The sequence below is a fragment of the Staurois parvus genome, unplaced genomic scaffold (genome assembly GCF_062004578.1).
Source record: "Staurois parvus isolate SC_StPar_1 unplaced genomic scaffold, SC_StPar_1.0 ptg001432l, whole genome shotgun sequence".
Taxonomy (NCBI): domain Eukaryota; kingdom Metazoa; phylum Chordata; class Amphibia; order Anura; family Ranidae; genus Staurois; species Staurois parvus.
In genome coordinates this window covers 2,488,267-2,632,445 of record NW_028319228.1, presented here as the reverse complement: position 1 = coordinate 2,632,445, position 144,179 = coordinate 2,488,267, and the positions used below count along the sequence as shown (strand labels likewise).

General features: G+C 44.1%; 1 protein-coding gene across 2 annotated transcripts; it reads left to right on the top strand.

Annotated features, from left to right (window-relative positions):
* Positions 1-23,381: 23,381 nt before the first annotated feature.
* Positions 23,382-94,510, top strand: TUT7 (terminal uridylyl transferase 7). Of its 2 annotated transcripts, none has more exons than XM_089662122.1 (29): positions 23,382-23,532; positions 34,500-34,740; positions 37,694-37,866; positions 41,940-42,056; positions 43,114-43,291; positions 43,375-43,463; positions 46,284-46,335; positions 47,324-47,393; positions 47,894-48,020; positions 50,553-50,672; positions 52,586-52,720; positions 54,208-54,385; positions 54,466-55,517; positions 56,518-56,668; positions 58,634-58,720; positions 60,452-60,552; positions 62,275-62,332; positions 63,484-63,587; positions 63,717-63,806; positions 63,891-64,004; positions 65,218-65,295; positions 72,113-72,290; positions 74,349-74,396; positions 75,028-75,119; positions 75,962-76,077; positions 88,202-88,515; positions 89,452-89,528; positions 90,451-90,505; positions 91,481-94,510. In XM_089662122.1, the coding sequence occupies exons 2-29, from the start codon at positions 34,518-34,520 to the stop codon at positions 91,546-91,548; spliced, it is 4,245 nt and encodes a 1,414-aa protein (XP_089518248.1). In that variant the 5' UTR covers positions 23,382-23,532; positions 34,500-34,517; the 3' UTR covers positions 91,549-94,510. The 2 variants fall into 2 exon arrangements, with proteins under 2 accessions (XP_089518248.1, XP_089518247.1); XM_089662121.1 differs by having other exon boundaries at positions 34,500-34,977.
* The last annotated feature ends 49,669 nt before the right edge of the window (positions 94,511-144,179 follow it).

Genomic DNA, 144,179 nt, shown 5'->3' with positions numbered 1-144,179 from the left:
CCCTGACCAGCCATTGTTAACAGCATTTGTTCCAGGACGTGCAACAGAGGAATGACGTCGTTCATCCCATAGTCCTGCCGACTCACAAATAGCGTGGCCTCCTCAAAGGGCCTGAGCAAGCGGCAGGTGTCACGCATGAGCTGCCAATGGCTGACATCGAAGTTACACAGGGGAGTACCTTTATCCGCTTGTAACATCAGGAAATCGGTGATGGCCTTTCGCTGTTCGTAAAGGCGGTCTACCATGTGTAGGGTTGAATTCCACCTTGTTGCAACGTCGCAGATCAGGCGATGCTGTGGAATTCCGTTCTGCCGCTGCAGCTCAAGGAGGGTGTGCTTTGCGGTGTAGGAATGGCTGAAATGCATGCAAAGTTTACGTGACATTTTAAGGATGACTTGCAGTGGGATGGTGGATTTTAGGAACCGCTTGACAACCAGATTGAACACGTGAGCCATGCATGGCGCATGGCACAACCTTACTTGACGCAGAGCAGACACCATGTTCTTTCCGTTGTCGGTCAACATGGTTCCGATTTTCAGTTTGCGCGGAGACAGCCATCTGTCGATTTCTCTGTTCATTACACTGAGAAGTTCCTCCCCTGTGTGACTACGTTCGCCTGGACCTGGCAGCAGCATGAGGAGGCGGTATAGGGGCCCATGGCAGATTAGGGGCCTGGCAGCAGCAATGGGAGGCCGTACAATGGGAGGACGTACAGGGACCCATGAGAGACTCTGGACTTGGCAGCAGCATGAGGAGGGGGCCCATGGCAGATTAGGGGCCTGGCAGCAGCTATGGGAGGCCCGTAATCTGCCGGCACCCTATGACAAAAAATGGAACACACCAGCAGTGTGAGGAGACCTGAAAGTGGCACATGGCAGAGTGTGGCGATGGAGACAGCAGCAATGGGAGGCCGTACAGGGACCCATGAGAGACTCTGGACTTGGCAGCAGCATGAGGAGGCGGTATAGGGGCCCATGGCAGATTAGGGGCCTGGCAGCAGCTATGGGAGGCCCGTAATCTGCCAGCACCCTATGTCAAAAAATTGAACACACCAGCAGTGTGTGAGGAGACCTGAAAGTGGCACATGGCAGAGTGTGGCGATGGAGACAGCAGCAATGGGAGGCCGTACAGGGACCCATGAGAGACTCTGGACTTGGCAGCAGCATGAGGAGGCGGTATAGGGGCCTATGGCAGATTAGGGGCCTGGCAGCAGCTATGGGAGGCCCGTAATCTGCCAGCACCCTATGACAAAAAATGGAACACACCAGCAGTGTGTGAGGAGACCTGAAAGTGGCACATGGCAGAGTGTGGCGATGGAGACAACCCACCGACTGTTTTGCTCGCTGCCAAGCTGCCACCCTCTTCTCCTGATGATGCGGAAGCAATAGCCTGATGACGACGAGGCTGCCAAGTGCAATCAGCCTCATCATCATCAATTAGGGTCTCCGCCTCACTACTAGCCCCCTCGGCTGCGTGTGGGTCAGGAGACAGACCTGTCTCTAGACCGGCTACCGAGCCACTCTCCTCACCACTACTTCTTCGCCTGGCTGCTGAAGAGGCGGATGTCTCCCCCCGTTCCTGACCGCCCTCTGTTAGCTCTTCCTCACTGTACTGGATGACACCGGGAGCACTAGCCTCTGGCTGCGAATAGTGCTGCCTCGACCCCTTCCTCTGCTGCCACGTCTGCTCGCTCCTAAAACATTGCCTCCTCTGCCACTCCTCTGCATGTTGTCTGACATACTCTTTAATTAAACGATTCTGTGTCCCTGAGTAACAATTCTGTGTCCCTGAGTAACGTTTCTGTGGCCCTAAGTAACAGTTCTGTGGCCCTCAGTAACAATTCTGTGTCCCTCAGTAACAATTCTGTGTCCCTCAGTAACAATTCTGTGTCCCTCAGTAACAATTCTGTGTCTGTCCCTGAGTAACAATTCTGTGTCTGTCCCTGAGTAACAATTCTGTGTCCCTGAGTAACGTTTCTGTGGCCCTAAGTAACAGTTCTGTGGCCCTCAGTAACAATTCTGTCTGTCCCTGAGTAACAATTCTGTGTCTGTCCCTGAGTAACAATTCTGTGTTCCTCAGTAACAATTCTGTGTCCCTCAGTAACAATTCTGTGTCCCTCAGTAACAATTCTGTGTCTGTCCCTGAGTAACAATTCTGTGTCCCTGAGTAACAATTCTGTGTCCCTCAGTAACAATTCTGTGTCCCTCAGTAACAATTCTGTGTCCCTGAGTAACAATTCTGTGTCTGTCCCTGAGTAAGAATTCTGTGTCTGTCCCTGAGTAACAATTCTGTGGCCCTAAGTAACGGTTCTGTGGCCCTCAGTAACAATTCTGTGTCCCTGAGTAACGTTTCTGTGGCCCTAAGTAACGGTTCTGTGGCCCTCAGTAACAATTCTGTGTCCCTGAGTAACAATTCTGTGTCTGTCCCTGAGTAACAATTCTGTGGCCCTAAGTAACGGTTCTGTGGCCCTCAGTAACAATTCTGTGTCCCTGAGTAACGTTTCTGTGGCCCTAAGTAACGGTTCTGTGGCCCTCAGTAACAATTCTGTGTCCCTGAGTAACAATTCTGTGTCTGTCCCTGAGTAACAATTCTGTGGCCCTAAGTAACGGTTCTGTGGCCCTCAGTAACAATTCTGTGTCCCTGAGTAACGTTTCTGTGGCCCTAAGTAACGGTTCTGTGGCCCTCAGTAACAATTCTGTGTCCCTGAGTAACAATTCTGTGTCTGTCCCTGAGTAACAATTCTGTGGCCCTAAGTAACGGTTCTGTGGCCCTCAGTAACAATTCTGTGTCCCTGAGTAACAATTCTGTGGCCCTAAGTAACGGTTCTGTGGCCCTCAGTAACAATTCTGTGTCCCTGAGTAACGTTTCTGTGGCCCTAAGTAACGGTTCTGTGGCCCTCAGTAACAATTCTGTGTCCCTGAGTAACAATTCTGTGTCTGTCCCTGAGTAACAATTCTGTAGCATAGAGTAACGGTTCTGTGGCCCTCAGTAACAATTCTGTGACCCTCAGTAACAATTCTGTGTCTGTCCCTGAGTAACAATTCTGTGGCCCTAAGTAACGGTTCTGTGGCCCTCAGTAACAATTCTGTGTCCCTGAGTAACGTTTCTGTGGCCCTAAGTAACAATTCTGTGGCCCTCAGTAACAATTCTGTGTCTGTCCCTGAGTAACAATTCTGTGGCCCTAAGTAACGGTTCTGTGGCCCTCAGTAACAATTCTGTGTCCCTGAGTAACGTTTCTGTGGCCCTAAGTAACAATTCTGTGTCCCTGAGTAACAATTCTGTGTCTGTCCCTGAGTAACAATTCTGTGGCCCTAAGTAACAGTTCTGTGGCCCTCAGTAACAATTCTGTGTCCCTCAGTAACAATTCTGTGGCCCTAACGGTTCTGTGGCCCTCAGTAACAATTCTGTGTCCCTGAGTAACAATTCTGTGTCTGTCCCTGAGTAACAATTCTGTGGCCCTAAGTAACGGTTCTGTGGCCCTCAGTAACAATTCTGTGTCCCTGAGTAACAATTCTGTGGCCCTAAGTAACAGTTCTGTGGCCCTCAGTAACAATTCTGTGTCCCTCAGTAACAATTCTGTGTCTGTCCCTGAGTAACAATTCTGTGGCCCTAACTAACGTTTCTGTGGCCCTAAGTAACAGTTCTGTGGCCCTCAGTAACAATTCTGTGTCCCTGAGTAACGTTTCTGTGGCCCTAAGTAACAATTCTGTGGCCCTCAGTAACAATTCTGTGTCTGTCCCTGAGTAACAATTCTGTGGCCCTAAGTAACGGTTCTGTGGCCCTCAGTAACAATTCTGTGTCCCTGAGTAACAATTCTGTGTCTGTCCTTGAGTAACAATTCTGTGGCCCTAAGTAACGGTTCTGTGGCCCTCAGTAACAATTCTGTGTCCCTGAGTAACAATTCTGTGGCCCTAAGTAACAGTTCTGTGGCCCTCAGTAACAATTCTGTGTCCCTGAGTAACAATTCTGTGTCTGTCCCTGAGTAACAATTCTGTGGCCCTAAGTAACGGTTCTGTGGCCCTCAGTAACAATTCTGTGTCCCTGAGTAACAATTCTGTGGCCCTAAGTAACAGTTCTGTGGCCCTCAGTAACAATTCTGTGTCCCTCAGTAACAATTCTATGTCTGTCCCTGAGTAACAATTCTGTGGCCCTAACTAACGTTTCTGTGGCCCTAAGTAACAGTTCTGTGGCCCTCAGTAACAATTCTGTGTCCCTGAGTAACGTTTCTGTGGCCCTAAGTAACAATTCTGTGGCCCTCAGTAACAATTCTGTGTCTGTCCCTGAGTAACAATTCTGTGGCCCTAACTAACGTTTCTGTGGCCCTAAGTAACGATTCTGTGGCCCTCACTAACAATTCTGTGTCCCTGAGTAATGTTTCTCTGTCCCTAAGTAACGTTTCTCTGTCCCTAAGTAACGTTTCTCTGTCCCCAAGTAACGTTTCTGTGGCCCTAACTCTGTCCCTAATACAGAGCGGTCTGCCTCTCTTGAATGACTGGAGGCAAATGAAGAATTCTAAAATGGCCGCCATTTATAGCTCGACCATTACACAGTGCTGGCTGGCTGGCTGCTGATTGGCTAATGCGATCACATGTCATTCAGGAATGCATTATGGGTCAGCGCGCCTTGTCTGCGCGCCTTCCCAGACATCCCCGCTCCGTCTCCGCACATGTCCGCCGCCATTTTAGGAAAAATTTCGATTCGCGCGTCCGAAGTAGGTTTTTTTTCGGATTCGGCGCGAATCGAAAATTTTACAATATTCGAAACGAATTCCACTTCGCCTACTTCGATTCGCTCATCTCTAGTCAAAATATTGGCGGCTGAGTGTAAACAGGGTGTTAGGCAAAGCTGTCATGAAGAACACGTCATTTATGCTTTTTTCATTGGCTTTACTACTGGGATTCTCTTTATTCTAGAAGCATGTAACCACTTGCCCTTTCTGCTGTCATGTGCTGCATAGTAAGGTTCTTAAGGACGTGCAGTACATGATGGACAGTATGAAGGATGGTTTTATGTTCCAGATTCACACTCATTAAGTCCTCCACCGCCATGGCACAGACGGCCAGGGCTCTCAGACATGCCGGCATTCCCTGTACCAAACTTGGCACTACTTTTGAAAAATAGGCTGCTGGCCTCATGTGTCCTCCATGATCATGAGTGACCACAGCCGCCATGGTTTTACAATTATCATGAGCATACACATTAAAATCAACATTGTAATTCGCTAAACCCAGAACAGGAGAGGAAACTAGTGAAGACCTCAAGGTTTGGTAGGCATTGGTGGATTCTTGGTCCCACGTAATGAGGTCTAAAGCCTCAGTTTTAGTGTGCTGCCTGAATATGTTGTCATAATGGGAGCAGTCAGGTATCCATTGGCAACAATAGTTGACCATACCAAGGAAAGAGAGCATTTCCTTTTTAGTTTTCGGGCAGGGCAGACCTGTAATGGCTTGGATCCTGGACTGTCTCACCATTCTGGTGCCTTGTGACAGAGTGAAACCCAAGTAATCCACCGAAGTTTGACAACATTGTACCTTATGACTTGCCACCTTGTGTCCCTTTGTACCCAGAAAATTTAACAGAGATTTACTGTCCTGCCTACAAGTCTCCCTGTTGGGTGAACAAAGTAATGTCATCCACATACTGGAGCAACGTGGAACCATGGTGCCCAACCCTTCAAGGATTCTCAGAGGGTCATGGAATATACAGCCAGAGAATGCACGTAGCCTTAGAGCAATCTGGCCCAGGTTAACTGTTTGTTGGCCAGAGTAAAACATAACAGTAGTTGTGTTTATTCATCAACTTGGGCGGAATAAAAAAGCTTTTAAATCAATCACAGTATAATACTGTGTATCATGTAGAATGGAGGTAATCAATGAGGGCACATCTGGGACAATGGGTGCTATTCTCCTCTTCCCCTATTTTTGTTGCTACCTCTTTCTCTAGGATTATAACTATGTTGTAACCCCTGAAAATGTGCTTTGTTGGTAGATTTGGGGATCTCCAATATCCAGTGGCGTTTTTCTCCATCACTTGTTTTTCAAACGTACCAGCGTCCATCTCTATCTAGTTTAAAATAAGCTGTCTTATTAACAGCAAAATTTCAAATCTATATCCTGCCATCAGGGTTTGGATATATATTTAGTGCCCATTTCTGCACTAGCCATGTCCATCACAGCTTCTTCCTTCCAAAAGTTTCTAAATCTTTTCACATACTTTGTCACTGTCTCTTTTGTTCCTTGCTTACAAGCAACAGCAGTTGCTAACTATTTCCTACTCTTCCTTATATGCTCCATCTCAGCTGTCACCTCCTCCCACACCTTTTTCTGAGTGTCTTCTTTCAGCCATACATCAGTGGCTGCCGGGGTTCCGGGATCAACTAAATCATATATGGTAGGCACCTTTGTTCAGTCAAACCCTGAGTCCATGTCATATCCCAAAATTCTGTCAATTATTAATTTCATGTCTTGCTGTGAGCACCGTCTGTTTTGTGTGGCTCTCTTCTTCTGCTCCTTCTCCCTCTGCCCCTCCCTCCTCCTCTCATTCTGTGCTATCAGGACTCTGTATATCTTCTGCCTGTACAACGGGAGGTTGTGGTGATCTGTCTGCCCTTGGAGGTTTGAGGATATCATCATCCTCTTTTTTAGGCAAAGCTGAATATACTTGTGTATAACTTGGCGGAGCAGATGGTGGGGCTTAAGAGTAGAGATTTAGATGACTGGGTTCTGGAGTGTAACCAGACGCATATTGGAGCCAGTAAAGACCTGCTGCTTTCATATACTTCATATCCAATTCAGGGTCCCCTGAAAACCACGGAAAAGCTTCCTTATCTCCCAAACACAGTCCCCTTATCATGTCCATCTGAAACTTTTCATTAGACCCATCTCTAGGAAAGGAACTACTCCTTTTCATACCCAGGGACCACTCGGCAATATTTTCTATGAAAGGGACCACATAATAATCATCCTATGGCGATACTTTGATCACATATTCCTTACAAATTAACCTAGACAATTCATAATTTTCTTGTCTTTCTTTCTTTTTTTCCTTAGCAATATCACCTAACACTTTACGCGGAGGCTTAGGAATGTTGGGCACAGGTCCCTTACCGTGGACTATACCCATCTTGAAGAAAAACAGCTGTTAGGCAAAGCACTAAATATTGCAGTGTCAGCACTTATTCTCTGAAGTGGAGAGGCTGTACTGCCAACAAAACCTTCTCAACAGTTCAGGAGTTTAACACTTAAAAGACCGACACTTGTAATATCCCTATTCTGTAACGTAAATATGCTACATAGCAGTTTCTTAACCACTTCCCGTCCGGCCGCTGTTTATAAACGGCAGGACGGGACACCTACAGGAGCGGGTTGCCGTCTCTAAACGGCACCTTGTATCTGAGGCTCGTGCGCGGCTCCTAGAGCGCGCACCCGCGAGCCCGATGATCGCCGAGTTCGACGGACACGGTGGATTACGTGACATGGTATGGGACCAATGAAATCGGTCCCATACCATGTGATCAGCTGTGTCCAATAAGGACACAGCTTAAGTGTAAACAAAAGCCGCATGGTGCGGCTTCCGCCTCCTTCTCCTCTCACGGAGTTGTCTGTGAGAGGAGAAACAGCGAAGAAGAGGGTTGTAGCTAACTGCCCTCCACCTCAGTGACACCTGATCGCCCCTAAAGTGTCCCTGATCGCCCCTAAAGTGGCCCTGATCGCCCCTAAAGTGGCCCTGATCACCCCAATAAGTGGCCCTGATTGCCCCAACAAGTGGCCCTGATCGCCCCCACAAGTGTCCCTGATCGCCCCCACAAGTGTCCCTGATCACCCCAAGTGTCCCTGATTGCCCCAAGTGGCCTTGATTGCCCCAAGTGGCCCTGATTGCCCCAAGTGGTCCTGATCGCCCACAAGTGGCCCTGATCGCCCACAAGTGGCCCTGATCGCCCAACAAGTGGCCCAGCAGTGTCCCTGATTGTCAGTGTCCCTGATCACCACATAGTGGCCCAGCAGTGTTCCTGATCGCCACAGTGTCCCTGATCGTCACAGTATCCCTGATCGGCGCAGTGGCCAAGCAGTGTCCCTGATCGTCACACAAGTGGCCCAGCAGTATCGCCGCAGTGGCCAAGCAGTGTCCCTGATTGCCACACAAGTGGCCCAGAAGTGTCCCTGATTGCCGCAGTGGCCCAGCAGTGTCCCTGATCACCGCAGTGTCCCTGATTGCCGCACAAGTGGTCCAGCAGTGTCCCTGATCGCCGCAGTGGCCCTGATCACCGCAGTGTCCCTGATTGTCGCACAAGTGGTCTAGCAGTGTTCCTGATCGCCACAGTGTCCCTGATTGCCGCACAAGTGGTCCAGCAGTGTCCCTGATTGCCGCAGTGTCCCTGATTGCCGCAGTGGCCCAGCAGTGTCCCTGATCGCCGCACAAGTAACCCAGCATTGTCCCCGATTGCCGCACAAGTGGTCCAGCAGTGTCCCTGATCACCACAGTGGCCCAGCAGTGTCCCTGATCACCGCAGTGTCCCTGATTGCCGCACAAGTGGTCCAGCAGTGTCCCTGATCGCCGCAGTGGTCCTGATTGCCGCAGTGGCCCAGCAGTGTCCCTGACCACCACACAAGTGGCCCAGCAGTGTCCCTGATCACCGCATTGGCCCAGCAGTGTTCCTGATCACCACACAAGTGGCCCAGCAGTGTCCCTGATCACCGCATTGGCCCAGCAGTGTTCCTGATCACCACACAATTGGCCCAGCAGTGTCCCTGATCCCCACATTGGCCCAGCAGTGTTCCTGATCACCACACAAGTGGCCCAGCAGTGTCCCTGATCGCCGGATAAGTGGTCCAGCAGTGCCCCTGATCACCGAAGTGTCCCTGATCACCGCAGTAGTCCAGCAGTGTTTCTGATTGCCACACAAGTGGCCCAGCAGTGTCCTGATCATCGCAGTGGCCCAGCAGTGTCCCTGATTGCCGCAGAAGTGGTCCAGCAGTGTCCCTGATCGCCGCAGTGTCCCAGCAGTGTCCCTGATCACCGCAGTGTCCCCGATTGCTGCACAAGTGGTCCAGCAGTGTCCCTGATCACCGCAGTGTCCCTGATTGCCGCAGTGGCCCAGATCACCACACAAGTGGCCCAGCAGTGTCCCTGATCACCACACAAGTGGCCAGCAGTGTCCCTGATCGCCGGACAAGTGGTCCAGCAGTGCCCCTGATCACCGCAGTGTCCCTGATCACCGCAGTTGCCCAGCAGTGTTTCTGATCGCCACACAAGTGGCCCAGCAGTGTCCTGATCATCGCAGTGGCCCAGCAGTGTCCATGGTCGCCGCACAAGTGGTCCAGCAGTGTCCCTGATCACCACAGTGTCCCTGATTGCCACAGTGTCCCTGATCGCCACACAAGTGGCCCAGCAGTGTCCCTGATCACTGCAGTGGCCCAGCAGTTGCCCTGATCACCATACAGTGGTCCAATCAGTGTCCCTGATCACCTTACAGTGTGCCTGTTCATAAAGTGTCCCTGATCTCTGCCACACCAGTGGATCCTGTTCACTGCCATCGTCTGTGAGGAGAGAGATCCAGTACAGCTAACTGTGAGTAATTTTCAGCCTTTGCACAGAGTTTACACACACTCACAAAACATTGCCAGCCACCTCACTGTATCTCTGATTTTTGCCCAACAGTGCCTAGTGTGAACCAACTGCAGCCAGATATCTGTCCCTCACTGCAACACCATCCTGATCACTGCCATACCAGTGGGTCCTGATCAGTGTCAAAAATATGGCCAAAAGATCATATACAAGCGAGGAGGCATTTCAAATTCTGAGTATGACAGATGAGAGTGACGGAGAACTTCAAACATACCTTGGGGTGTTTGCTTTCCAAAATGGGGTCTTTTTATGGATAATTCCATTGTCCTGATGCTCCAGGACCTCCAAAACAGCAATAGGTAGTTAAGAAATTAGATGTGCGATCTTTGCCCTTAGAACGCTAACAGGTGCTTATTGGATGTGGAACCGCTCTATGTGGCCAGACTGTGAAAAAGTCTCACACATTTGGTATCACCATATTCAGGAAGAGTTAGAGAATGTGTTTTGGGGTGTAATTTTAAGTATGCCTATGCAGTGTATTAGAAATATCTCATAGATTGACAACTTTGTGTAGAAAAAAATACATTTTCATTTTCTTTTCACATTTTCCAAAAACATGTGGCAAAAAATGAAGTCTTCAGAGGACTCCCCATGCCTCTTAAAACATACCTTGAGGTGTTTTCTTTAGAAAATGGGGTCATTTTGTGGGTAATTCAATTGTCCTGGTGCTCCAGGACCTCCAAAACTGTGATAGACAGTCAAGAAATTAGATGTGTAATTTTTGCCCCTAGAACGCCTAAGGGTGCTTATTGGATGTGGGGCCCTTCTATGTGGTTAGGCTGTGAAAAAGTTTTACACATGTGGTATCGCCATACTCAGGATGAGTAGCAGAATGTGTTTTGGGGTGTAATTGCAAGTATGCCTATGCCGTGTGAGAGAAAGAACTTGTTAAATGACAACTTTGTGGGAAAAAAAAAAGAATTTATTTTACTTTCATCATTTCCTTTGGCAAAAAATGACAACTTCAAAAAACTCCCCATGCCTCTCATTAAATACCTCAGACTGTCTACTTTCCAAAAAGGGGTCGTTTGGGGGGTATTTGTACTGTCCTGGCATTTTAGGGCCCCAAGAAATTATATAGGTAGTCCGTGCATCAGGATTGATACATTTTCAAATATATCAAATATATATACCGTGGTCTGTGGACTCTATAACTTTCACAAAGACTATATAATACACACTGATTTGGGTTATGTCTACCAACAAAATGTAGCACAATGGATTTTGGCCTAAATTTATGAAGAAAGTATATTTATTTGCAAAATTTAGTATCAAATACTAAGAAAAACATGTTTTTTTTCACAATTTTCAGTCTTTTTTCATTTTTCTAGCAAAAAATAAAAACCCCAGTGATGATTAAATACCACTAAATTAAAGCTCTATTTGTTTGAAAAAACAGATAATAATTTCATTTAGATACAGTGTTGTATGCCTGAGTAATTGTCATTCACAATGTGAGAGCGCCGAAAGCTGAAAATTGGCCTGGACAGGAAGGGGGTAAAAGTGTCCGGACAGGAAGTGGTTAACATGCAGCAAATAAGCACCTATACTTCTAAAATGGCAAAAATAAACAAGGACTCCTGAGAAATCACAATATTATTCCTGCCTAGGCAATTTTTCCCCAGAGGTTTCAAACCTCTGAATTCCCTTTGAGATTCCAAACCTCAAACACTCCCCGCGAGACCCAGCGATCTCAAACGGTGACTTTGGCTACTATCCCTGGGACTCAAAGGGGGATGATCAAGGTAAAGGCTAAGACCTATAGCTCAGCTTACCTGACTGGCCACACCTTTATTCCAAAACTTCTGACACCAAATTGGTAGGATCAATTCCTGTCTGTAGCCCAACTGTCCTCAATTATTTTTCACACCAGGCCCGGGAGAAATAAAACTCCAGACACCGAAGTGTAAAAGCTAAATATGTGAAAGTTTAATTCAAGACAAGAACTGTTACACAGATATCAATAGGCGATGCTTAATTTTAGGATGACCAGTGAAACATTCCATTCTTATCAGTATAGTTAAGTGAAGAACAGAAACTGCAAATGGTTGATGAGTACCATATAAGGTTATTCCGTTTACTGAGAATAGAAACTAGACTCAGGAAACGAGAGAAAAGTTACAAACGAAACTCAAAATCGAAACTAACTGTTCACACATCTAGAAATGGAGGCATTATACAAAATGGATGCCAGTTAAAAAAACATATTTCCTTAAACTGCTCCCTTAAGCAAGAGAAAGGCGAAAAGGATGCATTATATCTTTAAGAAGGAGGAGGAAAAGGGCACATTAGCAGACCTCTAAAAGAAAGTAGTTGCTATGTGCTCTTGAGAAGGAAGAGTGTGTGCCTTTTACTGCTGACTTGCCTCATTAAGGTGCTGCTCCCACCAAGCTCTTTGGTGCATAGTTATGCTTTTTCTCATGCATGTGGTACGGTAATGGCTGGTACTTTTACCAAGGCTGATACATTGCAGCCAGAAGCTGCAAAGTAAAAAGTTGCTGTCAGCAGCAGATATGTTAAAAAAGGCCAACACCACAGAACACTTTGTATTTTTGCTGCCTATTTAAATGCCTGTGTACTGTCCTAACACTATCCAAATTCTAATTACAAACCTGAAAATGTTTAGAATTTTTTGACAATAAATGGAAATGTGGAGATTTGAGGGAAATGACAAGTTTGTATGAAATTGGGGCTTTACTCTTTATATTTGTTATGCCTGATACTTCCACTGGTTAATTCAGGGCTATTACTGCTGGTCAGGTTGAAATTAACATGGTTGGAGTGCTGCTTCTGTATGTAAGCTAAACAATAATGTAAAAGTAGATAAAAAAAAAATCTATTACACATTCAAATATGTTATTCCAGAATACAGTGTTGCTAACACTGTCCATTTGAATGGTATTGTTCCACAACACCACATACAGCTTAACGGCAACCCCCAAGCGTATAATTTAAAAAATTCATTTTTAAGATTTGCTTTCCTCACAGACTTGAATGTGGTTTGGATTTAAGTTTGGAATTTACAAAGAATTTGATGAACACCCTTCAAATTAAAAGATAAGTATGCGATGGCTTTTTTTTTTAAATCATACTTATCTAGGTGGTCACTGCCAGCTCTAAGTGTGAGAACTCAGCGATCACTCACCGGAGCTGTGAGCAGAGAGTGGTGACTGTCGGTCACTGCTGTCAGACTCTGCCCCCCCCCCCCCTCGTGCTCACTAGAGCGCTAGGCTGGGACGGGGAGGGAGCGGCTGGCTCAGACTCAAAAGATTGCTTAGAGGCTGAGCCAGGTGCAGCTCCAAACCCTGGGGTCAAGCCCGACTTTAAAGTAGGGATCTTTCCCTAGCCTGGAACGGCTGAGTGATGCCAGCCAACAGCAGGCTTCAGCCCGCTGTCAACTGAAAACAGGTCAAAGGAGTGCAGAACAAACAGCACTCTTGTGATCCACAGGAGAAGTACAGCCAAAAGAGCTTTGTCTGTACTTCTCCTTTAAACAGAAATACATGCCATTGCACAGATCAGGTAAATATAACATGTTTATTATTTTAATCATTTTAATTTAAAAATTAAGTTTAGGAGGACTTTATAGTCACCTAATTTTAGTGCTGTACAGGACGACCAGAAGCGCTGAGGGTATTACATCTACACTACTGAAACAGCTAAACAAATTCTCCTTACTGCATAAACTGAATAGTAACAAAGTTTTCGCCTGATTTTCTAATGCTAGCTCATTTTGATTGTCACATGGAGTACGGGGTCAATGTGAAGAGCAACCTCTGCAATCCTTAATGATACATGTACATATGTACATACATGTACTTTAATGTCTTGGAGAGGATCTGCAAAGAGGAGTGGGCCAAAATCCCTCCTGAGATGTGTGCAAACCTGGTGGCCAACTACAGGAAACGTCTGACCTCTGTGATTGCTAACAAGGGATTTGCCACCAAGTACTAAGTCATGTTTTGTGAAGGGGATCAAATACTTATTTCTCTCATGAACATGAAATCAGTGCATAATCTATTAGACATGCATTTCTTTTGAATTTTTTGTTGCTATTCTGTCTCTCAGTGTTACAATATACCCGCCATTCGATTTTTAGACTGATCATTTCTTTGTGAGTGGGCAAACATTCAAAATCAGCAGGGAATCAAATACTTCTTTCACTGTATGTAGTGGATTTTTATTATCTTCATATGCCCACAGATTTTCTATGTTTACATTTCCTCAGAGACACCCTAATGGGGCCTCCGACCAGGGGCTATGGCAGCCACATGGGGGGCCTTAGCTATTGTTACTCCAATGTTATGGTGTTAGCGACACTCTCTGTAGTATTGTACTGTCAGCTCAGACAGATATGGTGACACACCCCAAAGGGGTTTGTCCTTGATTGTCTGGGCTTACAAGGAGTTGGATGATGCTGACTGTTATTCAACCCAGAAGAGGATCAGTGGTGGAAAAGAATTTCTACAGGGGACAACATTAAAGACGAGGAGTATATTTAAGTTAGAGCTGCATTATTTCAAAATTATGGGGAAATCCTTTAAAAACAATGTAAACTGGAGTTCTGCCTTACGTTAACTAAAATAAATATATTTAATATAAAGCTATAAAACTACATTGTGCAAATTAAAAAAGAAACCAGAGACTTGTGTCCCTGGGCAGCATCACATTTGCCTGACCTGCTAAAATTGGGGTAAACAATTGGTAAGGGAGGGGAAAAAAACTGTCCTGATTGTTTTGTATGCCCTCTGATAAGCCCTTGCACAAGTGTACAAGCAAAACAAGAAAAGCTACAGTATAGTTGTCTAAAAGTGCTGCTGGACAAAGTAACATCTTTCATTAGCCCCCCACCCAATTTCACCCTACCACACAATGCACAAGTTTACTTTTAAACAATTAAAATGAAAATGTCACAATGAAAAAATGCTGCAAGGCTGCTGGCTCCATCTGCTGTTCAAAATAACAAACATCTCTATAATACATGCACAAGTTATCCTCAGTTGATTTGTAGCAATATTATTCAATGTGCTGGCAGCAATGGTCCAGACCTGAATTGAGGTCTGAAACACAACAAGCCACAAACTGAGCACTGGTTGTTTTCATGTGGCCAACCTGATCAGCACCAAGGGTCCAGATAGAGCCTGTGGAACTTGGCAAATGTTGCATGCTTTCAGCTGTATTTCTCTTGTTTTCAACATTACCGTATTTTCCGGCGTATAAGATGACTTTTTTTACTTAAAAACATACCCCAACAATTGGGGGTCGTCTTATACGCCGGGTATAGAACACTGGATGTGCGGTAATACTGGATGGTAGCTTCAGCTACATACAGTGTACCGTGCTCAGCCAATCACGGCGAGCGATGTATTCTATTACTGAATACAGAGCCTGCTCGGATTGGCTGAAGTTGTGACATCATCAGCCCGTCTCTCTGACGCAGCCAATCCGAGCAGGCTCTGTATTCATTAATAGAATACATCACTTACCGTGAATGGCTCATATGACGTCCTCCCATTCTCCGCGCATGCGCGGCGATGCGCTGTGTCCCTCGGACACAGCTATCACCGATCACGGAAAGAGCCGAAGATGTCGGCTCGGTCATGTGATCAGCTGTGTCCAATCAGTGCCACATCAATGCCACATATCAGTGCCTACCAGTGCACATCAATGCTACATATCAGTGCCCATCTGAGCTGTCTTTCAGTGTCACCCATCAGTGCCAGTCAGTGCCACCTATCAGTGCTGCCAATCAGTGCCACCTATTAGTGCCAGTCAGTGCCGCCTATCAGTGCCATGTATCAGTGCTGCCTTTCAGTGCCCATCAGTGATGCCTGTCAATGTCCATCAGTGCCACCTATCAGTGCCAGTCAGTGCCACTTATCAGTGCGCATCAATGCCGCCTATCAGTGCCAGTCAGTGCCACCTAACAGTGCCGTCTATCAGTGCCATGTATCAGTGCTGGCTTTCAGTGCCCATCAGTGATGCCTGTCAATGCCCATCAGTGCCACCTACCAGTGCCTCATCAGTGCCACCTATTTCATATGGGTACAGTGTTTCATGACCGCGCAATTGTCATTCAAAGTGTGACAGCGCTGAAAGCTGAAAATTGGCCTGGGGGGGGAAGTGGGTATAGGTGCCCTGTAGGCTAGGGGTTAAATGGTGTTGTCTCAGAAGGGGGGTAGTCTTATACGACGAGTATAGCCCAAAACCTATGTTTTAACTGGAAAATTAGGGGGTCGTCTTATACACCCAGTCGCCTTATACGCCGGAAAATACAGTAGTTCAAGATGTGTATTTCACCTATTAACATCATTCTACCCTGCAGGCGACTTCCTACTAAGCTGCATCACACTACTTTGGCATTCCTGTTTACTTAAGTAGTGTTAAAAGCAGTTCTGATGCAAACATGTGTACATTAGGTCCATAGTTTATAGAATAAGTTCACCTTTTAACAAAAAATAATAAATGCACATTTTTTTTGCAGGTAAAAAAATATGCTTTTCCTATTTTTTTGTTTTGGGAGTCTGTAAAGCATTTCACCAGCGATCAGCACATTGTGGGTGCGATGCAGGACTACTTCAGACCTGTCAGTGTATCTGTGTGCCCGTACTTCATACAGGCAAGCAGATACGCACTGACTGAAGGAATCAATTAACTACCACAGTGCGCTCGGCCACGTCTTTTAAAAATTGTGACAGCTATTGGGGGGGAATCCCCCATAAAAATGGGGGATTGGGGGAATCGGGGGTCGGTCCTTTCATAACATGTTACACCCTGAATATGGGTGTAACATGTATCATGTCACAAAAGGTGAACTTAATCTTTAAGACCCCCCCGGATGCCTCTTCTGCCACCAGCCTATACAGACCAGGAACTTAAAATGCCCAATCAGTATCTAAACTAACTGGTGCCACTGGTTCACTTTCACTGGTTCACTGGTTCAAAATAGAACTAAGGTCTGCAGTACTGCTCATAGGGTGCAACATATGACAACTCCCATTCATACATATATCTCCTAGCAAGACATATTGTGTGGAGTCACTCTGTACATGCTCAGTTTGGTGTGTATTGTTAGAGAGGGTTTTTTATTTTCTTACGAGATTGCATGTGATCAGCATAGGGCCAATCAGCACTGTTCAGACAGAGGTCAGGGGTTCTACATCCTCCTAGAGCAGAATGAAAACATCTACTACAAGCTTTAACTAGTGCTCGGCTGAACACTGTTAGAAGTCACAAGACTGCTCCAACTGTTGATGACAAAAGGTATTTAGCAGCTTATATTTACAAAAATAATTGCATTTCCATGTTCTCTGAGAGACCAGATATAGTGAATGCAGGGTCCTGGGTTTAGTAACACTTTAAAGGCTTGTTCACACATGCAGTGACTTGCGTTTTTCAGCACAAGACCAATGCAGGTCACTGCTAAAGCTCATAGAAAACAGTTTTTTGATGTGCCTTATTCACAGCACAATGTGACAGTGAAGTATCCAAAAATGCAAACATGCCTTTTTCGCCATATCACTCACCACACCACATAACACTGTATCGCAGCTATGGCGCATAAACTTTCATGAAGTGTCATTTTGTGACACTTCAATAAAGTAAAAAAAAAATTAAGGAAAGCATAAACAGTGTCATGTGCTTAACCCCTTCCTGCCTGTCCCAATTTCTCATTAAAAGGTTCTTTACGCACAGGGGCAGAAGGATTGGCGATCCTGAGACCAAAATGATTGGCTGTCACAGTGGTCACATGATCGGGTGCCATCCCTGTTGGTTACCAATTGTTAGTGGGGACAGAGAGCTATCGTTGACAGCTTGGTCGCTGTGCTGCGAGTATGCTCTCAGCACAGAAACATTCATTGTCCAGTGATGTATATGTGCATTGTGGGGGCATTTAATGCCAACCCTTTTGCCGCCGCACATATGTGTTATGTTGGCAGCAACAGGTTAAATAGCACATCGCACCACCCATCACTGCTGGGAAACGATAGATGCAAGCTAGCACAGAAAATGCCGCAGGCTGGTTTGAACGAAGCCTAAGGCTACATTCACACCAGCAATTAGGGCAGGTGCAAATTGTATCGGCGGACATCAGAGATTTCTTCTACGACTCTCATTGGGTAGGTACAGTGCATTCACACAGTATTCAGACCCCTTTACTTTTTTCAATTTTGTTATGTTACACCCAATACTAAAGTTGGTTAAATTCATTTTTTCTCATTAACCTACACTCAGTACCCCATAATGACAAAGTGAAAACAGAATTTTAGAAATGTTTCAAAAGTGTAAAAAAGGAAAAACTGAAATATCATATTGACATAAGTATTCAGACCCTTTTCAAGAACACTTTAAATTCAGCTCATGTGCCTCCCATTTCTCTTGGTCGTTGTTGAGGTGTTCCTACACCTTGACTGGAGTCCACCTGTGGTAAATTAAATTGATTGAACATGATTTGGAAATGCACACACCTCTCTATTATTATTATACAGGACTTTTATAGTGCCAACAGTTTGCACAGCACTTTACAATATAAAGGGATACAATACAGCTACACTACAATCAAAACAAAAGGATTAAGTGAGCCCTACTCATAAGAGCTTACAATCTAATAGGGTGGGGCAAGTGGTACAAAAGGTTATAACTGTGGGTGATGAGCTGATGGAAGTGATAAATGTCTATTCAGAGGCAGCATAGTGGCTAAATGGTTAGCACTTCCGCCTGGCAGTACAAGGGTTGTTGGCTCAAATCCCAACCACAGCACCACCTGCCTGGAGTTTGCATGTTCTCCCTGTGCCTGTGTGGTTTTCCCGGAGGGTACACCGGTTTCCTCCTACCCTCCAAAAACATGCTGGTAGGTTAATTGGTTCCTGCCAAATTGACCCTAGTATGGATATGTATGAATATGAGTTAGGGACCTTAGATTGTACACCCCTTGAGGGTTAGGGACTGATGTGAATGTACAATACTGTATATATACACACACATGTAAAGTGCTGTGTAAATTGACGGTGCTATTTAAATACCTGCAATACAAAAAAAAAAATATTCAGAGGCGTGATAGGCTTCCCTAAAGAGATGAGTTTTTAGGGAGGGGATAGCTGGACAGACTGAGGTAGAGATTGAGAGCTGGAGGTCATGAGAGGACAGTTTGGGTGATATTTGGAGACAATGGCAATCAGAAGCCAGTGGAAGGATTGGCAGAGAGGGGTGGCAGACACTGAGGTGGCAAAGTGGATGAGTCTGGCAGCAGCATTCATGATAAACTGAAGAGGGGAGGGGATTATCAGCTTGGTTTTAGAGAGAAGCTGCATACCATTAGGGCTCATTCACACTTGACTGTTTTACCAACTCTTGCCAAACGCCCCTATAGCGTTTGGCAAGCGTTGGTCCGGCGTTTGCCGAGCGTTTATTAACGCTCGGCAAACGCTCCGTGAATGCCGCATGCGCGGTTCAGCGGCAATTGCTAAGCGTTTGCCGAGCATTAAAAATGCCTCACAACGCCTATAATAAAGTTTGAATGGTGTTACCGCTCTGCAAACGCCCCGAAACCGCACCACAAACGCCGGCCGGGCGTTTGTGGAGGGGCACCATAGGCTAGAATAGGAGGCTTCAACGCCTTCTGACTCGACCAGAGGCGTCCGTTTTGCCACACTGCAACGCTACCACTCCCGTTAGAACAGCACCATGTGCTGCAATGGGCAAAAATTTCCAAGGCGTTTGGGAAGCAGTAAAAACGCTTCCCAAATGCCTTTCTGCAGCTTGAAAACAAGGCTAGTGTGAACATAGCCTTATGCAGGCCATAGATGGGTCGAAAATCGGCCGATTTTTCAGCCGAAAATAAAATCGGTCGATTTTCGGATCGTTAGTGGGCTAATTGTTCGGCCATTTTTTTCGGTATTTTGGCAGATTTTTTTTATCGGTAAAGTTGGAAAAAATCGGTCGATTTTGCCGATCTTTTTACCGATAAAAAAATCTGCGCATGAGCAGTGACCTGCAAGAGGAAGACAAAAAGAAGAAGAGGATGAAGAAGAGGATGAAGAAGAAGAAGAGGAAGAAGAAGAAAAGGATGAAGAAGAAGAAAAGGATGAAGAAGAAGAGGAAGAGGAAGAGGAAGAAGAGGAAGAAGAAGAAGGGGAAGAAGAGAAGAAGAGGATGAAGAAGAGGATGAAGAAGTGGAAGAAGAAAAAGAAGAGGAAGAAGAAGAAGAGGAAGAAGAAGAAGAAGAGGAAGAAGAAGAGGAAGAAGAAGAAAAGGATGAAGATGAAGAGGATGAAGAAGAAGAAAAGGATGAAGAAGAAGAGGAAGAGAAAGAGGAAGAAGAAGAGGAAGAAGAAGAGGAAGAGGAAGAAGAAGAAGAGGAAGAAGAAAAGGATGAAGAAGAGGAAGAAGAAGAGGATGAAGAAGAAGAAAAGGATGAAGAAGAGGAAGAAGAAGAGGAAGAAGAAGAGGATGAGGAAGAAGAAGAGGATGAAGAAGAGGATGAAGAAGAGGATGAAGAAGAGGAAGAAGAGGATGAAGAAGAGGATGAAGAAGAAGAAGAGGATGAAGAAGAAGAGGATGAAGAGGAAGAAGAAGAGGATGAAGAAGAAGAGGAATTCCAGTCCGGCAAAAAGTGTCCCTGCAGAGAGCTCCGCTATTTCTTTGACAGTTCCTTGACATTTATAGCGGTTGCAACAATGTATCTATTTGTTTCCGAATAAAAACATCTGTATCCTAAATGGATACAAATAGATACATTGTTGCATCCGCTATAAATGTCAAAGAACTGTCAAAGAAATAGCGGAGCTCTCTGCAGGGACACTTTTTGCCGGCTGTAGACGGGATGAAAATCGGCCGATTTTTTTTACCGTTGCTGGTAACGTCAGCTTGAACGACCAATTTTTCATTTTTTTAAAGACAAATCGGTCGGTTTTCTCTCCATCTATGGCCTGCATTAGGGTAGCACGGTACTAGTATATTTACCTATTTACTGTGGTTTTAAACTTTTGGGATGAATTAAAATTTACCTTTTATATGTTGATTTAAATAATGTATGAATAAAATTGAATTTTAACAAAATAGATTGCGACTGATGCCTAAAAAGTCCATTTTATTTTCCTCTATTGCGTATTTTGGTAAATATTGGATAAGGCTTGGTTTAATCTATTATTGATGCCCATAGTACTACCTTGTGGGGACATCAGACAGATTGACTGTTTAGAGAGATTTAGTTTAAGGAAGTGGTGCGACATCCATGCTGATATATCAGTCAGTACGTTAGTAATGCGAAAGGAGACTGAAGAAGTGAGGTGAGAAGTAGAGAGATAGATTTGGGTGTCCTCAGCATACAGGTGGTATTTGAAGCCATGGGAGGTTATCAGGTGACCAAGAGAGGAAGTGTACATATAGAAGAGAAGGGGTCCAAGAACAGAGCCTTGGAGGACCCCTACAGAAAGAGGAAGTGGAGAGGAAGAGACAAAGTTATAGGTAAAATTGAAGGAGCGTGTGACAGGTAGGAGGAGTACTAGGATAGAGCTGAATCTCGGAGACAAGGCAGTGGAGTTTATTGAGAAGGAGCGAGTGGTCAACAGTTTCAAAGGCCACAGAGAGGTCTAACAGTAAAAGTATGGAATAGTGGCCATTGGTTTTAGCAGTTAGCAAATAATCAGTGAATTTTAGTAGGGCAGTTTCTGTGGAGTGCTGCTTGCAAAAGCCAGATTGTAAGGGGTCAAGAAGGTTGTTTTCAGTGAGGTAGGAGCTAAGGCGATTGTAGGCTAAGCGCTCTAAAAGTTTAGAGGTGATGGGAGCAAGGAGATAGGTCTTAAATTGTTCACCATTCGACACCCTAATCAATTCCTGGACATATGTTTTCTGGATTAATTTTAAATCACCTGGTATAACTACCAAAGGACCTCTTGTCCAGGGGGTGGGGAAGGGCCTGCCCATAAAAATTTCAAAAGGGAAAAGTTTGGTGACTTTATTAGGTGTCATCTTCATCTCAGCCTGAACAGCTGGCAGGTACAACTCCCATCCCTTAAATGCACCCTTTTGAATATCCCCATGGAGACACGAATGGCTGTCCACTGACGGTACCCATCCAACCTGACTGAGCTTGGAAGGAGAAGAATGGCAGAAATTTCCCCAATCCAGGTGTGCAAAGCTTGTAGCATCATTTCCAAAAAGACTCCAGGCTGTAATTGCTGCCAAAGGGGCTTCAACAATGTACAGGGAGAAACCATCTATACTGGGAGAAACCATGGCGCCCAGTGGGGGGCATGCAAGCGCAGCATTGTTATCTTTTATGTAGGCCTGCCAAGTTAAGTAATTTACCTCTTTAACCACTTCCGTGTGTGTGTGGTGTGATTTTCCAGTTTCGGGCAGGGGGCGTGCCGCCATTCGGGGCCTCGGCTGTCAAACACTGGGTCCCGGCCGGTGATTCCCCGCTGGCACCTGGCGTAAACAATACAGATCTCTACCCTGTCAGCTCCTGCACACTGCTTTGCATGGCTCTGCATAGCCATACAAAGCAGCGTACTCACAGTGTAAAATGCACACACAGCCCACGTAGTAAAACAGCACACCTTTGGATCGCCCCTCATGTTAACCCCTTCATGCCCAGTGTCATTAGTACAATGTCAGTGCTTTTTATTAGCACTGATCACTGTATTTGTGTCACTGGGAATGTCAGTGACACCAAGTCAGTTCCCCTGTGTCAGAACGCAGTCCTGCTATGTCACTGATCGCCATTACTAGTAAAAAAAAAAAAAAAAAATCCAGTGTATATATACTGCCATACGTAGATGCTATAGCTTTCACGTAAACCAATTAATTTACATGTATTGGATTTTTTGTAGCAGACATGTAGTAGAATACATTTTGGCCTAAATTTATGACGAATTTAATTTTTTTAATTTTTTCATTGGATATGTTTAATAGCAAAAAGTCAAACATATTTTGGTCTTTTTTTTCAAAATTGTCGATCTTTTTTTGTTTACAGTGCAATAAATAAAAACCGCAGAGATCAAATACCACCAAAAGAAAACTATTTGTGGGGAAAAAAAATCTTAAATTTCATTTGGGTGCAGCATTGCATGACCGTGCAATTGTCAGTTAAAGTAACGCAGTGCCGTATCACAAACAATGGCCTGAACAGGAAGGGGGTAAATCCTCTGGAGCACAAGTGGTTAATTGATGGGTGCAGCTACTTGGATACTGTTAAGAGAAGCAACAAGAATGCTTTAGGGCTGATTCACGCTATAGAAACACAGTCCAGATGCGTTTTTGCATCCACATTTTTTACGCATTCCAGTTCATTTTCCCCTTCAATTGAAGTAGGAACATGCGCATTTTGATGCATTTTACCGGTTCCAGTGCAGTTCAGTGCAGGAAAAATGCAGCCTGTTTTTTTTTTCTGCATTGAATGCACTGGAACTGCAAGCACTGATGTGAACTATGACATTCCCAACCATATAACCTACTTTCTGTGCGTTTTGGATGCAGAATAAACGAACTGAAATGCATGTAGTGTGACATACAACACAAACATCCCTGAGAAAACAGTACATTCCCTTACATGTGGCTTTATACCAGTCCTAAAACAGTGAATGCTCTCATTTCTTCATCTCCACAATAGTAGTGGTTATGTTGTTGTCACCCACATTACACTCGTTTCATTGTACCCCTAATTCTACACACAGCAGCACCAGTCCTGGTGAACAACCACCGTACACCCAGCCATGAGCAGAACGCTCAACCCCCAGCGCATGCCCAGTGCGGCACAGAAGAACAGGAAGTGACGGTTCGGACACAACCCAATCTCTTCCCGTGTCACCGGCTGCCTTCTTCCGGGTGGACTGAGCCGAAGTGCACTATGGAGAGGGGCTGATAAAAGCCGAGAAGAAGGTACAGGACTCCATGGCTGCTACACAGGTAAGCGGAGGGCTGGATCGCTTGGGTTGTTTGGTTTCCTTTCTTAGCACGTCCTGCTGTCTAGGTGTCATGTCTAGCACACTTTATGTTCCTGTCACCTTGCTGCCTGTCTACCTTTGCTCCCAACACTCATTACATGGCTTTATTTCCCTAGTCATAGCACACAGCTCCCTGAGGATTCTTTCCATCAGCCCTGAAGGATTTCCTCCTGTGCTGGAGGCCTCTGAGTGGATGATACCTGAGACAAACCTGTCCAATCACCTACATCGAACAGTGGAATACATCTATTCCTGGCCTGAGATTTATGAACACCTATTACACAGCACAGTCCTTTCTAGACCTGATTTTTCTCTACTTTAGTTGGGTTAATGTGGAACTAAAGCCTCCCAACCTTTTCAGCCAGGAGGGCTGCCATCTTGGCTTCTGTTAGATCTACAACTGCCATAAGTTATGACACTAGCCATTTGATGGTTTGATAGTTGGCATTCCCAGCATATGTCAGGAATGTAACTTTTTTTTTGTCTATTAACTATTCAATCAATGGGCTTAGGTCGGCTTTAAAAGACTTTTTTTTTTTTTCTTGAAATTATACTTGCCTAGTTGGGTGCAGCATAGTCCTCTACTGCATCTGTTGGCTCTAAAACTGAGAACTGAGTGATCAAAGATCACTAATCGCTCCTGTTCTCAGTAGTCCTTGAGCAGAGGGCTGGTGACTGTCAGTCACCGCTGTCTTGGCTAGTTGGGTGAAGCATCAGTCCTCTACTGCATCTGTTGCTCTAAAACTGAGAACTGAGTGATCAAAGACCACTGATCGCTCTGTTCTCAGCACTCCTTGAGCAGAGCGCTGGTGACTGGCAGTCACTGCTGTTTGCTCTACCCCCTCACCGAAGTGCTGGCCTGTGGAGGGGGCGGGAACAGCTGGCTGCAACTCTCAGCAGATCGCTAAAAATGGGTCACAGGAGTGCAGAACAAACTGCACTCCTGTGATCCACAGGAGAAGTGCAACCAAAGGAGCTTTGGCTGTACTTCTTTTAATACCTGGCACTTATACCCCCCCTCCTGCCCAGGCGAATTTTCAGCTTTCAGTGCTGTCACACTTTGAATGACGAATGCGCGGTCATGCAACACTACCTGTAAAAAAAAAAAAAAAAAAAGTTGTGTTTTTTTTTTTTTTTGTTTTGTTTTTTTTATAAGTGTTGCCTTTCAGTGCCCATCAATGCAGCCTCATTAGTGCCCATCAATGCAGCCTCATTAGCGCACATTAGTGAAGGAGAAAAATCACTTATTTACAAAATGTTATGACAAACTAAGAAAAAAAAATTTTTTTTTCCAAAATTTTCAGTTTTTGGTTTGCTTAGCAAAAAATAAAAAACCCAGAGGTGATTACATACCCCCAAATGAAAGCTCTATCTGTCTCAAAAAAATATTACATTTCATATGGGTACAGTGTTGCATAACCGCGCAATTGTCATTCAAAGTGTGACAGCGCTGAAAGCTGAAAACTGGCATTAAAGTGTGTAAATGCACATGCAGAAACACATCCGACACTCTGAAATTGAGCCTGGAGCTCTGCTGGCAGCAAACCTCTAATGAATGCCTGTACACCAGGTCAGTCGTTCTCTTCAGTAATAGAGATGGGCTTGGCAGAGTTTGAATCCTCATGTGAGCCCACAAGGAAGCAGCAACCTGTACTGTCAGTCCTAAGTAGCGAGGTAATACTTGCTCTACAGCTGCACCTAGGCACACCCTTGTATTTGTATGATGGCAGGGAATGCAGTGGCTGCTTATGATAGGTATAGTACAGGTGACTGTTTTCTGACGTACTCTCTCACGTATGTTCAGACTAGGATCCAAACACACCCCAGCTCATCTCTGTTCAGTATCACCAGTGTTTTCAGTCCCCCAAATTCCTGAATTGAGAGTATGATCCCTTCCAGTCTTCATTAATGGCCCATCACTGTTGTAATCGGTCTCAGTAGTCTTGCACTGGAGCTTGAAGGGGCAGGGTTAGACATTTTGGAAGGAAGATGTCTGTATGTACACACCAGAGAAGCCCATGTTCTGGTGAGTTTTTGTCATTTCAGGTTTGTTTTAACTGCTGTAGCAATAACCTAACATCTTAAGCTGACCTCTCATACCAGATAGATGAGATTTGTCCCACTCTTGTGCTGCCTAAATTCTCCATGCTATGCCTGGTGCCTGAGCAAGCTGTCAGTAGACTCTCAGTTCTATGGTTATGCAAATACCAACCAGGAGCCTCTGTTTGCATAGCCACCTCATTAGGATTCTACAGGGAAAAAATAACTAGTGACATGGTGTTTGCGGACTACATATGACACCATTGGTTTGTCAGTGGGTTTCAGTAACATTGGGGGTTCTCTTTAAAGCAGAACTCTGGGCAGAACAATTTTTATGTGTCTCAGTGTCATAAAGTGTTACTAAACCCACAATAGTAAAATTAGTCTGTATATGCAGTACAGCATACTTGTTATATTCACTGTGGAACCTAAGGGGTTAATCTTGTGCATTGTGTAAAAAGGCTGTTTGATCCTTTCTTCTTGTGCTGTGAGTGTGCTCAATAGCACACCCCAGGACCAAGAATGAGTGGTCACTGACTTCTCCTGGTCTCCATATCAATATCTAGTCTGAGAAGCCTGTCCCCTGTATCTCTAAGGCACCGTTCACACTAATGCGTTTTTTTAGTGCTTTTTGAAGAACTGCACTACAGTCCATTTAACATGATTTCCTATGAAACATGTTCACATCTGTGATTTTTTGAGCTGCTGCATTTTTGGAAAGGGTCAGGGACTTTTTTTAAAAGCAAGCAGCAGCATTTTTGCTACAATGGAGAATCTGCTGCACTACATGGTAGTGCGTTTTTGCCACATTTTGCATTTTTATTCTGCCCAGCATAAAAAAAAAAATCCACTTTAGAAAAAAAGAGCCAAACAAAATACGGCAAAAACGCGCATAGAAAAATGCAAAACAAGCTGCAAAAAGCACTGCAAAATGGAAAAAAAGCAAACTGCATAGGTGTGAACAGTGCCTTATACCTCTGAAGAGAGATACACTGGGAGGGAAATTGACAAAAAAAACTGAGCAGACAGACTCTGGAGCATCTGCTCATAGTAACCACTCGGCTTGTTCAGTTAAAGGCATTGTACATTTTTAAAAAATGTTTTGGTTTTTTTTTGTTTGTTTTAACTAGGTATTTAGTGTGGTTATACTTCTCAAAAGGAGATTCTAGGAGTCAGGCAGTTACTCTAGGAGAGCTGGACAGGGCTGTGAAAGGTCCTTAACCCATCAGCAGGACCGATATCTGCTCCTTTGTGCAAGGAGGAACAGGATGAGCACTGCCAGAGCCCTACAAAATGACATCCAGCAGGTCACTGGTGTGAATGTCTCTGACCAAACAATCAGAAGCAGACTTCATGAGGGTGGCTCGAGGGCCCTACGTCCTCTAGTGGGCCCTGTGATCACTGCCCGGCACCATAGCGCTCGATTGGCATTTGCCATTGAACACCAGAATTGGCAGGTCTGCCGCTGACGTCCTGTACTTTTCACAGATGAGAGCAGGTTTATAGTGTCATGGTTGATCAGTTCCCCTATGTCCATGTATTGCTGCCCTAGCCTATCCCTAGGGACAGGCATCTTCTTGTTCTACTGCAAAAACAAGGGAAGAAAGGGCGCACCAGCCTTGTGCTTTACCCGAGAATACATTTTTTTTTACGAAAAAGATATATACTCACAAACAACTGTGTGTCAAAAGCATAACAATTTCCAAAGCAACCAAGTCACCAGGTCAACTCCCAAACTGCGAAAAGACCCTCAGATGGCTGGTGGGTTTCAAGGGGCGATCCCCTCTTCCTCAGATTTTGCCATATCATCCTATCAGACTTGAGCACAGGGGACATTTTTCCGATTTATCATCTTGTTCTAGGTCACAGCGTCCAGTGCATGCCTTGCCATTTTCTCTGTGTTGCTTCACAAATATTGGAGTGCTGATGTGATGAAACCTCTTCCTGCTACATGGTGGCCTCTATTAACTGCTCTGTTTGTCAGTCAGATCTATATACAGTTTAGCTCTTACCTGATTGTAGGATATGCAGTTTTCACAGGAATTGTCAGTTCTCAGACTTCAGAAGACTTTATTATTATTATACAGTATTTATAAAGCGCCAATAGTTCGCTCAGCGCTGTACATTACAAAGGGGGACAGAACATGTGACAGAACAATACCAATACAATGCAAAACATGAGGGGATTGAGGGCCCTGCTCCTTGGAGCTTACAATCTAGGAGGAGATAGCTGTGGGGGATGGAGTGGTAGGAAGAGTGGAGGAGGTCGGCAGGTTAGCAGGGAGTGGGGTAGGCTTCCCTGAAGAGATGGGTTTTCAGGGTGCGCCTAAAGGAGAGGAGAGTAGGTGATAATCTGATGGGTTGGGGCAGGGAGTTCCAGAGGATGGGTGACACCCTGGAGAAGTCCTGGAGGCGGGCATGGGAGGAGGAGACGAGGGAACTAGAGAGAAGGAGGTCTTGTGAGGAGCGGAGTGTGCGTGCTGGGCGGTACTTGGATATTAGGTCAGTGATGTAGTACGGGGCAGTATGGTGGACAGCTTTGTACGTCAGTGTTAGGATTTTGAATTTGATCCGTTGCGCAATCGGAAGCCAGTGGAGGGATTGGCAGAGGGGGGTGGCGGAGATGGAGCGGTTGGAAAGGTGAATGAGTCTGTCAGCCGTATTCAGGATCGACTAAAGCGGGGATAGCCAGCGGCAAGGCAGGCCAGTGAGGAGGGAGTTGCAGTAGTCGAGTCGTGATATGAGGGAGTGGATGAGCTGTTTAGTGTTTTCTGGGGTTAGGAACGTGCGGATTTTGGTGATGTTGCAGAGGTGGAGTCTGCACGAGTTTGTTAAAGATTGGACTTGGGGCTGGAAGGATAGGTTGGAGTCCAGAATGACACCCAGTACTCTGGCCTGCGGGGCGGGTTTGATGGTGGCGTTGTTGGATGTGAGGGGGGGTGGTGTCTGGGCTGGGGGGAAGACAAGAAGCTCGGTTTTGGAGAGGTTCAGTTTAAGGAAGTGGAGCAACATCCAGTCTGATATGTCGTTCAGTAGGTGTGTGATTTGGGCAGAGACCAAGGGGGTGAGGTGGGGGGTTGAGAGATAGATTTGTGTGTCGTCGGCATAGAGGTGGTAGTTGAAGCCGTGAGAGTGTATGAGTTGGCCAAATGAAGAGGTGTAGATGGAGAAGAGAAGGGGCCCGAGGACAGAGCCTTGAGGGACCCCAACAGAGAGGGAGAGTGAGGGGGAGGTGGTAGCATTATAGGTAACGCTGAAAGAGCGTTGACAGGTAGGATGAGAGCCAAGAGAGCGCAGAATCTCTGAGGCTGAGGGAGTGTAGTTTTTTGAGGAGGAGGGGGTGGTCGACTGTGTCGAAGGCCGCAGAGAGGTCAAGGAGTAGGAGCACTGAATAGTGGCCATTAGCTTTGGTGGTTAGCCGGTTGTTGGAGAGTTTGAGTAAGGCAGTTTCGGTGGAGTGTAGGGGACGGAAGCCGGACTGTAGGGGATCGAGGAGGTTGTTGAGGTGAGAGCTTAGGCGGGTGTAGACTAGGCGCTTGAGGAGTTTAGATGTAAATGGGAGCAGGGAGATGGGTCTGAGGTTGTTCGGGTCATTGGGGTCCAGGGAGGGCTTTTTAAGTATGGGGGTGATGTGTGCATGTTTCAGAGGGGAGGGGAAAGTGCCGGAGGAGAGGGAGAGATTAAAGATGTGGGTGAGGGAGCGTAGGATGGAGGGGAAGGGAGGTCGTAGGAGTTGAGGGGGCAGGTGGTGAGGCGGGCATCAGAGAGGATCTTGGAGACTTCCTCGATGGTAGTAAGGTCAAAGGTGCGGAGTGTTGGGGGGGCTTCAGTATGAGGAATGTAGGGTGGGGTGGAAGTGGAGGTCAGAGCAGTGGTGGGGCCGTGGGAGAGGGGTGATGAGGGGGTAGTTGAGTGAGGGGGAACGGGGTTGGAGGGAGTTTCAGCAGCGATGAAGTCCCTGCGGGTTATGTCGAGGGAGAGGGGGTAGCTGTGTGAGAGGGGACGGGTTGAGAGGGCGTGTGAGTTGCGGCGATGTCCTTTTCGAATTGTGTCAATCTTGTTTTTGAAGTGATTGGCAATCTCAAGGGCAGTGAGTGAGGTGCTGGGTGGAGGTGGGGGTGGAGAGAGTAGAGAGTTGAAGGTGGAGAAGAGTCGGCGAGGATTGGAGGAGAGGGCCTTGATGAGGGTCAGGAAGTAGGCTTGTTTGGCTGCGTGGATGGAGGAGGTGTAGGTGTGGAAGGCAGATTTGTAGCGGGTGAAGTCTTGTTGGGATTTTGTTTTGCGCCATAGTCGCTCCAGGGCACGACTGTGTCGTTTTGAGGGTTTTGGTGTGATCAGTCTGCCAGGGCTGGAGCGGTCGGGGTCTGATGTTGCGTGTGGTTAAAGGCGCTAGTGAGTCAAGGGCTGTTGACAGCGCGTTGTTTTAGGCAGTCATAGCCAAGTCGGGGCAGGGCAGGGGGAGGATGCTGTCGTGGAGTTGATCAGCTGCAGAGTGGAGGGGGGCAGGGTTAAGGTTGCGGAGGTTACGGCTGGTAGTAGTGTGACATTTGGAGGGGTAGGCATTGGAGGACGAGGAGATAGAGAAGGTAATCAGGTTATGGTCAGAGAGAAGGAAGGGGGTGTTAGTGAGGTTGTGGGGAGCGCAGCAGTTGGAGAAGATGAGATCAAGGATATTCCCGTTGGAGTGGGTGGTGGATTGTATGCACTGTGCAAGTGCAAAGGAAGAGGTTAAGTAGAGGAGATGGGATGTGTCTGGGTTGTCAAGGTTGACAGGGATGTTGAAATCCCCAAGGATGATGGTGGCTAGCTCAGAGGAGTGGAAGAAGGGTAGCCAGGAGGAGAAGTCATCCAGGAAGCCGGTATATCACAGCAATCTTCAGGGGGGTTGGGGAGAATAGTCGGCCGCAATGGGCCTCGAAGGAGGAGGATAGGGGGGGGGGGGTTTGGGAGGACTCGGAAGGTGCTCTGCGGTGACAGGAGCAGACCAACCCCACCACCTTTACGACCGTTAGGCCTGGGTGAATGGGTCCAGGTGAGACCTCCGTAGGAGAGTGCAGCAGGGGAGGTAGAGTCAGTGGGCTGGATCCAGGTGTCTGTGATCGCTAGGAGGTTGAGGGAGCGGGAAACAGAGGTCGTGGGTGGCGGTAAGCTTGTTGCACACCGATCGGGCGTTCAGGAGTGCACATGAAAACGGGGGGGAGATTTTAGGGAGCAGGGGGACAGATACTAAGTTACGGGGGTTGCGGCAGGACATGGAGGCGGGAGGGTGTTGTGCGGGTGAGGGAGGTGGTGGAGTGCCAGGATTCGGGGAGATGTCCCCCGTGGTTAGGAGGAGAAGAAGGGTAAGGAAGGTGGCATGGGAGCGGGATGTGCAGGAGCGTGAGAAACTACTAGTGGAGGTGTTCGGGTCAGTGGGAGAGTGGAGTAATAGGAGGTGGTGGGTGCCGTAGAGGGGTGAAGGAAGCAGTGAGGACACAATATACAAATGTTTGGGAGGAGCAGAGGGATATAGTGAATGGATTTTGGGAACTGAGGAGAGGAAAATGAGGAGTGGAAGAGGCATTTTGGGGAGGTGATGAGAGCAATAGTAGGGAGATGATAGCAATGAGGGGGAGATGTACAAGTTTTGGGGTGGAGCAGAGGGGTAAAGAAATGAGATTTGGGAACCGAGGATAGTAATAAGATAAGGAGAAGAGGGGGCGTATTATATAAAGGTACACAGAGTGGGACTCGGGTATGTAAGAGAGGTTTCCCAGGGTGATTGCTTGCAGTCTGTCCAGCATGCAGTAGAGTTTCTTGCTGTTGTTGTGTCTTCCTGCTGCTTAGGTTCTCCTGCTTTAGTTCAACTGCTGTGTTTAACTGCATCGCACTCCTTCAAAGCAGCACTCAATCAGAAGCAGCACCCCCATCAGAGACTGTGCCCCCCATCAGTGATCTCTCCCCATGAGCTGATCTAAATTTATAGGGAGATGCTCAAATGAGCATTCAACTCCACCCCAAATAGAAGCTGATAAGGATCACATGAGTAGTGGTGGGATGTTTCACAGGGAACAGGCTACAGTCATAAACTGGGTGCAGCTAGAGGTGAGGACTGGTCAACATACACACAAATATAAATACACCATTTGTTCTGAATTTAACAGGAGTCAATGCGTTTTTCTAGTTAAGAGCGGAGATAGGAGATAGATGCATTTACCTGTGAAAGTAGAGAAGGCATAATTAGACTGCTGTGTTTAACTGCATCGCACTCCTTCAAAGCAGCACTCAATCAGAAGCAGCACCCACATCAGAGACTGTGCCCCCCCATCAGTGATCTCCCCCCATGAGCTGATCTAAATTTGCATTACCCTGTGCTGTGCAGTGTAGTGCTGTGCAGCACACCTCGTATATCTCTGCATTGGAGCAGGTGGTCCCCTCTCTTTGAACAGGAAAGCCATTCCTTCTGGTACATGAGACTGTGATCACAAAATATGGCTGGGAGGGAAAGTGCTTGCTGGAGCTTCTGATCGCTGCCTGAAATTTCGGGAGATCTGGTTGATGGCCACAGCAGCTGGAGGCCTCCTGTGCTCTCCAGTGGGTGGAATGCAAGGTACTGGCTGTCTTTTTTTTTTTTTTTTTTTTTAAATACTAGTAATGGTGGTGATCAGCGACTTTTAGCAGGATTGCGGCGGGCATTCTTACACTGGGTGGGAACTAACTACCACTGACTTTCCCAGTGACACTAATACAGTGATCAGTGCTAAGAAAAAGCACTGACACTGTACTAATGACACTGGACAGGAAGGGGTTAACATCTGGGGCGATCAAAGGGTTAACTGTGTGCTAATTTATTTGGAAAACATGCTGCTTTGTATCTCTCAACATGCTGTTCAGAGAGATACAAGCAGCATGTCCATGCTGACAGGAAAGAGACCTGTGTTTACACAGCTCTCTGCCCTGTCATGTTTGCTGACAGAGTTCCAGCTGGGAATCGCCTGCCGGGACCTGGTGATTGACATCCCCAGCCACCAATAGCAGTGCAGGTAGGGTGGTGCTACCCGGAAATGCAAATCACGTGTATATATACATGATTTTGCACAGCCGTGCTGTTCTGTATCATTACTTCTGCTATAGGGTGGATGGCAAGTGGTTAAAGTCATTTTTTAATAACAGAAAAAATGTGAAATAACCTGCGCCAAAGAAAACACACAATCAAAGAATGCTGCTCAAAAGATGAAAAAAACATAAAAACAAACAAAAAATGAAAACCGCGCAAACCAATTTTAAAGAAAAGACAAAAGAAAAAGTCCAAATAAGTCCCAAATAGAGACTCGCGTTTCAAAAAAACTTGCTACAAAATATATAATTCCCAACGTGTTCAAATCACCTGTAGTGATTCAAATATTCACCCACACTCGCCCAATCAGGTGATTTCTAAGTCGGTAATGGCTTTAGGAATCAGACACAGACTTTGGAGGCGAGATGAGATCTCCACAACTGTATAACACTGAACGAATCTCCAAAATCTTCAATATTTTTGGAACAATTCCTCACAAGTGGACGAAAGAGGGGAAAAAAGAAAAAACAAATCGTGTGATACTGCATAAACTAAAAAATAGAGCTAATGTTCACCATTACACTCACATTTAAAAATTCAATTGCACACTCAGATGGACATGAAATCCTCTCAAATGACCCCCAGCAATCCTTCCCTGGTGATCTGCAAACTCTCAATCATGGATGGATGGTGGATGCAAAGAAAAATGGAGGGAGAGCCAAATAGCATAATAATGTATAAAGCCTTTAATTTAAAGTGTGAGTGCAATATGGAAAAATAATTTTATAAGAGTAAAACAAGCCTTTGATAGATTTCTTTCAGACAAGCTGAAAATCCATTATGGCATGTATAATGATCATATTAGCATGGAGAGAAATGAACTGGCAGCAATCAGGGAATTTAGCCTGTCTTGCCCACATCAAATATGGCCACGGAATGCCACACCAGCGTGCGTTCCACTCCCTGGACGTGATGTCACACGTCATGGTTCGAAAACCGGAAATTACGTCAACGCGTTTTGCCCCTCCTGCCGCAGAGGCACCACCCACACAAATGTGAACCTAGCCTTAGTGATGACAGGTTCAGGCCTATACACTAGAGATGTAACATTTCCAGAAATTTTGAAGCTATATATATATATATATATATATATATATATATATATATATATATATATGTGTGTGTGTGTGTGTGTTTTTTTTGTTTTTTTTTTCCTTTTGGAAAAAAAAGACTTTTTTGGAAAAATTTTAAAAATTTCCATGTGGAGTAGTTTTTACAATTTGAAAGTAATTTTTTTACATTGGGAGCGTGAAATGCACAGCGGGAGAGATCACAGCACTAACACTGCATAGTTAGTACAGCAATCTGTGTTTTTTTTTTTTTTTTTTTTTTTCCATTCAGCGTGCTGGGTTGAAATAATAAAAAAAAAAAACTGTGTACGAGGCTTAAGTGACAGTATGTCACTTGTTTTGTTTGCTAACCATATAGATGGTTATTTTTGTATTTACTACCACATAGAGATATTTAAGAATAAATTGGTGTGTGTGTTTTTTGTTTTTTTTACTTAGTTATACATCAAATTTTGTTTGTTTTTTTGTTTTTTTTTGTGAGGGTTTTTATCTAATTAATCTGCCAGCCAATCACTTATGAACATAATCATTAATTGCAGCCCTAGACTTGAGTCATTTAATGAAAGATGTACACAAGTTGTCGGAGGACCTTTGTATTAATTACCTTTTATAATTTAGCTGTTGTTCTTTTGTCGCTATGTATGTCATATGTGCATGTTGTGTAAAAGTGCATAGTAACGAAGAAACTATTTCTATTTTTTTTTTTTTCTGGCATGATCTTAGACTGACTGACTTTTGAAAATGGGAGATGCTGCCAAGCGAGTCAAAAACAGAGGTTTAATGGATGAAGAGGATTTTAAAAGAAGTCCTGGAAAGCAATCCTATTTGGCTCATGAATGCCATGGAAACAACCTAGGAAAGAAGCTAGATACTCAAAAATCTAAGCCTATTCCTTACAGCAGCAGTCCCCGAAATGGGACTTCTCAGAACACGCTCAAAAGTTTCAGCCCGGGGGGGCGAACAGGTACTAATCATAAAGATGAAGGAAACCGGTGGTCAGCGGAAGAGCAGAGAAGTAACTGTGATAACTGGAGGAATAGACGACCACAGGCTTTTAACAGAACAAGGAATGATTCAACTAGTGACAAAGGTGATGGCTATAGGTGGCAGGACACTGGGGAGCGACGTAACCAGTTGGGAAGATCTCCAATGCAGAAAGGTGCCTTTCCAGAAGATGCTTCCGATCACACTGGCATTTCTGGTAATCTGTTTAATTTTAATGGAGGAGCACTAGAAAATCAAACATAAGCCTACCTGTCACACATGTATAGTTAGAACTGGCCAAACGTGATGGTTTCAGGAGAGACTTTAAAAATGAAAATAGTGTAGGCATTCAGAGGTTAAACCCAGAGTTTTTCAGAAGTGCCAGATATTTGCCTGATAACAACTTGGCATTTGGGCAAAGCAGAGTATAATGAAAGTTGCTGCAGGTATCTATATCCACCTCCGCTGCTGAAGATTTTACCCCCTTCCTGACCAGGCCATTTTTTTTACAGTTCAGCACTGTGCTACTTTAACTGGCGATTGTGCAGTCATGCAATGCTGTACACAAATTAAATTTATCCAAATTTTTTCACACACATAGAGCTTTCTTTTAGTCATGGTCACCACTGGGTTTTTTTTTTTTTTTTTTTTTTTTTTTGATCTAAACAAAAAAGACCGAAAATTCTGATATTTTCTACTTTCTGCAATAAGTTATCCATTAAAAAAAAATATTTAAAGTCAAATTTCTTCATGAATTGTATTCTGCTATGTTTTTGGTACAAAAAAAAAATCCCAATAAGTGTATATCGGTTTGTGCGAAAGCTATAGCTTCTACAAACTAGTGTGTGTGTGTGTGTGTGTGTGTGTGTGTGTGTTTTGAAAATTGATCAGTCCTGATGTACTGATGACCTATCATTTCTTGAGGCCCCTAAAATGCCAGGACAGTACAAATGACCCCTCTTTGGAAAGTACATAGTATTTGGTAAGCATGGCCAATCAATTTTTTTGAACGTTTTTTTTTTTTTTTTTGAAAATGAAAAAATATAAAAACATTTTTCATATGACTGGTGTGGCGGTGATCAGGGACACAGACTGGTGACAGCATGTTTAAAAAAAATAATATAAAAAAAAAAAGTGTATGTGTGTGTGTATATATATATATATATATATATATATATATATATATATATATATATATATATATATATATATATATATATATATATATATATATATATATATATATATAACTCTTTACCGCCATTTGTAAATGCAATAACATAAACCAATTAATTTACATGTATTGGGATTTTTTTTTTTATTTAGCAAAGGCATGTAGCAGAATACATTTTGGCCTAAAATTTTATAATGAAATTTGATTTTTTTTTTTTCCTTTTCTTTGGACATGTTTGATAGCAAACAGTCAATAATATTGTTTTTTTTTTTATCTCAAAATTGTCGTGTGTTTTTTTTTTTTTTTTTATTTATAGCACAAAAAATAAAAACTGCACAGGCTATGAAATGCCACCGAACGCTCAATTCGTGGGAAAAAAAGGACGTAAATTTAATTTGGGTGCAGTGTTGCATGACTGGTCAATTGTCAGTTAAGGTAACGCAACTCTGTAACGCAAAAAATGGCCTGGTCAGGAAGGTCAGTCAAGTGGTTAACAACCCTTTTATCATAATGATATGGTTAATAAGAGTGCTTTTATAAATACATAGCTTGTTTTCTTATGGTTGCCTTTAAAATCACATGAAAGGGGGTTTCAAGTTCTGTGCTAAAATTGCTTTCTCTGAATACACTGTGAGGTGTGCATTTGAAGTTGCAGAAAGTAAAATGCAGTTGGCCTCATTTCCTGGCTGGAGGACATCCAGCATCATCTAGCTTTTTCCTCCCAGTTGAAATGTCCCTTACCTACATTCACTGGGTTCTAGTTTTGTCAGTCCTCATCAACCAGGATTTATTTTAAAAATTCTCTTACCAAGAAACAGTGGAAAGAACACAATGAGTAAAATGTAAGCAGATTAACCACCTTAAGACCAGCTAACATACCTTTACACCTCCAGCCTAAGGTGGTTATACTGGGATGATACCTGCAGTTACAGGGATCTTTTTTTTTTTTTCCATGTAAAAGCAATCCTAGTGGCTAATTAAGGCTAGTACACATGGTCCGAGTATTGGCCAGTTCAGCAGAAACTGGCTGACATTCGGCGCTCATGTACAGCAGTCTGTCTGACAGAAGCCGGTCTAATCACTGACTTTAAATGAATAGGCTTGCTGGAAAACCAGCATCCAATCAGCGCTTGCAACCAATGGCTTTGAGTGCTGATCAGTGTCTTTTGGTGCGGAGGCAGCGCCCACCCTGTCAGAACACAATAGCTCAACGGGGGAAGTTCGCCGCACTAATATTGCTTAGTATGGTGACCTTTTAGTTTTTTCTTGCTCTCTCATCCCAAAGGTGAGCCTGGGATTGAAGTTGGCAGTTCCGTCTGCTTACCATAGAGGTGATCAGGGACCTGATCTTCCATGATCATCTCTATTATCTCTATAATATAAGAAACCAGACGTGACTGGATGGCTTGGGAAAGTATCTAATCACATCTTGGTGTGATCAATTGCCTTTTTTGGGCAGTGGAGAAATCTGGGGTCTAATAGATCCCAGATCGCTCAGTAAAAGGCACGGTTACTGAAATGACTATCACAATGGATGTTGTTCATTCCTTGTGATGGCAATAAAAAATGTATAGACTGTGTAAAAATAGCGAAAAAATTCAAATAAAATTTAAAATTTTTTTACTTTTTTTTTTTTTTTTTTTTTTTTTTTACGCTCCCTGCTTGCTTGCAAAGTCAAACGCACCTGTCTGTCCCAGGTCTGTATATAAACAGTGATCTCCTCACGTGTGAGGTATTACGCATTTATTTTGTATTTCAGTGACACGTCATAAACAAAAACGTGACAGACGTCTCCGCAAGTCTGAGCAGGAAGAGGATGACTGCCTAGAAAGCCCCGTCATAGATGAATCCACCTTGTCTGAAAAGGAGCTGCTAGGGCTTCAGCAAGCGGAGGAACGCCTAAAGAGAGATTGTATTTACAGACTGAGAAGGGTATGAGACACATACACCAAGTATACGCTTTAGACAGTATTGTATTTCACTTTCTTAAAATAGCCTGGCTGTGATACCTGTCTACTTATTTTTGGGATCATATGATCAACTGTTTTTACTTAGTGCAAGTTCATAGTTTTTTAGTCCTTATTTTAAGGCCAGGGTCAGCAACCCATTGATCATGACCTGCCCTTCAACCACTGGCAGGTGATGGGTAGATCAAGAACACGTCCCTGCTTTGTCAGTCTTTCCTCTCAGCCTCTGCTATCCTCATCCTCACAGCTGAGCAGAAAGTGAGTGGCAGCACAGTCCTGGACAGAGGGCGGGATCCGGAGCTGCCGCAGTTAACCTTTCAAGTTGATCAGCAGGTAACTGGTTGCTAGGACACTGGATGGTCTTAGAAACCTATCACCAGATTGTTAATATGAAAACGTAACTGGCAGCTCTTGCCCTTCACCCAGAACTGTGCTGCCTCTCACTCTGTGCTGTACATTTGTAAGGGAGAAAAGCTAGGAACTAGGATGTCTGTATAGGGGTGTTGATGTGACGGGCAGATGACTAATTGGGGGGGGGGGGATGAAAAAGAAAACTGCTGTGGTGGGGGGGAAGAGGGGAAGGGGGGGGGTATGCACTACTGCAATACACTGTTCTTCATGGTGCCCCTTTTTTTTTTTTTTTCCCAAAAACAATTTTTATTGAGAAATCGGGCACAAAGGTAACATATATACAGATTACAATTGGTTCATGTATACAGTTTAGAAAATGCCCGTATCCCTAATGGGATGTACATCTGAAGCATATTGAATGTCAACAATTAACTTGGCTTGAAGTAATGGTGCCTTTTTATGGTTGCCTAGCCTTGGTTTAAGGTTTCATTGGATTTCCTTTTCTGAAGAAGGGTGGTGTTCATGCTTTAGGTGTGGTCACTACTTTTCCACTTTCGTGAAGATTTGAAGCAACCATTATTCTTGTCTGTCTGGGCCTTTCTTTCTATTACAGTAGTTGTAGTGGTCGAAGAATGCTGCCTATATGAACTTTATAAATCTAGGCTGCCTGTTCAGGATTTCTGTCATTCAGTGAATATCTAATCTTAATCGCCTGGTCAGCTTCATGTCTCAAGTTACCTTTTGTACCTCTGTAACCCCACGCCGCATACTGAAAGTACTACCATTAGACACAGTGTGCTTGTTTTAGACTCAAACTTCTGTGAAAAAAGACAGTTTCCGGTTTGTCTGTCCTGTGTATGACTATATGCTTTTTTTTTTTTTTTTTTTTTTTCTCCAGTTATTTATTGTGCATAGGATTCACCTAGCAGGTGTTTTTTTTTTTTTTTTTTTTTTTTTTTCTGGTGAGTGTAATACCCTGCACATGTGGAGCCAGAATAGAGCATTATAAAAAACTAAAAAACAAAATGAATTGGGATGGTCAACCTCAACAAAAACTAGACTACCCCCAATGATAGAAGAGGGAACCATGCAGTCCTAGTCATTTTTCTTGTTTGTTTTAACCATGCTATTGTGGGGTCCTGCCACAGTCCCCCAACCCCCAAAGTCAGTTTGTAAGCAATAGATGTTAACATTTTTTTAAACCACAACCTTGTCTGCAAAACAACCAAAGGACAATTTAGTTCTTCAAACCTTTTGGTTGGTTATTCAACTTTCCAAAGTTGAATATTCTCATTCTCTGGAGACTTTGGGTGTAATCTGGGGCACAGATCAAGTAAGAACTATTGTTCAAAAAAGCTTTCTTCTATGGTCCCACATGTGGACACAAAGAACTCTTTCTTGCACAAAAGAACTTAGGGGTGCCTTTTTGAAACTAATGACCTACTTCAGGCACTACTGGTTACCCAGTTTCTCTCTGTTCTATGATGTGAGGATGCGGAGTTAGACCCAAACAGATCCACACCTTGTATCATCCTGTGCATCTTTTCAACCAAAGATCTCCCTGACGTGGTGGATCTCTAGCTCTGCCCTAGAGTTGGGAAAGTCATTCATTATAAAGGCTGCATGAAAATATTGAGCAGGAGATGAGGTCAATTCCACATGAAACTAACTTTACACTGAATAAAAAAAAAACCCACTGCTTAAACTACACACATTCATATTATAATTGTATTAAAAAGTATCGGCCTAGAATGGATATAATATAAATATTAAAAGTCAACCTTTATTGTAAAATGAATTAAAAAGTTAAGATTGCATATGAATGCATTCATGTGTTTATCTCCCACATACCTATCTACCATATTTCTTAGCTGGCAGCTCTTTCTTGTAAAGAGCCTTTTCTTGTATTGCACATGGACAAGGTGGTCTTGAGATCAAGATCTTCTCTGCCCAAGATGGCCTCTTTCCACTTCAATGAGGATATTGTCCTCCCTTCCCTCTGTCCTGCTCCAAAACACATCAAGGAAATGTTCTTACACTGCTTGGATTAAGTCAGGGCTGTTGGGATCTACCTGGCAGCCATGGCTTCTTTTTGCAAAACTTTCTTTCCTGTCTTGTCATTCCTGTAGACTCTCATAGCGGACATTCTGTCTCCTACTCCACCATTTCCAAGGCTACACCCTTAGACTTGGTTCACACTAATGCGATGCGGGAAGCACCGCAAATGCAGTGCGTTTCCTGCACCGCATTGCAATCACATGGTGTCCTTGCAATCTGGTGTGGGTGTCCCTGTTAAATTAATGACACCCCAAAACAGTTTGCAAAATGCAGTGTAGTTCCCAGAAATGCGATCGCATGGGTCTGAATGCGATTCAGGTGCTGGGGGGAAAAAAATGGTCTAGCGCCATTTTGGTGTAAATTCAATGTGATTTGAGCCTTACAAAATGTATGGTTAACATCGCACAGCACAGGCATTGAATGTGATGTGCACAGGAATGCGCTGCAATTTCTCCGTGAATCACATGTGGTGCACCGCACAAGTGTGAACCTGACCTTAAAATGAAATTCCAGGTTTACTATGCCTTTTTAACTAGTTTTCTTAGGCCAATCTGTCCCAAACAATTTTCTACACCAAGCAGTATACCCACTGGGTACCCTGTATGAGCTTTATGTAGCCTCAGCTACATACAGGTATATAGCCTTTTGTTCTGGCTGAGACAGGTCCTTTCTGTCTTGCACTTGAAACAGGATAGTCCGGCTGAGCCACACTCTACTATTCATAGGCAGCTTTTGGCTTTAATTGTCTGAGGCAGAGGGAAGATGTCATGATCTCCAACTCGGCCAATCAGAGGAAGCTTTTTGTATTCATTCAGAGAATACAAAACTACAAATGAAATGGCTGAGTACTGCTAAACCTGACTCTATTTTGTTTTGGGTGTGAGACATTTCAGTTTTGCCATGTTGCTGGCCACCCCCTGCTAATTGATTTGGGATGTCCAATCTCATGGTCTATTATAAAAGTATTGTACAATTAGGATGATGGGGATTTTGACTTGTGTGTAAATACCTTTTTATCCTTGTCAGTACAGGGCACAAGCCCCAGCCCTCTGACAAACTCCAGTTTTTATGTTGCAATAAGGAAGGGCCACAGAAGGCAGAGGGGTGGGTGGGGTTATGAGCATGTCCTAGAATGCTATAAATCTGAATGAAATCAATTGTCTAGTGTCTTGTGCCTTTTCCACGGTTTGGCGCTTTTTCTAAGGTTGATTTGAGTCAACATGAATTTGTATATGCGGATCCAAAATCTTTTAACCTTTTTGGGCATGTCCAAATGTGCAAATCTGTGCCTCTCTACTCGCATACCTCTAAAGCAATTAAGAAAGGTTTTCGAGACTGATTCTTGTGGGAAATGGGTATCATTGAAGTAACGCCTGATTTTGCTTCAGTAATGGAGGTATTTATGTATGGTGAACACAAGTTAAAGGATAGTCTATGCCAATCGCCAAGATTCATTTCTAGTGTCCTATTTTCTGACACTTTTATACTAAAAATTCTTCTAAAATTCTGAATGCAGCAGTGTGGTGGTTTTTTATTTTACAGCTAGTGAACAATTTGGTCCATTACTTCTGGTATGCATAAAGTTTTACTGTATACGGCTTGGAAATTGAGCAGATTTTTGTCTTTCAGCGTCCTCGAAAGTATCCGACAGCGATCTATTGTTGTAAACTTTGCGATGCTCTTGTGGATTCTATATCTTCTGCACACAAACACATAAAAGAGAAGAGGCACAAGAGGAATTTAAGGGTAAGCAAGTTAACTTTTCTTTTTTTTTTTTTTTTTTTTGCGACACCTGAGAAGGCACTGAACAGCCTTTAGTAAGGTAATATTGCCACAATTGTATCCATGATTTGCACAATGTACACATGGGAACAAGCGTCTTTTCTAGGGGAGAATGACAGGAACTGCCTCCCACTTTGCATCACTAGTATGTACTGTGTGATAAGCGTTTCTAAACTGCCCTCACCATCTGGGAAATCCCAGGCAGGAATTCAGTGATTTTATTTAACAAAGGATGCTGTTTGTGTTACACAGTATGAGAACATGTGCTTAGGATATGGTGGCTCACTTTTTTTTTTTTTTTGCACGCTTTAGTGGTCTCCAAACTGCAGCCCTTTGCTTGCTCTTATCCAGTCCTTGAGGTACTATTTCATCCACTGATACCAACAATAGGGATGAATACCTCCCTCATGATACCAATGAAGGGGCACAATTCCTCACAATGGAGCACAATTCCTCCCAATGACCCAAACAGTCGGGCCCAATGACACCAATGATGGGGCACCCTCCCCCCACCAACAGTAGGACACAGTTCACCAACAGGACACAAATCCTCTCACTGATACCAACAATGGGGTATTTGTTTTTTTGTTTTTTTTTTTGTTTTTTTTTTCACCCACTGACATCACAACCTTTTCTACTCCCAGTGGCTACAGTCTGCAAAAAAAAAAAAATCTGAAGGACAAACTGCCCCCTTTGTTTAGAAAGTTGGGAGACCCCCTTCTCTAGAAGATCATTGCAGTGTTCTTTTCTGTTAAGAAATGTAGAAGCCCTACTGGAAGGCCTGTACCCCTGCATAGTGGGTAACTAAAGATTGCTTCCTTATACCAATATCTATGTAGTGTTTTCCACCTGATGACTTCTGATGCTACAAAAGGGAAAGGTGTGTTTGTGTGTGTGTGTATTCCTAGATTTAAATATGTTAAACCTTTTACATAAGACCAGTCCTAATTGGTCCGTGTGAATGATTTCATAAAATGCTGATCCATGTAATGTATATCTCTCACAAGTCTTTGTTTTGTAGGAAAAAAGGGAAGAGGAATTATTGACCACTCTTCCGCCACCAAATGAATCGCAACTGCAAGCTATTGGAATAGCGATTAATAAAGTGGTGCAGGAACATGGCTTGGATGAAGAAGACTTGGTAGAAAGGCTATCCACTGTGTCTGCAATGGAAACACTTATTCAGGAGAATCTTCCAGGTTTGTTAAGTTTGCTTGATGTGTGACGTTCATTATTTTTTTTTTTTTTCTATTTTTATATTCTGACTGTTTTACATTCACAGGCTGCTCTCTTAGGCTGTATGGATCCTCCTGCAGCAGAACGGGATTTAAAAATTCTGATCTGAACATAGATATTCAGTTTCCTGCCAGTGTAAGTAACCTTTTAGATTGGTATCTGACTAATATAATTACTCTAATTCAGAACAAAAGGTAGCCAGTCTGCTTACAATCTCAGAAAGGAAAGTGTAGACCTGTCCGTTTTTGTGTGTATGGTGTGTGTGTTTTTTTTTTTTTTGTGTTTTTTTTTTTTTCCTTCCATGGAAGCAATGAATCAATTAACATATTAATGTTGATCTGCAAAATGAGGATCAATATCCTTTCTCATCAGTGGATAGAAAAACAAGAAAACTCAAGAACAAAACAAGTTGGGAAGAACTCCAGTATCCATTCTGAATATGATCTGACGCCATGTTATATTAAATTTCATCAGGGCGTGTTTAGAAAAACATTTGCACAGCTTTTCATCAAAACTGCCTGTGAATTTTTTCAATGCAAATAGGTAAAAATGTTCTCCGGCTATATGCTCTGCAGATCAAATGTGTGACTGAGGGTAATATTGCATTCTGGCCACTAGGTGGCACAGATCATTAAAGGAAAGAAACATGAGTATCATCTCCTTCTGTAGACCCTAATGCAGTGTTGATCAACTAACTGCTATGCAGATTTTTTTTTTTTTTTTTTTTATTGCACATCAAAAAGTAATTGGACACCCACAAAGGTTAGAGCTGTGCTAGGGAACTGACTAATCATTTTCTCCAGCAAGTCCAAGGGCACATTGCGAGGGAATAAAAAATGCACGCCATTGTGTTGGCTTCATTTTTATCTCCTCCCTACAGAATTTTTTATGAAGCTGTCAGGGAAGGGGTGAAGGGGAATACTGTAGACTAGACTCTCATTTGAATGACAGCTCTGAGACTGCTGGCACTGATGACACCACAGCCAAGGTTGAAGTCTCTTGGCTTTTGGATGTATAGGTGAAGGAGCCTTTTCTCTTTAACCTTACCATGCCTAAAATATGTTACATGCACATATCTCATGGTAAGATTTTTTTTTTTTTTTTGAGGTGAATTATCTGGCTACAGGGTTACAGGGTATCGGGGTTTTGAGGGAAAGTATTTCAAATGAGCACTTATTTGAAGTGTGTATTGCGAGACTGAATATTTTTTGTGCAATTTTTGTATTTGGAATCCATATCTGACACCTTCCCACCGAGCGTATGCATATATGTGGCCTCATGAAAGTAGATCTTTATCCGTTGGGTTGTATATATGTGACACTGTGTGCAGAGCGCGCTCTGCACAGTGTACTTCTAGCATAGAGACTGAGCTATCATGGACCGCTCTGGGACTTGTACGAATGATCAGTAATTAGGAGCACGGTACCTGATCACTGTGATAGCCTGTGACTGGCTTTCACAGTGATCACTTACTGTACAAGCCACCCGTCTTTGTTTTTTGGTGTTTTTTTTTGGGGGGGGGGGTGTTATTTGAAGAATAGCGACATTACAATTTTTCACTAAAAAGATATAGTGTGTGTTAAAAGCAGAGCTCCACTCAAAAGGAAAGTTGCACTTTAAGACCTCCTCCCCCACTCCTGGTCAAGAAATGGCCATTTTGAGGAGGAGATGGGAAGCCGGTACTTGATTTTAACACTGACCGTCGGCACCAAACAATACCAGGATGATGGCTGCAGTAGCAGGCATCATTCTGGTACAACGGCTCAAACTCCAGCGATGTACGGGTACGTTGCTAGAACTGCAATGGGTAAAGAGATGTGTATATTTCACCATGGGAGTTCTGTATTTGACCCCAACTTCTTGCCTATAAATTCTCAGGGAAATATGGATGCAATAGCAGATTTAGATGAACTTGACTAACAAATTACAGTCAAACACCTGCTAAAATTTTTTTTAAACAGTTATAGCATCAGCCAGCCCCTCCACCACTCCCTACAGACACCCATTTGGGAGAAATGCTTTACATGAATGAAATCTTACCATTGTAAGCACCCCTGACAGTGTTAAAGCAGAACTAAAGGTAAAACAACCAACTGCGAACAGGCAAGCTATTTATCTCAGAGACTTGTTATGTCTTTTCTGCAATAAAATAAACTTGCGTATCTTCTTCACGGTGTACACTGAACTGCTCATGTGCAGCTTAGGATAAATTCTCTGCATGGTGCCTGTGTAATGGAGAGAATGTGTGCAGGAGTTGCATCATCCTCACCAGTCAATCAAAAGGGCTGAAAGCTCTGCACCCAAAAGACAGAAGGAAGATGTTGATGCTGTCGATGGATCCTGTGGATGTCAGATTGTTGGTATGGAGGGTAAGTATTTGCCGTTTGTACTGGACAACTCGGTAAAGCAAGTTGAACTATAATACTTACTGGCTGAATCAATGGGGGAAAATAAAGGGAAGGGGAAGGAGTGTGAGAACCACAAATGCAGCCGCCATATTTTAGAATTTGGTGAACGACAATAAAACAGTTTCTGCCACTGTAATGGTTTCAGTCACTGACCCAGGTTGACTGTCAGGAAAGTGCCACAAGTCCTTATAGTTGTGCTTGTTTTGTAAGCCAAAGTATTGAAGCAAGGGTGTCAACACAACACCCTGGTCATTTTTTGCATTTTGAGAAGGAAAAGCCAGTAATGGCAGCCTCTAATTTTCTCATGATAGGGTCCCTGCAGGCTAATGTTTGTACAACATATCAAATAGTGCATTTTCAGTGAGTTAGCTGACTCCCATTGTGAGAAAGTTTAAGTGTGTAATAAACAAAATATGGCATCCTCCATTGTACAGTTAATTTTACATAAAGTTGGTGATATATACATGTGTATATATGTGAATTAATGAATGTGCATTATTTCTTTAAGCTCCTTTTTGCAAACGTATCCATCCTTTTTCTTTTTAAGATGAATCAGCCGGATGTTCTCTTATTAGTTCAAGATAGCCTGAAACAGAGTGGTAAGTAGTCTTGAGGGTCCAGAGTATTTATTCAGCCTCATCTGTTTGGCAGTCTAGGGGATGACATATCTCCTCAGCTTACCAGAACTTACGGCATGCTGAGATTGTACACTAAACTGTGTATGGCTCTCAGTTAGGGTCTGTTTACATGTTTGTGCTGGGGTAACCTATTCACACCCACGCACCTGTGTTTCAGCATACCACAGTGCCCTGTAACAAATAAAAGGCAGCAGATACAATTTTAGGTCCACTGTAGTGCTAGGCAGCCAATTCAAATGATTAGGCTGGTTTGGAGCAATTCATATTTAAAGAGAAGTATGGGCAAACATTTATGCTTCCCTAGATGGATGCAGCATTAATCTGATGCAGCATCTGTTCCCCTGCTGGCCCTGCAGTGAGAACTGAAGTTCAGTTCTATATTAAAGTAAAAATTTAGTCTGAAAATTGAAGTGGTTCTAAAGGCTGAAGGTTTTATACCTTCATGCATTCCAGGTTTAAAAAGCTTTAGTGTGCAGGACAAACTCTGCTTCCAGGGAGTTAACTTGCAAGGATAGTGTATGCTTTCCTTTCTCCCTCACAGGCCACTTTAAGTCAGAACTATTCAGTGTTGCCTCCCATACTCTCATAAGTTTTTTGTTTGGTTTGTGGTTGGTTGTTTGGTTTGTGGTTGGTTGTTTGGTTTGTGGTTGGTTGTTTGGTTTGTGGTTGGTTGTTTGGTTTGTTTTACGATGATAAATCAACAGCAAAACTATTTCTCCCACCCCCAGTAAAATATAGGATTAGTTCACTTTAAAAATTGTCATTGTGCCCCTTCTAGTCAATGCATCAAAAATAGGAAATGTGTTCAACCCAGTTCGTATGTACTGTAGAATCCTTAGGTGTTGTTTATTAGGCCTGGGGCAGATTTGTTTTGAGAGAAATTAGACTTGTTTCCTTTTACATGTGTGGGGTTTTTATCTAACCTGTATATCCATTTTTACAATTCTAGATTTGTTCATAGACTTTGATGCTGACTTCCATGCAAGAGTGCCTGTTGTGGTTTGTGCAGAAAAGAGGAGGTTAGAACACTTTTTGTACATCTTTCAACAATTCTGAAATGTATTGGTAAAATGTGATTTGATATTAAAGCTGTAGTCTAGGCAAAAAGGATGACTCATTTGATAAACTGCTCTTTTTGCCCTAAATAAGGGCCACAATATTGTGGCTGAACTGCCCTAGCTTCTTCAGCTGGTAGACTGTGCAGCTTTCTGTCTGGCCCATGATCCTTCCATTTGGGCACATTTTTTCGCTTCTCATCCTGTTCTGCTGATGAACAGAGGTTCACCCCTCATCTTCTGTTCCAGAAGTGAGATTTTTACTTAAAAAAAAAAACAAAAAAAAAACTGGGGGATATGCCAGAACTCTTAGGATCAAATATGCTGTTTTGCATAGTGCATCTTCCAGTGTTTTTGGCTGCACGCAGGTGTAACCTTTAAAACAGGTTGCACCTTCTATGTACAGTATCAGATTTACTAATCTATTTAACTCTTAACCTTTTTTTCTTCATGCTTCCCAATAGTGGTCGTCTTTGCAAAGTAAGTGCAGGCAATGAAAATGCTTGTCTCACCACCAACCTGCTCGCTGCTTTGGGCTTATTGGAATCAAGGCTCATACCTCTGGTTGTGGCTTTTAGACACTGGGCAAAGGTAAATGCTCTTACTGTTTTGCAGTTTTTTTCCTTTGACTATTTCTTTTGAATAAGAAAAAAATAAAGACCTGAAATACTGATTTGCAGACAGGACTGTGATATGGTGTGCATGATGAAGTCCATGGTCATAGATTGGTAGCTTGATACAAGCTACCTGCTACTGCTGTCACTAAGACATTAAAGCAGAGCTCCACCCAAAAGGGAAAGCTCTGCTTGTCTGCCTCCTCCCCCACCGCTGCCACATTTGCCACCTTTTGGGGGGCTGGGGGGAGAACCAGTACCTAGTTTTGACAGGTACCTGATCCCACCTCTGGGTCAGTTCGCCCATCCTTCCCCCACAGCCTTCTGGGACACTTCACCGGTTCCAGAAGACTGTGCCCATTCACAAAGTGCAGTGCGCAACGCTTTTCTGCTGGTCTCCCAGAATTTGTTTATTTGTAGCTGCTGACTCAATGTTTTTTTGTGGGGGAGGAGACGCTCCTCTTTAATTAGCAACAGCTTGCTTTTTGTATCGCCTGTCATGATGTAATTAAAACCAAAAATTACCCTTTATAGTTTAAAAGCCAATCTGCAGCTTGGCTTTAAATCACGGCTATAAGGGGTCATTCATTTATACTGTGAAACAATGGAAGTAATATATGAAAATGTAGATCGGGGTATTTTAACTGGGAGGCGGATTTGAAGCAGGGTGGGGGGGAGAGAATAAGTGTTTTTTGTTTTTATGTTTTTTAAAGAGATAAAGGCTGTGACCTTTTTTTTTTTTTTTTTTTTCCATGGATATAACCAATATATATTACAAATAATTGTAATGCCCTAATTTGCCTCTGGGTTCATATGCTGATTTTACTGCACAGAGCTGTTGCATCACTTCCTTCTCCTGCCCAGGACTACTTGTACCATGAGTCATTGTTCCTCACATACATTCAGAAGTTCTCAGGCACTTGCTGACCTGTATGGATGGTGTACTGACCTGTATGTGTGCTGCACTGTGTATACTGATATGTAAATAAAAATATTGCATACTCTATGCAGGCCAACTAATCGATAATGAAAATAGTGGAAAGTTATTTTTACTGTTGGTTTTATGTTTGCTTCAGCCTTAACAAGTTATTACATTTTATTACTGATGGATTTAGTAAAACTTTAAAGTATGCACTGGTCTTGGAAATTTCACCAGATGTATAATATGACCAAAGTGTAATTTTTTAGAAAACCTTTTAAAGCGTATCAATTTAGGGTTAAACCTTATTGATCGCTCTAAAAAGTCTGCCTCTCGGTCACGCGTAGGGATACCTAATGTGTCGCACAACATGTTTTTTTTTTTTTTTTTTTTTTTTTGTATCAATAAGTTTTTATTGAAAGGTTTTTTCAAAGTAAACACAGAAGATCAGAAGTAATAATTTTTGTGCTACATACAGAGGAGAATCCAGCTATGTGATAGTAGTGGGGTTGTGACACCTGATGCCTCCAGTCCACCCAGATAATGGACACATTGTCTCAGAGCTGCTTGTTAATTTTGCTCTACTGCAGGAGTTCTGAAGACTCAAATCTGGAAGTGTTTAGAGCCGACTACTTCTGTGTTCTTACAGTAGCACCAGTCTGCGCTACTTTCAATCTTGTATCTAACTGTTGCAGTCCTGGTCTCACAAAGGAGGCTATGCAGGTTTTTTTGCCAGGTGGCTGCTGAAAACTGAGAGCCAGGCAAAAGAAAAAAAAATAACAGGTCCTGGGAAAAACACTGCCCATAACTGTTAGTTTTCACTTGTCCTAAACTGTAGGTATCTAAACATGACTGCACATAAGGTCACACCATGTAGATTCCTCCAAGAGCCCTGAAGCTACCAGCAGGTATCTAATGTATTAAACTGCACTCTGACTTTAAATTGTTTTGTTTCAGGTGACTTGACTTTAGGGTTAAACTTTGTCAGACTGTTGGCATTTTCAGATGTAGAGGTCACCAATGGCAGCTCTATTGTCTTTCAATATGCACAAAATATGTCCTTTCTGTAAAATGAATCTATAAGGATTATCATCTTTTAAAATGTGTTTGTGAGAGTGTCCTGCTTTCCTATTTACGTAGTCTCCTATAGTTGGTCAAGCCTGTTGTGCTTTCTCCTAATTGATCTGTATGTATTATTTTTCTGTACCCATTTTAAAATGTAATGTGAGAGTAGCAATTTGCTCTCCTTATTTATATAAAAAAAAGTGACTCTTTAGTCACCTCCCACTCTGGCTTAAAATCTGCCTTCAAGGAGCATTTACATTTTACTAAGCATTTATGAGTGTCATAGGAACTGTGCGATATGTCCTCAGTGTCCAATAGTGTTAGGTTATTTTGTGAGATGGCATTGGGTTTGGCAAAACAGACAGACTAATGGAAGCCTAAAAGCAGTGTATGTTCAGTATCAGAGGACTCTTTGGACATAAGAGGTTTCAAGTATTCTTTTTTTTTTTTTTTTTTTTTTTTTTTTCTTGTTTATTCCTTTTCTTTTGTATTTTAGTATTTTAACACTCTTTAAACACTTTGCAGCTCTGTGGCATAGACAGACCTGAAGAAGGGGGCTTACCGCCATATGTACTTGCTCTCATGGTTGTGTTCTTCCTTCAACAAAGAAAAGAGTCTGTTCTACCTGTCTATTTGGGATCATGGGTATGTACTGTCACTTCGGAAAGAAGATGTAAACCCAATATTTCATATTCTGTATGTTTGCCTGCTGCTCCATGTACTTGTATGAAAATATATCCTGTTCTTGCTTCCTTTGTGTGAAATCTCTGGCGTTCCTGCCAGTCACTCTGTTTTCCTATTAAAAAAAACTGACCATAATAGGCATGAAAGCACAGCGTACACAGTTTTCTGGTTGTGCTGGGATCTAATTCAATGTTCGTGCATGTGCTGACCCCCCCCCCCCCCCCCCCGCACAGCCATTCACTGGGAAGATCAGTATACTGCTGTTTTCTGCAAGCTCCTTATGCAGCTGAGACCAAAGGGTATGTGATTTCTTATTAAAAAAAGGGAGGGGTGTATTTATGATATGAATACACAAATGTTTTGCCTTCATTTCTATTTTAATCTGAATGGGTTGTCTTACATTTAAAGGTGGAGGTGGGGGTTTACATGTACTTTTTAATCAGATTCTTAAAATTCCAGGGTGTTGGTGATCTAGGCGATCTAGAATTACTGTAGAAAACCACATCAGGCTTATGAATATTTAATGCTGTGTGCACAGATTAAATGCATTTATGACTGATGAAATGCATATACTGGAGCTGTATTATCCACAAAAGTATGTCTTGAAATTTAAAGTAATTCCACTCAGTACTTTCTGTCTGAAAGAAAGGAAGAACTGATTTTAATCTGCTGCAGTTCAGTCACACTTACAGGGTAGTTAGAGGTAGGAAGTAGCAGACTGATGAGCTCCATTCTCTTACTCTGTTCTCCTATATCAGATGTCTCTTGTTGGCACATGAGCAATGCACCTCACCAGACTGGTTCCTTTTGCTGTTTCTCCCTCTGTCTGAGCTCTGTTGTACAGAGACTGTAGTCAGTTACTTTATTATACAACCCCAATTGCAAAAAAGGTTTGGACGCTGTGTAAATTCTACATAAAAGCAGAATGCATTGATTTGCAAATCTCTAACCCATGTGTTTTTCACAATAGAAAATAGAAACCATATCAAATGAGAAAATGTGCCACTGGGTTTATAGATAAAACATGTGTGCATTAAGAACAATAATAAGCAGCAAGCACACTTTGGGGGAAATTTGCTAAAACTGGAGCTTGCAAAATCGGGTGCAGCTCTGCATAGAAACCAGCAGGCCCCTTTCACACAGGCGTGCCATATGTCCGTTTTTTTTTCATCTGTGCATTTACAGATGAAAAACTGACAGCCATGTACTTCTATGGACTAGCAGATGTAAATGGATGATCATCGGTTTACATCCGTGTTTTTTTTTTTTTTTTTTTTTTTTATTTGTTTTTTTCCCTTGTTTAATTTAACAAGTTGAAGTTAGAAGCTGATCGGCTACTGTGCACAGCTGCACCAGATTCTAAGCAAATTAGTAAATCTCCCCCTTAGTGTGTATAATATTGTGTATAGAACTTGCTGCTCTTAAAAAATTTAAATGATTACTTTATAAATGTGTCACATTTTATGTCTCCAAGTGAAAAAACAAATATTGCAATATTTACACACAAACCATTTACTAATTTGTTAATACAGAGCTGCAAAAATTTGTAATTTTATTTATTGTTTTTCCTTGGAGTTCAGCTTTAAATGACTGAAATGCACCTTGCTATAATTTTCATGTGCAACTCCGAAATCCAATAAACTTGCTTTAGTGTTGTAAAAAGAACTTTAAATCACAGATGAGAGAGAACTAGAGTCTGTGATTGAAAAAAGTGGTTCTGTGCTAAAGTCTCACTTTATGTAAAGAGTAGAGAATTAAAAGCCTGGCAGTTAGTTCCCTAGCTGTATGTATAGTAAATTGTTTTGACCCACCGCCAAAAAGGCTTTTAAAAACTGAACCCAAGATTTAAAAAGGGCTTAAATTTTCTATTTCAGATTGACGGCTTTTCCATGTCCAAATTGGGGCAGTTTAACTTGGGAGAGCTTGAGAAAGAGTTTGTGATTTGGACACAGACTGCTGCTGGAAATGGAGAGAGTGTCCTAAATGAGCAATGCCAGTTAAAAGGAAAGGTAAGTGGTTTTGTTAGCACTAACTGACATTCAGCAGGAAAGTAATTAAAAAAAAAAAAAAAAACTTTCTTGCTATAAAGATTGCAATAATCCTACTTTTTAAAATTGAATTTTTGGTCCAAAAGTAAAAAATAAAGCCAACAGGCAGGAATTTTATTGCAGAAGAGACATGCTTAGTTTCTTCTGCGTTAAAGTTGCTTACTTACCTGTCTGCCCACGCAGCTCTATGTACAAATTTGGGAGTGACATAATTCCCACTCACCCAGTGACAGCGAATGAGGCCCGGGGAGATCTGGGACGCAGCATCGCTGGATCAAAGGTAAGTATAGTTTTGCTTTAAATGGTTACCATCGGTGAAATTCTATTAACCACTTTCTCGCTGTCCTATAGTAGTACTGCTGTAGGGCTGCACAAAATTGCGTAATATATACGTGATTTGCTTTTCCGGGTAGGGGGCGCACACACGCTGCCCTAGCTGTGCCACTATTGGCTGCTAAGGATGTCAATCAGCCGGCGATCGGGTAAAGCTGACAGGGGAGAGACTTGTGTGTGAACACAGGTCTCTCTCCTGTCAGCAAGGACATGCTGCTTTGTATTTCAGCAGAGAAATGCAAAGCAGCATGTCTCCATAGTAGCACACAGTTAACCCTTTGATCACCCCAGATTTTAAACCCTTCCTAACCAGTGTCATTAGTTCAGTGTCAGTGCTTTTTATTAGCACTGATCACTGTATTCGTGTCAGTGGGAGTTAGTCATACAGTTCTCACCCAGTGTCGAATGCCCACTGCAGTCCCGCTGTAACTTGCAGATCGCCTCCATTACTTTTATAAAAAAAAAATTAAATTCCAGTATATGTACCACCATTTTGTAGATGCTATAACTTTTTTCATGTAAACAATTTAATTTACACGTGTGTTTTTTTTGTTTTTTTGTTTTGTTTTTTTAGCAAAGGCCTGTAGAAGAATAAATTTTGTCCTAAATTCATGAAGGAATTTGAGGGGTTTTTTTTTTTTTTTTCAAAATTGTTGGGTCTTTTTTCTTTTGTTTCTATATAGTAAAAAATAAAAACCGCATCGGTGATCAAAAAGCACCGAAAAGAGAGCTCCATTTTTAGGGAAAAAAATGGCATAAATTTTATTTATGTACAGCGTTGACAATTGTCAGTTAAAGTAACGCAATGCCATAACGCAAAAAATGGCCTGGTCAGAAAGGGGGGTAATTCCTTGGGAGGGCAAATGGTAACGTACCTAAACTTACTTGGACACGTTTACAGCTGTCAAATTTGTGTTTTTTGTTGCCAGAGGAAAGGTGTTTAGGAGAGCTGGGCAAACGCCCTGTGTGCATGAGGATATAATCCTGCCTATTGCCAATGTGCAAGTGCCCATTGTTGCCACAAGAGTGCAATATCATTAATTCACATGTATGTGCTCTAGGGCACCAAAGAACCACGTTGATTCTAATAGGCATGTACTTGATCATTTTTGCAGGCTCCAGTCATCTTTCCTGACAAACCATGTTCTGCCTCTGTTGGTCAGCTGTGGGTTGACCTGTTAAGATTTTATGCTTTGGAGTTCAATATGGGCGACTTTGTCATCAGTGTTCGTGTTAAGGAGAAAATATCTAGGGAACTGAAAGACTGGCCCAAAAAACGTATTGCTGTGGAAGGTAATATTGCTTTTCTGGTCTTAAACAGCACCTGATATACGTCGTAAAAAGCCTAACAATGTTCCATTTTTAAAATGTAGATCCATACTCTGTTAAGAGGAATGTTGCAAGATCCTTGAACAGTCAATTAGTGTTTGAGTTCATGCTTCACTGTTTGAAGGCTACATACAAATATTTTGCTATGCCACAAAATAAATCGCAGAAATCCACAAAGAAGCCGCCAACTGATTCCACTTTAGTTGTTGAATTGGAAGGTATAGGAAGCAGAACTGGTGTTGAAAGCGAACCACAATCCAACCTTGTTCTTGATGCAAGTCAAAAACTGGAACATTTGGCTACAGACAACACATTGAACGCTTCTTCCGTTGGCACGACCCACTGTGAAAGGTTAAAGGTTGCAGTAAATAAAAAGCTAGTGTTTGACACACTTCCTGAACTTACTATTGAAGATGATTGTATAACAGCAGACCCTCAATATGCCATCAAGAGCAGTGGTGATCTAAATAGTGCTCCTGACGGGTCAGATAATGATCACCCTATACCAAAGGAAAAGCGACAAAATGATTACATTTTGATTGGCCATGGCTTTGATGATGACAGTGAGGGTGGTGAGGCTCATTTGGCAGGAAATGAAGAAACTGACAGCCTTTCTGACTTTGAAGGGGACCTGGGAGCTGAAGGTCATGACTTTGGTTTGGAGAATGTGGACATGTATGCTGTAAAGGTTGACTTGGATGAAGAAAGCACAGAGGGAACTGATGAGCTAGAGGAGACTGCACATGATTTTGTGACCGAAAGTTTTGATCTGGCAGATGTGAATAATTCAGATGAGGATGAAGATGATGAAGAAAATAGCCTGCTTTTGAATCGCAGAGAGCATTTGGATAGTCTTACTGCAGATGAAGAGCTAGAGAATACATATACTGGTTCAGCAGATGATCTCTTGTCAGAAGATGAACAGCAGACAGAACATGTGTCTAAGATTTTAAAAGATTATGAAAAAAGCAATGCAGAACTTTCTGATACTTTAGAAGATGAAGATCCCAAGCTATTACTGTTAACTGAAAGCTGCGGCATTGAGGATGCTATTTTATTTTATGAATTTAGCAAGCCCACTTTCACCAGAGGCAAGGTATGAATAAATTATATTCTATATTGTATGGGATAGGTAGGCAGAGTTCATAAACATTTTTAAGAAACTATAGCTTTGTAGATTCCTCATATGCAGATCTTGGGTTTAGATCTGCTCAATTAGCAGAAGGTGAATGTGCTGTAATATTCAACCCCCCTAAAATTTTCATCCATTTCATGAGGTTGTCAGGTTTTTTTTTTGTTTGTTTTTTTTTCCCCAAATCTAGTTACTGTGATGTACAAGCCTGATAAGGTCATGGGGGGGGGGGGGGGGGGGGGGAGTTTTGGGATGGTGACTTACATGCTAGCTTCTTATATTGTTCAAGGACACCAGTTGCAAGACCTCCTGCTATTATGCCCAGCCCCTTTAACCCTAGGGCTAAATTGAATTAAATACAAGGATTTGCATTCAGTGCAACAAAAGCCACATCTCTTAAATTCCAGAAAAAAATCTGAACATATTTTGGTTCTTAACATGGTAATTTTATCTTGCAATATTGTATTCTTGATAAAGGCTAGTGCTCAGCTGTGAATTTATAAAAAGCAGTATAGAATTTATCAATTGGAACAAAGGCTTATTTTAATGTATCTTTTTAGGCTTCCTTCACATGCCCATTTAGCCGCATACACCAGATTCTAGTGGAAAGAATTGACAGATTCTTGTGGCTGGAATGACCGGTGCATTTGAATAGCGGCAGCCATCTTTCTAATTGCAGGTAACTGCTTGATGCATGGTTACATGCAAGCAGCAACGGCCACTGTCAGCCTGTCAAAACTTTGCACAGGTTGCGTCCGCTGCTATTCGCATAGACTTGTCATTTCACTTGCAAGAATCCGCTGATTCTTTTTGCTGGAATCTGTGTTAAACGGCTTTGTGAAGGAGGTCTGAAAACTGGCCAAGGACTGCGACGTTGTCAGTGCTGCATGCAGCCTAAAACACCGTTTGATAGGCCAGCTCTCTGAAATTCTTGGTGTACAATGTGTTTATTTTTTGAACCTAGCGGCCTACTGTCGTGTGTAACTTGTGTAAGAAAGAAGGACATCTAAAAAAAGACTGCCCAGAAGACTTTAAAAAAATTGAACTGGAACCCTTGCCAACTTTAACTTCAAAGTTTTGCCAAATTTTGGATCAAGTTTGTATGCAGTGTTACAGTAAGTAGACTCAATATCGTACTGTAACATTTTAGTATGTTCTGAAACTCCTCTTTCATAGAGGTGAGGTGTTCATGGTATAGCAATTTAAAGCTTGTTGTAGACCTGTTTCTTAGTGTGTCTATCACTAAGCAAAACACTTGTGTGATATAATTTTTACCTCCCTGGCGGTATTCCCGAGTGTAGCTCGGGGTAAAGTTTCAGTACCACAAGCAGTAACACTCGGACTTACCATGCGGCGTTGCTCAGGGATTTTCTGCAGCGCTTACCTTGTCCTTCGCTCCCACGATGTGTCCCCTGCAGCGTCCCCGGCTATCTCCTCCGGCCGATGCCGGCTTCTGTGTTCCAGTCCCTGTGACGTCGGGACGAACGGGGGCTGGAACCGGCGGCAAATTTGAAAGTTTTAAAAAATTTTATTTTTTTGTAAACTATTATTACATAGCAAAACATTGCTGTTTCTAAGCATTTCACATACATTTGGTCCCTACTGCTTTTGTCCTGTGCCCTGCCTGCATGTTGACTGTTCTTTCTGCCTGGAAACTGGAAAAAGTCCATGGCGTCCAAAAAGCGTCCCTTTTTAGGTCAAAATCGGTTTTAGACCAGCTAGAGAACAGCGATAGTAAATCAGAACCACTTGCAGAATTGAGTGATAATGATTCGTGGGGAAATTAGTCCTCAGACACTGAAACCGATTTTGAGACTTTGCTCAGTGATGTGCGAACTTGGCACTATATTTCAAATTTCAGTGTTTTTGGTTTGATTATATTGAATTAAATCTATATTATTGAATTAAATGTATTATATTTTTTATGATTTATTAAAAAATAATTTATGATTTCGTGTTTCAAGTTTTATCATATCCGGAATGTTTACTAGACTCTTGTTCGGACAGATTTCAGTGAGTTACTCCTAAAAATGACAGGCCTGCAATAAAAAAACTACATATTTCCATGCAAAATAATGGTACCGCTTTTGGCACCAAAAATCTGAAATAATCATACCGCTAGGGAGGTTAAGTAGTCATTTTCCTAACTGCATAGTCCTTCTGCAACAGTAGAACTGAACCCGTTCAATGCCTTGCTACAGAATGCGTATGCATTGTGTGAGCAAGGCAATAACTGCATTCATAGGGACCTTGTCACACAGATGGTTTTGCTTCTTAACAGCCTTTTTAAGGAAACCATACACCAGCCAGTTTGTATGAGTTTACGTTTTAGATGTGACCTGATGAGACCAATTTTTTTTTTTTTCTCTGTGTATTACCAGTTGCAGTGATTATAGATTATCCATTCAAAGAAGGTGAGTGTTAGAGTGGAAATTCTGGCTGTATGATCACCTCCCTTCTACCTTTTTGTCAAGAATGAAGGGCATGTTCATTTAGATTTTGGCTGTATTCTGGTCTTATCAAATCTTGACTATTTGGTTACCAGGCAACAGGTAATGTTTTGTATCTATTGTATTCAATTGTCTGTCCCTTGGATCATATTTGTCTAAGATGAGTCTTGTTAGTATTTGTTGTTTGCTGTTCACTTCGGTGACTGTCCAGGGATCAGTTTTCACCTGAAGTCGGGCAGTTGAAGCCATGTCCACTGCCTGACCTCACAAGTCTTACTCAAGATGGGGAAAATGGAAGTCAGGAGATTTTCAGGACAGCAACTGTCAGACTTCAACTGACCTCTGACCCCCTGAGAGAGGGTACCGGGATCAAATGGTAAGTAATGCTGAATGTTTCATAAATAAGCTTGCATACACTAATCTTTTGTTTAAACCCTTTTATGGCTGTTTGAGATAGATATTACACACACACAATGGTAGGCTGTTGAAGATCACCAATGTCAATGTGAATGTATTCTATCAAATAAGTCAGCCACGGTTTTTTGTTTTCAAAGTCTAAATTTTAAATATAATTGCCTTTCTTACCATTGCTCTTTTTTTTTTTTTTTTTGTTTTTTTTTTGTCCCATAGCGGATTTTTCTCCATCAGCACTAGAGGGTAAAGCTCGTGAACATATACGGCAGGATCTGGAAGATTTTATAAGACGTGAATTTCAGGGTAAATATGCAGATAGTCTACGCAGCACATATTGTATACTGGCTTAACTAAAAACATGTACTGAGAGAAATATCAGGGCTGAATTTGTCCACTTTTAAAATTACTTGTTGCCTGATAGTGTCTTCCTTAGCTAGTTGCCTGGCTACATTTCACTTATCTTCCTATATCTTAGTTTAAGGCACTGACCTGGAACAAAGACGTCTGTGGCTCAAGCCATTGTATCCCCATGAAGGTCAGACAGCTAGCAATTGTAGGTCATTCTGCATATGGTCTCATTGGAGGTTTCCTTTTAAAGCCGGATGTTGTGAATTCTGCCACTTTCTGAAATGCGTTTGCTTACTATGATTTTTTTCCAACCAGTTTAAAAGAAACAAAAAAAAAAATGTAAACAAAATAATTAGGTAAATTAATTCACATTTGTCTGGGAAGGAATGAGCCTTGTAAACAGCCTAAATAGCCAGCAGCTCCATAGAGCTGACAAACCAGAGAACATGACTCCCTCCCACACCTGCAAATGCTACACAGGGATACTTGTGGATGACAGCCAGTGTGAACAGCTACTGGTGTGTAAGCATTACATTTCCTAGATAGATGGTGCCAGATTGTCAGATTGTTTCAGGGGCACGTTCCAGCTTTCACAAGCCTCCCAAAACCTCCAAATAACAAGACCGTTTTGTATTTTGCTGCAAAAGCTTCAGCGCAGCAATCTGTGTTCCACTGGATACAGCAGGCACAGATCGATGCGCTGTGCGCTCCCAGGGAGTGCGCACAGGCAATGGATACGGGGTGACTTTTAGAACTGTTCCCCCGCATTGGCAGCGCTCCCTTCCGGCCATTTATCTGCATGGGCCAGACAGGAAGAGGTTAAACATTGTCACCAGTGCAATACAGCATTATCCTATAACTGGCGTGGCGGTGATCAGGGACTGGTGACAGTATGTTAGAGAACCACCTTTTTTTGTATTTATTTTTTTGAACAGAGTGACCAAAGCAATACAGTTACTATGGTAACACTGTACTAGTCTCGGGAAGTGATTTTAGGATTTTTTTTTCTTTGCACATTGATTTGCTTATACAAATGTATTTAATTGATGGAAAAAAAAAACATTTTTACTGAATGAAACTGATTTATTCAGTGTCTTGTGATTGGCCAAAGCTAATCACATGGTACAAATGGGCTGTGATTGGCCCTGTCTTTACCATGTGATTGCTATGACCAATCATGGCTAACACAATTTTCTACAGTGGATGGCATGAAAGGAAGCCATCCATTGTTTCCAATTGTCATGTGATCTGCTGGGATTGGTCGCAGCACCACATGACACTGGCAGCAGGCTGGTGGACACAGACAGTGGCAGATCACTGTGTTGCCCCATGAATGGCGCTTTCTGAGAGGATGTCATATGATGCCCACTCAGGAGAATCGTCCCACTCCGCTGTAAATCTGCTATAGGCTGGGTGGGAACGTGTTGAGGAACAAAGGTCCAACCCCTGTGTGTTATTGATCAGTACACATGAGCACATATGCGTTAACCCGCTACTATGACACTTAAAATGTGAAGGGACTCTTAATTTTGTAGCATTACTTTTAATGCAAACTAGGTAGAAAATGTGCAACATTTTATATACAGATAATTATTTCTAATAAGAGATGTGTACATGTTTGATATTTGACACATTTTATGTATAGTTTTTTTTTTTTTTTTCCCCCTCCTGGTTTGTGTTCCACAGGAGCAAGACTTAACTTGTTTGGTTCCTCAAAAAATGGCTTTGGATTTATAGAAAGTGACCTGGATATCTGCCTGACATTTGATGGGCTTGAAACAGCTGAGGTAACCTTCTTGTGACTATAAGACGTCGACACACCCTTTGTAAAAGGTTTCTGAGATTTAAAAAAATCAGACCAAGCCAAAAGCATGTGGGAAAATGTGGTGTTGTCACTTGATTGAACTTTTTGGCCTTAATGCCAAAATGTATGTTTGGTGCAAAACCAACACTGCACATCACCAAAAAAACACCATACCCACAGAGAAGCATGGTGGTGGCCACATTATGCTTTTTGGGGCTATTTTTCTTCAGCTGGAACTGGGGCTTTAGACAAGGTGAAGGGAACAGTTTCAGATACAAGTCCATTTTGGCACAAAACCTTCTGATCTCTGCTAAAAAGATGATGAGAAAGGAGATCAAAGTTTTTTGTAATGGCCTAGCCAGTGCCCACCTGAACCAAATTGAAAATCTGTGGGATAAGCTGAATACAACTGTGCACAGAAAATGCCCTTGTAATCTTACAGATTTGGACTGCTTTTTTTTTTTTTTCATAAACAATTTTTATTGATTTTCACATATGTATACAAAAAACATCACAGGAGAAAAAAGGAGCACATCCATGGTGAGATCTGCATGGTTACACACATAAGAATGTCATATAGTTACAGTGGGGTGGCCATCAGAACTATACATCTGCAGAAAGGCGGGAGGAGAAATTGTCCCATGGGTGCCACACTGCCTCGAACACAGCAATCGTACAGGCTTGTACGGACTGCTTTTGCAAGAAAGAGTGGGCAAAGACTCCCAAGGCCAGATGTGCCATGCTGATGGACTCCTACCCCAAAAGACTGCTGTCATAAAATTAAAAGGTGCTTCAGCAAAGTATTTAAGGATGTGCATATTTATGCAGCCACATAATTGAAAGGTTTTTTTTTTTTTCACTTTCCCCCTCCAGCACTTTCACTGCCTGAGCTTTTTTTATTTTAAGTGTGCAAAAAAGATTGCAAAAATCCCCACCAAAACATATGTTTACTGAAAGCCAACCCCCCCCGAGAATAAAATAGTGGTAGTTCCTGTGTTTTTTTGTTTTTTTTTTTTGTTTTTTTTTTGTTTTTTTTTTGTTACACGAGATTCGCTTAATGGTCTTGAAAATGCAAAATTTCAGTAAAAAATACAATAATTTAGGGCACAAAACACAATATATTACCAAGTTTTGCGGGGGTCAAAGATTTGGTTATGCCAAGTAAATGGATACCCAACATGGTAAACTTTTTAAAAATTGCATGTGCCTGTGAAATAACAAACCTCAATATCCTATATTTTCCATAGGTGACATCTAAAGGTCCCTACAGGTCATCAGTTTAGCGTTAGGCAGGTTCTGTGGTGCTAAAATTATTGCTGTCATTTCGGCATGCACGGCGAAATGTAACGTGCATCACAATCGAGGTATTGTGGGGTTTTTTTTGCTACTGGTTCTCTTTATTGAGACGCCAGCGGTCTAAAAGACCCCTGATGTCTCACTTGTCCTCCCAGTTAATCTAATGCAGTGTAGACCATATTCTTCATATTCTTCCCCAGCCATACAGGCTGGGGAAAGTGACGGGGGTCTCAGAAGTGACGTTTTACACTCAGTCAGCTCCTTATGACATATGGACCTGGCAATAAAATGGGTTCAGTTTTGTTTTTAATTGAATTGTACAGAATATAGGTCCTATTTAAAGGTGGAAAACATTCAAGCTGATTATTATGTCTGTTTTTAGAATATTTGCTTATTTGATTTTTAATAGCCTCTGGATTCGATAAGAACGATTGAAGAACTGGCAAGACATCTTCGAAAACATCAAGGTATATTTTTGCTGAGAAAATAACTCTTTGCTGAACATTTGCCTAATTGTTCTAATCCTTTAGTATCATTCCTTAAAGAACTCTGGGATGGTGATTAAATCTGTATATTGGTCCTGAATAGTCAGTTAAACAAAATCACGGACATGATTTTGATTACTATTGTACACTTCTTTTTTTTTTTTTTTTTTTTTTTTTTTTTCGTCTAAAACTCACTGTTTTAAATATTTAAAAATCTGTGGGCATCAATTTCCACTGCATCTTCCTCAATCCCCAGGCTTCAGGAGGAAGTATCTCAGAAGCAGGGACGTATCTTCCTGTTATTCGTTGCAGCTCATGGAGACTATACATCCCATCATGCCCTGGGATTGAGTCTGAGTGGGTGGGACTGTGGAGATGTGTGGTGGATGAAAAAAGTGATACACATAGGATTTTGACTTCACCCACATGACTGTGCCCTGCTCTGCTTTCCCTTATTTTTTGCCAGTGCATTGTCCACAGTGCAATTTTTTTTTTTTATGTAAATGTGGTGGGGGGTGCTTTCTCTGACCTGTGCACATCCTGGTCTGTCAATGAAAGTGTGAGGTCATAGGAGGCAGGACAGACCAGGAGTGTACTTGCCCGTCAACCTAACTACACAGCACAGTGGGTGGATCAGACTGGGAGTTTGACACTTGGGTACTCCCACTGCAGTAAGCAGCAATGTGATGGTCTCCCTGCCTTTTAAAACTACATGGGGATTGTACAAGACTGGTGACAGAGAGGATGGAGGGCGTAATGGCCACTGGTCTTTTGAACAGAATATGAGGGAAACCGAGGGCCTTTCATTGAACATACTATACCATAACATTTTCTCCTAGAGCTCGGCTTTAAAGTATATGTCCAGATGTATCCAAAATTTACTCTAAACCTGTAAAATTTTGACATAGGAATACCCCCAAGTGCTACATCACCCAAAGACTATTCCCTACATATAGTAATTGGTTTACTAAAGGAGTAGAGCAAGTGCGCTATGCAAAATTAACTTTCACTTGCCTTAATGATTGAGGAGAAGCTTTCTGTTTTGCATTAACACAATAACCTCACCTTTTTACTGGTCTCAAGACATGTTTTGCAAACTGATAAAGATTAATAAGATTTTTTTTTTTATTCAGGGCTGAGGAATATCCTTCCTATTACAACAGCAAAAGTACCAATTGTAAAATTCTACCATGTACGAAGTGGCCTTGAAGGAGACATCAGTTTATATAACACACTGGTGAGTATACACCACATAGGTGTTTTGTTTTTTTTTTTTGTTTTTTTTTAGGTATGCACTTTTAGCTGCTTGTAACACATGCGCTGAGTTTTTTTTTCAAATGGGAAATGTGTCCTTTTTCTCTCTTAGGCACTTCATAACACTAGGCTTTTGGCATCTTATGCTGCTATAGATCCTAGAGTAAAATACCTTTGTTACATCATGAAGGTGTTCACCAAGGTACGCCTGTAATTTGAATTACTTACTGTACATAAAGTAGTAGTTGTATGAGCTCCAACTTGGCAATTCTTCTTTTCTGTGAAGGTGTGTGACATTGGAGATGCTTCCAGAGGCAGTCTGTCTTCATATGCCTATACTCTTATGGTGCTATACTTCCTTCAACAGAGAGATCCACCTGTTATTCCTGTTCTCCAAGAGGTAAGGCAGCTTGTACATTCTCTTATAGAAATGTATCATTTTGCTAAAAAGGCAGCCCATGGCAATGTTTTGCAAAAGGACGTAAACAAGTTTACTCAGTTACACTAGTAAATTATGTCAAATCACATAAAGAACAAAATATAGAAACAAAATCACATACTGTATGATGCAGTCTGTCACTAGCATTAACAGGCACTGTTTTTTGTTTTTTTTTTTTTCTTTGACAAATCCTTTTATTTTTCCATTTCCTGACAATTTTGTTTTTTATCCTGCTTTCAAATTACACAGCACTGTAGCTGAACGATGGACAGAGTAATCTTACAAGATCATGTAGTTTCAACCACTTCAAGATCAAATTGTTTCACCCCTTCCTGCCCAGGCCAATTTTCAGTTCTGTCGCACTTTGAATGACAAATGGCTCTTGTCTTGCCCTGAGTGATATTATTATGGTCAGTGGCTGGGTGAGAAGCAGTTAAACATGTTAGTTACAAATTAAATGCCAACTTTTTTTTTATTTTGGGACAAAAAAGTTTAAGCAATATGAATGAATGCTTAACATTTTGAGCACCCAGTCAGTGATAAAGCAGGATGAAACATATCTGGCTAGCACAGCCATATTTGTACATTCTCCCAATGCACCCTCTCCACCAATGAGACCCCCATGCTTAACTTGGCCACTGCTGACCTGTTCGACTGGACATCTTCCCGGTCTGAAGTCTTCAACTATTCTGATTGATGAGCCTTGCATGGCGTAACTTCCTCACATGTGCATAGGGGTTACTTCATCCCACCCAAAGAATGCTAAGATTGAACATTAAACAAAACATGCACAGCTCAATGTACAATCAGAAGAAAATAGCTGGCAGGCAGTAAAGGGGTTTTTATTACAGAAAAGATATAGTCTCTACTGCAATAAGTCTACGTGCTAGCATTTATTTATTTTTATTTTTTTTTTGCTTTTTCCCAATAACTTTTCACTGGACTGCTTTGCCCATTACAGCTGACATAATTCTCTCCTAGAACAGAATTGTGGGAGTGGGTACCTGTCCAAAAAGGTACCTGCTCCCAGGAACAAAAATACAAATTTTGGTTAGGGAGGGGGGAGAGTATGAGAAGTGTAACTTTCACTATTTAGTAAAGGTCTGTTTTTCATTTTAAATCTTGTGTAAAGGCTAATGTGTGTGGTGTTTTTTTTTTTTTTTTTCTCTCCCAGATTAACCTAGATGCTCATAAGCCCGAAAAACTGGTTGATGGCTGGAATGTGTACTTCTTTGACAAACTGGATGACTTGGTAAGAGTTGAAGTTTAACAGTGCTTTAATCTATATAAAAGATATATTTTTTTTTTTTTTCTCCCTACCTCCCAAAGAATTTAGGTTGTCTTAATGTTCATTGTCTAACACGACTCTTCTGAATCTTGACCAGAGAAGGGCAACAAAACTAATAGGGGGACTAGAGGACCTCCGTTACGAGGAACCACTAAAAGCATTAAACTTCTAATCCCTGGAAAAGACACTTGAGAGGAGATGTGGTGGTAATATACAGTACAAATAACTCAATGGTGATCATAGCATAGGGGAAAAAAAAAATTATTCAGTTTCAGGAAGATGTGCAGCCACTCAATGAAATTTGAAGAGAAGCTGTTTTAACCTTTAACTGCATAGGGGGTTCGTTACTGTCCAAGTGGTAAGGGTGTGGAACTCCCTTCTGCGGAAGGTCGAACAACCCTTTCCCGGGTCTCCTAAGACCATCGGAAAACACATTTCCGATGGTCTTAGGCACCGAGACACCGCTCCTCTATCAGTCTCCAGGCAGGTCCGCCCACATGCAGATACGTCCACATTTCCCTGGACCGCGATGTGTGCGCGGGATGACATGCCGCTCCTGTCATCTGGCCACATCCCTGGGATCACTCAACAGCTCCGCCTCCTCGCCAGTGATTGGCCGCCGGAACTGTAGCTCAGGAGAGGCACACAGGCGGCCAATCACCGGCGAGGAGGAGGAGCCGAGCAGGAGCGCGAAGATCAAAGAAGATCGAGCAAGGGAGCGGCCGGAGAAGGAAGACAGCTGACAGGTAAGTGTCTATAGCGTGCAGGTGGTGCTGCCGCAGCCAGGAATGCTGGCTGTAGATGGTAGAGTTAGGAAGCGAGCCCAGGCTGGAGCAGGAGTCAGCAAGGTAAGTATCATTGGTGTCAGTAGGAGGAATAGTATCACTGGTGTCAGTGGTAGAGTGTCAATAGTATCAAGGTAAGTATCACTGGTGTCAGTGGTAGAGTGTCTTGCAAGCCTTACCTGCATGCTTTTGTGGATCGGTCAGTAGTTGCCCCCCCCCCCCTTCTTCTTTTTTTTTTTTTTTTTTTTTTTTTTTCCCCCTGGACGTGGTGTGGGGCACTCGTACTTCATGGGGTGGTCAGTCCTGTGGGGTTCCCTGCTCTCGCTGGCCTCTGGCATTTCCTCTTGGGGCTCCCTTCTCCTCCTCCTACCTCCCAGTCCCTTGTGATTAGGCTAACTTCTTAGGGTTTTTTTTTCTTTTTGTTTCCCCCCTTCCCATGAGGTTCTGCATGGTGGGGGTCCCCTCCAGGGGCAGCCACCATGAGTCTTTACTGTGGCCAGTGGTCATTTTGCTGGTGATGCAGTGGCCATATTGAGGTCGACAGAAAGGGTGACCATGTTATGATGGACCTTTCCATTGTCTTGTAAGGGGGCTGGCTGGAGAAGTGTGTGCCGCCATTTTCCTGTAGCCACGTATCGGTAGCCATCTTGCCAGTGATCCCCATTGACTTGTATGGAAGCTGGTTGGGGAAGTCCTTGGCAGCCATTTTCTTGTAGCCATCTGGCCATTTTGCCCGTGATTTCCCACGGACGCGGCGGCTGTCCCTGGGACAGGTAGATGTGATCTCTGAGGCACAGTCAGCACAGCTGTAGCCACAGCTGGCTCACTGACCACATCCACAGGCGGCATCCATGTCAACACCCACAGTGCTCCCCTGTCAGTTGAATGGGGGTGAGATTTGCCTGCGGTACCACCCTCTGCTGTAGCATCCCCTCCTGATCATCTTATGGAGGTGGCAGGTTGATCAGGGTCTTTGACCCACTAGACGTGCTGCCAGCAATCTTGGGATCCTTCATCTACTGGGTGCAGGCATCGTTCAGGCGCATGGCAATCAGGAAGCACCCCCCACTTGTGTCTTCAGATATTTCTGAGCCTGAGATGAGCTACGCCACTGCAGCCTTGAGGATGCCTCCCCTGATTCCTCAAACAGCGAGGTTGGATTCTCTGCCTCTCCAATCACACAGGAGAGAGAGCAGGTGACCGCACTGAATACTTCCGCGTGAGACACGCTTAGAATTGGGGACTTTTCTGCTGTGGCTGACGGCATGCCTGTTCCCTTAGTATACACAAGCTGGCTAGGTCTGTTAAGGTTTTTCCTTACGCCGCTTACTTTGACAAGTTTATTTACAAAGATTGGAACATCCGATGCTTGCTTTTGTGGTTTTGAAGCACTTTCTGGTACATTACCCCTTTTGAGGAGGCCCTGTTGAGGAAGCAGACCTTGCCTCCTGTGGTGGATCCCCCTATTTCAAGTTTGAATAAAGCAGTCTTCATTCCAGTGGAGGAGTCTCCCTCCTTTGAGAATCCTGCAAACCACTGGGCAGCATCCATCGCCCACTCCATTTTTAGCATTGAAGGGTTGGCGTTATGGCCTGTGTTGGCCACAGCCCTGGTGTCTCAGATGCTTACTGAATAGACCAAGGTTCTGTGGCAAGTTTGTCCACTGGACAAGTTGATCTGATGTATGTGGATCTGGCGGACCAGTTGGTCCAGGGTCTGAAGTACATTTGTGATGCATCCTTGGATGCTGCTCCTTTTTTTCTTTTTTTTTTTTTTTTTTTCAAGCTCTTCATCTCAGCAGCGGTGCTTCGGCTTGTTCTTTGGCTCAAATGCTGGTTTGTTGACCAGACTTCTAAAAAGACCTTGGTGGCTCTGCCCTTTGAGGGAGCTTCTCTTTGGTGATATCTTGGATGACATCAGGAGCCTCACGGGAGGCAAGAGTACCTTCCTCCTATGCCTAAGAATGGGGATTAAACTGCTTCAGAGGTTGGGACCTGCTTTTACAGCCCATGAGGCTTTTTAGTTTCCCTGGCTCCTCTAACAAGGGCTCCAAGCCCTTCAACCGCTCTGGACGCACAAGTCCACCAAGCCTGTGGAAAAGTCCTCTTCAGTATGAAGCTTGGCCTCCACCCATTTCCATGATAGGGAGTAGTCTATGCTGGTTCTTGGGCCTGTAGACCTCCCTCATTCCAGGCAAGGAACTGCAAGGTGGTTGTGTTGCACTACGGGATAGATTTTTTATTTTTTTCCTCCTTCCACCAGAGAAATTCTTCCCCTTCAATCGTTCTGACCAAACCTTCCGCCATTGCGCATTCGGGCCCCATGCAGGACAGTGCAGGATCTGCTGCCCAGGGAGCAATATTCCTTGTGCCCAAGCCGGAACAGTTCCGGGGTTTTACTCCCATTCACAGTTTGCCCGATTTTAGGACCTCTATGGCCTTGAATTGTTTGGTTGCGGGTGCAGAAGTTCAAGGTGGAATCCCTTCCGTTTGGTGGCTTTTCTTCATAAGGGGGATTTTCTGGCATCCATAGACATCAAGGATGCTTACCTGCACATTCCCATCTACAAGGGACATCAGCAGTTACTTCACTTTGCAGTTTGGGTCACACATTGTTTGTTTGTTTTTTATTTTTTTTGGCAATCCCCTTAGGGTTGGCCTTGGTTCACTGGTTGCTCCCTAAGGTGCTGGTCTCAGTTCTAGCATTGCTGAGACAAAGGGGATTGCTGTCATGAGTTATCTGAACAACCTGATCTTGCAGGTGGACTCCCAGGGTGCACTGATGGACAACATGGAAATCACTATAAGCTCCCTGAAGGACTTCAAATGGGTCCTGATCATCAAGAAGTCTGCCCTGACCCTGACCAGGAGGCTGGAGTGTACAATTTTGAGTGTGCCTCACTTGTCAACTCAAAGCAGGCTACAGTGTTGCTCCTGGTTGACAAGCTCCCAAAACTAGTCTTGTATTGCAAGCAGTCCTCCCTGCAGGCTTTAGGTCCAATTGGACAACACCACAGCAGTGGCCTCTGTCATCTGCCAGGGTGGAAACGAGCAGTACGACAGCATCACTGGAGGTCAATGCATTTTTTTGGTGGAGGGAACAGCACATGCTGGCTGTTTCTGCCATTTACATCCCAGGCATCATTGGCAGAGGCAGTGGTCCCTACAACTGGATGTGTTCTTCAGGTCTGTCTACTCTGGTGGATCTTCTAGCATCCCTCCTCAACAGTTGGGTACTGAGCTTTGCAGCGATAGCGTGGGACCCCCTGGTGGATGCACTGGTGGCACTGTGGGTCCAGTATCCTCATATTTAAGTCTTTCTTCCTCTCAAGCTACTCATTTGCCTGCTGTGCTGTGCCAAAGGCATTCCGGTCCTTCTGGTAGCTCAAGACTAGCACTGTTGGTGGTAGTATGTGGAAGTGGTACAGCTAGTCATGGACACTTCCGGGCAATGGCCTCTTCGGGAAGACCTGTTTTAGGGTCAAGTCTACCACCCTGCTTTACGAAAGATATCACACCTGAATGCTCATGTTGCCTTGTGCTAGGCACTGGATGTCCGTCCATGTTTGTTCTTGGTGGCTCAGATTTTGTCCTTTCTCGAACATGGCGTTGCACAACAGCATGACTCGAGTACCACTATAAAAAAAGATTTCTGTTCTTGTGGTTTTTTTGTTTTTTTTTGGGCATCCTTTATCTGCAGTTTCATGCAAAGGGTTTGTCATTTGTGGTGCCTCCTGCAGGTTTTCCATTGTCGCCATGGGACCTAAACTTGATTCTTTTGCTCCTCCAGAATCCTCCTTTTTGGGAGTATTCGGGATATTACTCTGCTTATTTTTTTTTTTTTTTTTTGTCAGATTTCCTTGGTCGCCATCACTTCTGCACAGCTGGTGTTGGAACTGGCGGCCTTATCCTGTGAGTCTCCCTCACTGGTCTTGCACAAAGCTAAGGTCGGTTCCATCCATGCATTTCCTTTCCTCCTCATTCAGGTGAAAATCTGACACCGCCTTCGGATATTGTACTGCTTCCTTGTGTCCAGTCATCACATCCTAAGGAGGTTGCATTGCACTCCTTGGATGTTGTCTGGTCCGTGTGTGTGCGTGTTTTGGAGTGTGTGTGTAGACAGTTCAAGGAAAGGCCAGGTGACCTCAGCTACTATATCCCATTTGGATTCGGCATACACCAATAAGGACCGGGCTTCTTCCTTCCCCATTGCCAGGGCAGTTAGTGCTCTGGCCATTTCGACCTCAGGTGTCTGTGTCTCAGGTTTGCAAGGCAGCTTTCTGGCCATCTGGGCATACTTTTTCAATAAAAAAATAAAATGCTTACAAGTTGATGTGTTTATTTGCATCTTCAGATGCCTGTTTTTTGACCTAAAGGTTTTGCAGGCCGCTGTTTGATTCCTTGTTTTTGGTTTGCTCACCTCTTGAGACACCGCTTTGGGAAGTCCTAGTGGTCAAGAATTAGAGCCGTGTCTGTCACTGAATGTAAGCAAAAATGTTTTGTTTTTTTTTTGTTTTTTTTTTATTTTTTTCTTTTTGTCAGTCACAAAACTCAAAAATCCCTTTTTGAGTTCATTGACAGATGCGGCACCCACCCCTATTTTTTGAGAGTTACTTCTGACACTGCTCTGTCACTAACTGGCTTGCCTATATGGGGTTTATACCAGCTAGGTCTATAGACAGTGTGGTGTTTTTTTCTGCTTAGTCCTACTTCTGTGGGTTATGCTATAAACCCTATTGTCAAGAATCAGAAAAGCTGTGTCCGTCGAACTCGGAGAAAGGGATTTTATGGTACATAGCCTGCACACATGCCTGTAGTTTTACTAATTGCTAGTAAATACAGTCGTTGTCAAAAAATATTGGCACCCCTGTTAATTGATACAGGTGGGTTTAAATACAAACTACAGGAACATCACAATCTTGGAATGCAATTACAATTTTGAGAAGGTGCCAATTTTGTCCAGTCCATTTTTGGGGTTTTGCGTGGAATGTGTCAGATTTGGCTTTGGCTTTTTGTTTCTCCACTTTGTCTTGGCAATACAAACATGAGAATGCCTGAACATTTGTGATTGCAACAATTTTCTGGTCAAAGTAGTGCATCATCTGTTAGAAATGCAAGGGTGCCAATATTTTTGGCCATGACTGTATGTTCCTAGTTTGAATTATTGCATTTATGAAATGTAGTGATTTTTACAGAAAACAAATTGGGATTGAAAATAGGATATGATTAGCACAAACTGAAGTCAATGCAGAGGACCAGCTGAATGGGAAAACAAGGCCTATGCAGAGAAGGAAAGGATAGCAAGGCATGAAAAATGGTCACGTGGAAGAAGGAGAGTGGATTCTGGGCACACAGTAAACTTGTGAACGGTGACTGAAGGGCTTGCAAAAAAAAAAAAATAAACTGAAAAGCAAGTGGAGAATAGGAGTAGAAACTAATTTTGTGCCAATGAGAAATAAGAGTGGTCCATGGCTGCAGAGCAGGAGGAAGGAATGTGCAAAAAGTAAATGAAAAGTTTGGGGTATCTTCCAGCATGGGGGAAGTGCAGATTCCCGATTTGCTGCTTGCAGGTCTTGGACAGCCTTGTAAAGAAAGGAGGAGTGGCCAAATCAGAAATGGAGTATGGAATATGCTGTTCGAGGAGGAAGTGACCCTGGGTTTGACAGCAGTTGGGGACAAAACATTTCAGGCAGCTACAGTCCCTGTCATTTTACTGTTGAGCGAGGATATTCCCAGATTTCAGAAAATGCCACACCATTTGAACTGGACTTGTTCTCTTTGTGTTTATTAATTTTATGCTGTTGTTGTCCTTTCCAAACTGGAGGGGATTGCACTTTGAGTGGGGGTTACTTCTCTCAGGGCAGGGAAGATGGCATCTTTCACCCCCCCCCCCCCCCCTTACTTGGGGTTAGTGGAGGAGAGCTATGAACTAACATACATCCATCCATTCTACAGATTGTTTTATAGTGTTTTTAATGCATTTTTTTTTCTTTAAAGTCAAAGTACTGGCCAGATTATGGAAAAAATAAGGAGTCTCCTGGTGAACTATGGCTGGGGCTTCTTCGATTTTATACTGAAGATTTTGATTTTAAAGAACATGTCATTTCTATCAGAAGAAAAAGCTTGATAACCACTTTTAAAAAGCAATGGACTTCCAAATACATAGTCATTGAAGGTAAAATATAAACTGCATAGCATTTCTAGCTTAAACTGTCGTGTGCATTCTGCCTTTTTTTTTTTTTTCCCTTAAGGCTGGAGGACCTCTGTCCTAGGCCAGTTTTAAATATGTGCATGAAATCTTTCACTGTATCTGGCTAACATTACTTTACCAGCAAGTGAAGCTGCAGAGGAAATCTTCAATCACAGCTGATATTGTTAATAAAACCCAGATGCTGAGAAAAGCATTTTAACCTTTTTATTAAAAGGGAGGATATGCTATGGGAGTAGAACTGGATCATCCACAAGGCAACCTAGGTAGAAGAGCCTGAAAATTGTTCAGGGGGCCCAGCTACAACCTTTCATTTGGTGGTAAATGGTATTGGATATCTCCTGATTATGTATTTATTACCAAAGGAAAATACATTTTAAAATAAATAAAATTTAAGCTGTATATTTCTTGCTACTACCATAACCTACCACCAAAAAAAACCCCAAAATAATTACTCCTGCTCTTGACTATCGCAGCGATACCACGTGTGTGTTTTTGTTTCTGGGCTGTACTACACGTACAAACAACTTTTTTTTTTTTTTTTCTTTTTTTTTTATTTAAATTTTGTTTGTATTATCCTGCCACTAACTGATACTAATTTAACCACTTGCCTTCCAGAAGATTTACCCCCCTTCCTGACCTGGCCATTTTGTGCTATACGTTGCTGCGTTATTTTAACTGACAATTGCGCGGTCATGCAATGCTGCACCCAAATGAAATTTTTATGCCATTTTTTCCCCCCACAAATAGAGCTTTCTTTTGGTGGTATTTGATCACCTGTGCGTTTTTGTTTGTGCTATAAACAAAAACCATTTTGGAAAAACTATTTTTGATTTTTACATATCCAGTAAAGTATAAAACATCCAGTAAAAAAAAATTTAGACAAATTTCTTCATAAATTTAGGGCAAAATGTATTCTGCTACGTCTTTGCTAAAAAAAAAAAAATTCCAGTACAGTAAATTGTTTTTTGTGAAAGTTCATGTCTACAAATGGCAGTGTGTGTATATATACTGGAGAAATATATATATATATATATATATATATATATATATATATATATATATATATACACATACATACATATACTAGTAATGGCGATCAGCGACTTTTAGTGGGACTGTGGTGGCTTTTCTGACACGGGGGGGGGGGGGGGGGGGGGGAATGACTAAATGCCACTGACATCCCCAGTGACACTGAATACAGTGATCAGTGCTAAAAAAAAAAAAAAGCATGTTACTGCTGGCAGGAGAGAGACCTGTGTGTAAACACAAGTCTCTTCCCTGTCAGTGATACTCCGCGATCGCCGGGTGCCGGCAGGGAATCTCTGGCTGGGACCCGGTGATCTGAAGCCACCAATGGCGCATGTGCCCCCTACCCAGAAATGCAAAATCGTGTGTGTATATATACATGATTTTGTGCAGCCCTGCCGCCCTGTAGCAGTAGTTCTGCTATAGGGTAGTAGGGAAGTGGTTAAAAATAAAAAATAAAAAAAAAAAACACCTGACAAAGAAAAGAAAAAAAAAAACTGACCTTGACCTTTTTGAAGTTCATCTTGACCCAAACACTAACCCTGGCACAGACCTAGATCAAATCTTGATCTAGGTATTTTTGTTTATTTTATTAATTTTATTTGATTTATTACACTTTTTTTTTTTTTTTTTTTCTCTTCAAAAGGACAGACCCAATGTATGTCCTCTATTCAGATAGAAAACAAGGGGGCGGGCTTCACAGTGACTGATCACTGTGATAGCCAGTCGGAGGCTATCACAGTGATCAGGTGACCTGAAATCATTAGAACGGGACCTGGGGCTCTCAGTGACACCCTGGTTTTTGTGCTGGGAGCATGCCATGCGGCGTGCTCCCAGAAGAAAGACAGGTACGCAAATTGGCAGCCCCATGGGGAAAAAAGCCCAGTTCTGTGAGGCCGCTAATTTGCATGCGGTTGGCGTCAAGGGGTTAAATATAGTGTTTAAAAAAGCCTCTTATACAACTGCTCTAACTTTCTTTTCTGTCTTTAAATATAGATCCTTTTGACCTAAATCACAATCTGGGTGCTGGATTGTCTAGAAAGAGTAGGTATTCTTAAAATATGCTTACCAATAAGCATTTCCCTTCTTTTTTTTTTTTTTTTTTTTAAAGGAACTTAAAAGTGTATATTGACAACTGTGATGAGCATGTATTGAAGAGGATGTCTAGGATATATAGCTTGAAACTTTTGAAATCATTCTAGCCCTTTTCCATCCTAGTGTAAATGAATACTGCAAGTAACAGAAATGCCAGATGCTAACATTGACCACTAATAGGGTGGTGCATATACCTTTTTAGCAACTTTGGTATGGGTATTTAACCTAATACATGTACCCTCATAGTTGGAATCTAATATTTGCTTAAGAAGTCATATTTCCATGTTTAAACTGTGTTGTTAATGTTGATACTTATTATTTCCATCATGGGAAGTGCTTTTCTAAAATAAAATGCATACTACTTTATTATTTGTTGATCCTATTTAGTTGCTTGCGTCTTTTATGCTTTTTTTTTTTTTAGCACTGTGATCTTATGCAAACATCTGTGTTGGTATACTGTACATCTAATGACTTTGTGGAATTGTGATGCTCAGAAATGTCAGTTAATTGACGTAATGCTTTCTGGATTTGACAAGGCAATTTTCATTTTTTTTTCCCTTGGTGTCTGTTTCCTTTTCAGTGACTAATTTTATAATGAAAGCTTTTATCAATGGAAGGCGGTTATTCGGCACTCCACTGAAAATTTTTCCAAAAGAATATCGCTCTAAAATGGTAAATATATAAATATATTTTTTTTTTCCATAATATCTTTGAGAAAAAATAAATCATTACAACAGTGTCACTATTAAGAGTACAGATCTTGGGTATAGCATAGTGTATACATCTATATCCAGGAGTATAGTTCAGATGAGCCTGGTACATAAAGAACTTCAATTCAACGTGTACGCTCTGAACTCTGAAAGTCTTCAATAGTCATCCTCTAGGAGGTAGGTATCCTATTCTCCAGGGAATGGGGCGGCTGGAACAAATATTCTGTGTAAGCAGTAGATCGTTTGTATATATAATGAGGAGAAAAAAAAGGGTACGGGGTGTGTATAATAAAGCAGGCTGATGCTAAGCTGTATCAGCCAGCAGGGGAAAGTAGGTCGGGTCTACCTATTGGGGTTCCTTTTACCACATAAACAATAGTGGAGGGTAGGGAAAGAAAGGGAAACTTATAGGGGGAAAAAAAGTGGGGGGAGGTGTGTGTGTATAGTGTATATAAAGCATAATAGTCTGTGTTCAAAAGGGTATATGTGTTTTTAATCATGAAAGGTAAATATATTTTGACTTGGTGACCATCTTAGCATAGTAGTCAACAAAAAAAGTTTAAGCCTTGTTGCTTTAAAAGCAATCCCTGTGTTTTTGGAGCTAGCCACCACCATTCCCCCTGATCGAAGCTTTAAGACCTGAGAATGGAGAGGAAGTGGTGTAACTCCATACTTTCATATGCTTTTCTTTTGCAGCACATTGTTTGCTACAAAATGACAGATGCCTCAGGATTGCACACAAAAATGTGTTTTAGAATTTTTTGCACTTACTCCTGTATTTGAACAAGGTTTTCTTTTTCATAGGAATATTTCTTTGATCCAGATGTTCTGACTGAAGGTGAACTTGCTCCCAATGACAGATGTTGTAGAATTTGTGGCAAAATTGGACACTTTATGAAAGACTGCCCTATGAGAAGAAAGTAAGTCTCCTTGTTGCACAGTGCTGACTTGGTGGGAGAGTAAATGTGTATTTTGGTTGCATACTATAATAAGCTAATTTAGTGTATACATATTTAATGGCGCTTAATTCTAGCACCAGGTCCTATTGCAGTTTGTTGTCCTCAACAGACTTGAGGGTAAGTTCATTATTTACACAAACTTCCCAAAAACGTTGCCATTCCCCACAGTGTTTCCCCATATGCTAAAATGCTGTGCTTCATTCCCCAAACACATGCCTACTGTAGCAATTGTACGTACAGATATGGATGTCGACATCCATGTTGCTAAAGATCCTCCATCTTGTGTCATTCTCTCCAAATCAGTCCCCCCCCCTTCTTGTTGAATGGCATGTGGTCTGGTGTGGCTGAGTTCAGGAGTCACATCGGGCACAGCTGGATACACTTCATGGTTGTAAACCCCATTAGCTGATTCCAGTGTGTCTGGAAGACTCTTGCTCTGAGCTGATCGTAAAGCTATAAACCCGTCAGTCACTGGACTTGAAAGCATTCCGGAATAGCAGTAAAACCTACATCTCATTTGGAAACCACTTTTCATATAATTTCATAACTTCTCGCAGGAAATATGTACAATGAAACAGAGCATATATTCCAACAGGTCAGTTTAATGCGAGTCACCTGCTACCTTACATCCCTAGATTACGTCTACCCGAGAGCAGAAAGCGATATCTCTTTAACTGTCCCAAGCAAATATGTCATATTTGGTGTCTGGACGTTCAGAATATCATTCTGCATATTCTCCTACCAGTGGATAGGATGCTACATGTACCTATGGAAGGTTTTTGACCAGGGTATAACTTAGGAGGGATTTGGTTCTAGCCTGGGTCTCCGCCTAAACCCCCCTCCCTAAATGAGGCGAATGGCCCTTGGCTTCAGTAGACACCCCCTGCTGGTGGACTAAAAAAGAGGCTGTCAGGCCTGAGAGAGTAAGATGAAGAGACTCTCCCTTTTAACATCTGAAACCAACTTCGGGAGAAGGAACCCTTTTGTTCAGGACACTTGAATCTGCTTAAACCAATGAATTTGGCAAGTATTCTACCTCTCTAAACTTCTTTCTGTTATCTCTCTGTTGTGTTATTGGTGTGTGTGTGTATATTAGTTGCATCTTTTCTGTAAATTTTTTTTATTGCACCATTTTGACCTTTTTAGTAATCCTATTTTCTAAAAAGTGTTGAACTGTTTCTAAAGCTCTTTAATGCAAACTAAAAATCCCTGTCTCTGAAGAGCGCTACTGTGTGTTTTAAACTTCTGCATACATCTGCCTGCGGTGATGGTGTGTATACAGACGCTTCTTCAAACATCATAGTGTTAATGCGAAGATTGGCGAGCTTCCTCCTTCTCCGTACAAAAAGGTAGTGGTGGCAGTGTGAAGGGTTAATTGCGTAATTAACCTGACCCAGTAACAATCGCTCTCAGGCTGCAGCACATAGATTGTGGTCCAGTGAGCTGGAAAATCTTTGTACAGGGTGCAGCTGAGCATGGCATTGTTACGCACGTGACAGCGCGGTTCTAGTTTGGCTAGTCCTTCGGTCACAAGTTGGTGATGAGTGCTGGGGGTCTGACGCCACACCCGTCACACCTACCTCTCCATTTTCTGTCACCACCATTGTCTTTGCAGTCTGTCATGCAGATGGATGGAAGCACCCAGTGCTAGATGCGTGGCCACAGGTGTCCACTAACAAGCACTCTTAGCCTCCCTCCCCACCTGCACATGTGCAGTTCGCTCTCTCCTGCAGCTCATCATTTTTTTGTACTCATAAATATCAATACATTTCGGACTTGTTCAGATTTGGCCAAACCTGAATCATCTCCCCTCAGAACATAATATGGTGTAAGATCACAGCTAATATTCAGGAGATAATTAAACCGTGTTTCTAGTTACTTTATACGAATTTAAAAAAAAAAAAATGGATAAAACATTTTTTACAAACCTTTATAAAACCAAATGTAAATCCTAATCCTTTAACCCATCAGGATAGATTGTATGAAGTTGTGAAATCCATCCCACTTTGTTTTAATTTTACCTATTTCCCCCTCTTTTCAGTCATGGTATGCGACCAATTACCATAAATCTTAGTTGGGTTACGGTGTGACCATATTTTTTAAAATTCTTCAACCGGTAACTTGTGGGGAATGAATAGAGTATTTATGTTGGGATATTCAGTCTTTTTTTTTATTTTTATATTTAATGGTATCCCCACATAGCATAATCCACCTGGACATTTAAGAATATAGATTACATATGAACTCTTGATGTGTAAAATCCATTTTTGTCAATTGATTTTTCTGAATGAGGATGTGTATTTTTCTGAATGAGGATGTGTAAATGAAGTGCTCTTCTGGTTGTTAGGGTTTATAGGAAGAAAGATGGAATTAACAGATCTATATGTGAAACCACCTGACCGTAATCAATTATTACTATACTCCTAGCTGTCTCCCACCAGCAGTGTTTAAATCCATACCTTGTAGCCAGATAATACGTGTAAATTTCATAGTGAGTGAGGAGCCAGTGAGACAGAAACGACAGTCTTCATGCACACTGGATGTTTTTGCAGCTGCTGTTTTTGGCTTTTGGCTTTTCTTTTTTTTTTCTACAGCCAGTAAACTCCCCAACATGTTATCCTATGTATCCATGCACACATAGACGGTTATCAGCGTTTTTTGGCATTGGCGATTTTTGACTGGGAAAAAATAACCGAAAACTAGTGGGTTTCTAGAGGTGTGATTTTTTTTTTTTTTTTTTTTTTTTTTTTCTGTAAAAGCAGCAAACTGACGATTTTTTGACTGCCCTTTTTTTAGCAAAAGGTTTTTTTTGTTTTTGTGTTTTTTTGGGTCACAAACCCGCTAAACGTGAAATGATGAAAAACTCACATGTTTAACGTGACTACACATCTAACGTTACCAGAGTTCTTAAAATGCCCAGTGTGCATGGAGCCTTAGATGCAAAGCAGGTTTGCAGATGGGAGCTAACCGACACAGCCATTAACCCATGAGAGACTGAGCACAGAATCTGAAAACTGATAGTGAGCCGACAACACAAACCGAAACAAAGGATTCCTTTTGCTATCTAGTATCACTGCCATTCTACACAGATTTGGGTAATTAAGAGATATTGGAAAAAAAAATTAGCTTTTCCTGATATTGAGGAACTTAAATCCCCCCCCATCCCAAAGTGATAAGGTGATGGGAGTACCAACGTTGAGGTCCAAGAAGGAATGGTTATTTCTCCTGTTTATTCTGTGTACATTGTTGCAGTATGATCAATGGCACTTAATTTAAACATCCCTATTCAGGAAAATAAATTGACATAAGGGCTTTTACACATGTCAGAGTTCATAAGTAATCTATATCCTTAAATGTCCATGTGGATTATACTATGTGGGGGAGATGACTCAAAAAAATTAAAGACCGAATATCCCAACATAAATCCTGTATTCATTCCCAAAAATTACCGGTTGCTAAGCATTTTAACCATTTGACGCCCGGCCAATAGCCGTATGGCGTCCAGAAAAATGCACTAGCTTTCCAGGAGACCGCCATATGGCGTACTCCCGCACATACGCAGTTCACACGCTTGCAGAGCCGCGCAGCGGCACGATCTGTCACCGGCCGTGTACCTTGGAGACGGCCGATGACCGATCTGAGTATCGGCCTTGTTGCCGGTACCATGTGACCTGCTGTGACCAATCACAGCAGGTCACATGACAGTTGTATACAATGGATGGCTTCATTCATGCCATCCATTGTATACTAAGTGTCTAGCTGTGAATGGTCACAGTTAATCACATGCACATGTCATGTGATTAGCTGTGGCCAAATCACAGCTAAGCACCAAAAAAAAAAACCCTGAATGAATCGGTCATTCAGGTAAATGCTTGCTTGTAGCAAAGTAATTCTTTGCTATAAGCAAATTGTGTAAAAAAAAAAAAAAAAAACTGATCACTTCCCCAAAGTAGTACAATGTTATTATGGTAACATTGTACTACTTTGGACACAGTGAAATATGAAAAAATCTTAAAAAAAAAAAAAAAAAAGTAATAAAAAATTTAAAATAAAAAATGTATTTTTTTTTTTTTCACACTGTCACCAGTCAGTGTCCCTGATCACCGCCATGCCAGTTATATGATGACACTGTACTGCACTGGTGACAGTATGTAAATAAAAAATTGAAAAAAAAAAAAATTATTTATTTTCACTTTTTCCGAAAAATTATGACAAATAAAATACAACTTCAAAAAACTCGCCATGCCTCTTATGAAGTATGTCGGACTATCTACTTTGCAAAAAGGGGTCATTTGGGGATATCTGTACTATTCTGACATTCTTGGACCTCAAGAAATTAGATTGGCTGTCAGTACTTCAGGACTGATCAATATTCAGATCTATACCATAGCTTGTGAACTCTATAACTTTCCTACAAACTAAAAAATACATCCTAACTTGGGTTATTTTCACCAAAGACATGTAGCAGAATACATCTTGGCCTAAATTTATGAAGAACAATTATTAATTTGCAAACTTTTATAACAGAAACAAAGAAAAACGTGTGTTTTTTTTTTTTTTTTTTTTTTTTTTTTTTTTTTTGGTTTTTTTTTTTTTAATTTTCAGTCTTTTTGTTAGCAAAAAATAAAAACCCCGGCGGTGATTAAATACCACCAAAAGAAAGCTCTAGTTGTGTGAAGAAAATGATACAATTTTAGTTTGGGGACAATGTTGTATGACCGCGCAATTGTCATTCAATGTGTGAGAGCGCTGAAACCTGAAAAATGGCCTGGGCAGGAAGGGGGTAAAATGCCCGATATTTAATTGGTTAAACAATGCAGGCACACTGACACTGTATCCCAAGTAAGGTTTATGGTAATTGATTGCATACCATGACTGAAGAGGGGGAAATAGGGAGTTAAAAATAAAACACAAGTAGGTTGGATTTCCCAACTTGGAGGAGTTCCATCTGAAAAAAGTCAGCCGCTACAAAACCTGTAGCAGCTGACTTTTAAAATAGACACTTACCTGTCCCTCGGTCCAGCGGTGTCCTCATCACCGCTGATTTCACCAGCTGTCTTCTCTCCATGGCGCCGGCATCTTCAGCGTGGGCACCCGGCTGTGACAGCTTGCGGCTTCACAGCCGGGTGCTCACTGTGCATGCGCAAGAAGCGCTGCACTTTTGTGAACAGCTCTGTAGTCTTCTGGGACCTGTCACTTGTCCCAGAAGTCTACGGGGAAGGAGGGGTGGGGAGGACAACTTTCGATCGAAGTGGGAGCGGGTACCTGTCAAATTTGGGTACCCGCTCCCCAAAGGTGCCAATCCTTAATGGGGAACGGGGGACAAAGGCTTAAAGCGGAACTTCCACTTTTGGGTGGAGCTCCACTTTAATACAGTCTGTCCTAAGGGGTTAAATAAGAATTATGATTTAAATTTGTCTTTTTTAAATGTTTGGAGAAATGTTTTTGTTTTTTTTTTTTTCTTTTGTTTTTTTTTCTTTTTTTTTGGTTTGTTTTTTTTTTTTTTAACAGATCTTTATACGAAGTAACTAGAAACACTGTTTATCTCCTGAATATTAACTGTGATGTTAAATCATATTATGTTTGGAGTGATGATTATTCAGGTGTTGCTAATTTCTAGTCAATGAAAGAAATAGCTATATAATGAATGTAATTTAATTTTCAAGTTTGTTATGCCAGATAAAGGATCTTAACGCAATATTTGCGTTTTTAACTCTCAATACATTTAAGTGTGTGTGTGTGTGTGTGTGTGTGTGTGTGTGTGTGTGTGTGTGTGTTTACAGTTGAAAGCATGAAATTGTCAAATGTCTTGGTATGCTGATGCCTAAGAGTTCCTTCACTGGAACTAAGGAGCCAAGCCCAACCCCTGAAAAACAACCCCACACCATAATCCCCCCCACCAAACTTTACACTTGGAACAATGCAGTCAGTCAAGTACTGTTCTCCTGGCATCTGCCAAACCCAAACCCAGATTACCAGACAGAGAATCCTGATTCGTCACTCCAGAGAACATGTCTCCTGCTCTAGAGTCCAGTGGCGGCTTGCTTTATACTACTTCATTTGACGCTTTGCATGGTACTTGGTGATGTAAGGCTTGGATGCAGCTGCTCAGCCATGGAGACCCATTCCATGAAGCTCTCTACGCACTGTTGTGCTAATCTGAAGACCACGCAAAGTTTTGGAGGTCTTTAGCTATTGACTCTGCAGATAGTTGGCAACTTCTACACACTGCGCTTCAGCATCAGCTGACCCCACTCTCATTTTAAATGGCCTACCACTTTGTGGCTGATTTGCTGTTGTTCCCAGTTGCTTCCACTGTGTTGTAATATCACTAACAGTTGGCCAGCGAATATTTAATAGTAAGGAAATTTCACGGGTGGACTTATTGCACAGGGGGCAACTTATCACGGTACCACGCTTGAATTCACTGAGCTCCTGAGAGTGACCCATTCTTGCACAAATGTTTGTAGAAACAGTCTGCATGACTAGGTGCTTGATATTTCACACCCGTGGACATGGAGGTGATTGGAACACCTGAATCCAATGATTTGGAGAGATGTATTACTGCACTTGCATGATATTGAGGTGGTGATAGCTCAAAATGCAGGTACAAAGAACTCTTCAGCAGTTTATAGAGCAGCTATTCTTAATCTTTGAAAACACTGTATACTTAGCAGCATCAAAGCACAGCTGAATCCTTTGGGTTGCTAATACTCTTCATTTTGATTAGTTAGAGCAATTACTATGGAATGTGTAGTGACATTACAACCACTTTAATTTTCAGTTAATTTAGCCAGATTAGTAAAATATGAATTCTTAATTGCTTTCTACACTTACTGGATAAACATAAGTGTTTTTATTAATGTATCAGCCTGAAGCTATTGCTGGTTCTTGGGATACTGGAGTATGTAAAGTAGGGGAAAAATTATACTTAAAGGAAAATGTTACACTTTAATTTTGTTCCTGTATCAATAGTGATGCATCTAAACCCAAAATCAGAAATGTAATACATTGAGCCTAACCAATCCTTGTATGTGATGGCTGCATTGGTTTTGTTTTCACAATTTTTTGTTTCCTTGTTCACCTGGTAATCCTGCGAATAATCCACTTCCTGTCCCTGGGTGGCTATACAGACTCGTTCCAACAGTATCTATGGAGGGGGCCATGGTTGCCTCCCAGGCTACTGTCCTGATGTAGATTAGACAAGTCTTCAGTTAATTTCAATTACATGGGGAGCAGAAGGTTTTGTATTTTACAGAAGATGACTTGGACAATTTGCGTTTTTAGTTGAATTCACAATGTGACAAGGACACCTAAAGAAGATGTTCAGGTGAAACTCAAAAAATTAGAATATCGTGCAAAAGCTCATTTATTTCAGTAGTGCAACTTAAAAGGTGAAACTAATATATGAGATAGACTCAATACATGCAAAGCAAGATAGTTCAAGCTGTGATTTGTCATAATTGTGATGATTATGGCTTACAGCTCATGAAAACCCCAAATCCACAATCTCAGAAAATTAGAATATTATGAAAAGGTGCAATATTCTAGGCTCCGTGTCCCACTCTAATCAGCTAATTAAGCCATAACACCTGCAAAGGGTTCCTGAGCCTTTTAAATGGTCTCTCAGTCTGGTTCAGTAGGAATCACAATCATGGGAAAGACTGCTGACCTGACAGTTGTGCAGAAAACCATCATTGACACCATCCATAAGGAGGGAAAGCCTCAAAAGGTCACTGCAAAATAAGTTGGATGTTCCCAAAGTGCTGTATCAAATCACATTAATAGAACGTTATGTGGAAGGGAAAAGTGTGGAAGAAAAAGGTGCACAAGCAGCAGGGATGACCGCAGCCTGGAGAGGATTGTCAAGAAAAGGCCATTCAAAAGTGTTGGAGACTTTCACAAGGAGTGGACTGAGGCTGGAGTCAGTGCATCAACAGCCACCACACACAGACGGATCCTGGATATGGGCTTCAAATATTGTATTCCTCTTGTCGAGCCGCTCCTGAACAACAAACGTCAGAAGCGTCTTACCTGGGCTAAAGAAAAACAGACCTGGTCTGTTGCTCAGTGGTCCAAAGTCCTCTTTTCTGATGAGAGCAACTTTTGCATCTCATTTGGAAACCAAGGACCCAGAGTATGGAGGAAGAATGGAGAGGCACATTCTGCAAGATGCTTGAAGTCCAGTATGAAGTTTCCACAATCTGTGTTGATTTGGTCCACTGTGCTTCATTAAGTCCAGGGTCAACGCAGCCATCTACCGGGAGATTTTGGAGCACTTCATGCTTCCTTCTGCAGATGAGCTTTATGGGGATGCTGGCTTCATTTTCCAGCAGGACTTGGCACCTGCACCACAATGCCAAAAGCACCAAAACCTGGTTCAATGACCGTGGGATTACTGTGCTTGATTGGACAGAAAGCTTGCCTGACCTGAACCCCACAGAGAATCTATGGAGCATTGCCAAGAGAAAGATGAGACATGAGACCGAACAATGCAGAAGAGCTGAAGGCCGCTATTGAAGCATCCTGGTCTTCCATAACACCTCAGCAGTGCCACAGGCTGATAACTTCCATGCCACGACGCACTGAGGCAGTAATTGCTGCAAAGGGGGAGCAAACCAAGTACTGAGTACATATGCATGCTTATACTTTTCAGAGGTCCGATATTCTATGTACAATCCTTGTTTTATTGATTGCATGTAATTTTCTGAGATTGTGGATTTGGGATTTTCATGAGCTGTAAGCCATAATCATCACAATTATGACAAATCACAGCTTGAACTATCTTGCTTTGCATGTAATGAGTCTGTCTCATATATTAGTTTCACCTTTTAAGTTGCTTAACTGAAATAAATGAACGTTTGCATGATATTCTAATTTTTCGAGTTTCACCTGTATCATCTAATCTGGTTTTCCTGCCTTGATGGGGTAATGTACAACCCCAATGCCAGAAAAGTTAGGACGCTGTTTAAAACATAAAAACAAAATGCAATGATTTGCAGGTCTCATAAACCCACATTTTAATCACAATACACAATAAACCCACATTTTAATCACAATACACAATAAACCCACATTTTATTCACAATATACAGTAGAAAACATATCATTGTAAGAAATGTAATTTTGAAATTGATGGCAGCAACACGTCTCAAGATTTGGGATAAGGCAACAAAAAAGATGGCAGTGTACAGTGCTGTGAGTGTTTGCCCCCTTCCTGATTATTTTTTGTTTTTGTTTTTTTACCCTTAGGTTTGACTCACAAGTTATTCAGATCAGCAAATGTTAATATTACACAAAGATAATCTGTGTAAATAAGTGAAATCTTCTTCATTTCAAAACGGCACTTTGTATGAGGAGAAAAAAGCAGTCCAAATTACTTTCACATAGGGCCAGGCAGGTTTGGACAGCTTTTTTCCCTTAATAAATGAAATCTATAATGTAATAAATTATTTGGATCAAACTAATTTTAGGTGTGACAAATATGCAAAAAAAATTTAGGAAGGGGGCAAATACTTTTTCACAGTGTTGTAAGTGGTACTGACAAGGAAGAACACTTTGCAACTAATTAGGTTAGTTGGCAACAGGTTAGTAACATGATTGGGTATTAAAAAAACATCTCAGATAATCCAGTGTCTTGGAAGTAAAGATGAACAGAGGTTTCACCAATCTGCAATTTTATGTTGAGGAACATTATTCAGAAATTAACTTTTAGATGCAGCTTTTCAAAGGCCTTAAATCTATCATCTACAGTACATAATATCAGAAGATTCAGAGAATCTGAAGAAATCTCTACACAAGAGAGAAGGCCGAAAAGCAGTGCTGAGTGCCCAAAGATCAGACTTCCAATATTTACATTAAAAACAAGCATGGTTCTTTTTCTTTAAACTGAGAAAATATACCATTTGATGTTTTCTATTTCCAATTGTGAATAAAATATGGGTTTGAGACTTGCAAATCATTGCATTTGTTTTTTTGATTTTTTTTTTTTTTTTTTTTTGTATCTAGATTTTACCCAGTGTCTGGGGGTTATGTAGTGCTTTGTACCAAGTTGCTAATGGTTTTCTAACCATAGTTATGAAGCCCAACCTGCCACAGCCAATCTGTAGTAAATGTTCACAGTCGAGACCAGCTGCACTTATGAATTGGCTGTTTTCTCTCAAAGTTGTCAGACAAGCAACAGCAAGAGGAATAAAGTGTCTGAAATGTCTTGCCCTCAGAACTATGGTTAGATGGGTATTGGCAGCATGGGACCAATATACTACATGTACTTTACCCCATAGTGAATAGAACTGTAACAAAAATGATGATTTTCTTTAACAGGTATTTTCTGTACATGCTTAAAATATTGTCTGAACAGTGAAAGCTAATGCAACCACCATATCTAAAGACTGAATGCTGCAGTAGTTTGCATTTTTGTTCATGGGTTCAGATCTACAGTGGGGAAAATAATTATTTGATCCCCTGCAGATTTTGTAAGTTTGCCCACTTACAAAGCAATGAAGGCTCTAATTTTTATCAGGTGTTTTTTAAATGATGGAGACAGAATCTCAACCAAAAATCCAGAAAAACACAATGCAAATGTTATAAATTGCAGTTCATTGAGTAAAATAAGTATTTGATCTCCTACCAACCAACAATTCTGGCTCCCATTGACTGGTTATGTGCTCATGTGGTACACAGATTAGTCCTGTCAATTTAAGAGGGTCTTCCTAACGACAACTTTTGTGTATAAAAGACACCTGTCTAGAGAATCTTTCATCAATTCAAACCTTACCACAATGGGCAAGACCAAAAAAGCTGTCAAAGAACATCAGGGAAAAGATTGTAGACCTGCACAAGGCTGGAATGGGCTACAAGACCATCAGCAAGGAGGTTGGTGAGAAGGCAACAACTGTTTGGAGCTGTTATTCGCAAATGGAAGAAATACAAAATAATCATCAATTGCCCTCGGTCAGCTCCATGCAAGATTTTGCCTCGTGGAGTAGGGATGATCATGTGAAAAGTGAGGGATCAGCCCAGAACTAAACAGGAGGAACTTGTAAATGATCTCAAGGCAGTTGGGATCACAGTCCCCAAACAATCCATTGGTAACACAATATTGCATCATGGCTTGAAATCCTGTAGTGCCCAGAAGGTCCCCTTCAAGAAAGCACATGTACAGGCTGAAGTTTGCCAGCGAACATCCGAAGGATTGAGAGAGTGCTTTGGTCAGCTGAGTCTAAAATTGAGTTCTTTGGATTTAACTTGCCTTGCCGTATTTGGAGGAAGAAAAACGCTGACTGTGACGCTAAGAACACCATCTCTACAGTCAAGCACGGAGGTGGAAAGCTTATGCTTTGGGGCTGTTTCTCTGCTAAAGGTACAGGCCAACTTTGCCGCATGGAGGGGCCAATGGACTGGGCCATGTATTGTAAAATCTTGGATGGAAACCTTCTTCCCCCAGGCAGAACACTGAAGAGGAGTTGTGGATGGGTCTTCCAGTATGACAATGACCCAAGACGACAATGGAGTGGCTCAGGAAGAAGTGCATTAAGTTCATGGAGTGGCCTAGCCAGTCTCCAGACCTTACTAGAAAATTTATAGAGGTAGCTGAAACTTCGCCAAGCGACAGCCAAGAAACCTTAAGGATTTAGAGAATTTCTGCAAAGAATGGACCAAAATCCCTCCTGAGATGTGTGCAAACCTGATAACCAACTAAAAGGAACAACTTTCCTCCGTACTTGGTGGAGAAACCTTTGATCCCCAAGCAAAAATGCGCTTAGCTACAAATACTTATTTTACTCACTGAACTGCAGCTCAATTTATAACCTTTGTATCATGTGTTTTTCTGGCTTTTCGGCTGATATTCTGTCTCCATTTAAAATATAACTATGATAAAATTATAGATCCTTCATCTTTGTAAGTGGGCAAACTTACAAAATATGCAGAGGATCACATAATTTTCCCCACTGTACTTCAGTTTTGCATGTTAGACATTCAGTCCTAAATTTAACACATCTCACCTGGTTCCCCATGGCTCCTTCTTTTTTTTTTTTTTTTTTTTTTTTCTTTTTTTTTTTTTTTCTTTCTTTCTCCTCATTAGAGTTAGAAGACGCAATCACGAAACTGCCTCAAGCCAAAACCAAAGATACCCAGACAGACCGCAAAGAAAAATTGAGGACAAGGAAATGCAGGGAAGTGGTGTGAGCATGGATGGAAGAGAACTTCATGCAACTCCAAGAAAAGCCCAGCAAGGAACTTGGGGCAACAATGAGCTCTGCAAAGATAGAACACCTAGATCTGGCTCTGAAAAGTGGAGAAGACCAGAAGACAGAGAGCTTAGGGAAAAACGCTGTTTCATTTGTGGACGGGAGGGTCATATTAAGAAAGAATGCCCTCAGTATAAAGGGGCGGCAGGTGAGTGACAGTGTGGTAAATATATAACTGAACTCTTTGCCTTTACCACCCCACCTTACAAAATGGCACAGCTGATTTCACCACTTTTAGTTACACAGAAGTACTTTTGTGACATTCATCTGCACTACTGAAAACCGTGTTTTACAATGCAATTAGTGAGCTATAGAAATAAGGAACTGTTATGCTTAAAGAACATCCTTTTTACTTCTTGTTTGCTTGTCAAAAGTGGACTTGTCCCTTGCCATTCATTGACTTTAAAGTATTCAGGGCAATATTTTTTTCATTCTTGAAGCTTAAAATGGGCATACTAATGCATTTGGAGCTTTCATAGTAATCTGTCTCTGACCTGACTTTGCATCTATGCTGGTAGCCAGATATGACTAACTGTACATCCACTACCTACAGTCTTGATTTTGCTAAGATCAAGGGAAATGGTAAAAAGAACCAGAAGTATGTACTAATATATTCATGAACTTTAATCTACAAATATCTGTAGTCCTCAATTGTGAGAGGTGACTTAAGTATTTATCTTTTATCAGCAGACCATTTAAGGCCCAAGTTTCACTAACAGTCCTGTCACTGGCAGTTACTCCCCAGTATCAGGATTGTTAAAAGCACAGAAAACCCTTTCCTGCTTATACTTGTTGCTTCTTTGGTTCTGAAAAATATTCTACAAGGCTTCAGTAAAACGGTGATGCCATAGGATCAAGCGAATGCTCTATTTAGCAATCCTGTTGCTGTTGAGTTTCAGCTTGTGACAGATTTGCAAATGTGATAAGGGTTTCCATGCATGTATCAATACAATGTGATAAGGGTTTCCATGCATGTATCAATACAAGCAAGTAGTGCAGCAGATGTAAGCAAAGATCATATCACGTAGGGGTTCTACTATATTACAATGTTTTTCTGACTTTGTGTAATTGTTTTTAAATACAGGGAGCCCCAAGTCTGAGATCTTGTATGGATCGCCATCTGCAGCCAGTCCTCAGAAACCACACACCCGATTTATCCCAGTAAGTGGGAAATCAACTGAATTACAGTTGGTAAACTCTCCTTGCCCAGCCCTGGCATCCCTTTTGATAGGGTCTGTATCCACGGGGGGCGGGAAGGATCAGTGTTCGTGCGACTACTGTGATTGTCTGTCTTGCCAGCTACTGATCATTGGTGGGAATCCAGATCTGCCTTTACAGCTTGGTCTTTGTGCTGTAAGCTTGCTCTCTACACAGAAACATCAGCTGTGCAGTGATGCAAGTGTGCAGCGTGTGAATGTAAAGCCCACCCTTTTGCTGCTGCACATACTATATTTGTTACAGGTTAAACATGTACATCTTCTCTTAAAAATAAAGTTAAAAGCAAGATTGTTTGCTTATATTAGAACTCGAGCCAAAACAATCTTTCATCAATGTATTGAAACCTAAAAAGAAATATAATCCTTTACCAGGTTTTTCTTGCTTGTGTTGGGAAGATTACCTTTCGCTTTCTGCTTTGGTGACTAGTGCCTTGCTTGGTGACTTGAACAGAGATCAAATCTGCCTAATGGGTTCAGAGACCTCCATAACCTGACAGAGGCTTAAACCTCAACTTTCCTAAAAAGATACATTTCTGGCTGGAGTTGTATTTAAATGTGATAAATTGGTAGCTTCTTGCTACTCAAATCTGTATGTGCAGCAACAAGAGTGCAGGCTTTGGAGCGGTAGTAAAGTGTGGCAAAAAAAGACACGCGTTTAGGAGAGAGTTTCCTTGTACATACAGGTTAGCTTTAATTATAATCTTACCTGTAGGTAGAAGTCAGCCAGCAAGTGGTGTTTACTACCGCTTTAACTCCCATACGCCACACATGCATCCATGCCAGACAGTGGTTTCTGTGCCAAGAGCAGATGTTTGTTTTTATTCATTATGTATATGTTACAGCAAAATGTATTTCTTGCATTTCAGGTAGTACCATCACAAGATGATAGGAAAAAACAAATGTCCTTCAGTCCTCAGTCAGGTGAGTTGAAACTGGTTATCCAAAGAGCTCACAGTGCTTTAGCTGCAGATTAAAAATTGCAAAATTTATTTTTTTTAGTTGAGTAATTTTCAGAAGCTTACAGCCGCAGTGTTATTTTCAATACTATACTATATTTTCAATAATATATAGTGTTGTGTGAAACTATTCCTCTTGTCTCTGACTTGGATATAATAAAACCACTGATGCCAGGTGTTCTTTAAATTGAATCTCATCAGTTCTTGTATACAGTAGTATTTTGGGCAGAAGGGGGAAGTAAGGGGCAAAAGGACAATTGCATTGTCTGTCTAGTGTGTCGGGCTCGATTGTTATAAGAAAATCAGTAAATCTAGTATCTGTATAAGACTATTTTTGTTGTAGATATTTTATTAAAGGAAAAGTTAAACATTTTAAAGTTGTAGGTTTCATCCCTAAAGTATAGATATGTATAGTTACGTGTGTGTTCTCTCGCAACCCCAGCAGAAAACTTATTGCTAGTGGGAATGTGCAAGCAAATACTACTGTGCTTTGTGTGAGTGCAGCAGTCTGACAGCCATCCGCCCTGTCATCCTTAGTTTTGTGATTGCAATCAGCAGGGTGTGTTCTCTGCCAGAGTTGTAGTGATGGCAGGCCAGGTGGTGTCAAACTGTTGTGTAGAGACTGCTGTTGCCACATAGGCCAGTGTGTGCCCTTTAGTGTGCATGCACTGCCAGCAGTGAAAGGGTGGTTGTGTTTTTTTTGTTTTTTTTTTTTTTAACTATGCTTGAGGAAAAACCTAAAAATGGGCTTTAAAACAAAGCATCACTAACTTCATAATGGCAACTAGTAGTCAACCGATCATAAGGTGTTTGATCAAGACCATTATCCCTCTTGTTTGTGTATGGCTTCCATCCATATTTCCTCCACCACCATCATTGCCATAAAACAACATATAGACAAATTACTTTTTTTATTTTATTTTATTTTTTTTCCCCCTAGGCAGCCTTTCCAGTAAATACATGTCTCAGGGAAAAGCCTCTCAGAAGAGGACACAACAGGAATCATAAAGGTGATGGCACACAGCCACAGATGGGGATTTAAGCCGTCCAGATGTATGCCTTTTTACTCGAAATGAAGTTTACATCAAGATCAACTCTAGTCATGAAACAGCAGCTATGAAATAACATTGGATGCAAAAATGGTTACTTTATTTTAACCTCAGTATGTTAAATAGCATTGTGTTTTAATTCTCTTATCAAGGGCACCTTTTTTCTTAATTTATTTTTAATATTTTAACTGACTGCCACAATTGGGACAGTTATACTATTCTGTATAGAAACATGGTGCCCCTTTTTGCCCATGCCATTTTAATTGCAGTGCAGCTCTACATATCTTATATATGGCTTACCAATTGACTGAGATTCCTCATTTTCTTTACAGAAAAGAAATATTTTTGAAAATTGAATTCTATTTATTGTGTCAGGAATCGTTGTGTAAAACTGTTTAAAACATTTTGTGAACGGCTGCTGTATTTACAAACATGATTTTATTATAATTACTGTGGATAGTGTTTTTTTTTTTTTTATGTAAATACCTCATTGCATGTAATGTTTGCATTCTGCTTAATCTTTCATCTGTTTTCATAGGTTTTCTCATCAGTCATGCAAAACCTCTCAATATTTTTAAAGCAGATTCTCTCATTTTGCTTTTGGGAATATGCTAAAAAATCTTTAAATCTAAAAAAAATTCAGGGTGTGTTTGTTTTTAGTTTTATTACTTTAAGTCCTTTTTTATTCTGCTGTAAGGTTTCAGATTTCTGTACACTCATCCCATAGACTGGAACTTATTGCACGTTATATAGCTCCAAGTACGTAGAGTTATAAAGTAATTTTGAATGGAAAAGGCAGCATAGCTATGATGCTATATGTATTTCAATTGAAATCACAAGACCTATACACATTCATGCCTTTTTAGCACATGATGTAACCACAGATGTGTGCAGATCTGTTTTTGTGGTATCCTGTGTTTTGGAGTGTCATAACAAAGTGTACATCATGGTTTTTCGGAGTTGAGCTCCAGCTTTTAGTGAAGTTGGGAGTTCATTTGGACTAAGCTGGTCCAAGCGAACTATTTACTTCACTAAGACTCTTGGTACTGCATGTAGTTTTAGTTACACACAGTATACATGGCGGTGTTTGGCAGTGAAGGGGGACATTAGTCACCCACTGGGAACAAAATTTAAGTATGAGTGCTTTTCAGCCATTCACAGGGAGTTTTTATATTCACTTCATCTGATGGGGTGAGTGGATGACATCATGATCTAAGACTTTGTCAATCAGAGGAAGCTTTGTGTGCATTCAAAATATGCAAAGCTCCCTGTGAGTGGCTGAGCAGTGCTCACTCAAAATCAATTATTTTTCAGATGTGGGACAGGAAGTTTCCATCTCACTGCTGGAACATAGCTCTATATACTGTAGGTAGCTGAGGCTACATACAGTGCTGAGAACCACTGCATCTCTTGTACATTGTTTGGATCAAGCTTGTCCAAAAAAAAAAAATCACTATTTAAACTTCACTAAAAGCTAGAGATAATCTTTAAGACTGGAGAAACCTGTCTTGTGGTGTGACTGATGCATTATTTGTATTGTAAAGACTCTACATCCTGTACAGTGCTAATCATGTCTTCATATTAGTGTATATAGCCTTACAGTATGTAATCTAGAGAATGGAAGCGCTAAGATTAACTTGGTGAGCCTGTCATGGAGAGAAGAAAAGGTATAAAAAAAAAAACAACAGTTCTAATCCTTATCAGTCCTACCACCATTGCAGCAGAGCAATCGCACTTTTACAACCATGGTTGGGTACCCTTAGCATTTGACAATGGATGTAAGGCCCTTTGCAGGGAGACACTAGTGATCAATAGGCAGAAACAGGCATTATGTATATCTTGACATGTTGGTTTCTGTGAGATCCTAGAGGCAGCTGTAATGATTCAAGAAATCAAATATCTGCTTTAATGAAGGTGATCTGTATTAGAACTGTTCCCCACTATTATATATTCCCCCCCCCCCCCCCATCACATGGTTTCTATAAAGAGTCTGGGAAATTAAAAGGTTCCATCTTGGACCAAAAGTAGCATCACTGGGCCTTTCATACACCACTGAATATTAAAGTGTAAAAATTAGCAAACAAAACCTAATGACAGGTTTTGTCAAATGCAGTGAGTTTTTTGGGTTTGCCTCTTTTGAGTCTTTGTATGAACTAGGCTGTAGACCTGTGGTCATACTAAAGTGTCTAATCACAGACTGTCTGACAAAATTGTATACTTTCAGTACATGCAAGCACTTAACTGCTATGCAGTTACATAGAATGAGACCAGTTTTCTTGCAAACTATACGAAGTCACTTAATGTTGCTGTTTTCATAGCACTTTTTTTTTTTAACAGTTGAGTTGTGTAAAACAGCTTACAGTTAGAAATAAAGACACCGGTTTTGAAGAATATTTTGTGTGCCCTACAAAAGGCTATAATGAAATCCAAAGCAAAATTTGCTTTGGATACCTGCATACAGAGATGTATATCATGTTTACAGAATGATTTGGTCAGTTTTGTAAGGAGATTCTTTGAACCTGTCTCCTTGACCCCTGGATGCAACACATTTTGTTCAGTAGGGCGGTGAATAAACCTTCCCAAACTATTTTAGGATAGATTAAAAATGTTATGTTTTTTCAGTTTAATTACAGTTCCTACAAATGCTAGGTATATAGTTCCTACAGCCTCTCTTCCCACAGAAAGTGTATCAAACTGTATTCACCAGTGGCCTTAAAAGAGAATAATGACACCTGGAATTTATTTTGGAGCTAAGCCACAATTTTACAATGGTTTCTGTTTTAGTCATTAGTTTTAAGCCTTGTAAATCAATTTTTGCAATATATTTGTGCAGTATGTCATTACATAGACTGGAAAGCAATTTGAAATGTGTCTGGGTATCAAAACAAAAAGAAAACAATTAAAATCTGTGCTTCCTTGTACACATCTTCAATTTTGTATTTTCCTTCTGGTGTTTTCATATTTTGCATATCCTCATATACATTACACTTTTTGTATTGTCCTTCTGAAAGATTCTTAATTTTATAATAATTTGCCATTAACATAAAAGGTTCTCATTTGCAACCTTCAGAGGCTACTATTGCTGATATATTCTAACAAAGTTAGTTGCCTGGCTTTCAGGCTCATGCTGTATCTTTGGTACTTTTGTGTCTTTACCTGGAACAATCCAAACACCTAAACTAAAACTTTTGCTGCCCTGTTGCAGGTTTCTTTTTTTTTTTTTTGATCTGAACTCCAAAATGGGCAAGGTGTAGGGTGGATGGCATGTGGTTAAAGTGTTTTGCTTTGTAAAGATTAAGCTCACCGTGTGTAACATGTTCCTACAGTTACCACTATCCCCCCCCCCCCCCCCCCCATCCTTGTGACAGTGGACTAGGAATCTTCTCCCCCTGTGTCTGCTGCCACAATGAAAAGAAAAAAAAAAATATATGTGGCTGTGTGGGGCTCTGCCCGTGTCACTTATTTATGGTATTCTGTGAATCGGAAACTTTGGCTGTTGTAGTTCTCAATGAGCTACCACTGTGCTGTTGAGTGATGTGGTAGTTAATTCAGGCTTTCTATCAGTGTGTAACTGCCTACTTCTATGAGCAGACAGCTTACACAATCTTCTTGTTCAAACGTTTTATTGGTGTTTGCATATTGTATGTATGCCATGCAACTTTAATGTACATTCACAGTAGAAAAGAATTAAGACATGTGTAAACAGAGGAGAACTGCAATGAGTGGGAGTAATGCAAAATAAAGGGAGCAGGGTATTGTTAATTGGAAACAAATGGGTGATACTCTTTGGTCATATGGACAGGTTCCTTGGAAGGCAAAGCAAACAAAAAAAATTTGTATAGCGTGAACGGTTGGAGTAAGAGAAAAGAAGGGGGGGTGGTTGGACAGAGCGTGTGACTACTAGAATAGTGAGCGGGACTTGGGACCGGACCAAGGCTCAGGACTACCATCAGGTGCGGAGAATTAATAAGGGAGGGGCAATGATTTGTCAAAGTTTGGGGGAAGGAAGTGTTCCAGCCAGGGGGACCACACTGACAAAAATTTAGGGACAGTGTCTGTAATGGCAGCTTCCACTTTAGCATGTATCATTGCCTGGGCTGGTGTTTTCCAAGATTTAGCTATAATTTGTTTGGCAGCTGAAAATGATCTGTAAGAGAAGTTTGAATTGAGACATGGATAACGGGGGGGTAGCAAATTTAGTAAGGCAATGTCTGGGGTAGGCAACTGGTTGTACAAAAAGAGTAGACCGCATGTGGAAGATTCCGACCCAGAAAACTTGAACTGCTGGGCATCACACAACCCCGAAAACAGTCTGGAGAGTAACCCAGAGTATATTTAGCAATCCTTGCCAGGACTAGGTACCATAGAGTCAAGACCGTGTAGTTAGTCTCGACCTCTACCACGTTCTGTGAGGAGGATTTGGTTGCCGACCAAACGCAGTCCCAATCGTCAGAGCTCAGCTTGGATCCTAGGTCCCTCTCCCACTTAGCGACATATGGAGGACCAGGGGAAGACTCAGCATTCAATAATAGGGCGTAAAGAGCGGAGGTGAGAACCTGCCTGTGTAGGTCTTTCTTGCACGTGCGTTCAAAGAAGGTCATGGAGCGGATGGAGTACAAAGTAGTTGATAGGGGGGTATAGAAGTGCTTCAGTTGAAGGTATCTAAAGATTTCTGACACTGGTAGAGAATGCGATTCTCGAAGGGAGGGGAAGGATTTGATACTAGTGTTGGTCAGAAAGTGATGGGCTTGAAGAAGGTTCTCTGAGGACCAATGCGCGAAAGAACGTGGAGAAGACCAGACTGGAGGGAAGGCTGGGTTTCGAAGGTGGGAGAGAAGAGGGTTATGCGTTGATTGGAGGGGATATCGGGATTTTATTCTATCCCAAAGGGAAATAAAGTTGGAAGTAACCGGATTCCAAATTGTTTGATGGTTGAAGCCATAGTAGGTTGGCTAGTGAGAGAGGATCGCTAGCAACTGATTCAAGAACAACCCATTGCAGGATCTCATGGGTCGCATGGTATTTCGAAAGTTGTGCAAGATGTTATTTGATAATATTTAGCAAAGTCTGGGAGACTCAGACCTCCCATTAATTTAGACTTGTGAATGGTAGAACGGGATACTCCAGGGCGAATAGGACCCCAACTGTATGTTTATGTGCGCCGTTGCAGAATGCAGAGAAAATGTGCCGGGACAGGGATGGAAAGAACTCAATAGGTATAGTATCTGAGGCAAGATGGACATTTCAATTACTGTGATTCTTCCCATCCATGCCAGTGGCAGTGAAAACCAGTTATGCATGAGACCAGTACGATGAGTGAGCATTGGTAAGTAGTTGGCAGAGTATAAGTCCGATAAGGCAGCTGTCAGCTTAATGCCTAGATATGGGATAGACTGGTGGGACCATGAAAATGGGAGAACCTGTTGCAAATGCAAGATCTCCTGAGGGGAGAGGGAGATATTCAATACCATATATTTTTGGGGTTAACTTGAAGGCTGGAGATGTGGCCAAAGTCTTGTAGAAGCCAGAGTAGGGTAGAGGCTAGTTCAGTGGTGAGGTCCAAAAGAGGAGTACGTCATCCTCGAAACGGCAAAGTTTATTGAGACCCACCGACTTTGAGGCCGCGCATGTCAGGATCCGCTCTAATCAAAAAGGCTAGAGGTTCAATTGCTAGAGCGAAGAGTATTGGTGAAAGTGGGCATTCTGGGCGAGTACCTCAAGCTATTGAGAAAGGGGCCGATTTATGGCCCAGATAACGGACACTAGCTGAGGAGTTACAGTATAGAGATGAAATCCAGGTTAAGATGTGAGTTCCAAAGCCCCAGCGTTATAGAATAAAATTGAGGTAAGACTATGAGACTCGGTCAAAGGCTTTTCTTAATGTCCAGTGCAGGAAACAAGTGGGGATATTGTGGGTACGAGCAATGTGCGAAAGGAGGTGCCGCACGTTGTCACCAGCTTGCCATGAAGGGATAAAACCTACTTGGTCATTATGTATTAGAGAGCCTATAATTGGATTCAAATGGTTAGAGAGGATTTTCATAAGAAGCTTGATATCGATGTTGAGTAGGGAGATAGGTCTATAATTAGACCAGGCAGAGTCGTCGGAATTCGGTTTCGAGAGCATAGTTATCGTAGCCGTTACTGTTTCGGGCTTAAAAGATTGGCCTGTCAGGATGGCGTTGAAGGTCAGCACGGGGGAAATGAGATAAGCATATTTCTTATAGTAGGAGGCGGAAAAAACGTCTGGGCCAGGGCTTTTGCGTGGCTTTAGATCTTTAATTGTGGACAAAGTTTCGGTTGGTGTGATCAGCTTCTCAAGGACTTCTAGATGATGAGCGGACAAAGTCGGGAAAGAAAGGTGAGTGAAGAGGTTCTCTGTGCGGGACTGGTCGAAGGGCTCCATCTGAAAATATATATAAGCTAAGTGCTTACGGAAGATTTGTAATATTCGCGTAGGATTTCTAATGTAGCTACCTTGGGATATTTTTAGACTAATTGGTTTGGCGATGCGGTCTAGTCTACGGAGTGAAAGGGCTAGGAATGTATCTGGTTTGTTTGCTTTGGTGTAGTATTTGTGTCGAGATCTATGAAAGGATAGCTCAGCTTGGTCCCTCAAAAAGAGGTCAAGTTCCAAGCAGGACTGTTCTAGGGCTTTGCGGTTACAAGGAGAGGGAGTGGTCTGAAACGCTTGATAAGACAGATTATAGGCCGCCTCAAGCCGAAGACATGTTTTTCGCATTTCTCTGTTGAGGAAGGATGATTTCCTAATACAGACCCCTCTAAGGACTGGCTTATATGCTTCCCATAACAGGAGAGGAGAGATATCTGTGGTGGAGTTCGTCGCCTGGTATTCTTAACCATTTCAAGTCCAGACACTCTTACCCCCTTCCTGTCCAGGCCAATTTTCAGCTTTCAGTGCTATCACACTTTTAATGACAATTGTGTGGTCATGCAACACTGTACCCATATGAATTTTTTAGCATTTTTTTGAGACCGATAAAGCTTTATTTTGGTGGTATTTATTCGCCACTGGGATTTTTATTTTTTTTGCTATGTAAATTAAAAAGTCCAAAAAATTTGAAAAGTGTTTTTCATATAAAATTTTGCAAATTTCATAATAAATCTTGGCCAAAATTTATTCCGTTATATTTTTAGTAAAAAAAAAAAAACCCAAATTAGTTTATAACCAAAAATTATAATTTTTAAACTTTTTTTTAGATTATTTTTTTTTTTTTACATACTGTCACCCTAGCAGTACAGTGTCACCATGGTGACACTGTACTACTTGTGGGGGGTGATGAAGATTTTTTTTTTCTTTTTACACTGATTGCTTTTACACCCATAAAGGATGTAAAAGCAATCATTTCTCCTCCTCTCTAGCTGCATTCTTGCAGCCATTGATAACTACTGAGTGAGCTGTGATTGGTCACAGCTTGTTACATGGTACAAGGCTGTTGTGAATAGCCTTGTACCATGTGATCTCTGTGATCATTCACAGATTTCACACATAGTATTGGCCAATCAGTGATCACATGATCGGGACCTCGCCCAGAGGTCCCATCCGACGATCGGTGTTCCACTGTGTCCTGAGGATACAGTGGGCAGTGGATCGCGGTGCTGCGCACAAGTAGGGTGCGGGAAGGCCGTTTGTAAATGGTCACCCAATCCTGCACTGCCACCGTCTGGCCGTTTATATACAATGGCTAGTTGGGAGGTGGTTAAAGGGCAATCTCTAGATCTGGGCTATGTGATGGGTAGGATAATAAATTATTGAGTAACCAAGAATTGTCGGTAGTAGAGGGAGACAGGGAGGAGATAGTCGTGAAAATAGCGCTGTGGTCTGACCATGGTATGGGGAGGATGTCTGAAGCAAGAAGTCGGGATGAGAAGCTGACGGTCCTGAGAATATGGTCAATGTGTGAGAACGTTTTGTGTGGATGGGAGTAGTAGGTAAACACTGGGTGAAGTTCTCTCCATGAATGTATTAAGGAATGGTGATTTAGAAGTTGTTGGAAAGAAAGGGTGGAGGCTGGTGGGGGGGGGATTTGTCAAGAAAGGGGTATAGCGCGTGGTTAAAGTCTTCGCAAATAAGCAAGGTGCCGCGTTTCTGATACTCAACAAGAGTCAGCAAGTTGGAGAGGAACGGAAGAGGACCTTGGTTAGGAGCATGGTAAGAGACTATGGTGCCTGAAGAGTCTAGGAGAAATCCCGACAGGATGAGGTAGCGTCCTTCTGAATCTCCAATCTCAGTATGAAGCGTGTAGGGGACTGTGCAATGGAAGGTGATAGGAACTCCTTTATATTTGTTTTTTGTGGAAGCGGTGTAGAGGGGGCCAAAAAATGTAGGTGTGGAAGTGGGGGTAAGATGCGTTTCTTGTAGGCAGACAACATGCACCTTTTGAGACGCAATGAGCGTAAGGACTTGTTGCGCTTTTGGGGGTCATTGAGGCCTTGGACGTTCAGGGTGAGGATGTTCAGGGGTCCCATGGAGGGAACATGTGAACTGCAAGTATGTGATGAGTTCATGGTTGAGCACATAAGACTGTCCCAAGGGAAGGGGGGGGGGGGGGGTAGAGGGAGAAAGAAAAATGAGGGTGGGAGGGGAGTCACATGGAGGTAGGAGAGTAGTGGGGGAAGCAGAAAACAGCAGAGGAAGAGAACAGCAAGAGTCTTTGGTCTGGCCCCCGGGACAGGAGAGTGACAAACAGTCCGGGAGGTCAGAAGCAGCCAAGCAATACAAGAAACCTGTACTGCATGGACTAGTGGTGGGTGCGCAGTGGCAGACATAGGGGAGAAGACAGCCAAAGTGTAAATACAAACATGCAGATGCCAGTGCAAGCAACAGGCGCCTGAGGCTCCCTGGATTGCGGGGGAGTCCAAGACCCAGGCAACACCAGATAGTAAGTTCACCAGAAAAAGAGGGGTACAGAGCTTATATGGTACTGCGGATGTAGCCTAGCCCAGGACTGCCAGGCATTTTGGAGGAGCTCTAACCAGGCGAACAAGGCTGAATAACCTAGGGGAAGAAGACACAGCAACAGTAAACAAAATACATGATAATGAAATTAGCGAAATGTCAGGAGACGATGAAACTTGTGCGACAACAGATGCACATAAACAAAACTCAAGGTTTGGGAAAGGCCCAGTTTCGGGCAGGTGGACGGCAGGACCAGGAGGCCATCAGGATAGCAAGATCCATAGTGGGTTCTCAGGATGGGGAAGAGCCGGAGAACCAGGGAAGGTGTCCGTGAAGGCCATACTGCAGGAGTCCGGCTGTGGTGAGTGGCCAGCTGGGGAACCAGGGTCAACAAGGAAGTCCTCTGGGAGTGTCCTCGATGGGAATAGGGATCAGTGATAACATGCAGTGATAGTATGTCCAGGTAGCAGAGTGGCAGTGACAGGCATGGCCCACTGAGGTAGGGGTACAGGATATGTGTGAGAGCTTCAGTCCATAGAATCTTGGGGCTGGAGATGAGTATCGTCTGCGTTTGTGGGCGTTGAGCTGACCTGAGGTGGATGTTGAGGGATGATTTTTCTGGGGGGAGCAGGATGCAGACCTGTGGGATCCATCTGGAAAGGCCATAGGGGGATGGAGTTGGAGGTGGTGTAGTGTGTTGAGCAGCTCCTCTGGAGTCCTACAGATGTAGTCACAGGACTGGTAGGAAAAGCAAACTGCAAAAGGAAAGTTCCAGTGATAGGCTATGCCCTGTTGCTGAATGAACTGCAAACGAGGCTTCATCACCCTGCGTTTGGTGATTGTGGCAGGGCACAGGTCTTGGAATAGCTGGTAGGTATTACCCTGGAAGGTTAGGGTCCCTGCGTTGTGAGCCACCTGGAGTAGTTGTTCCTTAGTGCGAAAATAATGGAATTTGGCGATATTGCGCGGTGGGCCATCCGGTCAATGTGGAGCCAAGGCGCAGTGTACTCCGTCCACTCCAAGGCATTCAATCCTTATAGCAGGTGCTAATTCTTGGAAGAGGGCCGTGACCATGGAGACATCAGTTATGGTTTCTGGGAGGCCGCGGATATGGATGTTTGAGCGGAGGGCTCTATTTTCAAAGTCTTCCAGTCAGGATTGAAACGTCAGGTTTTTGTTGCGTAGAGTGTCAAGTTCATCCGAATAAGTATGAATGGCAGCGTCTAGATTGTTGACCCTGTGTTCTAGCTCAGAGGTGCGTACTCCTATGTTGCGGATTTCTTTAAATCGTTTGCCCATTATGTGGTCAGAGGGCTTTGTGTAGCCTTTTCTCAAATTGTTTGAGAAGGTCAGGGTGAGCAGGGTCAGAGATAGGGGTGGAGAGAGGTGTCCCCAGGTCATTGTCTGACTCACCATCAGATGTACAGCGAGAGGGAGCATCTGCAGGGCTGCATAGGAGAGTGTGTGTGGCTGAGGCTGTGCTGTGGAACCAGTGGCCATCTTGGATGAGGCCTGTGCCAGGGCTTCTTTGATAGGTTTCACCTGGGGCTAATGCTTGGCAGCTCTCCGGACCATCGCTGCACCCAGTTTATGACTATAGCCTGTTCCCTGTCAAACATCCCCCACTATTCATGTGATCCTTATCAGCTTCTATTTGGGGTGGAGTTGAATTTAGATCAGCTCATGGGGGGAGATCACTGATGGGGGGCACAGTCTCTGATGGGGGTGCTGCTTCTGATTGAGTGCTGCTTTGAAGGAGTGCAATGCAGTTAAACACAGCAGTTGAACTAAAGCAGGAGAACTTAAGCAGCAGGAAGACACAACAACAGCAAGAAACGCTACAGCACGCTGGACAGACTGCAAGCAAACACCCTGGGAAACATCTCTTACATACCTGAGTTCCACTCTGTGTACCTTTATATAATACGCCCCCTCTTCTCCTCTTCATATTACTATGCTCTGTTCCCAAATCTCATTTCTTTACCCCTCTGCTCCACCCCAAAACTTGTACATCTCCCCCTCATTGCTATCATCTCAGTATTCTATTGCTATCATCACCTCCCCAAAATGCCTCTTCCACTCCTTCTCATTTTCCTCTCCTCCATTCCCAAAATCCATTCACTATATCCCTCTGCTCCTCCCAAACATTTGTATATTGTGTCCTCACTGCTTCCTTCACCCCTCTACGGCACCCACCACCTCCTATTACTCCACTCTCCCACTGACCCGAACACCTCCACTAGTAGTTTCTCACGCTCCTGCACATCTCGCTCCCATGCCACCTTTCTCACCCTTCTCCTCCTAACCGCGGGGGACATCTCCCCGAATCCTGGCCCTCCACCACCTCCCTCACCCGCACAACACCCTCCCGCCTCCACTTTCCGCCGCAACCCCCGCAACTTAGTATCTGTTCCCCTGCTCCCTAAAATCTCCCCCCCGTTTTCATGTGCACTCCTGAAAGCCCGATCGGTGTGCAACAAGCTTACCGCCATCCACGACCTGTTTGTTTCCTGCTCTCTCAACCTCCTAGCGATTACAGAAACCTGGATCCAGCCCACTGACTCTACCTCCCCTGCTGCCCTCTCCTACGGAGGTCTCACCTGGACCCACTCACCCAGGCCTAACGGTCGTAAAGATGGTGGGGTTGGTCTGCTCCTGTCACCGCAGAGCACCTTCGGAGTCCTCCCAAACCCCCCCTCCCTATCTTCCTCCTTCGAGGCCCACTGCGTCTGACTATTCTCCCCAACCCCCCTGAAGATTGCTGTAATATACCGGCCTCCTGGATCCATACCCCGCTTCCTGGATGACTTTTCCTCCTGGCTACCCTTCTTCCTCTCCTCTGAGCTACCCACCATCATCCTTGGGGGATTTCAACATCCCTGTCAGCCTCGACAACCAGGACACATCCCATCTCCTCCACTTAACCTCCTCCTTTGCACTTGCACAGTGCATACAATCCACCACCCACTCCAACGGTAATATTCTTGATCTTGTCTTCTCCAACCGCTGCGCTCCCCATAACCTAACACCCCCTTCCCTCTCTCTGACCACAACCTGATTACCTTCTCTATCTCCTCGTCCTCCAATGCCTGCCCCTCCAAATGTCACACTACTACAAGCCGTAACCTCCGCAACCTTAACCCTGCCCCCCTCCACTCTGCAGCTGATCAACTCCATGACAGCATCCTCCCCCTGTCCTGCCCCGACTTGGCTATGACTGCCTACAACAACGCGCTGTCAACAGCCCTTGACTCACTAGCGCCTTTAACCACACGCAACATCAGACCCCGACCGCTCCAGCCCTGGCAGACTGATCACTCCAAAACCCTCAAACGACACAGTCGTGCCCTGGAGCGACTATGGTGCAAAACAAAATCCCAACAAGCCTTCACCCGCTACAAATCTGCCTTCCACACCTACACCTCCTCCCTCCACGCAGCCAAACAAGCCTACTTCCTGACCCTCATCAAGACCCTCTCCTCCAATCCTCGCTGACTCTTCTCCACCTTCAACTCTCTACTCTCTCCACCCCCACCTCCACCCAGCACCTCACTCACCGCCCTTGAGATTGCCAATCGCTTCAAAAACAAGATTGACACAATTCGCAAAGACATTGCCACAACTCACATGCCCTCTCAACCCGTCCCCTCTCACACAGCTACCCCCTCATCCCCCCTCCCCCTCGACATAACCCGCAGGGACTTCGTCGCTGCTCAAACTCCCTCCAACCCCGTTCCCCCTCACTCAGCTACCCCCTCATCACCCCTCTCCCACGGCCCCACCACTGCTCTGACCTCCACTTCCACCCCACCCTACATTCCTCATACTGAAGCTCCCCCAACACTCCGCACCTTTGACCTTACTACCATCGAGGAAGTCTCCAAGATCCTCTCTGATGCCCGCCTCACCACCTGCCCCCTCGAACCTATCCCCTCACAACTCCTACGACCTCCCTCCCCCTCCATCCTACGCTCCCTCACCCACATCTTCAATCTCTCCCTCTCCTCAGGCACTTTCCCCTCCCCTCTGAAACATGCACACATCACCCCCATACTTAAAAAGCCCTCCCTGGACCCCAATGACCCGAACAACCTCAGACCCATCTCCCTGCTCCCATTTACATCTAAACTCCTCGAGCGCATCGTCTACACCCGCCTATGCTCTCACCTCAACGACAACCACCTCCTCGATCCCCTACAGTCTGGCTTCCGTCCCCTACACTCCACCGAAACCACCTTTCTCTAACTGTCAGGGATGCGGGTGTGACCAGAGATATGTGTACTGACACAGGGAAACGCAGGCTTCAGATATGGTGTAAATAAGACAATTTATTAAGACTAACAATACAAATATAAACGCAGTGCACCAAACCCCAAGCTAACACAAATGCATACAACAAGGTGAAACAAACCCAAACCTAAACTGATATAGATACACAGGTACATACACATATAGAGCACAACGTAGTCAGGCAGGCCGGGTCAATAAGTATCAGGCAGGTTGGTACAGGAGGAGCAGGCGGAGAGAATGGTCAGGGTCACAAGCCAGGGATCAAGCAGGAGAAGTCAGCAGAGGTCAGGATCAGGCAGGGCCGGCAACATGTCAGGCAGAAACAGGAACAGGAATGCAGGTTACAAGGTACAGGGGCCCATGGAAAAACACACACCAAGGCACAGACTGCAGGTCTGGCCATCCCTCAAATACACCTGCAATCAGCCCCAGGTGATGGCTAATTGCCGAAGTGAACCTCTGGTTGTTGAGAGCACCCGCTGGCCAGCCCTGGTACTGCAGCCCACAAGGCAGGTGAGTCCCACCACTATTGGCAAGTCCATTCCTGACACAAACTCTCCAACGACCTTCTAACCGCCAAAGCTAATGGCCACTATTCAGTGCTCCTACTCCTTGACCTCTCTGTGGCCTTCGACACAGTCGACAACCCCCTCCTCCTCAAAAAACTACACTCCTTCGGCCTCAGAGATTCTGCTCTCTCCTGGCTCTCATCCTACCTGTCACAACGCTCCTTCAGCGTTACCTATAATGCTACCACCTCCCCCTCACTCCCCCTCTCTGTTGGGGTCCCTCAAGGCTCTGTCCTTGGGCCCCTTCTCTTCTCCATCTACACCTCCTCCCTTGGCCAACTCATACACTCTCACAGCTTCAACTACCACCTCTATGCCGACGACACACAAATCTATCTCTTAACCCCCAACCTCACCCCCTCAGTCTCTGCCCGAATCACACACCTACTGAGCGACATATCAGACTGGATGTCGCTCCACTTCCTTAAACTGAACCTCTCCAAAACAGAGTTTCTTGTCTTCCCCCCAGCCCGGACACCACCCCCCATTGACTTCTCCATCACATCCAACAACGCCACCATCAAACCCGCCCTGCAGGCCAGAGTACTTGGTGTCATTCTGGACTCCAACCTATCCTTCCAGCCCCAAGTCCAATCTTTAACAAACTCGTGCAGACTCCACCTCCGCAACATCGCCAAAATACGCGCGTTCCGAACTCCAGAAAACACTAAACAGCTCATCCACTTCCTCATCATATCACGACTCCACTACTGCAACTCCCTCCTCACCTCCTCACTGGCCTGCCTCGCCGCTGGCTATCCCCGCTTCAGTCGATCCTGAATACGGCTGCCAGACTCATTCACCTTTACAACCGCTCCGTTTCCGCCACCCCCCTCTGCCAATCCCTCCACTGGCTTCCGATTGCGCAACGGATCAAATTCAAAATCCTAACACTGACGTACAAAGCTGTCCACCATACTGCCCCGAACTACATCACTGACCTAATATCCAAGTACCGCCCAGCACGCACACTCCGCTCCTCACAAGACCTCCTTCTCTCTCTAGTTCCCTGGTCTCCTCCTCCCATGCCCGCCTCCAGGACTTCTCCAGGGTGTCACCCATCCTCTGGAACTCCCTGCCCCAACCCATCAGATTATCACCTACTCTCCTCTCCTTTAGGCGCACCCTGAAAACCCATCTCTTCAGGGAAGCCTACCCCACCCCCTGCTAACTTGCCGACCTCCTCCACTCTTCCTACCACTCCATCCCCCACAGCTATCTCCTCCTGTGCCACCATCCCCTCCCTCCTAGATTGTAAGCTCGAAAGAGCAGGGCCCTCAATCCCCTCATGTTTTGCATTGTATTGGTATTGTTCTGTCACATGTTCTGTCCCCCTTTGTAATGTACAGCGCTGAGCGAACTATTGGCGCTTTATAAATACTGTATAATAATAATATTAATAATTTCTATGGCCGAAGCGTTTGTGGAGTGGAGGCAGGCCAGGAGCGGCGTCTAGGAGGCTTCCTCTCCCACTATGTTGCAGAGCCTCAGACGGACATGTCCAGTCCGGAGCCTCCACGCATGCGCACCCAGCTTACAGTCTTCAGGGGCCCTGTATAGCAGCCACGATCTGCTGATTGTGGGTGCAAAACTTTGCAGGCTCCCAATTTAAAAAAAAAATTAAATTCACTTTTTTTTTTTAATCTGCAATGAGATGTGCATTTTTTTTTCTTTTTTAAAGGTGAACTTATCCTTTTAAAATAACAGACATTTTCTATGCAGTGGTATTGCACAGAGTAGCCCTGATCCTCCTCTTCTTGGGGGTCCCCCACTGGTGATCTTGGCGCCTCCTCTTCATGTGCCTCCACGGCTTGCTATGGGAGCACACTGTCTCTGCTAACTGCTGAGCTGTGTGTTTTATGAAGCTGCACTAAACAGACAAAGAAGCATATAGGCCTGCCCCCCACTTCCTCACTGCATTTGATTGACAGCAGCAGGAGCCAATGGCCAAATAGGATAGTGAGGGTTACAGTGCTGCCAGAGAAGGGCGACTGTCAGTTCTGGGGGTAAGAGTTAGCTGATGGAGGGCCAGGGTTTCCGGGGACATCCCCAGATGTTAGGAGGGTGGGAGTGGGATATATACGAGGACAAGTTTTGCAGCGAAATGGAAGTGGTGACATTGTGTGGTGGGCTCAGAAAGAGCAGGAGATAAGTGCAGTAATATTGAGAGGGAAGAAGTGAGGGTGATATATACAGGTTGTGGGGTGGAGAGGGGGATAAAAAATGAGAGTTTGAGCAGAAAGTGCATTATTGCAAAGAAGGAGATTAGTATGAGCATGTTGGAGAGTGATAAGAGGGGACAAGAAAGGGAAAGAGAAATAAAAGAGAGCTTTCAGACAGCTTGGAGAGGAGCTCTAATGTTTGCACTTGCCTTTTATGAAGTACCTTAGTTAAAGTGAAATGTTGAAAGTACCATACACTGAGCCTGATGATGTAACAATGATGAAACGCGTTGGGAAGAGCTAATTGCATCACTTCCGGTTCGTCCAAGTCTGGATGTGGAGCGAATCGGTGTGCCGGAATACATTGATTTTAAAGTGCCCATACATGGTATACCTATAAGTGCAATTTTATGTGTTTTTTTTAACTACAAATAATATAATGCTAAGGAAGCTTCCCTTTGATTATTCCCATTGCATATCGTGGGTGGAGGTGGAGAAAGTGGGCTTTTTTTATTGGGAGGACCCCATTACAGCAGAAAATTCAATATAGTGGAAAGCTGAGAAACAGGAAGATCTCACCTAACCAAGCACTTCTGACCTACCTATTCACAGGGTGTAAACATATTGTGGTGACTGTGGTTCTGGAGGGAAAGCACGAGTGCCAGCACGGATCACCAGTCATATAAATATTGGCACCACTTTCAACACTAATTCACCAAATGTTTTTGTAGGATGTGGAAGGTGTTTCATAGTACAGGGACATTGTTTACCCAATAATAAGGAATGAACTGGTTTAATTATCGAACATTGTTTTTGGATATATGGACATTTGTGCATGCTGTAACAGAGGGAGGTGCTTTGTAGCACCTATCACAGATATTAATTCAATTTTATTTTTATTTATTTTTTAGTTGATGTGTCATTTGGTATATTGATTGGTTCACTTAGTACATATATTAACAGGTGGGGGAGGTGAATTGGCATGCCCACCATACACTTTATGGTTATTTTAACTACAGTTGTATATAGGTAGAGTTGTTCACTCATACACTTCCTCAGTAGCAGGGAGGTGTTTTAGAACACACTCACAAGAAAACTTCACTGTGGTTTTCACAAAGGAGCTAGATTGGCAGCGCAGCATTTATTTCATTTAACAGATCACTAATGTTCACTGACTGGTTGCTAGAGGCAGGGCCAGTGCAAGGATTTTTGTCTACACAGGCGAAAATGCATTTTGCTGCCCCCCACCCCAGTGTCCTCTCGTGTGTGCTTGGATTAAAATGAATATTGGGTGTAGCTTAATACAAAATAGATTCTGAATAGAAACAATGAAGCAATCTGAGATTTGGCCCAAATTAAATTCATCAACTATACACACAGTCCCCCTTTCCCCTGCACACTGTCCTTCCCTACACACTGTGCATCGTCTGCACACTGCCCCCTTTTCCTCTGCAAACATTGGCCCCTATCCACACTGCTCTCTGCACAAATCCTCCCACCTAAGTCCCCTGCACACATTGCCCCCCACCTTTTGCAGGTAAAAAACTTTTACTAAAATAGTAAACATTTACTATTTTTTTAGGAACCCAGAAAGCTTTGCACCAGCTGATCACCTGTTGCCATTCAGGTCTCCTGCAGACTATCAGTGTATGGTACACGATGTATGGGCAGGCAGTTTGACACTGACAGGAGGAATCAATGAACTACCACAGCGCTCAGCAGCGCCATTTTAGTTCATTGAGAATTAAAAGGCGACATCACACCTGTCTTCAGCCCTCCAGAACATCACACCTGTCTCCCCCCTTGCTGCCTTGCAGAACATCACACCTGCTTCCAGCCCTGCAGAACATCACCCCGTCTTCTCTCTCCTAGCCCTGCAGAACATCACACCTGTTCTCCCAGCCCTGCAGAGCATCACACCTGTCTCCCTCCTCCCAGCCCTGCAGAGCATCACACCTGTCTCCCCTCTCCCAACCCTGCAGAACATCACATGACAGCAGAGATATTTTGCAGAGCTGGAAGAGGGGAGACAAAGCACTGTCAGTAAAATAAGGAACTTGCCACAGCTCTTACCTTGCTGCTGGCCCCCCATACCATGGAGCTCTCCAGACGTGCCTCCACATGGCTGGAAAAGCTCTGTCGGAGCTCTGTTCTTCAGCAGTGCTAACACCTTCTCCACCCGCAGGACAAGGTAGGAACTGCAACAAACCAGGAGGAAGGGACGAGGCAGAGTCCGAAACAGGTATTATAGAGTAACAGGCAGAGCAGAGGATCATGGTGTCCTCCACATTGTCAGCCCAACAACACTGACACACCAAATGCGCTCTCTGTAGCATGGTAGCAGAATTTTACCCCCACCAATCCCTGCTCCAGATGTTCCCAGGCAGCATGGGCTAAAGCGGCAGCTGCTTTGGGCCCCACAACAATGAAAGGGCCCAGGGCAGCTGCCCCTTTTGCCCTGCATTTAGGTCAGTGTCTTCCCACACCTGTGAAGTGACAAATTGAAAATATTCCTTCATATAAAGATTCTGCATATAGAAGGTTTGCGATACTTCTAAAGACTCTCTTTACTCTTGCAAGCCCAGCCCTGCAATGGGCTCATGCTGCAATTTCAGGATTTCAAACTGCAGCTAACTGGACTAGAGTAATGAACAACCAATCTTGTATTCCAGGGTCATGCTTTAATGGAGCAATTACTGTAAGTGCTGTCTGCTCTTTTGTCTGGAAGAGGCCCTAAAACATGTAATGAGACTGATTTCCAGAATGGCCCTTATTGCCATTCACAGGTGCAGAATCTTGTTACTCAAAGCCTGGTCAGCTGAAGCTGCCTTTAAAAAGGCTTCATATGCCCTTTCAAGGCAGACATCTTTTTGGGGAGGCACCTGACCAAGTCAAAGATGTTACAGGAGGAAATCTTTTACTTCCATAGCGAATTATTCCAAAACCCTCCTCCCCAAGAGCATCTACCTAGTCAAAACGCATAGCACCTAACTATTCTACCCAGGCTTCAACTTCAAAACTTAAGTTCAGCCCTTGCTCTCAGCACAAGTCTTGGACCACAAAGCCCACTAAATCTTCACCAAAGCCCTCCACAATGAAGGGGGGACCTCAATCCTAAGAGTAAGGTGGACCTCTGTTAGTTTTGCCTCTGTGTGAGTCACAGGCATCCCAGACCTGTGGGTTCGGTTTCAAAGGGGTACAAAAGAGTTCAAAACCTTACCCCCATCGCCTCTTTCTTCTCTCAAATCAAAAACTGACAGAGGACAGTCAGATTTGCAAAATGCCCTGAATCATCTCTTGTCTTGCCGTGGTACCAAAACCCAGCAGGGGTATTTGTCCTATTCTGGACTTAAAATCCCTCAACAAATGCCTTAAAATTCAGAAATTTTGAATCAGGAAGATGGATTCCCTATTTGTCATTTTCTGAGGACCTCACAAGGGAAACCCTGCTTCCAAGTCCACCATTTGTCCACAAAGGACAAATCTCCTTTGTGCTTTTAGGAAGAATCAGTGAACTACCAAAGCCATGGTAGTTAATTGAGAACTACAAGCCGACAGCAGCAAAGTATATCAGTACTTGTAGTTTCCTGCATGAATGATGAAGCTGTGTGGATGGAGCCCTGCACAGCTGGGCTCTCTTCAAAAAGTGATCTTTAATTAGATATTTCTCACATATGACATAGGTACAGTTGTGTTCAAAATAATAGCAGTCAGACATCACTAACCTGATCAATCACTGTTTTTGGTAGAAATTATATTTCTACATTGCAAATAATTTACTAGCAGGTGTAGTAGAGTAATAGAAATCCAACAGACCCAACAGTCATGACATGCCTGCTGCTGATTCTGTGTAATTGAATCACCAATTGAAAGGGGCATGTTCAAAATAATAGCAGTGTGGAGTTCTATTAGTGAGGTCATTCATTCTTTGAAAAACAGGTGGCAATTATTGCCCTTATTTAAGGAAGGAAGGCAGCAAATGTTGTACATGCTGGTTACAGTGCATTTCTGTCAGGGCAGGGCTGTGGAACGGACAGGTAGGCCTAGTGGCAGGGTAACGCACTGGCTGACGACAACCACCACCAACAGACCGAAGTCCCTCAGGGCGCGGAGTCTAAGTCCCAGGCTGCCCTTCACCAGGGCCCCTGATGGTGGGGATGGACTTGACGCAGCCAGGAACCAGGTCGCGGCCCCCGAGACACCCCGGCTGCGGTAATGGCCGCCGCCAATGGCGTGTAGCTGGTGAGAATGACAATAGCGTAGTCAGGCAAGCTGGGTCAACAACAACGGGACAAAACAGTACAGAACAGTAGACAGAGAATCACAGGTCACGGGCCGGGTTCAGCAACGGAAGGTCAGATCGAAGGAAAACACAGAGAATGGTCTAGTCACAAGCCGAGTCAAATACCAGAAGCGTCACGAGCATATACACAGAGCTGTAGCAAGACAAAGACACAAGACACAAGTGCAAAGAGCATGTGCGGATCACAGGCTTATATGTACTCAGCCACACCACTCTGGGGGATGGACCTCAGAGACCTGAAGGCATAAAAGCTTCCCACCATGCTCAGCATAAATCCAAGATGGATGCCAGCACATGGAGTAACATAACCTCTGGGAAAAGGTAGGACCTTGACAGTACCTCCTCCTCAAGGGCCCCTCCCCCTCCGCGGCTCAACAAAAGGTTTCTGAGGAAAGCGGGTATGAAAAGCGCGGAGGAGGGCAGGAGCATGGACATCCGCGGAAGGAACCCAGGAACGCTCCTCGGGACCATAACCGCGCCAATGAACCAGGAACTGTAATCGACCGCGCACCAATCGAGAGTCCAGGATCCGGCTCACCTCATACTCCTCATGACCGTCAACCCGAATGGGACGGGGCCGAGGCAGAGAGGTAGTGAAGCGATTGCAGATCAGAGGTTTCAACAGTGATACATGAAAGATATTGGAGATCCGCATCCCAGGTGGAAGGGCAAGGGCATAGGCCACCGGATTCACCTTGCGGAGAATGCGAAAAGGACCGACAAAACAGGGAGCTAGTTTGGGTGTGGGCACCCGAAGATTGAGGTTACGAGTAGACAACCACACCCGATCGCCGACCTGGTATGAAGGAGCGGGCAACCGTCTGCGATCAGCCTGGAACTTCTGACGCTGAGCCGAGTCCCTCAAAGCCCTCTGGATCTGCCCCCATGAAGAACGCAGGGCAGCAAGATGGTTCTCCACAGCCGGAATGTCCTGTGGTGAGAAACTCTCAGGTAATACCGCGGGTTGGTACCCATAGTTGGCCATGAAGGGAGACATCCCGGAGGAGGAGTTGACCGCTGAGTTCCTGGCAAACTCTGCCCAAGGCAGGAGATCGGCCCAATCGTCCTGATGGTCCGAGATATAACACCGAAGGAATTGTTCTAAGGCCTGATTGGAACGCTCCGCAGCCCCATTGGACTGCGGGTGGTAGGCTGAAGAAAAGGAGAGACTAATACCCAACTGGGAGCAGAAGGCGCGCCAGAATCTGGACACGAACTGACTCCCGCGGTCCGAGACAATCACCTTGGGCAACCCATGCAGGCGAAAAATCTCCCTGGAAAAGACCGTGGCCAGTTCTTGCGCTGTTGGTAATTTCCTGAGTGGAATACAATGGCACATTTTGGAAAAACGATCGACGACCATGAGAATGACCGTATGACCCCGAGACACAGGGAGGTCTACAATAAAGTCCATGCCCAGGTGTGACCAAGGACGCTCCCCATTGGGAATGGGTTGCAGAAGACCCATTGGAAGATGCCGTGGAGACCTATTCTGGGCACAGATCGAACATGCCGCTACATAAGAGGCGATGTCGGCACGGAGAGTTGGCCACCAGAACAACCGAGAGACGACCCAAGACAACTGGTTCCTCCCCGGATGCCCGGCAGTTTTGGAGTTATGGTAAGTACGCAGCAGACGGGTGCGCAACCCCTCGGGTACAAAACATCTACCCTCCGGTCTCTCGGGAGGAGCGTCAGTTTGAGCCGCCAAAATCTGCTCCCCAAGGGGAGAAGTCAGACTGGTGCGAATGGCAGCCAGGATCTGATCTGGAGGTATGACCGAGGTTGGCTCAGAGTCCTCCCTGGACAACTCAGAGTATTGCCGCGATAATGCATCAGCCCTGACATTCTTGGAACCAGGCAAATAGGAGACCACATAGTTGAACCGCGACAAAAACAAGGCCCATCTGGCCTGACGGGGTGTCAATCTTTTGGCCTCCGAAAGATAAGTCAGGTTCTTATGATCGGTTAGAATGAGGACCGGAACCGCGGAGCCCTCGAGCAGGTGCCTCCATTCCTTGAGAGCCAGAATGATTGCCAACAACTCCCTATCTCCAATCTGGTAGTTGCACTCTGCAGAGGAAAGCTTCCTGGAGTAGAACCCACAGGGAAGTAGGGGTCCATCGGGCGACCGACGTTGAGACAGGAGAGCGCCTACTCCCGTCTCGGATGCATCGACCTCAAGGACGAAGGGCAATCCAGGATTGGGATGAGACAGTATCGGAGCCGAAGCGAAGGCGGATTTCAGAGCCTCGAAAGCTACGATGGCCTCGGATGACCACTCGTGAGGATTACTGCCCTTCTTGGTTAGGTCTGAGAGAGGCTTTGCCAGCGTGGAGAAGTTCCTGATGAACTTCCGATAGTAGTTGGCAAAACCCAAAAAGCGCTGAATGGGCTGAAGACCATTGGGATGAGGCCACTGCAGAACCGCCGAAACCTTCTGAGGGTCCATGGAGAATCCCTCCGCAGATATGATGTAGCCTAAAAAGGCAACTTGGGATCGATGGAATTCACACTTCTCAAGTTTACAAAAAAGTTCGTTCTCACGTAATCGTTGCAGCACCTGCTTGACATCCTGGATATGGGACTCCATGGAGGCAGAGTGAACCAGGATGTCATCCAAGTAAACTACCACGCACTGCTGCAACAAGTCACGAAGGACATCATTTATGAATTCCTGAAAAACTGCGGGCGCGTTACACAACCCGAAGGACATCACCAGGTATTCGTAGTGGCCGGTTCTGGTGTTAAACGCGGTCTTTCACTCATCCCCCTGTTTGATCCGTACGAGGTTGTACGCCGCCCTAAGGTCAAGTTTGGTAAAGACTGTTGCCCCCTTAAGGCGGTCGAACAACTCAGTAATCAAGGGAATCGGGTATGCATTCTTAGTGGTGATTCGATTGAGACCCCTATAATCAATGCAGGGCCTCAATTCACCACCCTTCTTCTTTACAAAGAAAAAGCCCGCTCCAGCTGGGGAAGTAGACTTACGAATGTGCCCCCGGGAAAGCGCATCCGCAACGTACTCCTCCATGGCCTTATTCTCCGCAACCGAGAGAGGATACACTCTGCCACGTGGAGGAGTGGCACCGGGTTGCAAGGATATGGCGCAGTCGTAAGGACGATGAGCAGGTAAGGCACCAGCGCGTACCTTATCAAACACGTCCTGGTACTCCCCATAATCAGTGGGCAACGCAGAGTCCGAGGAGGCACACAACACCTTAACCGGCCCACGGATGCACCCGGCCCCACACTGTGGAGACCACGAGAGAATCTCGGCAGTTTGCCAATTGAAGGTTGGATTGGGCATCTGGAGCCAGGGATACCCCAAAACCACCGAATAGTGCGGAGAAGAAATCACCTGGAAACAGGCCAACTCCCTGTGAACAGCCCTAATAGCTACTTCAACTGGCATAGTCTCGTGGGTAACTTGCGGTGGTTGCAGGGGCCTGCCATCTATCGCCTCGAGAACCAATGGGGTAACTCGAGCCTGCAGGGGAATGGAGTGCTGGGCAGCAAACGAGCTGTCCATAAACAACCCGCCGGCCCCAGAATCTACCAACGCCTGGGCCGTCACCGAGCCCTCCGCCCAAGAGAGGACAACGGTGATCAGTGGCTTATCTCTGCGGAACGCCGGGGATGAGGAGACTCCACCCAAGATCTGTCCCCGACAGGATCTCAGGTGCGAGCGTTTCCCGGACGGACCGGACAGGACCGCCGAAAGTGCCCGCCAAGACCACAGTACAGGCAGCGACCTTCCTGACGCCGAGCGGCCCGCTCTCCCTCGGAAAGGCGAGAAAACCCCAGCTGCATGGGCTCACCACCAGACAATCTATCCCCAGGAGGCGTGGGAGGAGAGGGAGGAATGGGTGGGACAGAAAACGCAGGTGCCAGTCGATTGGAAGGCCTCCGCAGGCGTTCCTTGAGTGAAGGCCTCTCCCTGAGCCTGGTATCAATCAGGATCAGGAAGGAAATTAGTGCTTCCAGCTCCACAGGCAATTCCTTGGCTGCGATCTCGTCCTTCAATGCATCAGAAAGACCCTGAGAAAACGCAGCCACCAGAGCCTCATTGTTCCAACCCACCTCTGCTGCCAGGGTACGAAACTCTATGGCGTACTCGGCAACGGTCCATGAACCCTGATGCATAGACATGAGCAGCTTGGCAGCCAAGGCGGAGCGAGCCGGTACGTCGAATACCCTGCGGAAGGCATCGACAAAACCGGAAAACTCGTGAATCACTGGGTCATTCCTCTCCCATAAGGGATTCGCCCAGGCCAAGGCCTTTTCTGAGAGTAGTGATATTAGGAAACCCACCTTTGACCTCTCAGTCGGAAAAGCGTGGGGTATTAATTCGAAGTAAATCCCCACCTGGTTGAGGAAACCACGACACTGACTTGGCTCACCCCCAAAGCGCAGTGGAAGAGGGGCTGAACCAGTCATACCTCTGGGCGCCGCGGGTACCGCAGCAGCCGCGGCGGTAGGCGCAACCAGCGGAACAGCAGCGGGAGCGACCACCGGAGTGACAACCGGCCCAATAACACCAGGAGTAAGGTGCGCGGTGCGTGCCAACAGAGTTTGCAACGCCTGAGCGAACTGATCCAACAGGAGATCCTGTTGATCCAGTCTGGCGACCAACATTGGAAGTGAAGGCGTACCTGCACCGTCAGGATTCATGGCATTTGTTTAATGTCAGGGCAGGGCTGTGGAACGGACAGGTAGGCCTAGTGGCAGGGTAACGCACTGGCTGACGACAACCACCACCAACAGACCGAAGTCCCTCAGGGCGCGGAGTCTAAGTCCCAGGCTGCCCTTCACCAGGGCCCCTGATGGTGGGGATGGACTTGACGCAGCCAGGAACCAGGTCGCGGCCCCCGAGACACCCCGGCTGCGGTATTGGCCGCCGCCAATGGCGTGTAGCTGGTGAGAATGACAATAGCGTAGTCAGGCAAGCTGGGTCAACAACAACGGGACAAAACAGTACAGAACAGTAGACAGAGAATCACAGGTCACGGGCCGGGTTCAGCAACGGAAGGTCAGATCGAAGGAAAACACAGAGAATGGTCTAGTCACAAGCCGAGTCAAATACCAGAAGCGTCACGAGCATATACACAGAGCTGTAGCAAGACAAAGACACAAGACACAAGTGCAAAGAGCATGTGCGGATCACAGGCTTATATGTACTCAGCCACACCCCTCTGGGGGATGGACCTCAGAGACCTGAAGGCATAAAAGCTTCCCACCATGCTCAGCATAAATCCAAGATGGATGCCAGCACATGGAGTAACATAACCTCTGGGAAAAGGTAGGACCTTGACAATTTCTCTCTGAAATTCTGAGGAAAATGGGTCATTCCAGACATTGTTCAGAAGAACAGCGTACCTTGATTAAAAAGTTGATTGGAGAGGGGAAAACATATAAAGAAGAAAATGATAAGCTGCTCAGCTAAAATGATCGCAAATGCTTTAAAATGGCAACCAAAACCTGAAAGACGTGGAAGAAAGCGAAAAACTACCATTCAAATGGATAGAAGAATAGCCAAAATGGCAAGGACTCAGCCAACAATCAGCTCCAGGAAGATCAAAGAAGGTGTAAAGTTACCTGTGAGTACTGTTACAATTAGAAGACGACTATGTGAAGCCAAGCTATCTGCAAGAAGCCCCCGCAAAGTCCCACTGTTGAAAAAAAGACATGTGCTGAAGAGGTTACAATTTGCCAAAGAGCACATTGACTGGCCTAAAGAGAAATGGCGCAACATTTTGTGGACTGATGAAAGTAAGATTGTTCTTTTTGGGTCTAGTGGCCGGAGACAGTTTGTCAGACGACCCCCAAACACTGAATTCAGCCACAATACACTGTGAAGACAGTGAAGCATGGTTGCGCAAGCATCATGATATGGGGATGTTTCTCATACTACGGTGTTGGGCCTATTTATCGCATACCAGGGATCATGGATCAGTTTGAATACATCAGAATACTTGAAGAGGTCATGCTGCCTTATGCTGAAGAGGAAATGCCCTTGAAATGGGTGTTCCCACAAGACAACGACCCCCAACACACCAGTAAATGTGCAACATCTTGGTTCCAGACCAACAAGATTGACGTTATGGAGTGGCCAGCCCAATCCCCGGATCTTAATCCAATAGAAAACTTGTGGGCTGACATCAAAAATGCAGTTTCTGAGGCAAAACCAAGAAGTAGAGAAGAACTGTGGAATGTAGTCCAATCATCCTGGGCTGGAATACCTGTTCACAGGTGCCAGAAGTTGGTTGACTCCATGCAACACAGATGTACAGCAGTCCTCAGAAACAGTGCTTATACAACTAAATATTCATTAAGTGATTCAAAAGAAAGCAAAATCTTCAAACATTTTTCAGTTTATATAGTGAATGTTTGAATTTGTAAAGAAGAATACAAACACTGCTATTTTTTTGAACAGTCTAATATTCACTTTTTTTCAATTTTTTTTTAGAGGAACAACACAAATTTGATATATTTTTCTTCATGTTTTGATTTGGAATAGAATGTGTAGTTTTCCCAATGCATTTGTGTGTATGGAAATAAAAGCTATTAGAAGGATTTTGAGCTTTATTCACTTTTTTCAACACACTGCTATTATTTTGAACACAACTGTATATGTGGAATTACATCCCAAAACATATTCTTCTACTTCTCACGAGTATGGGGATACCACATGTGTGAGACTTTTTGGCAGCCTAGCCACGTGCAGGCCCCCAAAATCCAATGACCATCATCAGGCTTTCAAAGGGCGTATTTCCTCATGTCACTTCCTCACTACCTATCACAGTTTCGGAGGCCCTGAAATGCCAGGATAGTACAAACCCCCTTCTCCGAATTACCTCTTTTTGGAAAATAGACACCCAAGGAATTTGATTATTCTCTAGAGCCATTGCTTTAAAAAATATATAATGTTTTGGGGTTCAAATTAATTTTCTAGCAAAAAAATATTTTTTCATTTAAACACAAAGTGTCAGAAAAGGCTTGTTCTTCAAGTGGTTAGAAGAGTGGGTGATGTGTGGCATTAACTTCTAATGTTGGCCCTGAAATTCCAGGATAGTAGAAGCAACACCCGCTCCAAGTGACCCCTTTTTGGAAAGTAGACACTCCAAGGTATTTCCTAAGAGGCATGGTGAGTATTTTGCAGGTCTCATTTGTTGCCACATGTTTTTGGAAAACGAAGAAAGAAAACAAACATGTTTTCTTTTCTTTATTTCTTTTTCAAAACCCTGTGACAAAAATGATATCTGAAAAATACTCCCCATGCCTCTTATCAAATTCCTTGGAGTGTCTACTTTCCAAAAAGGGATAATTTTAGGGGGTATTTGTACTTTCCTGATATTTTAGGACCTCTGAATCTGTGATAGGTAGTGAGGAAGTGATATGAGGTAATATGTCCTTTGAAAGCCTCAAAATAATTTGTCATGTTCCAACAATTTGTGGAAAAAAAAAACAAATCTTCCATGGACTCAACATGCCTCTTAGCAAATTCCTTGGGGTGTCTACTCTCCAAAAAGGGGTAATTCGGGGGATTTTTTTTACTGCCCTGACATTTTAGCACCTCAAGAAATGTGATGGGCAGTCAGAAAGTAAAAGTGTAAATTCCAGTATATATACACCATAGTTTGTAGACACTATAACTTTCACACAAACCAAATATTACACACGTATTGGGATTTTTTTTTTACCAAAGACATGTAGCAGAATACATTTTGGCCTAAATTTCTTACTAACTTTGAGTTTATTGGATATTTTTTATAACCGAAAGTAGAAAATATCTTTTTTTTTCAAACGTTTTCATTTATATCACAAAAAATAAAAAACCCAGAGGTGATAAAATACCACCAAAACAAAGCTCTATTTGTGTGAAAAAAAGGATATACATTTCGTTTGGATACAGCGTTGCATGACCACGCAATTACCAGTTGAAATAGTGCAGTGCTGAATAGCAAAAATGGCATGGTCAGGAAGGGGGGTAAATCTTCTGGAGGGCAAGTGGTTAATGAAAGTGCTTTTGTCATACCTGTAATATGACTGAACCACCACTAGATCACCAGTCTCTCCTGTTACATAAGATCAAAAATGTTACAACACCTGGATAAAATAGGTGTATTTCTAAATCTAGAATGGGTGAAAGGTCTAGGATAAAATTCCAGTATGTTTTCTTGGAAAATAATTTCCAATACTGATAATTCTTAGAAGGTATAGTTTATTGTGTACCAAAGTTTACCCCAGTACACAGTGGTACACTGCATTTGAATGTCATGCTCAAGTATTTAAGAACTCAAGTTTATTGCACTTCATTATAGTACTAGAACACTGCACAGCTGACCTTAACTCAGTCTGGTGTTATTTATATTGGATTCACACCACTTCCATTGCTTGCATTTTTTTTAACACATTGCAATGATGTACTTTGTTTTCCACAGTCGTTACCAAACTACCATTTTCCCCTTTTAGGTGGGGTCATAGCATGTTGCAACATGTTGCATTTCAATGTAAAACTTTTCATTCTGCATCAGGTCACACCAATGCAGCACATCGGTGTGAAATGGGACATTTGGATTCAAGGAAATTTGGCGTGTTCCTGTTTCGGGGCTATGTAGAGTTTTTGTGGTCACATATTGTTCTCACTACAGGTTTGCCCAGATTAAAGTGTATGTGTAGCCAAAACCTTTTTAGCCCCTTCACACCTAAGGGTAAAACAAATCAAAGTCTAAGTAAAATTTTACAACTTTGACAGGTGTTAGTAAAACCGTACATATCATCAAAACTACTTTGTACATCCAGGTGAATTATACCTTCTTTTTTTTCAGGACAAATTGGGCTTTCATTTGGTGGAAAATGGTAATGGATTTCTTGATTTTTTTTATTATCAAAGGAAAACTGGCCCAAAATAATAAAAAAAAAAAACAACTTTTTTTTTCTCATTTAGCGGTATGTTTTTTGTTACTACCATAACCTACCACCAAAGAACAATTAAAAAAAAATTTTCAGCTTTTGACAATCTCAGCGATACCATAAATGTGTATGTTATTTGTACCTGTACTACAGCCCTGAAACAATAGTGCGCATGTTGTTTTTTTTTATCTAAAACACACTGATACCAATTTAAAAAAAAAAAAATCCTGACCTTTGACCTTGACACAAACACTAACCCTGACACTGAAGTAGATCAAACCTTGATCTACGTATTTTTTCTTTATTTTTTCTTCTACAAAGGGGGGCAGGCTTCACAGTGACTGGTCACTGTGATAGCCAATCAGAGGCTATCACAGCGATCATGTGACCCATGTGGGACCAAAGTTTGATGCATGTAACAAACCATCACCACTGAAGTGTAAGACTTCAGACAATGTGCTCAACTAAGAAGGGGGTCTACCTCAGAATGTTCCTTTTTGAAGGTCCCAATTCTGTCACAATATGATAAATGAAGGTCACAGCCCTAGTGAAATAAAAGGCTGAACCTGACTGTGTAAACTGGGTCTCAAAATGAATAATTCCAATTGGCTGTCAGTAGAATTCTATGAGATCAACATGCTCTCTACCTGCTGGTAGTTCTTTTGTGAGGAAGGTCACTGGAGAATCCACAGTGGGTATAAACAACCGACTAACAAATTCCCTTCAAAGAAGGACAATTCCATAAATTCTCAGGAGGAGCCCAAGACCCTTCAGGGTGCTTCCAATCTGGAAAAAGGAATAGTGAGTGCAGTGGAAAGGGTTTTGCCACCGTAGGAGGTCTAAAAGGCTTAAAACTGGAAACGGCATGCTGATCGTGTAATATGCACTGCATCAATAAGGCCTTAAGGCTTGAGGCCTCTGGTAAGGTCATGAGAAGGTCAGAGATAAACTCTGTAGGGTATGGCAAAGGAATATAGCTTCTAGGGACAGTATCCATTATGAATTAGGTGAATTGGGCTGAAAAGATTTAGTAACTGCAGTTATACCTTCACCTGATGAGGCCAACGGTAAACTGCAATAATGAAGACCCTATAACTAGAGGATCCAGAAGGCAGGCATCGGTACTCTTAAAGGATACTGAGTAAATGCCTTGGAACCATTACAGTATGGCCTACGGTAACCTAAGAAATCGGGGCTGTCTCCACCTGAGTAAATAAACAAATCTGTTGTACCTAGGTACCTACATCTCTACTAAAGCATAGTGCCAGGCTAAGGTTTGTTTGGTAATATGACCTAAAAGAACAAGAGACCAGGCCTAAAACTGCACTACAACTACACAATACATCAAACCCTCCACCTGAAGAGATGATGCTACTGCCCTCTCTGTATGATAGTAGTTACCTCCATAGAGTAAACCTGTAGGCAAGTATAGAGAAAGAAATCTTTTAATCTAGCATGATGCTGACGTCTGCAAATACAGGCCTCTATGCTAGGTCCTCCGGCATCTTAGACTGTCCCAGAGGAGATTAATGTCCACAAAGGCTGCCCTAGGAGGATATAGCCTCACCTGGAGGCTAGGTAGCCAATACCCCGACCATGCCACCTCGCATGGACCTGCACAGTCCAGAGAGAGTTGGTCTGCAAAAAGTGATGTCAGTACCTACCAAATGTTACTGGCATCCATCATGCTGCTGTCAGTGACTCAACTTGGTTGGGAAAGGCAAGGCTCCTGACCCTACTCCGCCGAGCAAACGAACTTCGCAAGCGAGGAAACAAACTTAATGCACCATTAGACCACTATGGAGGTAAGGTGCATCTACCTGAAACATAATAAAGAAAGTGTATCAAAACTGGAGCAGCCAGAATCTGTAGCACTGTGCAAGACAATCAATTTAATTTTCAAAGCTTAACTGAACAAGATGAAAATAGAAACTGATTGCTATCCATAAAAAAAAAAAAAACATTTCAACATGCAGTATATATATATACACATACATATACACACACACGCTGCATGTTGAAATGCATTTCTTATATATTAAAATATATGAAACATATTTTTAAAAATATATATTTTTTAAATATATTCTTTAGATTTTTTTTAACATATCAAAAAGTCATTTTAATATATATTTTTACATATATTTGTAAATGCATTCCAAAAATGTAGATTTGTATTTTACAGACATACAGTATATTTGAAATGTAGTTTAAAAATAATTTTCATATATTTTGTAATAAAAACGCATTTCAACATGCAGAGGTATTTGAACACCCTGCGATTTTCCAGGTTCTCCCACTTAGAAATCATGGAGGGCTCTGAAATTCACATTGTAGGTGCATTCCCACTCTGAGAGACAGAATTAAAAAAAAAAATTCAGGAAATCACATTGTATGATTTTTAAAGAATTTATTTGTCTTGCACTGCTGAACATAAGTATTTGAACACCTAAGAAACAGCAAAAATTCCGGCTCTCAAAGACCTGTTACTGTGCCTTTAAAAAGTCTGCCTCTACTCCACTCATTAATCTAACTTAGTAGCACCTGTCTGAGCTCTTTAAAGACACCTGTCCACCCCACAGTCAGTCAGACGCCAACTACTACCGTGGGCAAGACCAAGGAGCTGTCAAAAGACACCAGAGACAAAATTGTGAACCTCCACAAGGCTGGAAAGGGCTATGGGGCAATTGCCAAGCAGCTTGGTAAAAATAGATCAACTGTTGGAGCAATTGTTAGAAAATGGAAGAGGCTAAAGACGACTGTCAGTCTCCCTCGGACTGGGGCTCCATGCAAGATTTCACTTCGTGGGGTATCACTGATAAGAAAGGTGAGGAATCAGCCCAGAACTACAAGGGAGGAGCTGGTCAATGACATGAAGAGAGCTGGGACCACAGTTTCAAAGGTCACTGTCTGTAGAACACTACACCGTCATGGTTTCAAATCATGCATTGCACGGAAGGTTCCCCTGCCCAAGTCATCACATGTCCAGGCCCATCTGAAGTTTGCCAATGACCATCTGGATGATCCAGAAGAGGCATGGGAGAAAGTCATGTGGTCAGATGAGACCAAAGTAGAACTTATATTGCCAAGGATTGCAACCAGATTAGGTACAATCTGTGCCTGCGGCTGGGCCATTCTTACTCGCAGTGCCTGGAGGCTTTGCACAATCAGCCAGAGGTGGTGGAGGAGTTGGTGAGGATGGAAGCGGAAGAGGCTGGTAGTGCAGAACAAAGCTTGGGTCCTGTCATGTCTAAGGAAAGTGTCTCCTCTGCAGTCCCTGGTGTCCCTGTTGCTCCTGTAGGATCTGAGCCTGTCAGTATGGGAGCTGTCAGTTTGTCCCCTGCTCCAGTGGTGCCTAAATCTCCTGCGGGGCCATCTCTTCAGGCTCTAAGCTTAAAGAGGTGGCTAGAGGGGCAGGTTTGCCTAGGCCTAGTGTGGTTCCCGGAAGAATCGTGTTAAGGCGGGGGAGAGAGTGGTAGAGGGTGAAGGTACTAGTCAGGGGGTAGTTAACCCCAGTGGTAGTACTGGTGTGAAAGAGGTGGAGTGGACGAAGGTGGTAAGGAAGGGGAAGAGAAATGAGATTATTTCCCCGGCTTCGTCCATATCTTCTCTAGATGTGGGGGAGCTTTTTACTTCAAATTGGTTTGGGACTCTGTCAGAGGATGAAGGGGGATCAGTAATCTCCTTATCCTCAATGGAGGAAGGTGGGAGGGGGTCACCTGAGGAAGTGGTGGCCTTTGCAGGGAAAGGGAAGGGAAAAGGAAAGGGTAAGAATCACCAATGACCCAAATGGCAGTTCCCACTCCGTTAAAGGTGGCGACCATTAATGTCGCCAGTATTAAATCTGTAAGTGCTAGAGATACAGCCCTATTTTTGCTCAGCAGGATTGATGCTGATGTTTTTTGTTTTTGCAAGAGACCAGGTTGTGCAGTCTAGCCGATGTCCATCTGGCTAAGAGGGAGTGGAGGCGTGGTCCTTCCTTCTGGTCTCTTGCGGCTGAGCCTTACAGCGGAGTTGCAGTACTTTTTACCGGCATGGTAACGTGCCGGCGGGTCATTGAGGTGGAGATTGGAAGGTGTTTGATCCTGGATGTCCTTGTGAGGGGCAGGAACTGCTCCTAATTAACATTTATGGACCGCAGTCCAATTGGTACAGGAAATGCCTCTTTACAAAGATCAAGCCTTTTCTTTTTACATCCCGGCAGGTTGTCTTTGGAGGTGACTTCAACACCGTGACTAGGCCCAAGGACAGGAAAGGCTCCAATGACAGGCTGTGATATGACAGCGTTTTCTTAAATGCGATAGTCAGGAAAGCAGGTCTGGTGGATGCCTTGGTTAAGAGCATCCCGGGCAGCACTGGTTTCACGTATAGGAGAGGCAGTTGTCAGAGTAGAATAGATAGGTTTTTTTTTGAAAGAGGACTCTGCCTTCTCGGTACCTGAGTGTCAAGCGGTGGAGTTTTCTGATCAGCTTTTACTTACTGTGACTTTAAATGTTTCAGATACGCCACTGAGAGGGAAGGGCATCTGGAGAATGAATTTGGCTCTGCTGGAGGACGAGGAAGTAAGACGATCCTTTGAGGAGTTCTTTCAGGCTCAGGAAACAGTACTGTATTTCTGCAACAGTAAGTCGGAGTGGTGGGAGCTCACCAAGGTGCGGATCGGCAGGTTTTTCAGGGCCCTAGGAAAAAGAAAACAGCTTGATAGGTACATTGCCTACCAACGGTTGCGGAGGAAGCTCGACCGCCTTGTTTCTAGCGGTGGGGATTCTGGGGCAATCTCTGAGGTCAAGCTACTTCTCAGGAAATACCAGTATGACTTGCGTGCCTCTTTGGTTCTGGAGAGGGATTATGGGAAGTACCACTCACCTGACCCTTTCCAGAATTGTAAGCAAAGCGCAGCAATTAAGACGGTCTTTGGCTTGAGGGATAGTACGGGGTCCCTGACAAGATCCAGGTCGGGGATACTGGAGGTCTCTAGGTCCTTTTATGAGGATTTGCTGAGCGAGAAGCACCTCAAACGGACAAGGATGCTGAGCTTTTTGGACTCTACACCGGGTCTGGAGGGTAATGTCCTGCCTGCAAGTTTGACGGGGGAAATTACAGCAGAAGAGGTGACCAAAGCCATCGATAGTTTGGCCATTAAGAAGACTCTTGGGCCAGACGGTCTGACAGCAGAATTTTTTAAAGCCTTTAAGTCCAGCTTGGCACCTTACCTTGCGGAAGTTTACAATTGCTGTCTTGATGAGGGGTCGCTCCCTCCTTCCATGAGGCAGTCTGCTGTAATTCTCTTGTCAAAGGGTAAAGATCCTTCGGCTATTGAGAACTGGCGCCCCATTTGCCTTCTCAATGTCGATAGAAAGATTCTGGCTAGGATCTTGTTCTGGCGCTTGTCGTCAGTGGCGGGCGGCTTACTTTCTCGCCAGCAGCAGGGTAGAAGTACCTTTACAGCAGTGTTAGCTGTCCGGGAGGCTCTGGAGCGGTGTAGGGCTGAAGGCTGGGGAATGTTCCTGCTGGCGGTGGATCAGGCAAAGGCCTTTGATCGAGTTGATCACAAGTACCTTTGGCATCTCCTGGACCGGTATGGCCTAGAGGGGAGGTTTATTGGCTGGTATTGTTGAGGCTGAGAGCTTCATGTTGGTGAATGGGTGGAATGGGCGGCCTTTTGGGGTTGGGTCAGGGGTGCATCAGGGGTGCCCGCTGAGCCCTTTGCTCTACGCCTTCGCCTTTGACCCCTTCATTAGGAGGTTAGATGGTGGGGTGTTGGGTGGGGTGCCGGTGGGTATTACTGTGGACCCCCCTGAAGGTCGTGGCCTACGCCGATGACGTTTCTGTTTTCATTTCTAGGACCGAAGAGGTGCAGGAGGTGGTCTCAGTGATGGATCAGTATTCCGAGGCGTCGGGCTCCAAGGTCAACCAGGACAAATGTGAAGTTTTCTGGATGGGTAGGGATGGTGAGAGATTTTCACTTCCGGACACCTTCCCAGTGCCTCAGCAGAAAATAAAAGTTTTAGGCATCAATTTCAGCCCTGCTGATTACAGCAAGTTAAATTGGGAGGCTAGGCTGTCTGATGCTGAGGGTAAAGTGAGATGTTGGAAGGGGTGGCGGCTCTACTTGAGGGAAAGGGTTGACATGATCAAGACTTTCCTGATCCCCATTTTTCTGTATGTCAGCTTCGTCTGCCTCTTGCCAGAGTCGCTCTATACGAGGGTCTACAGCTGTTTCTTCCAGATGTTATGGGGGAACAGGCTGAACCTTGTCAAGCGGGATGTAATCTACTCATCCAGGCAGGAGGGTGGCCTAGGTATGGTCAACCCAATTGTTTTTTTCTCTCTGATGTTTATTAAACATAATTTTGGTAATATGCTGGCAGATAGACCGCCTGCGTGGGCGGGACTTTTTCGGATTTGGTTTAGACCCTTTCCGGACCGTTGGGAGAGTGGCGGGCCAGTGAAAAGCCTGCGGGTCAAGCATGGTGAACTACCAGCTTATGTAGCCCTGAGCCTGAAGTTACACAGGCGGTGGCATGTGACGGAGGGGGAGGTCAGATCCCTTCCTAGGAGGCTCCTGGGTGAGAGGATTGTGGCAACCGTCTTTCATGCCCCACTTGCCCTGAACGATTGCCTGGGCCATATTATGAGGGAAGGCTTACGGTTGATTAATCTGGAACGGATTCCCTTGAAATTTAGGGAACAGGCCTGGCTCGCTTTCCATGGCAGGCTCTCTACGTGAGAGGGAACTTGAAGTACCGTCCTCTGGATGACCGTGGTTGTCCGAGGTCGGAGTGTCAGGGGGAAGTGGAAACTATGGACCACTTCTTACTTCAGTGCCCTTTCAATGTAGAGGTGTATAAAGAGGTGGGTGGAGCTCTGGGTGTCCCTTTCTTACACCGCATGTCTTACGCGGTGTAGGTGTATGGAGCATTTGAAAGCCGCCTGGGTTTTGATTTGGACACTCTGTTTCTAGTTAGTTTAGTAGTCCGTTATTACACCTGGAATGCACGATGTCAGGTTTCCATTCGGCAGAAAGTCCTTTCGGTCCAGGTGGTGGTGTGTGACATCCTTGGTGAGGTTGGGAGAAAGACAGGTGGCGGCAAAAGGCCTGGATGGAGGCGTGGAGGAATATCAGGCCCGTAGCTGCAGCCTGTTGATCTTGGGTGGTGGTCCCTGTCCCTGTTTCCTCCTTTTCACCTGCCTAGATTTTGGTAGGCTTGGCTTTTTTATGAAAGGCTGCATTCACTGAAGATCTGAGTTTCTTAGTCTTTTCTTGGGTGTAGATAAGGTTATAAGTTTCTTGTGTTATGCCTAGGAGTCCAGAGTGAGTAGGACTCTAGGCCAGGGGTGGGCAAACTTTTTGACTTGAGGGCCGCAATGGGTTCATATATTGGACCCGGGGGCCGGACCAAGAGTAGATGAATGATGTGTATGTGTCATCCATAGTAAGTATAGTAATATTCCCCCATAGTAAGCATAGTAATTAATCCCCCATATAGTAATTCATCCCCCATAGTAATTCATCCCCCATATAGTAATTCATCCCCCATATAGTAATTTGTCCCCCATATAGTAATTCGTCCCCCATATAGTAATTCGTCCCCCATAGTAATTCATCCCCCATATAGCAATTTATCCCCCATATAGTAATTCATCCCCCATATAGTAATTCATCCCCCATAGTAATTCATCCCCCACATATTAATTCATCCCCCATATTAATTCATCCCCCATATTAATTCATCCCCCATATAGTAATTCATTCCCCATATAGTAAGTCCCCCATATAGTAGTTCATTCCCCATATAGTAAGTCCCCCATATAGTAATTCATTCCCCATATAGTAAGTCCCCCATATAGTAATTCATCCCCCACATAGTAATTCATCCCCCATATTAATTCATCCCCCATATTAATTCATCCCCCATATTAATTCATCCCCCATATAGTAATTAATTCCCCATATAGTAAGTCCTCCATATAGTAATTCATTCCCCATATAGTAAGTCCCCCATATAGTAATTCATTCCCCATATAGTAAGTCCTCCATATAGTAATTCATTCCCCATATAGTAAGTCCTCCATATAGTAATTCATCCCCCATATAGTAATTCATTCCCCATATAGTAAGTCCTCCATATAGTAAGTCATTCCCCATATAGTAAGTCCCCCATATAGTAAGTCCCCCATATAGTAAGTCATTCCCCATATAGTAAGTCCTCCATATAGTAATTCATTCCCCATATAGTAAGTCCCCCATATAGTAATTCATCCCCCATATAGTAATTCATTCCCCATATAGTAAGTCCTCCATATAGTAAGTCATTCCCCATATAGTAAGTCCCCCATATAGTAAGTCCCCCATATAGTAAGTCCCCCATATAGTAAGTCATTCCCCATATAGTAAGTCCCCCATATAGTAATTCATTCCCCATATAGTAAGTCCCCCATATAGTAAGTCATTCCCCATATAGTAAGTCCTCCATATAGTAATTCATTCCCCATATAGTAAGTCCTCCATATAGTAATTCATTCCCCATATAGTAAGTCCTCCCTATAGTAATTCATCCCCCATATAGTAAGTCCCCCCTGTGTCAATTCACTTACCTTTCCTCCGCGCGTTCCTCTCGTATTCCCGCGCCGTTCTGGTCTTCAGGGCGGACTGTGAGAGGAGAAGAGCTCGTCACGCTGCCCCGCCTACATCCTGGCTGCCCCGCCTACATCCTGACAGCTGCAGAGTCCTGACGCCCGAGAGGAGGGAGGGGGCGGCCATCCGAGAGGGGGGGCGGCCATCCGAGAGGAGGGGAGGGGAGAGGACGAGAGGAGGGAGGGGAGCGGGCGCCCGGCACACAGGAGAGCCGCATCTACGTTTGTATAGAGCCGCGGCTTGCCGACCACTGGCCTTGCGGGAGCCTAGCTCCGCGGGCCGGATTAAAAGGTCCGCCGGGCCGTATACGGCCCGCGGGCCGTAGTTTGCCCATTGCTGCTCTAGGCTAAATGGTTGGTCTTAGTGTTGATGGGCCATAAAGGCCACAAATAGAAACACAGTATTGTTTGTAGTGTTGGCTAAGGGGGTCATAAAGGCCTGCTTTGCCTATACTATGTTTTTTTTGGCAGGTAAGCCATGTTTTCTTTGCAGGTTGTGGACATTTTTTTAGTGCAAGCCCTAGTGGCTAAAATGCCTTTTGCCTATAAGTCTTGCTGTTCTTTGTGATGAAGTATCCCGTGTATAATTGGACTGGAAAGTTTTGAGTTATTTATTGTAAGTTTTTTACTTTTGTATAAAATAATTTTGCTTGCTGGTTGCAAGTTCACCTAATAAAAATATCTCCATTCCTGATGAGGCGTGTGTGAGGAGTGCTCTGTGTCTACCAGAGGCCTATTGTGAGACCAAGGGCTGGATTCCTGGGCAGGAATCAAGCGGTGGGGGCTGTCGCAAAAACTGTGCAAAACACAGTGAAGTACGCAGTTCAACCATTTTGTAGGCACCTCCATCTTGGTACGGAGTATATATTGTGTCTCTCATTTCTCCTTCCCCTCCCTTCCTGAGAGGTACAGTGACAGATGTGTGTGTGTGTTAAAAGTGTCACTGGCAGGTAGAGCAGCAGGGGGCCCAGAGCTACAAAGCCCCCCAAGAGAGACAGAGACTAGCTGCCAAAGGACAAGTGTAATTTCTCACTTCGTAACCGAGATAAGGCAGCTTTTCCCAGGAATTGAAGAGATTGTTACCTCATAAAACCTAGCAGTTTAGGTGACAGAATTAAATGAACATTCTTCAACTCAGTTTGTCCCCTATGTTTCATATCATGGATTATGAAGATGTTGGTTCTAATTCAGAGTCCGCCCAACGATCCCTCCCTAAACAGAGTATTTGTCAGTTACTCAGAGCCACCCCCCTGCTGGGGGACTTTAAAACACAGGCTAGCAGGCCTAAAAAGTTAAGTTGAAGACTTCTCCCAAATGTAAAATCGCTGAGGCATCGGGAGCTATCGAGTTTGTGGAGGAGGTGGAGTCCCCGCTGCAGGGGCGCCGTTTTCAGTTCGGATCGGAGGACTCTGATATGGAGGAGGTCGGGGTCCCCAAGCCATTGAAGCCAAAAATTGTGGAGAAAGCGGTTTATGTCAAACTGCGGAGGCTACCGGAAAAGGAGCTGGCTAATGTGTGGGGTCAAAGACGAATTCTCCTGCACTCTAGGACTCAGACAGGTGGCGAATAGACGGAACCAGGCCTGGAGAAATCGTCCACCAATGCATAAAGGGCTGTGCGGCTCCAAAACAAGGCTGGGGAAGCCCGATCAATACTGCAGAATGAAATGAAAACGAGAAGCGCACCAACCTTGCGCATTACCTCCGTAACCAAGGGTCCCTTCTTCATCAGAGCTAGTTCTAGCTCCGTAACCAAGGGTCCCTTCTTCATCAGAGCTAGTTCTACCTCTGATGAAGAAGGGACCCCCTTAGAAACGTGTCAGCTATACTGAACACCCATTCCCTTGATGGGACTCACGCTATCTTCAAGTCCCTGTGAGGACTTACATGCCTGATTTCATTCGCTGTTTGTGAGTATATTTTTTACAATTAATAAATTTTGTTTACAGAGGTAATGCGCAAGGTTGGTGCGCTTCTCGTTTTCATTTCAGTAATGTGTGGGGTCACCAGGCGGCCGGTTTACTGCAGGGCACGGGCAGTGTGAAGGTGCCACCGGCTGAAATTCTAGAGAACTTAGTAAGGGACATGGTGGTAAATATGGTATCTGATGAAAACATATGCAATGTATCTGTGCCTGTCCCCCCTGGCCCCCGCTGTACAGGGGTCTGCTTCCGGGGTGCCGGTGTCTGTCCCTGGGGCTCTGTCCCTTGTTCCGGTTCTCCCCTGTCATGGGTCTGGTGTGGCTGTAGATGTTACTGGTGCCCCTGGGTCTGGCTTGGGCTCTGTTGGGGCTGGTGGGGTGGAGGAGGTCAGTGTGCCAATGTTGGGCCCCGGTGCGGGTGATAGCAGCAATGGTGTTACTTCTGGTACCCCTGGGTCTGTGGGGAAGGATAGTGTGGTGGTTGCTGGTAACTCTGTGTTGGGCCCTAATGTTGGGGCTCGGGGTAAAGGGATGGCCCCTGGTGGAGTTAGGAGTTATGCAGCAGCGGTCAGTGCCCCTATGTCCGGCCCTGTCTCTGAGGATCCAAGTTATGCTGCAGCCCTGAGGGGGGCTAGGCTGTTGATGGGTCATCCAGTGGAGTTGAGGTCTGGGTCCGCTCCCCAATCAGTCAAACAAAGGAACGTGGTCCAGCTTAAATGGTCTGGGCAGGGTTCCCCTCCTGGTAGGAGGGAGGTAGTAGATCACCTGTTGGAAATAGGTTTCAAGGCAGGTGACATATTTGCCCTTATTGCCCCTGTAGGGTCAGGGGAATATGATGTTTCTTTTGTTAGGAGTGACATGCTGGATGTCTTCTGGCAGAAATATGATGAGAGATGGAAGGGATCAGAGAGGTGGGCGGGGCTTGTCCCCAGGGTAGTATCAAGGCAGCCTTTGGTGAAGAACATCACCATCTTGGTAAGGAACGAGTCAATTCCTGCAGCGGACATCATGGTCTGGTTGCAGCGATGGGGAGGTCCTGGGGCCCCTTAGGAAAATAAATGATGACAGGGGGATTTGGACCGGTGGGTGGTCGGTCACTATGAGGCTGGGGGTGTCGGATAATGGGGTGAAGCATCTTCCCTCCTTGGCCTTCATAGGATGTGATAGATTAGTTATTTTTATGCTGGGCAGCCTAGACTGTGCCATAGGTGTGGGAGTAAATCCCACTTTGCCTCCTCCTATTCAGTCTTGCGTTGTTCCCTTTGTCAGGAGGTGGGCCATGTTGCACGCGATTGCAACCTGATTCATTGCAATTCGTGTCTGCGTTTAGGCCACTCTTACTCGCAGTGCCCGGAGGCTCTGCATAACCAGACAGAGGTGGTGGAGGAGTTAGCAAGGATGGAGGCGGAGGAGGCGGGTAATGTGGAGCATGGTTTGGGCCCTGCAGTGTCCCAGGAAGGAGTTTCCCCTGTAGTTTCTATTGTCTCTGCTGCTCCCCCAAATGCTGGGTCAATTAATATAGAATCTGTGGGTTTTTCTTCCCAGGTGCTGGCGGTGCCCAGGTCTCCTGCTGTGTCTGTTCCCCAGGGTTCTAGACTTAAGGAGGCAGCCAAAGGTGCAGGGTTGGCTAAGAAAGGTCCTTTGGTGGCTCCCCCTCCTGTGCTGTTGCCTCAGCATCGTCGGAAGAGCCGTGTTAAGGAGGTGGAGGAGGAAGGAGGTGGTAATCAGGGGGTATCAAACCCCAATATTGGGGTCGGAGAGGCAGAGGTGGAGTGGACGAGGGTGGAAGGTAGGGGGAAGAAAAATAAGGTTGCTATTTCTCCGGCCTCGTCCATGTCTTCCCTAGATGTAGGGGAGCTGTCCATCTCTAATAGGTTTGGGGCTCTATCTGAGGATGAGGGGGAGTCGGTGGGCTCCTTGTCCCCGATGGAGGAGAATGGGAGGGAATCACTGGGGGAGGGTGTGGTTTCAGCTGTAGGGGAGGGTGGAAAAGAGAATTATAGGAAACACCAATCTTAATGGCTCAAATGGCAGTTCCCGCTCCGTTAAAGATGGTGACTATTAATGTCGCCAGCCTACAATCTGTAAGTGCTAGAGATACAGCCTTATTTTTGGTCAGCAGTATTGATGCTGATGTTTTATTTTTGCAAGAGACCTGGTTGTGTAGTCTAGCCGATATACATCTGGCTAAGAGGGAGTGGAGGCGTGGGCCCTCCTTTTGGTCTCTTGCGGCTGTGCCTTACAGTGGAGTTGCAGTGCTTTTTACCGGTATGGTAACGTGTCGGCGGGTCATTGAGGTGGAGATTGGAAGATGTCTGATCTTAGATGTCCTTATGAGGGGGCAGGAACTGCGCCTGGTTAATATATATGGACCACAGTCCAAGTGGGACAGGAAATGCCTCTTTACAAAGATCAAGCCTTTTCTTTTTACATCCCGGCAAGTTGTCTTTGGAGGTGATTTCAACACCATGACTAGGCCCAAGGACAGGAAAGGCTCCAATGACAGGCTGTGATATGATAGCGTTTTTTTAAATGCGATAGGGAAGCAGGTCTGGTGGATGCCTTAATTAAGAGCAGCCCGGACAGCACTGGTTTCACGTTTAGGAGAGGTAATAGTCAGAGTAGGATAGACAGGTTTTTTTTGAAGGAGGACTCTGCCTTCTCAGCACCGGAGTGTCAGGCGGTGGAGTTTTCTGACCACCTTTTGCTTATTGTGACTTTGAATGTTTCAGATGCGCCACTGAGAGGGAAGGGCATCTGGAGAAGGAATTCGGCTCTGCTGGAAGACGAGGAAGTGAGACGATCCTTTGAGGAGTTCTTTCAGGCTCAGGAGACTGTGCTGGATTTCTGAAATAGTAAGTCGGAGTGCTGGGAGCTTACCAAGGTGCGGATCGGCAGGTTTTTCAGGGCCATAGGAAAAAGAAAACAACTTGATAAATATATCGCCTACCAACGGTTGCGGAGGGAGCTCGACTGCCTTGTTTCAAGCGGTGGAGATTCTGGGGCGATCTCGGAGGTTCAGCTTCTTCTCAGGGAGTACCAGTATGACCGGCGGGCCTCTTTGGTTCTGGAGAGGGATTATGGGAAGCACCACTCGCCTGACCCTTTCCAGAACTGTAAGCAGAGCGCAGCGATTAAGACGGTCTCTGGCTTGAGGGATAGTACAGGATCCCTGACAAGATCCAGGTCAGGGATTCTGGAGGTCTCCAGGTCCTTTTATGAGGATTTACTGAGTGAGAAGCACCTTGACCGGACACAGATGTTGAGCTTTTTGGACTCTACACCAGGTTTGGAGGGTAATGTCTCGTCTGCAAGTTTGACAGGGGAAATTACAGTAGAAGAGGTGTCCAAAGCCATTGATAGTCTGGCCATTAAAAAGACTCCTGGGCCAGACGGCTTTTAAGTCCAGCTTGGCACCCCACCTTGTGGAGGTCTATAATTGCTGTCTGGATGAGGGGTCGCTCCCTCCCTCCATGAGGCAGTCTGCTGTAATTCTCTTGTCAAAGGGTAAAGATCCTTCGGCTATTGAGAACTGGCGCCCCATTAGCCTCCTCAATGTCAATACAAAGATTCTGGCTAAGATCTTGTTCTGGCGCTTGTCGTCAGTGGTGGATATTTTACTTTCTTGCCAGCAGCATTGTTCGGTCCTGGGCAGAAGTACTTTTACAGCGGTGTTAGCTGTCCGGTAGGCTCTGGAGCGGTGCAAGGCTGAGGGTTGGGGGAAGTTTTTGCTGGCGGTGGATCAGGCAAAGGCCTTTGATCGAGTTGATCATGAGTACCTTTGGCATCTCCTGGACCGGTATGGCCTAGAGGGGAGGTTTATTGGCTGGCTTAAAACATTGTATAGGGAGGCTGAGAGCTTCATGTTGGTGAATGGATGGGTTGGGCGGCCTTTTGGGGTTCGTTCCGGGGTGCGACAGGGGTGCCGGCTGAGTCCCTTGCTCTACGCATTCGCCATTAACCCCTTTATTAGGAGGTTAGATGGTGGAGTGCTGTGCGGGGTGCTGGTGGGTGTCGCTGGGGATCCACCCTTGAAGGTCGTTGCCTACACTGGTGATGTTTCTATTTTCATTTCTGGGACTGAGGAGGCGCAGGAGGTGGTCTCAGTGATGGATCAGTATTCAGAGGCGTCAGGTTCCAAGGTTAACCAGGACAAATGTGAAGTTTTCTGGATGGGTAAGGAAGGTGAGGGCTTTTCACTTCCAGACACCTTCCCGGTGCCTCAGCAGAAAATAAAAGTTTTAGGCATCAATTTTGGCCCTGCTGATTACAGCAAACCAAATTGGGAGGCTAGGCTGGCCGATGCCGAGGTCAAAGTGAGATGTTGGAAGGGGTGGCGGCTCTCCTTAAGGGAAAGGGTTGACTTGATTAAGACTTTCCTGATCCCCAACTTTTTGTATGTCGGCTTTATCTGCCTCTTACCAGAGTCGCTCTATACGAGGGTCTACAGTTGCTTCTTCCAGATGCTATGGGGGAACAGGCTGAACCTTGTCAAGCGAGACGTGACTTACTCATCCAGGCGGGAGGGTGGCCTAGGTATGGTTAACCCAATAGTTTTTTTCTCTCTGATGTTTATTAAACATAACTTTGGTAGCATGTTGGCAGAGAGACCGCCTGCATGGGTATGACTGTTTCGGATCTGGTTTAGACCCTTTCTGAGCTGTTGGGAGAGTGGCGGGCTAGTGAAAAGCCTGCGCGTTAAGCATGGTAAGCTCCCGGCTTATGTGGCCCCGAGCCGGAAGTTACTCAGGCGGTGGCATGTGACGGCGGAGGAGGTCAGGTCCCTTCCTAGGAGACTCCTGGGTGAGAGGATTGTGGTGACCGCCTTCCATGCTTCGCTTGCCTTGAAGGATTGCCCAGGTCATATTATGAGGGAGGGTTTAAGATTGATTAATTTGGAATGGATTCCCTTGAAGTTTAGGGACCAGGCCTGGCTCGCTTTCCATGGCAGGCTCTACGTGAGAGGTAACCTGAAGTACCGTCCTCCGGATGACCGTGGTTGCCCGAGGTCGGAGTGTCAGGGGGAAGTGGAGACTATGGACCACTTCTTGCTTTGGTGTCCTTTCAATGTAGAGGTGTATAAAGAGGTGGGTGGGGCTCTGGGTGTTCCTTTCCTGAGCTGCATGTCTTATGCAGAGTGGGATGTATGGAGCATTTAAAAGTCGCCCGGGTTTTGATTTGGACGCCCTTTTCCTAGTCAGCTTAGTGGTCCGTTATTACACGTGGAATGCATGGTGTCAGGTCTCAATCCGGCAGAAAGTCCTCCCTGTCCAGGTGTTGGTGTGTGGCATTCTTGGTGAGGTTGGGAAGATTCGGGGTCTTGAGAGAAACGGGGCGGCAAAAGGCCTGGATGGAGGCGTGGAGGAACATCAGGTCGGTTGCTGCCGTGTGTTGATCTCGGGTGGTGGTCCCTGTCTCTGTTGCTCTTATATCACTCCCTTAGATTTTGGTAATGTTCTTTTTTACGAAAGGCTGCATTCAGTGAAGATCTAAGTTTCTTACCCTTTTCTTGGTTGGTTTGTAGGATGTAAGGTTTCCCTAAGCTATGCTTAGGAGTTCAGAGTGAGGAGGACTCTGGGCTGAGGGAGTTTGGGGTTGTGCTTAAGAATGGTGTGTACTAGAGATTGGGCCATAAAGGCCCTCTTGTGTAAGTATTGTCGTTTGTATGTAAAATCATTGAAATTTAAATGTTATAATCATGATAGTGTGGGCCATAAAGGCCGATTTTTTTTTCTCTGCTTTCATATAATGATGATAGGCCAGAAAGGCCAATGTTGCAAGCCCTGTTCCTGTCTTAATGTTCTGTTTTTTCTTGGCTGGTAAAGCTATCATGTTTTTCTTGCAGGTTATGAACTTTCTATTAGTACAAGCCATAAAGACTGAAATGGTTTTCTTGTTTATAAACCGTAATTTTTTGGGGGGAAGTTTCGATATGCTTGGTTTATTTATTGTGAGTTTTGTATTTTTGTATAAAATAAGTTTGTTTACTGATTGCAAGTAACAACTTAATAAAAAATCTCCATTCCTGACAGCTTACTAACTGCGCACAAACCCTCATGCGGGCTGTGATGCCTGATATCGATGATCTTCACACTGAAATAGATCGTATTCATAGAGCACTGATCCCCCCTAAACAAGGGGGTCCGCCCAGGGATATCATTGTAAAGCCTCAATTTTTCCAGGTCAAGGAAGCGATTATGAAGTATAGCTGGGAGACTCCAGACCTAGAGTTTGCGGGACATAAGATACAAATCTTTGCTGATGTCTCTCCGACCACCATCCAGAAACGGCGATCTCTTAAGCCTCTACTTTCCCACCTAGTGCAGAAGGATATCCGGCATCGCTGGGCCTACCCTTTTCGCTTACAATTTAATTTAAATGGCAAGACTTATGGATTCTCCACATTCCAGGATGGTGAGGATCTATTGCTTCAATTGGGTATTATCTCCCGCAGTCCTACTTCCCACTCCCCAGCAAGATCAGCATCTCGACCTCCGCCGCTTTCACCATTGTGGACTGCTCCAAAGGCTGGGAAGACCTCTTGATTTATCATATCCTTTTTTGGGTTATTTTTTCTTAGGTGATTTTCTGATCGGTGGTGGCTTCTCCATGGCTCCTTGGAATCATTGGCCACCGCCGCTCTGATGTTGTGGGAGGACTGGCGGGGGGGGGGGGGGTAGGGGGGGGACCTTGGGGTTACCTCACATCCACCCACTGATTACAGTATTTTGGGGTTCGATTATTTTCTTTAGTTCCTATACTAATATTTGATATGTTTTTGATGGGTTATTGTTGTTGGCGCCGGAAAGTATCTATGCGCCCTCCTTGATTGGAAGACTCTTCCCTGAGTTGTTTCTCTGGGTGATCCATTCCATTGCAGGGCTATAGCTCTGCTATAGCCCTGCTATTACTGGTACGTAGTTTGATTTGCTTATACTATATTATTTTGTATACTACCACTGGTCCTACTTGACACGAGGACTTTTTCTTTAGTCCGAATGTCTCCTCTTTTTTCTCTCTCTTTGTCTTCTTCTCCCCCCCTTTTTTTTTTTCTCTCCAGGGTCAGCTGTCGGCACACTTGGATTCATTGGGCCATTTTCTTACCCCAAGGGAGGGTGGTTCCCAGCTTCTATAGTTACTTAGTTGTCGATTATGTCTTCCCGACACTCTACTAGAAGAACTATTCGTCTACTCCCCCACAATGTTCAGGGGCTCAATTCCCCCTCTAAACATATAAAAGCCTTTAATACGTACCGCTCTTTTGGGGCGGATATAGTTGCTTTACAGGAGACCCATTTTCCCTCCTCATTCTCCCCACGATATGTTCATAAAGACTACCCTGTTTGTTATTTTGCCAGTGCTACAGAGAAGAAACGGGTGGTTGCCCTTTGCTTGTCTCGCCGTCTGTCGTTTACCGAATCTAAAATCATCCGGAACAGAGAGGGACGGTATCTTCTGGTGAAGGGCCACTTGGGGGGTCACTTACTCACTTTCCTAATCTACTACACTCCGAATACCAATCAGGTTGAATTTTTTCAATGTTTGCTGAGCTCTATGGCTAAGGAATTCGAGGGTGATGTTATTCTGTCCGGAGACTCTAATTTGGCGTTGGATGAGATTTTGGACCATTCCCGAACTGCTGTGCTTCAGCCCCCTACTAGACAGAGCAGTAAGTTAGCCTAGCTATTGTTTCGTTATGACCTGGTCGATGCTTGGAGGGAAGCTTCTCGAGATTACTCCCATTATTCTCGGATCCATAATTGTTATTCTCGTAATGACCATATATTCCTTCATACACACTCACTTCCCAGACTCCACACTGTCAAGCACCGCCTGGTGGTGTCTCTAGCAGCCCACAGCACGGGGTTCCTCAGGGCGTGGGGTCTAAGTCCCAATCTGCTTATTCACCAGGGCCTCTGATGGTGGGGATGGACTTGGAGCAGACTGAGACCAGGTCGCGACCCCTGAGTACGTCCGGCAGTGGTAGAGAGCACCATCAGGGGTGTGCGGGAAATGGAACCTGACGTGAAGAGGCTGGCAGGCCTGGTAACAGGGGCAGATCCGTATGTGATGGATGGATGGATGGATGGATCGTCAGGGTAACGTAAGGCATAGTCAGGCAGGCCAGGTCAGCAACGTGCGGGCAGCGAGGTACTAGAGGAGCAGGCAGAGAATGGTCAGGGTCACGAGCCGGGTTCAGAAACTAACGGGCAGTGCGGTACAGAGGATCAGGTAGAAGAATGGTCAGGTCAAGCCAGGGGTCAAGTAGGAGACAATCAGCAGGGTCAAGATCAAAGCAGAGGTCAGCAACAGGAAGATTCACAGGATCAGATAACAGGAACAGGACAAATAAAGACCAAACGGCAATTGACATACCTCCTGTCCCGTTTAAATAGCATGCCCTGCGCTGTCATTGGTGCCAGGCACGTGTCCGCGATCGCAAGTGCGCATGCGCGGCCGTCACGATCGCCCAGGTCCCGCTGCCCGCTGGCTAGAGTGTGTCGGTGTTCTGCGCATGCGCCGCCCAGTGCATTGCGGCAGAACAACCGGCCCCTGACATTGCCCCCCCTACGGGCAGCCGCTGGATGCCCAATTGTTCTCTCCTGCATGGGTGATTACGGAAAAACTCCTGAATTAGTCTAGCGGCATGGATGTTCTGGGCTGGTTCCCATGAGTTTTCCATTTAATGAGGAATTGGGTCTGGCCTCTCCTCTTCCTGCAATCTAGAATTGCTTCAACCTCAAATTCCTCCTCCTCATCAATGTTTATGGCCTCCAGAGGTCTAGATCTCTGGTTCGGGAATGGATCCGGTGCCGAGGGTTTCAACAAGGACACGTGAAAGACCGGGTGTATTCTAAAGGATTCGGGAAGTACGAGTTCGTATGCCACCTCGTTCATTTTTTGTTTCACCCTGAATGGACCCATGAATTTTGGTCCTAATTTCCTTGATGGGCAAGACATTTTCAGATTTGTTGTGGCTAGCCAGACCTGGTCCCCAGGGTGCAGAACGAGTTCGCCTCTCCTCCTCTTGTCGAAGGCCTTTATATTATCTTCTTGGGCCTTTGTGATAGCTTCTTGTAAGACCTTGTTGTTTGTTGAGAAGAACTGTAACATATCCTGTGTAGCTGGCACTGGACTCTCTGGAATCGCGTTGGGTAGAAATGTGGGATGGAATCCGTAGTTGGCGAAGAACGGAGATTGTTGAGTAGCAGAGTGGTTCGCATTGTTGTATGCGAACTCAGCCAATGGCAGGAGAGTCAGCCAATCATCCTGACGGAAGGAGGTGTAGCACCTGAGATACTGCTCCAGGGTCTGGTTTGTGTGTTCCGTCTGCCCGTTGGTCTGTGGATGATATACCGAAGATAACGACAGCTTGATTCCCAGGGTCTCGCACAGTGCTCTCCAGAAATCTATCTGAGACGATGTCCTTCAGGACCCCATGAAGTCTCACCACTTCCCTCACGAAGACTTGTGCTGTCTCCGCAGCTGATGGCGTGTTTCTCAGAGGCAGGAAATGGGCCATCTTGGACAGGAGGTCCACAACCACGAAAATTGCAGTGTGATCTTGGGATGGTGGGAGCTCCACGATGAAGTCGATGGAAATCATCTCCCATGGCCTGTTAGGTATGGGTAAGGATCGTAGCAGACGCCAGGCCTTGCTCCTGGTGGGCTTGTTCCTCTGACAGATTGCACAGGTTTTCACGTACGCTTCACAATCTTTAGTCATGCTGGGCCACCAGAACACACGTTGCAGCAGTTCCAGGGTCTTCCGTACCCCGAAGTGGCCAGCCAGAAGGTTATCATGGCAGTGGCCCAAGACTGCAGTACGGGTTTCTTCGGGCACCATGATTTGTCCCTCCTTCCACAAAAGTCCTTCCTTATTTTGTAACGAAACCCCTGGTGGACTTGGCATCCCCACGGACGCAGCCTGTAGTTGGGACCATAGCTCAGTCTGTAGAGCGAGGAAATTCCCTGTAGACAGGATGGTGTCCGGTTAGTGGGTTTCTTCAGGGTCTTCAAACATACGCAGGAGCGTTGTCGGGTTTTGTGTTCTTTGATCCGGGCCTGTATGTGATGTGGAACACAAACCTCGAGAAAACGAGTGCCCATCTAGCCTGACGTGGCCTCAAGCGCTTCGCCGTCTTCAGGTACTCCAGATTCTTGTGGTCATTGAAGATCAGGATTGGGTGTGTGGCTCCTTCCAGTAGGTACCTCCACTCCTCTAATGCTGCCTTGATGGCCAGAAGTTCCCGGTCCCCAATATCATAATTCCTCTCCGCAGGCAAGAGTTTTCTGGAGAAGAAGGCCACAGGGTGCATCAGTTCCTTGATGCCCTTCCTCTGAGACAGCACAGCCCCTACCGCGTTCTCAGAAGCGTCTACCTCCAGAATGTAGGGTAATGAGGAATTCAGGTGGTTCAGTATGGGGGCCTAGGTGAACCGCCTCTTCAAGGACTCGAAGGCCATCTGTGCCTCAGGTGTCCACCTAAAACGCACCCCTTGTCTGGTGAGTTGGGTGATGGGGGGACACGAGGCCTGAAAAGTTCTTGATAAACTTTCTATAAAAATTGGCGAAGCCAATGAATCGCTGTACACCCTTCTTGTTGGCCGGCACCGGTCATTCCAGAATAGCAGAGATCTTTTGGGGGTCCATAGCTACTCCTGTGGTACAGATCATTAGTCCCAGGAAGGAAATGCTGCATTGTTCAAAGCTGCATTTCTCTGCCTTTGCGTACAGCCCATGTTGACAGAGCCGTCCCAACACGCTTCCAACATGTCCTCTATGCTCTTCCAGGGACGCAGAGAAAATCAGGATGTCATTTAAATAGATGACCACAAAAACATCCAAAAAAATCTCTGAACACATCATTGATGAAGTGTTGAAAGGTGGCTGGGGCATTGCACAGACCGAAGGGCATAACAAAATACTCGAAATGCCCAAACGGAAGGCTGTCTTCCACTCATCTCCCTCCCGAATGTGGACCAAATTGTAAGCCCCCCTTAGATCTAATTTTGTAAAAATGGATGATGTCCTGAGCCTCTGAAATAGGTCTGGTACCAAGGGAAGCAGATAACGGTTCTTTATCGTGATCTTATTTAGTCCCCTGTAGTCCACACAGGGCCTTAGGGATTTATCCTTCTTCTCAACGAAGAAAATTCCCGCCCCGGCCGGAGACATGGAAGGGTGGATGAACTTCTGGAGATTCTCATCTATATATTCTTTAAGTACCCCTAACTCTCGCTCCGATAGGGGAAAAATTCGCCCAAAGGGTACCTCGGATCCTGGAAGCAGGTCAATGGGGCAGTCATAGGTCCTATGTGGGGGAAGGTCCTCGTTTACCGAACACGTCGAGATAGCTGTGGTAGGCCGGGGGAATGAGTTGCGTCAGTTCTGCGTCAGTGTCCAAGCATAACAGAGAGCGTGGAGCTAAAGGTGCCTGGGGATAGCAATGCTCCTGACAGTATGGGGAGCTGAACTGAAGGGTACCGGTTTTCCAATTAATCTGGGGGTCGTGTGCCCGTAGCCAAGGAAGCCCCAGAATAATTGGAAACAGAAGGGATGCGATGGCATCCAAACGAAGGAACTCTTGATGGTGACCCGCCACCATAGCACAGAGAGGTGGGGTCTCCCGATCTACCACTCCTGACTTGATTCGGGACCCATCGGCCAAAAAGATGTTCAATTCACATTCTTTGGTTTGCAGGGGGATCTGATGCTGTGCTGCAAAACCTAGATCTACAAAGCAGCTACAGGCCCCGGAATCAACGATTGCCGTCGCTGACACGGTCCTTCCAGGAAGCTGGAAAAAGATAGGTACTGCTAAGTAATTAGAACTATTAACGGCAGTGGAAGATGTGGCAGAAAACACAGATGCACACTTACCCAATTTCGCTGGGCAGGAACGTACCACGTGGCCCGCTTCCCCACAGTACAGGCAAAGATTGTTGAGTCGGCGTCTCTGGCGTTCCTCGAATGTTAATGAGGGACGAGTTAACCCCACTTGCATGGGTTCAGGTGTGTCTGCTGTCTCCGGGTATCGATTTCCAGTTGGCAGAGTGGCCTGCACTAGGACGCGAGGTAACACCCACGTAGGCCTCTGACCCTGGACGGACCTTTCCATCCTGCGTTCCCGCAACCGTCGGTCAATCTGGATGGCCAGAGCGATGAGGTCTTCCAATGTGGCTGGTATGCCCACTCTGGCTAATTCGTCCTTCAATGGCTCGGACAAACCTATGTGGAACTGGTGGCGCAGGGCCGCATCGTTCCACTACGTTTCCCCCATCCAACGTCTGAACTCTGCAGCATATTCTCCGGCTGCCCTGCGACCCTGTCGGAGTGTCTGTAGGGCCAATTCGGCTGATGCTGTCCGTTGTGAGTCGTCATAGAGAAGTGCCATAGCTTCAAAGAAGGTCAATACCGACTCCAACTGTGGTTGACGGGCCTGGGGTTCGTCTTGCAGCAGCGAAATAACAAATCCCACCTTTACGGATTCCGTGGAAAATGTCCGTGGCTGCAGATTGAAATAAAGCTGGCAGGCATTGCGGAAGGCCCTGAATTTGGTGCAGTGCCCATTAAACCGTTCCGGTGTTGGAACACGAGGTTCCGGTACAGGCATAGAGGCCGTTGCCCCGGCAGGCGTTTCCGGGGAACTTCCAGCCGACGATGAGGGACCCGAGTCCTGGGATGCAGGGGCGGACGTAGTTAACGTCTGGATCCGTCCTTCCAAATGGGTATACCCCTCCTGTAGCGTCTTTACTGCTTGGGTTAGTGCCGCCAGGTGCTGGCATATGTCCTCCAATGGGGATGGTCCTCTTCCAGGCTCTGACATTTGGCCGTTTGGTACTGTCAAGCACCGCCTGGTGGTGTCTCTAG

Bases quoted from the DNA above. Each gene is read 5' to 3' on its own strand.
- TUT7 (XM_089662121.1), top strand. From the start codon at position 34,518: ATGGGAGATGCTGCCAAGCGAGTCAAAAACAGAGGTTTAATGGATGAA. The intron at 47,394-47,893 runs GTTAGAACACTT...GCTTCCCAATAG, and splicing joins GTTTGTGCAGAAAAGAGGAG to TGGTCGTCTTTGCAAAGTAA. The intron at 56,669-58,633 runs GTAAGTAGACTC...TTTGTCCCATAG, and splicing joins AGTTTGTATGCAGTGTTACA to CGGATTTTTCTCCATCAGCA.